The sequence below is a fragment of the Strigops habroptila genome, chromosome Z (assembly GCF_004027225.2).
Source record: "Strigops habroptila isolate Jane chromosome Z, bStrHab1.2.pri, whole genome shotgun sequence".
Taxonomy (NCBI): Eukaryota; Metazoa; Chordata; class Aves; order Psittaciformes; family Psittacidae; genus Strigops; species Strigops habroptila.
Window position 1 is genome coordinate 80,358,980 of NC_044302.2, and position 122,167 is coordinate 80,481,146.

Genomic DNA, 122,167 nt, shown 5'->3' on the forward strand with positions numbered 1-122,167 from the left:
TTTTAAAATATTCTTGCTGGTCACATCTACAGAGTGGACATCGCCTGGATTCTTTAGCACTCCATCAAAAAACTCTCATGTATGAGTTGTTTAGAACTCAATCCCTGTTATATAAAAGGAAATGTTTTTAAACACAGTGTTGGGGGTGGGTTTTTTTTTGTTTGTGTATTTTTTCTGTGTGTCTGCATTGTTCATAGCATGATGAAGCCCAGAACTGTGGTTGTGATGTGTTTAATACAAATCTATCCATAATAAATATCGATAATTAAATAAATAATTAAATACTGAGTTGCCCACATTGTAATTCATATTTAGCATTTTAAACCAGCTCTGCACCAAGTGGATTTGTTTCACTTACATAGATGGGGGGGGCATATGAACAAAAGGAGAAGTTCCACTGAATGTATCTTCCCTATATCTGGATGTAATTTAAACCAGGAATATGCTGTGGACTGTGGTATGCACATTAGAAATGCATGCCAATACATTTTATGCAAGAGGAATCTTGAAGAACGTGTAAATGAAAAGATGCTTTAGACAAGCTATGGGGAAGAGATATAGTTCCAAACCTGTTAAATGCTACCTAGCTGCAAGTTTTTATTCGTTATCCATCTCTTATAGGCAAAAGAATAATCAGAAAGACTTGGACACTCATTTGAAATGCAGAGCAGCACAGTACATGTGAGTGGCAGTACATTCACTATACACTGTCTCAAATGGTGCTGGATACAGTTTACACATAGAACACTACGATCTGTATTGGAAGGCTTGGTGCTCAAACTGAATTTTTACATTTTATTTAGTACCCTTTGGGATGAACAGCTTTCATCTCTAAAAACACCAGCTATTTACTCAATTTAAGTAAATGGTAGAATATCAGTTTGGATTATAAGCTCTGCAATAGATCTGGCATCTGGCTCTGTTCCAAGCAGGTTTAGATATCACTATTCAATTTGATTTTGCACTAAAGTAAAGCCAACTTTACTTAGCCTGAGACAAAGACTAGTAACAAGAAAGTTATAGACAATCATTATGCGTAACGATGCTACTGATGCATCCATTCGATGAGACTGAAAAGGTATTTGAACAATATACAGGCACTGGCTTGTTCCTCTGTACATGGGCAAATGTCTTTGTGGTACTGCTGGAAGTAAAACACTTGATTACCACAAAAAGCCTCATTGGTATTGTCAGAGGCCAAGATCCATGGCCAGATTTTGTGGCATAAGTTGCAGTGTTACATGTCTACTCTTACGAACTCCAGCAGTGGTAAAGGCCCCAAATATTTGCTAACATTTTTAGAAAAGAGCTGCGAAGGTACATAATTACTTCAACATAAAGCATGAATTTCTGCTTCTACTGACAGACCTACTTACAAGGCATCTTGTAATGTCTCTCTGAAATATACACAAGAACGCTGATATTTGCCAAATGCTCCAGTCACAGGACTTACAGGTAATAAGTTTGATAATAGATAATAGCTTTATTACATATTATCAAACATAAATTCCTCATTAAAACATGCTATTTTACTAATTTAAAAAAGACACACTCACTCTCAGAGTCCTAAGCACTCACTGGCTGTTATTGATTAAGCTTCTGGAGAGCTCTACGTCTTTGATAAAGAAGAGGTGAAATTTTCTATAATAATCACTTCTTTTTGGGCATCCAGCTAAAAATTATAGAATCACAGAATAGTTAGGGTTCAAATCTTCTAGTTCTAACACCCCTGTCATGGGAAGGGACATCTCCCACTAGACCAGGTTGCTCAAGGTTCTGTCCAACCTGGCCTTGAACACCTCCAGGGGTGAAACATTCACAACTTCCTTGGGCAACCTGTTCCAGTGCCTCACCACCCTCACAGTAAAGAACTTATCTCATCTCCCCTGTTTAAATTTGAACCCATTACACCTTTCCTATTACTACAGTCCCTGATGAAGAGTTGCTCTCCAGCATCCTTGTAGGCCCCCTTGAGATACTGGAAGGCTGTTATGAGGTCTCCACGCAGTCTTCTCCAGGTTGAACAGCCCCAATTTTCTTAACCTATCTTCATATGGGATCATCTGCTTATCATCTGCTTATTTCTACAAATAAGGTTTCTTAAGAAAAAATATAACCTTCTGAACAAAGACAATATTGCCATAGAGGGAAAAGAAAACTAGTTTTTTCTACTAATAAAAAAGACCGGAGCAAGAATCAAAATTATGGCTTGACTGACTAGAAAGAACCAGAAGAATGAGAACCAAGATGGGACCTTCTTTGGTGTGAACTTCCATTTGCTGATTTGCATAATTTACAATCTGGAAATTAAACTATGATAAAAGCATTTCACCTTTAACTGAGTACAATTCTATAACATTGACATAATTCAGCGATCCTGAATGCTGGCATTACTTAATGTTTCCTTCTGCAAGAAGCCTTTTTAACTAGAATTGTTTAGCTCAGTTCTTCAGAACTGTAAGTTTTCTTACTTTCTCTATTTTTTTTTTTTTTTTTCCCCCAATTCAGAGAGGTCAAATATCTAGAGAAATATCTCTGTGGAAAAAGCATCTATATTTCTGGCAAAACACAAAAGAAGAAGCAATAAATCTTTCTCTTTGTTCATAATCTCAACAACCATCAATCTCTGATTACTATGTTAAACATCTCTGTAGATCTATACTTCTTTTGAACAGCCTCTACTGAGACCAAACTTTAGAGACCTTTATAAATAGTGCAGCTGTGTAATTTTATTTCATTTCCAATAAAATCCAACCACCTTCAGCTGACTCCCTGGACATACACATATAGCCATCTGTAATAAAACAATCTGCCCCACTACAATGACTGGAATGTAGAGTTTGATGCTGGGAATGAGTAAGTGGAAATAAATTATGTAGTAACCTAACCAGTACCCACATTCAAATGGCTGCAATGAATTCCAGTCCTGGGAATGGGAAAAACATTTTTGAAGAAGAAAGCCTTGGGGCAACAGTGAGTGGAAATCAGATGACAAATCCGCATGCTTCCTTCTGATGGTAGCGTTTGAGCCCATGGACTTTGGCTTTGCATTAGCTCTGAAGAACAAACTAAATCATAGTGCTTCAAGCAACCTATATTTAGCCTTAAGAATAAGCAACCATAACCCCCCCTCATATTTCTCAGTGTTGTAGGCTAGTACTACTACATCAAAGACCCAGTAAGAGCTAATTCCCCTTGTAACCTTTTTGTTGCAACGAGACTATAAATTCTTTATAACTCTTACATATGAAGTTTTTGTACATCGAAAATATAGTCCTTTATAATTCTTACATAAGTCTTTAGAATTGAGGAAGATTTCATAGCACAGAAGCAAAAAAAAAAAAAAATGGAGACAGTAGCAGGTGAGAACACCTGGGGACAGAGGGCTCAGTAATGCAAGTACAAAGAGCAGTCAGGAAAGGAGCACTTGAAAAAAATGCACATACCTTGTATATAAAATGATACATCTGGATTTTTCCAGTGACACAGCAACTTTCCAACCTGCCTGCTTTGTGCTGTTCAGCTTTTCAAAGCTGCACATTTTAACTCTTACAAAGCCCAAAACATTTCTATTAAAATTAAGAAAGCAACTCTTTGTAAGATGATGTATCTCAGGTCACAGCTCTGCCCTGGTTTTGTTTTTGTTCTGTTTTTAAATAATCTAAACTACTTTATGAAATTGGTAGTAAGAATTTGAATAAGAATTCTCTACTCCTCAATTTGCTCTTCAATCTTATTTCCCCTTGTAAAACATCTCATCTCAGCTTTTCAGTGAGGAAGCTCATATTCAGGGTTCTTTCTACTAAAAGCTGCATTCGTTGAGTGTCAGCCAGCTACACTTCCATAGCTGTCCTTCACCCACCTGGCACTCACCCATCTGTTGCTGAAAGAGGTAGGTGGAAAGTGGGCCCAGAGCACTTGCATCTAGAACCAACTTTTCAGTAGAATCCAGACAGTAATATAAAGTTATGAGGCGGACAAAAAGAAAAATTGAAAATGTTTCTTAAAAGGAAATGACAGAGGATTTCTTTGAAAACATCATTAACTTCTGACATCTCATGCCCTCTGCTCATCTCAAACTCAAACTTTATTACAAAAGAAAACATACCCGGAAAATACAAGCCTGTTGGAACTAGTCCCTGTTTACATAAGTGTTCTGCAGCAGCAAGAAGGTTGTCTTAAGATTAAAGATATTACTGGACACGGTAACAGAATAAGGATAACTGTTTGATATAAATTTACTGTCATAACACACTACTCGTAAGAAAGCCTTTAACAAGAAAGCGATCTCCAAAACACAGTCTTTCCTACAGAAATGTATTTTGCAAAGCTAAAAGAAACATGTCTATTGTGTGTTATAAAACAGTTCCAGCTCTGAAAACCCCAACAGCAGAACAAAAACAAGTATCAAATTGAAATTGTTTAAAATTATAAACCACAAATACTCACAACAAACCTACAAACAGCTAAGCTAAAAAGATGTTTAGAATGTAAAGGTCTGCTGCTCCTCAGCAAAGGATGAGGAACATGTGCAGGAAGACATACCTATGCTACAAGACAAGCTATTAGTTTAAAGATTATTTCTGATGTATCGATCTTTCAAAACACCTGGTTTTAAAAGAGCACAGCATCAAAGTCTTTTCAGAGAAGCCAGTGTTCCTTAAGCTGGACTCCTCCTATGTTCCTCCAGATCTCCAAGGTCTAGAAATTTCAGCTTTTGAGAATATTATGCAATCAGCAGTTTCTAATTCTGAATGATTAATTGGAAAATACTTGCACTTTCAAAGTATTTTCCATTCTGACTTTTAATCTTCTACTGGTGTGGCACATGAAGACAGAAAAAAAAGGTTCTCCTTTGACTCACTTGAAGAAGTGGCCAAGCCCATCAAAGTTGCTGTTTACCTAAAAATTAGAGGGTTAATTCACTTTCAAAGTAGGCATTTTACCTTTAATGCCCACACTGAATTTCTCATAACTGATCTTACAACATTTTATTGGTAGGTTCAGTCAGCATAGATCTGGAACTAGGATTTGTAATGTCATGCAGGTACACACTCTATAAACCCCATTAATTAAAAATAATAGTAGCAGAAAGGTATACTCACTACAAAGACAAAATTACTCAGAGAAAAACATTTACTTTCTAAGTCTTCAGAGTCCAGCCTTTGGACCACCACTCATTAAGATGAGCCTTTCCTCTTGGTATTTTAATATCTGATTACAGAATAAACATGGCAAAAGTAGAGAAATATTTAGTACCTTTTTTTTATCAGATGTACTTTTTCTATGACTGGTACCATGCCACCTCACCTGACTCCATCCAAGAAGCATGTTGAAGTGCAACAGAAAAAGGAAAATAAACCACTGCTAGAGGCAAAATACCTGTTTCACAACTTCAGAAAAGCCAGAACATAGTGGCTGGGAAAAACACTATTTTCCAGGTGCCAGGGAGAGTGACACACTGATTTGCTAAATTTGAGAGCCTGACAAAAAAATTGTAAGTAGGTGAAGAGACAAGTTTAGTTCAGGAAAGGGAGAACAGGTTGACAGAAACTTCCACTGAGAAGAGGCTAGCAAATGTTTATCAAAATGTAAAAGAAAAAAGCCTTATAAAATAGGAAATAAAGTTGATTTTTATAGTTTTATCTTATCTTTACCTGCAGTGTAGCTTAAGATGAATAAATAGTACTTTTATAAGTTATTTTTTAACTAATCAGATAATATTTCAAGTTATGCATTACATGTACTATATGTGCAAGAAGAAAAAGGGTCAGTATACAGTCTTGCGTTGCTCCCATGAAGAAGCACACAGTACCCAGGTCTGTGTCCCAGAACTTGGTTGCTGTCTCCTCTCGGTGACTGGGCTGCAGCTTTTCAGACTTGCTAAGGGATGGAAGTCATGCCTGTCTTCCAAAAGGTACTCTCAGGAGAACTGGATGGTATCTGAAGCAAGACATGTATGGTCACCAGGGTGAGGTACAAAGACATTTTCAGACACGTGGTGAATCTCCTGGAATAGCAATGCACATGTTCATCCAGAGACAGAAATCACTGCAGCTATATCCATGGCTGCTGTTCCTGGCCTTCCTTCTGTCCATACGCCAGAAGTAGAACAGCCGGGATATACATTACCCCACACTGCTCCAGCACAAGTTGGCATTCTTTCCCCATCGCAGAAAGCATGAGCAATACTAATTAGATGTTGAGCACATGAGAGTGGGAAATGCACTGGAAGAGATTGTTCCACAACAGATACTCCGGAATGGATGTTCTCCTTCCTCTCAAATCGTCAAATCATTTTCATCTCCTTGTGACTTTTTCCTCCTACAGCTCTCAGGAAGAGATAAAAATGAAATACATGAATATTTCTGTGTGGCATCTACTCTGCCTCAGCCCATTTCCATATGCTGGAGATGGGGCACATTGTAAGCGTGAAATAGTCCTCAGTAATTCACCATGGATCATCAATATTACAAAGTACTGCTGGCAGGAATGTCAGGTCTACCTCGTCACCCCAAGAAGTTCAGACTGATGCACTAATAATGCCTGACTGTCTGAGACTTCTCACAGGGTGTTAAAGGAAAATTCTTACATTCTTCTCATTTAGGACATCTGACCAGTAGTCTGCATGTTAAACAAATTTTATGGAATCAGATGGGATCAGATAATGCAAACTGATTTTACTTCAAGACAAATGTATGAAATCCATGAGTTTCCACATAGGCAAATTTCCCCAATCATAGCAAAGTGACTGAGTGGCACCCTTGTGATTTGGTTTTTATTTCAAGGTCTCACTGACATTTATTTTTAGAACCAGCTTTCATTTCAAGTGCCACTGATGCCATATAAAACTGAAGCACAGAACACACTGTTCATAACCACCTTGTACAGAGTTTTCCATGTATATGTAAATTTATCTGATTTGTTTCATATTGCGTAGGGCTCTGGAGGTGGACGTATAAAATAAGGATCATTTACTTACCTTGTTTTGCCAGCTCATCTGTCTTCTTGCTTATTATCCTGAGCCATGATGATAACTGGTGGCACAATTACTAGGAGTGTTTTGATTCCTGTGAAAATCAGCTTTTTGCTCAATGCTTACAAATGTGAAAAGACGAAGACAGCAGCAGAGCTATAATTACGTGTGTGTATATATATATATACACACATAATTTTGGGTGCAATTTATATGTAATATAAAACAGAAAGAAATTTTAGAAGTCACCTATGCTGATTCCCTGTTGAGAATCTTCCAATACAACCCACTTCTTAGGCCAGCAGGACTTCTTACACTCTTAATTCTGTGCATACTAGGTCTTTCCTGGATCTAAACCCAGAAAAGGGGTATTTATCATTAAATTCCTCTTTAGACATTTCTGTCCAGTGTAGGCAGCACTCAGTTGCACAACACTAGAAGTTAACAATGCTGCTTGCACCTAAGTTGTTTCTAATAACTTCTATTTTCAACACATACATAGCTTGAGATGGCATGACTGGCCAACAGGTAAAGTAAGCAAGCACATAACCAGTGAACAATTTCTGAAGAAAGGTTTAACATCACCCTTTCTTATTAACTAATCATTACAAAAGTATACGTGAACATTACCTCTATCCACAACTGATTTATCCTATTCAGAATTTAAACAAAAATTAAAGTACATATTGGCAGAGCTGTCTCACTTGACCAAGTCTGATCTCTTACTGCAGAAAAGCATGTAGCTGAACATATGCACAAAAAAGACAGTCTTGCAAAAGATAGTCTTGCAAGTTCTGCCAACCCAACGGGTCTTACTATTACTAAATCAATGACAGAAGTTATGAAAATTAATTTACCTACAGATAATTTTATCTCTTTTAAAGCTGAAGTCTTGACAGCTGCTAATAAATCTATTTATATCAGAGATTGTGTTTGATGGAAGGTTCAGAACAGGGAAGACAAATGCTGCATTGCAAAAAACTTAATATGAAACGAAACTCCACTGTGATTAGCAAGAACTTCAAGATAAATATATGAAGTGGTGACATTTTGATCAGTTTCCATACAGCACAGTTTTGAAATAGAAAGCTGCTCAGTCCATATTAGAAGAACTTGCAGTGAAGACACCTGTGCAAAGTAATTCCAGACAAGTGCACTTGCAAAACACTTTAATGTTTATTCTGAGCACAGTTACAACTACAAACATAGTCATGAAAGTGAGCAAAAAAGCTGAGGAAAAGGATCTATACAGGATGTATGTAGGGAGATGTCAAGCTCAGACATCTGCTAGCCCAACGCTTCTTGTTGCTACTTCTATTATCTACAGTTAGCAAGGGGTCAATAACAGAAGAGTATAATATGTAGATGTTACACACTAAAAAGGTGTATTAGCAAGTAGGATTATAAAAGAAACAGTGAAACTGCAGTGCAGCAAATCTACAGTGGCTGTAGAAGAAAGCTGGAGGACAAAACCTGGCCTGTGGAAAATGACCATCAGGCCAAATTCTCACATGGTACTGCAGCAGCATGCCACCAGAATACCTGGCAGACTACCTAGGCAACCTTCAGCCCATGATGAACGCATTGTTCCCACTTCTCTGGTTTTTTCTCTCTCTTTTTTTTTTTTAATAAATTCTAAAGCCCTGAACAAATTTTCATGAACCATAATATTTATTGAAAGGGTGCACAATTTATAATGATCTTATAATTTGGAAGCATTGGGTTTTTTTAGATTTTGGTCTTTGTTATCATAAGTTAGATAAGCTTCTGCTCTACATGTCTAAACACTGATATTTCTAAGCATCTATTCTACATCTTTAAGTGTCAAAAGGCTATAAACAGGAAGAAAAGGGAATGGTAGGTTTGACATCAGCTGAAGAACAGAAAACAGCTGACTTTCCTTAACAGAAGTCACAGAAGATGCAATTTGCAGAAGATGAAAAAATAAGAGCTGAAAATCTGAGAAGTTAATAGCATTAAAAATTTTCCAGTTCAGAGCTTGTTCTATGAATCTCTGAGGAACAGTATTGGAAATCGGTTTAATGTCTTGCAACTGAATAATTCCTGGTTGTGTCATATTAGATATTTGTTTTTTCCTCTCTTTCTCAGATAAGCGTGCTCAATCCACAGACGTCACAGGCTTTGAAGAGAAAATCTCAAAGGAAAACATCTGTATTTTTTTTATACGAAGGAGTCAAGAACACAGTGTGGAATATGTTATTGTTCATTTGAGGTAGACTTGAGGGTGTAAAAAGCTTAGTGAGCAGCTCATTACGAACTTTCTTTTGCACACTCCATTAACCCTGGCCTGAATGCAAATAATTTTAAATTATTACATGGATACTTCATGGCCCCAAGGGGCTGACATGGGGCTTCAAGAACAGCAGTAGCCAGGGTGGAGCTAACACCGTCCTCTCCAACTACTGGCTCTCACTCCTTCCACCTCACCCTACCTTGTCCCTCAAGGCAGCAGGTTAGTTCCCACCTGCTCCTGACCAGCATCTCCTCCCTTTTTTTAATTCCTCTTTCCCAACAGAGCAAAGTCTGAGATGGATCCTCAGAAGAAAGAATGTAATGGTGTTAGATCAATCCTTGGAGAAAACTCTCCAAACACAACTGAAATGTAAAGAAGCATTACTAATAAAACCCCAGAATTATGACAGGAATATTAAGAATCAACAGTTTCATTAAATGGTGAGAGAACTTTTAAGCACCCTTTTCTTTATCACAGCTGAAGTATTGCTGACAATTGTCACAAAAGATTTATCTCCTTAGATGTACATTATGGATTAACTCTCAGATACATTAACCATTTTCTTAAGCTATACATTTTGTCCTTGATCAGCAAAATTGATTCTATAACTACAGATAAAAAAAAAAACCCAAAACGTTCTAAACTAAAACATTTCTATCTCATAAGCCACCACAACATCCAGTCAGCCTAATTAACTACTTTAGATCACTTAGAATTATAGAATAGTTTGTGTTGGAAGGGACCCTCAAAGGTCATCTAGTCCAAACCACCCTGCAATGAACAGGCACATCTTCATCTAGATCAGATTGCCCAGAACCACATCCAGCCTGGCCTTGAATGTATGCAGGGATGGAATTTACTGCCTCTCTGGGCAGCCTGTGCCATGTCCAGCCTGAATCTCCCCTCTTTTAGTTTAAAACCATTACTTACATAAAGTCTGATTCTTATTTGTATTTTACAGTGGCAAAAATAAAATCAGTCCTGCTAATGCAAATGAAATTATGCCAATAAGGCATATATCACAGTCTTTACACTCACATACAAGGATGGTTTGGGAAAATGGGTTTCTCGCCACAGAAGCAAGCTCTCCAGCAGGGCTGCTCAGGGCTGTGCTGCTCCAGGACACACTGTAAATTTAAAGAACACTATTAAAAGCACAGACTAAAAAGTCAACTGATCTTAAGGTCCTTTCCAATCCTAACCATTCTATCATTGCATGCTTCTAAGTTCACTAATTGAGAGAAAGGCCTCATGGCAAGGAAGTCAACAGCACTCTTGTAGAGGGTAATATGAGGACGGCTGACAGACTAACTGGAACAAAATCCTTATCACAAATCTGTGAACAATTCATTTCCTCCAAACTGAGCTGACTCCAAGTCACTCTTTCATAAACATACAGTCATTCCCTGCAGCCATAGTATAGATTTGCACAATCCTTGTGCCTGCAGGACACCTCAGAGTCCTCCTCAAGAGCAGCTCCAGAGCAGCCAGCAGGAACGCAGAAAGCCTGTGGTAAGCACTGGCAGTCTCTTGGGTAACGTTTTCTTGACAGATCCGAGCATCACATTTCTGTTGTTGCCGCAGAGCAAGAGCATGGTGCCCAGGGCCTGCTCTGCTACCCCGGGTAAAAGTGATCACTGCAGCCATGGCAATGCTACCATCACTCTAAGAATGCACCTGGAAGAGGGCAAGCAGTGCTTTTGCTCCCTCTGCTGGATAAAGCTGCGCTGCTTCTCCCTTGCTCTGCAAGACAGAGTTCACGCTGCAAATATGAAGGCCATAGCAATTCTTCCTTATACAATGAGTCCATCCTTGAACAACACTAATGTAAAAGTACTGTACAGCGAAGGCAGGATATCATTGAGGATATCCTCAATTGCAGGATATCATGAAGGAAAGAAGAACCTAGAGCTAAGTTAGGAGAAACCACTAACACAAAGGGTATACAAAACTGACTGCTGATCACAGCCTTTTTTATCTGTTCTCTTTCTGAAGCTTGTAGTAATTCTTCTTCTAAATCTACAGGCCAAGAGAAAAATTCAACCAAATGAGAAGATTCAAAACTGTTAACCAGAGATATTTCAGGCCACAGGGCAATGAAATAACCCAAAGAATCTCACAAGTCTACTTGAGACCATTAGACACACTGCCATAAAGAGTAATATCTATGATGAAATCAACATTGGCTGAAAGTAAAAGAAATCTGTACATGCATACATGCACACAGGTAACATTGTAAATATGTATAAAGCTGGTCAAAATATAAACTGATTCCAGTTAGTACTTGCAAGAAGTTAGATCAAATCATGCTTAACTGAACATAAAATTAAATTTAATCTAATTCTTACAACTGAAAACTAAACATCACAAAGCAAACTGCAAACTCGTCAGCATACGTGAAAAACAGATATACAAATTTAAGATCTGATCTTCATAGCTGGGCAACAAACAAATGTTACTGCAGACATACCTTTTCCAAATACAGTTGAGAGTCACCACTAACGTGGAATCTATTTGCAGTGCTTAAAGAGGGCAATTTAAGCTACCCTTACCCATCCTGCTGAGACAGATGGGTGAAGAACATGTCTGTGAGCAACAAAGGGTCAAGAAATGGTAGACCTCTGAACCAAGCACCTCATCCAGAGTCTGCTAACAAAGCAACAGCAGGCAGAAGCTCACAATAAGAGAAACTAGAGCTGTAATGCCCTAATCATCCATCCCATCTGATTCCCCTGAAAACTCTATATCCTTGCAAGTGCTTTGCGTGATTCGCTCTTGATATTTTTATGGTTGCAGCTTTTTTGTTCACCTTTAGGGTCAGAAACACACTGAGGAGAAATGGCTTGGAACAGTAAAACCTATTTGTACTTTATCTGCAGAGAACTATCTATCTGCTCTCTCGTTTAATCATAATCTCAGTTTATCAGAGAGATGGTAAGGAAAGGACAAAAAGTGATTGTCTCATAACATTTTCATCTTTTAGAATGATTGCTACAGGTCGTATTTCTGAGCTGAATGAAAAAAAATCCAAGTTCTTTTGAGTGAATACCTTCTCCTTTAAAGAAGTCATTTAGAAAAAAGATGAAGTGTAAGTAAGTGCTTCAGACCCTTCTGATCTTTCTGTGTTTTGTCCAGGTTTGTGGTTTATACATTTAATCTTGTTTCCACTTGTTAATAACTTAATCTGCGTGCATATTATAGGAAACATAAGATGGTAAATTATGTCAGCAGAAATGTACCTTCAAAATGAAGGGCCTGAGTGACCTAGAATACCTAACAAATTTATTATTCAGACAATGCAGAAATGTTAAAATTACAGAAAACTAAACTGAACAGAGGCTCTTTAGGCAAATACCACAAAATTAAGAAACGCCTGGTGAGAAATTTCTAGCTTTGATGTGATTCAATCCTCATAAAACCAAAGATGCAATTTTCAGACAAAACCAAAGATGCAATTCTAAACATAATTTTACATTTCAAAAGAGTTTTCTGAAAAGTCAACATAACATTTGAAACACCTAATGAATGCAGATGCTTGATTTCTCAGAACAAGAAAGTTAGAATTGGTACCCAGAGGTACAACAAAAAACTACCACTTCTTGAGTTGAAATATAGGATCAAATAACCCACAATCAAACTGCTGAATACAAATATATTACTAGTTTCACATTAACAACAACAAAAATAATTCCTCTCTAACAAGAGATACTGATTAGCTCTCTCCAAAAGCAATGCTAGGAAGGAATGAGAGCTTCTGTTTACCAGGTTTATTTTTCTGGAGAAAAGAATTGAAGTTTTGTTGCAACTATAGTCATCAAACATGACATAAGATTCAGACATGTTGATGTTCAGATGTGTGTGGAGAAAGCACCAATCTTTGCAACAGGCAACTTCCCACTACCACACTGAATTTGGGAACAAAATGGGGGATAGGGAGAGTGAATAACTTCTGGAACAGGGGCAGATTCAGCCCTAGAAGAGAAACTGCCTTTGAGAAATAAGGAAGCAAACAGGAAACCTAACTGTAAGCAGTATTTCTCTCTCCATGTACCCAGGACATTGTTCTTCTGTCCACCTGAAAGCACTAGCAAAATTGTGCATGGCAATAGCCAGGCAGGAAAAGTCCTGCTTAGTCTGTATTTTTGGACAAGCATTGCTTCTCACATGAAGTTTTAGTACAGAGGAAGCTCCTGTGCTGACCTCCACTTCTGGGCTGGCTGCTCTGGAAGCTCTCCCTGTCATGAAAGCCATTAGCCTTCACTGTTCCCAAGGATCCAGAAGAAGGGCAGTCAGTGTGGGATGTTAGCCCTCTCAGCAGGAGCAGAAAAGTCTCCCAAGCTTTGGGACTGCTGCTTAAACCATGCTAATCCAGAGTGGAAAATTTGGAAGGGACGTTGAAAATATGGAGACAACAAAACCCCAGCTGGGATCTATCCAACCCCATACCTTCTTGCTCTCTCCCTTCTACTGGCAGCACTGCAGGAGCAAAGACACTTGAAACAAAAAGCAGAACACAAACCTAAAATCACAGACCAATTCACTGAGCTTTCAGCTGAACCAGGGTGACAATATGGAGGCATAGGTGGTATGGCAGGATCAGCCTGGCTCTTTCGCTATGCTTTCCAGCTTTATGACCTCTGTTTCCTGGACAACTGCATTGCCACCTTCACACTTTCTACCTTCATTCCCCCAAGCACAGTCCCCTCTTCAACATAAAGAAGCCAGGGAGGTGTACCATCTGCAGTGCTCATTTCTGTAACATCTCTATTTAGTTTGGCACTCTCACACCTACTCATTCTCTGCTCGCTGCAAACCAGGAAGGGTCTGACAAAACATGACCAGAGTCAGTGCCCCAAATGAGTACAGGGAAACACAGACGATTCACCTCTGGCCCATACAATTCTTGTTCCTAAATTTCCTCCCATATCATAGTCTGACATCAAATAAACCAGATAGTAGGAAAGCATTTGATTACTGTAATGATTTTTTTAATACCTTTGACTCACAGAACATTGCTTTTAAAATAAAGAAAATTCCATGTATATCCATATACGTATATGCGTCTCTCTATATATGTTACTCAAACAACTGAAAGGTTTCTTGCTCTAGCTCTAGGGAGCATAGCAACAATTTCTTGCAACTTCAGTCTTCAAGGCATTATTTGGTATGAGTAGGTACTATAAAAAATAAAATTTATCAAGGCAAAAGCATTACACAAAGTAGAAGTAACTATGAATGAAAGTTACCCCATAGCATAAGATAAGAGGCTGTGAAAGTAGTACTTGCTTAGGAAAAAATTATGACAAACAGCACCTATACATCCTCTGTGGCTTTCCCGGAAAGTTTTGGTGCTAAATCCTGTGTCCTGCTGACCTAAACTGGTCTGTCAGAGACAAGGGTTTGTCACTCAGCTCCTATATTTCAAAAAAGCACAAGGTTTTAATGAGTGAGCTTTAAGTGGTTTAGGAAACACACCCAGACAAAGATCCCAAAGTTTGGACGTTTACCTAAAATTAAACACAACCAAACTGGTTTGCAAAACAGGGCTGAAATCCCACCAGAATTCGCTTTTTTTGATTTTGTTTTTTCCTACCTTGAGACATTACACAAATTTCTGCCTTCTCCTATTCCACATTAACTGTCTAAAATAGCACATCTACATTTTTAATCCCCATTTTAACATCCTTTTTCTCACTCCAGAAACCCCACCATACAAAAAGAAAACAGAAGCACACCAGAACTTATTTTATTTGTGAGTACCTTTTACTATTTTGTCAGCACATCCCAATTGTTGCTCAGTATGAATATCAAGTTCAACAACAACAAAGTTGATTCTGGTTCCATCAGACCTTATACTGCCTTTTGAAACTTAGAGATCCCTGAAATCCTTTAATCAAAAGAAGTTTTTTCTGATCTTTTGAAACAACAGCATTCAGCACTAACTAAATTAACCTTAGAACATGATATAACCTATGCAGCCATTAGTGCCATTCACTAGGCTCTGCAGATGACAAATAGAACTTTCCTGAGATTTGATAACCAAAAATGAGACCAAAATCCAGTTTATTAAGGCTGTCTCCTCTTCTAACCTGCATAATATAAACGCCATTAGAATAAAGACACCAACAGTGGTTTAGAACCTTGCAGAACTATATCCAGCAAATAAATGCAATACTTTAAAAATAGGAGTGTCCATAATAGTTAACTGATGAACAGCTATGAACTTCCCACTCAACATATGCACATACATACACTGTAATTATTACTGAAAAGCTGTAAATGGTAAGAAGTCCAAAGTGTTTACTGGGTTTTTTTATTTTTAAAGCATTGGTCCTTGACAAGAATAATCCTATCAGCAGGTTCTAGTGAGCTGAACCACAAAAGCTGAACTTCCAAACCTTCAAAAATTCTCCTGCTTATCCCTTTTAAACAATTATATTAACACACTGGCCCAAATAAATAGCTGATGACAAATTCCACCACCTCCAGTGGATTTTTTCAGTTGATATTATTTTTTTTAAAAGGAAATGTAATTTCTGTCTCAGCTTTGTTGGCAATTACAACCAAACCACAGCATTCTCAACAAACCACTGCATCATCTTTGTATTTCCATGAGCACTTATAAGTATTAAGCTTTGTCATCATTACAGAGTCTTCTGTAATACTATCATACTCTCACTAATAGCCTGTCAAGAAAACCATTTACTATGTACGGTCAGCTTTTGTTCACTGAAGATTAAAATCCTCTTAAAACCTTTCATGTCATCAGCCTTGACATCAGCATACAGATTACTTCTCCCTTGCTTACAGCAAAAGCCTTGCAAAGAAGAGGACTTAGAGCAAAGGGAACAGAAAAGGGTAAAATATACCCAAAAGGTGAAGATGCCAAAGCGTGGTAAAGTTGCTGCAGAAGTCTCTCTATACTAACCAAAGCTGGTTTTAGTTGAGCCTCATATTCGGCTCAGTGATTAAATATGCTTCATCAGTGCGAATGCCTGCTGTCACTATATTAGTACCTTCAGTTTTGCACAGGTTGTAGAGGTGCTGGCCCAAGAAATCCCAGTTTCTGCACAGTAAGAACTGCAGGTCAATCCAAAACTGAGTGGGTTTTTCTGAGGTAAGATATGATTATGAAGAACAACGCTAAGACTTAGACACAGTAAAGAAGGATTTAAGAAAAATGCATAGCAAAAACATGCCTGGAACAAGTTGATTATCAATTTCTCTGTACTGCCAAATGTTTGGAGGCCTAATTTTTAGGTTCAGGCCTGATAGATAAAAACAACTGCAAATTCTACATATCCTAAAAAACCCTAAAACTGATTTGCAAATGTAGAATTAGTATTAATATTAAAATGAGAAGAAAAAATTGTATCCATATATTTTATAGGCCAGAGCAGAAATCAGTGGAATACAGTCAATAGGGACTGAATCTACCTGGCTTTATGCTTAATTTCAGAGAGTTCAACAGCCATAAGGGAATGTGAAAGAACAGTTTAAACAGCTTCAGGAGAGACATCAGCAACAACAAACTACAAGAAGGCTATTGCAGCCTTTTTATATATTTTATAATGTGCACAAAGCTAGTTCCCATAAGTACAAATAGTACATTCCCCCGTGAAGCAATTGTATCTACTTCTAGGTTGCTGTACTGCTAATACAGAGAAACTACTACTTTTTCAGCTGATTTATCCAAATTAGTTCAGACTGTCCCTTTCTGTGGACCCAAGATAACCAATTCCAATATATGCACATCTACTGTGGGGTATTTATACATCACAAGGCTCATCTCACTCTTTGTGTATGTACTAAGAATTATGCAACTTCACAGGTATTTGAATACATTAAAATTATGGACACCTTTCAAAGGGCTGGACAGATGTGTCATGGACAAAAATCAAGTAAACTACAACAGTTCTCGTTTGAATAATGCATACTGTTCTAAAGCTGTACAAATACATACACGTTGTCCCAGGTTTCTGGGTAATGATTTTCTAAAAATGCAGAACAACTCACTCCTCACCGGGACAAACTTCTCTTCTCCCAGGTCATCATGAACTCCTGAGTTTCCTAACAAACACCATCTCTTTGATCTGTGGCAGCTGTAGACTTAGCAGACAGCCAGCCAGCCTTCATCTAGACTTTATCAATATGGCTGCCCAAAACAGATCCCACCTGAACATTGCAGAGGCTCACAAAATGTCCACCATAACCCATGGGATACCATCTTCTATTTTCAGGCTATTGTTTTTGAGCACACTTCTGAAAAGCACATGTAGCTTGTGAACAGCTTAGTTTATAGTGCCTGATGCTTTTTCTGAAACAAATATTTTCCTTGGAGAAACAAATCTCTTACTCCTACCCATCACGGCCCTCATATTTACCTCAAATGTATCACCAGAATTATCAGAAGCTTTGTTCTCAACCTACTTGTTGCCTTATTATTGCTCAGAGGACTGACATTTGCAAGCAGTCTGGTAAGTGAATTGCTGAAATCTTCCTTTGGTAAATTGAGCTGCATTCTCATTGTGTGCTGAAACATCTCATAACACTAGAGAAGACAGCTCAATATCTTTTACATAGTTTTTATAGTTTGTTTTTCTACACTGTGTGCAAAGATGCTGTACAAATCAATGAGATAGGAAATTTCTGATGACAGAAATTAAAGATTAAAAAGGAGACTTATAAATGTACGAAGCATTTCAAAAGCTGCCATCAAGAACAAATGTATATTCTTTGTATATTCTGACCAAATTCCTGGGAGCCACATTGATCTTGCAATAACTTGGGATCCAATTCAGACACTGGAGGAGGGCTGGAACGAGGGTAGCATTAAACTTAAAACTGAAGTTGCATTTTTTGTTTCTCTGATTACATGGCTCATCCTATCTCAGGTAATACAATGGTGTTGCCAACATATATATGTTATAGCAATCCCTCTTTCATTGCTCACAGCAGATGTTTGTTACTGCATAGAACTCCATAGCCCAAGGATGCACGTGGAACTCACACAATTCAGTCCTGAAAAAGAGACAAATTTAAAAATCAATGCCCTGCTTTTCTTCTCTTTAGCTAAAAACCCGAACTATGATTCTTTATGTGAAAAGCAGAACTTGCTTTCTGCCCTGAAATATCCATTCCTGAGGTCATTACACTACTACAGAAAGAAAAGGAATTAAAAGCCATTACCAGAAACTTCAAAACAAACAAATAAACAAACAAAAAATCATTCTGGATAGTTGAAATTATAGCAACTATTATACATGACCTTCTTGAAAGAAGTAAAAAAAAAAAACAAAACCCAAACCAAAAAACTAAGTACATGTATTTTGTATCCTACTAGCCTGTTTCAAAAAAAATAATCTCAAGAAAAGCAGTTGTTTTGTTACTTATAAATAATAGAACAAACCAAAACTCCTACATATGAAATCTTTATAGACAATTTGCCATCAGATGTTTTTTCCATATAAGAAAAAATTACAAATTTATGAAACAAAGTATTAGAGGAAAATATATATGGGTTTCTACATTGCTGTTTTGCAGGGACTGGTGGTGTGTGTTTGCTTAATCAGCAGAACTTCAGCTCTGATGACAGCCTTTCTATTAGTACAAAAGCACCACAGCAGTAGAGCAATGGAACACATGAGATGATGGATTGGTGATACTTGGGGTTAATGGCATTGCCCATATTCAGCCATAGAGTTGAATAAAGAGGTCTGGTAAAGCTAATGTAAACAAGTCATACAGATTTATTCCCCTCTGTCCTTCCTGAACACCAAAAGCAATAACCTTTCAGGGGTAATGGTCATTCTGTAGTCAGAAAATCTCCTCCCCAAAATATTGCTACTAGTGGTGTCTTTCCATTCATCAGTCACAGGGACAGAAAACCGTATCATGCTGTTAAAATGTGCTATCATCTATTATGATAATTATACTCAGTACAGGATTATACCTTTTCCTCCTGTGTACTACTGTTAAAAATTGCCATTATCCTATTTATATTGCTTTTGTTCTTCCTTTCCTCATGTCACTAAGCAGGAAGCTTTGTTCAAGTGAGACTCTCCTGTTACAGGGAAGTTGGTCTCTGCTTATGCAGTGTCACTAGGCAAACATATGCTTTCAGCAAAATTTACGGTAACTAGCTAAACCCAGGACTAATGCATAAGTCACCCCTTAACTCAGACACGCTGTAGCTAAGTTACAGTCTGCAAACTATAGCAATCTAACCAACAGGGGAATTTGCCTTGGTACTTATGGTACTTTTGGTAGAGATCATTAGTGCCACGTCATTTAATAGCTCTTCAGTTAAGAACACCTGTTCATTTTAGCTTGTCAGTTTAACGTGATATACAGCAAGAAGCATCATCTGATAGAGAAGAGTCTTATAGTTTTAGCTAGGCTCTTTTACTAGCACAGTAACAACCCTTACCTGTGAAGTATGACACTCAGAGGAACGTAACATAATGTGCCTACAAACAGTTATGAGGTCCAAGAAGAATCTGGAACCAAAAGATTGGAAGAGCAGCATTGCTTGCTTTCTTCTGATCTGAGGGCAGAAGCAATGAGTAGAATATTCTCAGACTGCAGCTATACCAATGATATGGATAGTCAGAGCTCCTCACTGAGCCAGTAAGAGTGAGCATGAGCAGTTTTCCAATCATTTTCACTGTTCATCCAACCCATAGGGATTGTGCTGCTCCAATAAGAGCCTCCCACCCAGGAGCTGAATCGTGGTTGCTCTTCATACACCTTCCATCCAGCTCACATACACTCAAACAGCCACAGTACAGAGCTGGACTTCTAAGTTTCCGCACTTTTTCTGAAAACAAAATGAGCCCAAACAGTACTACAAATGAAGGGACCACACTTCATGTTATCTAGACCCCTATTTCTTTTGCACCTTTACCAGTGCAGGCCAACTGTGGACAAGTTAGAACCACTGAGGCATTTTTAACTGGGCTTTAGTGTTGCTAAGACACTGTTGTCAGTGATGCTTTAGAACAACCAGGCTGCAGATTAAGAACACAGTAAGTACAGAAACATCTGAATTGCCATGTTGCTGATTGAGCTTGGTCTGGCAAAGTTTATTAGCTCAGATATGAAGTAATTTCAGCATAATTTATACATTCCAGGCTAATTCAGACAGTACTGCTACTTCAATGCTGAGAGGGGCCATAACTAAAAGGCCTTGCTTGAACCTACTCTGAACATGTGCAGATCCAAACACAGTGTTTCCGGCCACCTTTCTTGACTTGGGAATGCTAAGTACAATACATATACAACAGAGCAACATTTCTGTCTGCAGTGCCTTAATCACCACCTCTGCTGCCACTGCAGTGAGAGGGTGCATTATGGCGCAATGCAACATCGAGCCCTCCATGTTGCCTAGCAGGAGCCTGCAATGCCCAACACCAGCCTGCCCTAAAAGTAGAAGCAATGAGTAAAATACTCGGCTGCAGCTATATAAATTATATGCATAGTCAGAGTTCCTCACAAAGGAGTTCTGTACCACTCTAATGCTACTTTGAGATAGTGAGAAAATAACAAAATAACATTGATAAGTTTCTAAAGCTAGTTTATGACATTATTTTACTATTTACAAACAGATTTTACACAAAGTGTAAATTAAACCAGATTATTCTATTCAGTGCCTGTGGGCAATAAGACATGTAACATTTCAGCATGTCTTCACTGTTTAACTCACATTTACATCTTTACTTATTAAAATAAGTGCCTTGAACTCCACAGATTGTGAGATTCATGGGGCTGCTCATGCTGTTATGAAAAATCAGTCAATATCCCCATATCAAATTAAGGAAAATATCTTCCTTACTGTTTTACAAATGGTTTGAGCCAACACTGCTGGTTTTGTGTTTTGATCCAAGTGTGCACATGGCTGGGTGCATAAAAGATGCCTCCAAACTAAACAACAGATTCAGGGTTCATCTGTCTCTAATTGTGCAAGTTCATCTAAGAAAACTGGATGAAATTATTCTGGATGTCAGTTTTTGTGAACAAATTCAACATCAAACACCACAAGGTCAAATCATTCCTTCCACACTTAATTTGCCAGCTGCAGGCCTGAAGGCAGAAAGTCTCCAAATCCCATTCTGCCTCTCCCCAAACGAGAAGTCCTCGCTTTACAAGGAATCCAAACACAATACCACCTCACCCTTCCTTAAGAGATCCTTAACTCCTTCTGGTCTTGCTCCTGAAATATCATGTTTATCAAGGTTCAGGTATTTCTACCTCATCCTTACAGAATTCCTGTTAAGACCCCTCCAGTCTGTGGAAATGCAGGTCCTCTTGTTAGTGTGCGTTCACCCATCCCTGTATAGTAACATTGAGCTGTTCTCTGTTCTAACCCACAAACAATTCTGTTTCTTTTCCACACCAAGTAACTTTCAGATCACCGAGTTTCCCCATTTCACCTTCCACAGAGGGAGGATTTTTTCAGCCCATCAATTACTCTGCAATTTTACCCCTGAAACCTCCCCACAGTAAGAGAGCCTCAAATCTTGAGAGATCTTAGCAGCATGTATAAATACCTGATGGGATGGAATGAAGAAGAGGGAGCTGGACTCTTCTCAGTGGTGCCCACCGACAAGAGGCAGTGGTCACAGACTGAAACACATGAAATTCCACATGAATATAAGATGATACTTTTCACTGTGAGGGTGGTCAAACAGGTTGTCCAGAGAGGCTGTGGAGCCTCCAGCTGTGGAGATACTCAAAATCCAACCAGACACGCTCTCAGACAGCTACCTGCTGTAGCTGACCCTGTTTAAGCAAGGAGTCAGACTAAATGATCTAAAGAGGACCCGTCCAGCCAAAACAATCCTGTGAAATCTCATTTCCAGCTGCAGGGGCTTGTTCAAATTCTCTTTCTCCCTCAGCAACTGGACACTCTAGGTTTCCATTTCACCAGGCCCAAGGAAAATGTGACACACAAGGCCTGACTCTGAACATCTGTTGTAAGGCTGATCAGTGTTTCCCAGCACTAAAGCTTCATCTGCCTTTACCCTGCTGAGTTATGTTCCTTGCAGTTGCTATTTTGCTGGCAATTTTTTTCCAGTTCACTATTCACCAACACTTCCAAACCATAAATGAAGTTTGATAAGAATCAGTCTTAACATAGAACCTTGTGGCATCTTGATGTTAATCTTTTGCCGGGTTGATAATTCCTTATTAACCTTCTTGCTTGCTACCTCTCAGCTATTTAGACATTAGAATTTGATCTCTGACTGCACGAACACCCAGCCTCCTTACCTGCCTCCCTGCCGAAGCTTTGTAAAAGTCCAGTTTCTCTCCCCCCGCCATACTTTTGACATTGTGCTTGCAGGACCTCAAGAAAGAGGCACAAATAACCTTGATGATTTCTGGCCAGGTATTTCAGGAGGCGGAGGAGGAAAAGGAACTGCTGTGGAGCAGAACAATTCTGCTTAAAGGGCTTCAGGACTCATTTCAAAACTGAGACAATACATCAAAATTCTTCAACAAATGAGCACGGCTGGCAGCAAAAAGCCAAAAGAGGACCCCAGGGATCTGGGGGCTATCAACACATTCTGCATTACAGTATCATTGAATAAAGTTCATAAACAGCCTTGAAGGCAGGCAAAAGAATATAGGACTCAGTGTTTCCTACACCCACAGCTGCTGGATTAATCAACCTCCTGCCTGTTTTACTCCTGATCAGAGTGCTCAGTGACCTGCACACAGGATTTCAATTAGTGTATTTAAAAACTGAAAACCACAAGCACTAGTGAAGCAGCAGGCTTTTGCTACAGAGGCAGTAAAACAGAAAGCAACTTCTGGTAGCCCTGATTGAGAAAATATAGGGCAGAAATTCCAGCAGCTGAATGAGATGAAAACATTTTGCTACATGTACAGTTGATGTGTGTGTGCTTCCTTGCACACTTGCCTGATGTTTAAAGATTGGGTGGCTGAACCATCACCGTGAAGGTGATGTTTCTAGGCCTCAAATGGTTCCCTTGCAAGTTCAGTTGGTGGTCATAGCTAAAAGCTCTGCATGCATGTACAAATTCCCGCATTCCTGCTTTGTGAGAGTTTCCAGTTTTCTTCAATACCCTGCAAAAAAATCTCCAAGACCACTTTGTTTAAAAAAAATGAGTGAAAATCAAATGATAACTATGATAGAGTATTTCCCATTGAAAGAAAGAAAGAATATTTAGTTTTAAATACCTGAAGAACAACCTCAGAAACAATTCGTGGTGTATTTTTGAAATAGTGACATGCAGCAAAATATCCAGGTTTATACTTTCTCTGCTCAGAATTTACCTATCAGCAATTCCAGTTTTCTTAAGTTGTTAAGGTAATGGATAATACTTGTCTGCACTGTATGACTGATTCAGTTGGTTTCCTGAATAACTTCTGAAACATTCTTAGCTTAAACTGCAAGCACTGACCACCAGACAGGCCCCACAGTATTCTGTTACTTTCGCCTGAGTAACACCAAGGATTTTGCCAGTGGGAAAAAAAAAAAAACCATACTGGAAAAACAATTGTAACTTTTGGGTCAAGCATTTGCTTCATTTAAACATTTTCTATCTATTTTTAAGTGCTGCTTTAATAATCTTACTTGCTAGGAAGCAGTTAAAATTGCTGTGGGAAGTGATGACAACCTGCAATCAGAGTGAACATGACTAATTTTTTGTTGTTTTTAACACCAATGTGTCCCTTTATTAGCACTATGTTCCATAATACAAATGCATAAGCTTTCCAGAGGCTAACAAAATATAGAAACTGAAAACTAGTTTCTTACCACCTGAAGCAATATGCAAGTGCAGCAAACCATTTCACCAAAAATTATTTATTGTAAATGTTGTAGGCTTTTGACATGTTTAAAAGTGACAGCTTGACTTCAAATTTGGTTTTTATTTTATTAAAGGCAGGTTAAGAAACCTAAAGAAATAATATAACATTAAACCTTGGGTCAAGTGAAATATTTTTACCACCCCATTTTTCCCTTCGTCAGAAAGAGAATGAAAAAGTCAATTACATGCACAGTTCCAGCCCAGTAGACACTCTTTACCACCTGCTGACAGCCACTGCTGACTTCCGAAATGACATGTACCTTTGTGCAGGGTGTGATTTTATTCCATACAATCAACTTTCAAGGACCATGCTCTAGCAACATTTATGTGTCAGGAGTGGAATTTGCTTGTTTGCAGCAATTCATTTTTGCTCTTTTCACTTCATTTTAGACCACTCTTGGAAACTGATCACACATTTGATGTAAACTTGAAAACAGATTCCTTCATGATCAATATTTTTAAGCAAGTGCACTATATACTAGTCAGTGCCATAGTTCACACTCAGCCTAACAAAATGGTGTGTAGCCAGTGTGGAGAACAGAGGATGCAATATTTTTAAGCACTCCTTATGAATCCCTCTATGAATCCTTATGAATAAATTTTTAAAGGGGGGTGGCTCCAGTTAATTTGATTTCATTTTCCCCAGAGTCAGCAAAATCCGAACAAGCTATTGTACCTTATGAAAAGTTTATACAGAACTAGTCAAATCTGATTATCCAATGATTAGTCATCATTATTAATCATAGCTAGCAGCAAGATGGAAATTGTGAACATTTTAAAATTAGTAATCATTTATTTTTTGAAGCAGCAGCATTGAAGCAAGACAAGTAAATTAGCTTGGAAAGCCTACAAACAGTGTACCTTAATTACAAAGGTGGTGCTTTTGCTAAGTGAAGATGTGGTGTGCTCAGCAGTTCAAAGAACACTATGAACTGCAGTTCAGGAACATCACAAGATTTTGGAATTAAATAAAAAAGCAGTCAAGCCTACTAAACATTATTGAAAGACACTGACTGTAAATCTGAGAGCATGTCTGTACTAATATGATCTTAGAATTGATTTTGTCATTGCTGAAACATCAGAGAAATGAGCCCATCTGTTACAATTTGCAGTTATGAGCTGCGACTCTGTTTAGGACTTTGGAGATCACTCCTGCTACCCTGAGAGAACATGTCTGAATGCTTGTTGAGACCAACAAGAAAACAGAGGATCTTAGTGAGCAGCTTTGCTAATGAGTACACACTATAGAGTAGTCTCTTTTAGGCCAAAAACTGTGGTTCAAACTTTGGAAAACAGACAACTTCAAAAGAGAAAGAATGAAATTTTAGTGCTTTAACATCTTTTCCTTCAGGGCAACATCTGTAGCTTGCAGATCAACTGTAACAGCTCTTTCTCAGAAAAGTGCTAGAGCACTGCAAGAGCTGGGTTTCCCTCCTGCAAATCCTCTCAGGCTTCCCTGGAATCACTGAACCCCTTCTCATGTGAGGCATGGTGAGCAGAATGCCTCTGGAAGATCTGTCAGTGGCCCTGAGAGCACTCTTATGTGACATGACGTGGAGTTCTCTCCATCAGCTTTTCCCACAAGGGCTTAAGGGATGGCATGCAGCCTTGCAGCATCTGCAGCACCCAGTGCACCATGCAGTCTCCCGAGCTACCACAATGCTGGAAGTTGTTGGGAAATGGCCCGGCCCTTGGACTTCTTTGCAAATGGCGCAAAACCCCTCTATTGCTTCACTGAAATGAAGGTAGCAGGCCACAACCTCCCCCTGGCAAGACATGGGATGCTGCAACAGCACAACATGACTTCATCTGCCCACTTCAAGCATGGTGGGAGCATCAGTCTGCCTCACCACAGCACCAGGGCACCTGCCATGAGGGGGGAGGCCAAGGGAGCATCCCTGCAGCAGTGGCTCTGGCAGATCTGGCTGCTGGGGCTGCAATGCTGCTCGTCCCACTGGAATAGGGTGGGCATGGAGGAACATGAGTGCTTGCTACCTCCCAGCCCCAGGTATACACAATGTACATCTGTCTACATGCACATTATATACGTGTACTTATATAGATTTATTTTTTTCTTTTACTTTCTAAATCTAGAGCTTTATCATAGTTATCAATCATACTTCAGGGTTATCTAATCTTATACTTAAGGTTAACCAGCAGGTTGAGGGAGGTGATTCTTCCCCTCTACTCCACTCTGGTGAGACCCCACCTACAGTACTGTGTTCAGTTCTGGGGCCCCCAACACAAGAGGGCCATGGGCCTGCTTGAGAATGTAGAGGAGACCACAAAGATGCTCAGAGAGCTGGAGCACCTCTCCTATGGAGACAGGCTGAGAGAGCTGGGCTTGTTCAGCTTGGAGAAGAGAAGGCTCTGGAGACACCTTAGAGCAGCTTGAGTGCCTAAAGGGGCCTACAAGAAATCTGCAGAGGGACTTTTTACAAGGGCATGTACGGACAGGGCAAGGGGGAATAGCTTTAAAGTGACAGAGGGGAGATTTAGACTAGATAATTGGAAAAAATATTCCCAGTGAGAGTGGTGAGGCGCTGGCACAGGGTGCCCAGAAAAGCTGTGGCTGCCCCATCCCTGGCAGTGTTCGAGGGCAGGTTGGATGGGGATTTGAGCAACCTGCTCTAGTGGAATGTGTCCCTGCCCATGGTAGGGGGATTGGAACCAGATGATCTATAAGGTCCTGTCCAACCTAAACCATTCTATGATGATCTATCATACTTCAGGTTATCTAAAATTATTCCAGTAATTATTTTGTATGAGACAAACAACCAGACTGTCTAGCAGAATTAAAACACAGTGTGGATAAAATAACCTTTAGAAGTGGAAAAAAATTTCAACAGCTGCCATGAGATTAGATAGGTTAACACTTCAGGTAGGCCAAAGGTCTAAAAATGGTCATTTCATCGGTACACCAAAGTTAAGTTTTTGAAGATGGAAGCAGCAGAATTAGTCCTCTCCGTTTCTTTCAGCATATACCTTCAAAGACATTTAACTCTTATCAGAGGCAAAGTTTGTCTTCCACTCCTTGTCTTTTCTGAAAGATAAACTGATATAATGTAAGCCTTAGGAGTTCAACTATGCTGTAGAAAAAAAAAAAAATTCCGATTTAAATTCTTTTTTGTCTTGAAAAACAAAGCTCAAATGGCAACAGGATCAAAGATCCTTCCTCACAAAAATTTCAGAAACTGTACTGCTTCAGTATCAGGCAATTTGTTGGGTTGGGTTTCCCTTCTTCTCCAAAAGGCTTAAGTCAGAAATTTCAGCAACAACAAAAAGGGATAACGTTTACTGCAGTCCTGATCCATAACCTTCCAGTGAAAAATTAATCCTATATATAAGAATTTAATATATAAAGATATTATATATAGGTTTTTCTGCTGGTTTAAGCTGAAATGTATCCTTTTTCTCAGTACTAGACTGCACAGACAGACATGTTTTGCAGAATGCTAAGTGACAGTGGTTGTCATATAAGCAGTTCTGGTGATAACTGTTTTCATTTCTAGTCCAAGCCTTGGTCTAAAATCTTCCAAGATTAAAAGCTAAATACCTAGTGACAAATTTAACTTGTTCCCTAATGCTTAGGAAAACGAATACACTCATTTATTCAGAAACATTACTCAGAAATTTAATCACAATGTACTGTGCCCTTACTAGCCAAAAGCATGTCCATCACTCCTGACAAAATCCATGCCAGCATTAGTTAACATGCACTAAAATAAGTTGCAGTTAACACTCCACCATGTGAGGTAATGGGGGCTTGAATATCTCTGAGAATGATGCAGCAAACACTGCACAGGGAGCTTGGAGGATCAGCTATGCAGCAGAAATCCAGAGAGCATCCTTTTGGCCAGGGCTGGACTACAGCAGGTAGGACGACCCTCCCTCTGAAATGTCATGGAGTGCCATTTGGCACTGCACAAGTGATTTTATCGAATGGTGACAGAGCAGTATTGCTTCCCGACCTGAGGTTTTTCTGTATGCCATGCAGCCGTGCTGTGCAGGGCCAAAGCTAGCGAGGCCCATCAGACCCGTGCCAGTTTTACACTGAGAAAAAAAGCTGAGGGCCTCTCTGGGTTAACTACTCAACAAATGCAATTTCAGTCACATGCTGCCAAGTACTGTCGTTCATAGCTGAAAGGACACATGGAGTCTCTTTTCCCTTGTAAGTCCCAAACACAATCAGCCAAAACTCTTAATTGTGAGAATTTATGTTGGTGGATGGATTGAGGAAATGACACTCAGGTAACATACAGACGATCATAACAATTCTTCTGACAAAGCTCCCTACACCAAGGTAACAAGCAGGAAACTATCGTTATGAAACAACTTCTCCAGACAGATGCTGGTAGCTGTGTACAGGGGAGATCTTGCAGAGCGAAGGTTTTTAAAAAAAAAAATAAAAAAAATTACTCACCAAATGGTGAGTGAAGAAAAAGGCTCTGCTTCTTGAAAATATCTGGTAAGGCAATCAAAAGCATGCAAGTGTCTTCAAATAGTGAATCCCCTTGGGGGGTGTGTGTGAGTGCGTGTGTGGAATCCCCTAGTGAAGCAAACAAAATTCATTTCAACTATAAAGATGGAAGATCAGAACTAAAAAGGAAGAGAGCCTTCTCTCACCTCTCTTATTCACAAGGTACAAAAGACAATGGAATATAGAGAGGAGCATCTTTACCCTGTCATTCCTGCAGCTGTCAAGGTAACTAATAAATAAAAAACTCAAAGTGAGCCTCACATTTGCAAATAAGTAGTTCAGTTGTGACCACCTGGGCTCGAACTTTTCAGTAACAAGTATCCTGATTATATGCCTTTGATGAAAAAAAAAAGCAAAGAATTGAGATACCAGAGAACAGCAACTTTAAGCAGCACAGGTAAAGCCAAGAACTAATTGGAATTAATTACTCATCTACCTCTGGTAAGTTTCTCTGTGTTATGACAGCTAAAAGTGAGACAGAAGGAACTCAAGAAAGCAAGAACTTTTTCATAACAGAAATAAAGAAAGTGGTGGTAAAATGAAAACACATCTTCAGACAGAGATATACATTGATATTCTCTAACACCACTTCAAACACAATTTAAGCAGTACAATCAAAGCTTCTTTTTCTCTGATACAACTCAAACAGGAATTAACATTCCCCTAAGAAGGAATGTTTCTACTCACAGTCTTACTACTTTTCCTAATTCTTTCTGTAAGTATGATGGTTGAATGTACAGCCAAAAAATGACAGTAGGAAAGGAAGAAAGTTACAGGTATACAGTATCAAGACAAGCAGCTCCTGATACTGAATTATATTGCTGGATTAATAGACACCTCATTAATATATATTACTAAGCTCCTTCAGACCTCTGACTTTATGACATAGTTTCGTGAATCAAAAACCAGTAATGGTACCAAAAAAAGGTACTATTAGGACAGCATATACCATGAAGGTATCATGGAAGTGTTGCTTTGATGATAAAACCGTAAGTCCATTATTAAAAAATAACAAAGTGTTATCAAAGTTAGCTGAATAGCAACAACAGAAATTTATTTATTTTTTAACACAAATTATTTTCAGCTTTCAGTAGGCTCTTCCATGCACGATGGAAGGCTAGAGTTCTTTCAAATTTTTCTGAAAGGAAAATTGCGCATACAAAATCTTGTTTCTGCTTATTTAGAAGCCTTGTAAAAATTCCTGTAGCTGTGCAACTATTTCTGTATCCACGGTTTCCATAAGTGCCTGAAAACCTTGTTCTCCCAGTAATTCCTGCTGTGCCTTTAGCTTCTCATAGATGAACTGCTGCAATGACACAGTGTGAACAGGGTCCTTCAATGCAAGCTGTGGAAAACATGTAAGAGAAAAATATATAAGAATGCACCAGAAAACACTCTGAGACTTACTCATCTCAAGACAGGCACTTCTTTTCTTTGTACGTAAGTGAGAAACAAGAGGGAAAACTCTTGTAAACCAAAGATCAAGTTATTATTAAAAGCATGTATCCATCCAAAACTATTTCAAAAGTCCCAAATCATGGACCCAGTCTGCTGTAAGGGTTCACACCCTTCTACAGGATAAAACACTTTCAAAGCAGCTTTGTTAATTACTGCCAAATGAGTTTCCTATAACTCCTAAAAAACACATCAGATGTTACCATGATAAGCACTTTAGAGATGGCATGAACCATGGTCACTTATATTTTATTAATAAGGAAACAAAACACAAAAAATTGAACTAGTTTGAAATTATATAACAAACACCACTTAAACTGTCCATATGCATAAAGAATAGACACACTTCAGTAGTAATACCTACACAATCTCATCAGTCCAGCTGGATTATGCAATTTTCATTTAGGCAGGGAGAGACAGAATTAGAACAGGAAGTCAGAACAATTTGCCTTAAATATCAACTTCAGGTAATTTTTCATTCTACTTTACCAACACAAACTAATCAGCAATTTCGTATTTCAAGGTTTATCCAGTAGCAGGTCCATCTTGGAGCCAGCTGACATTGGCTCTATTGGACATGGGGGAAGCTTCTGGCAGCTTCACACAGAAGCCACTCCTGTAGCCCCCCACTACCAAGATCTTGCCATGTAAACCCAGTACAAAAAATCTGCTTAGTTTATTGCAACAAGCATGTGCATGACTAATGCTTGCTACCAGAACTATCATCTAGTGTCTGGTAAGCCAAACTGGACTTAAGAGTCTTCACACTTAATTAAGGAGTTAATACACTAATTGGATTTCATTCGGATAGTCATGTCAAAAATATTTTGAGTAACTTAAAGGAGTTTCTTGAAAAAATATTAAATTTTATTTTCTTTCACTCTGTGTTTTTGGAATTTGTATTCAGAACAAACAAAACTCACAAAATAGCTTGATATAATTCATCTGTCAACAATATTAGACAATCAGCTGCAATCTTAGGTGAATAAGCCAGCAAAATTGTAAGTTTGGATGAACAGTATGCACTGTTCTTTACTGACTGTATTTTCATTATGAAAAATTAAAATAGTATCTGTTTTAAGATAAGACCCTTAAGAAGTTTTCAGATTATTCTATTTGCTTTTGGAGGAAAAATCATCCTCTTGAAAACTGAGTTTCCAGCTTGCTAAGAGCTAAGCATCCAACATCAGTTCAGTATGGAACACAACAACAATATTAACACTGGCTACCTCATCTGTAAACACTGGGTAAGGGGCTGTATTTTTGAATGTAAGTTTGTATGCTGAGTTCCTATAGTCCAGCTTAAAAAAAAAAAAAAAAAAAAAAGTAAAACCTAGAAAATTCCAACAGTTTCTTAGTCAAAACAGCTACAGACAGGAAAGAGAAGTCTGGCGAGGAAATACACTTTATTGAAATGTGCTTTATGCTGCTCAGTGAAACCTGATTTGAGTAGCTTTTGAATCTAGTTACTTCACAAATTGATCTTGAAACTGGATACAGGTGCCTATCTCGGGGCTGGACTGGAGAAACTAATCTTCCACCTCACTGGTTGTAAACAGCAGTTTGTGTCAGAAAAGCAGTACAAGGGTTTTACAGAACAACCATTTCCCATCCCTCTAAACATCACCTGGCCAGCATCAGTGGCATCCTGCAGAACTATCAGTTGTTTGAACCAGTATTTGCTAGGTGGAACTCTTTCCTCAACACCTTTATACAACACTACAGTCAAAAATCACACTGTTTTCAGTGTGATTTAAATCATTCTGTAACTAAAACAGTAATCTAATCACTACAAGCAATAACAAGCCAATGGAATGGCACTAGAATGCAAGAACAGGTAATGAAAGACTAATAAAACTCAAATCAGTGTATATGGTTATGTTTGAATTAAATTTTTGAAAATATTTCCGGAATCTGAGAGATTCTCTTCAGTTTAAAAATGGATACTTTGATACTACAGAGGGAGCAAGAATGCTGGACATAAAATGATGTATATTTACGATGATGGTTAGTATCTTGTGACTGTGATGCTCTGGGTAAGATCAGAAGAACGATTTAAGGAGGGAATCCTTCCTTTAAACAGTGATTGTAAAATGGAGTCAGACGATATGGAAGACTCCTAATATCAAAGCTTTTTAACAGATTTCAGTGGGACCTGGATTAGATCTGTGGCTAAACCGCAGATTAAATGTATAAGGAGAAACTATAACCTAAACAGTGAAGTATTACTTTTAGTAAACCACATTATCACATAAAACTTGATCATTTGACTTATTATATTTTAACTCATTTATTCAGTTTCCAGAAGACATAGGATGACAATTCATCTAGTTTCTTCCCATACTAAGGTAAAATAAAAAGACTCCCAAGACTCTTATATTTACATACAAGCATCATCTAAAACATGTACCAGCATGTATAATTCAAGATTAAGATAGTTTTTTATTGGAAGATACTTCATTTTTCCTCTCCACAGTTTCAAATAAAAATAATTAAAAAAGCTTAACTCCCTTTTTGAACAATGATACCAGAGTTCTTAAAACATACTTAAAGGGCACATTAAAGCATTAAAGCCACCTGAGGTCTATACACTATGTGCAATGCAAGGTCATGAATCACTCTCCTCCTGTTTACATTTTCATCAATATATGTGCAATGAGACTAAAATATAGCAGTATTGAGAAATGCCAACTACATAAAATCACAAAGCACAGGTCTAAAATTCTCATTAGTAATTATGAGCTCTGCATTATAATAAAGAGAGGTATCAATGACAGGGTAAAGAGATAGATTAAAGAAAAATACCTAGACCCTGTGCAAACATCGGGAAGTGATACTTAGCATGGAGCATGTCATGGGTTGTTTTTTTCTCATACCAATAGCCTTAGAAGTTGCAAAGCATTATCATTTTGAAAGAGGGAATCTCATTTATTTTTTCAGTATTGTTTTATGAGGTTTAATCTCTAAACCATGATACAAGCTACTGATTCAGCAATAGAACACATAATTGGGTAGAAACCTCTTGCAGGAATGAAGCAGGACAGGATACTAGAAACTTTAAGTCAATCACAGATTCTCTTTAGATCATTCTTGATTTTGCTCTTCTCAATTCAAATATTCAAATATCTGGACTAGTGGGAGGTATCCCTCTGCCTGTGGTAGGGGGGCTGGAATTAGATGAGTTCCCCTCTAACCCAAATCATTCTAGGACTCTATGATAAATTATCGAAAGCCATCCAAACTCTTTCCTGCTCCTACAAGAATAAATAAAGTAGGAAAGTATTCTGTCCACAAGTATTCTTTTGGATACATGTAGGTCAGTTAAAGCAAATGCATGACAAGGCTACACACATCTTATCAATCACCTGATTCCATGTTTTGCAATTACTCAGTGCCAAGCAGTTCAGACTCTGTTTTATTCCACAGCATTTGTACACTGCAGTTTTCTGTGTGAGGAACCAGTTTCCCTGAACTCTTAAAAAATAAGTTTAATTATGAATCATTCACAAATTAGGGTGGATGAAAATAGCACAACTGCATAATACCTATCCATAAATCTTCATCTAAATCAATGGTCCTTATTAGGTGTTCTTTATATTAGAAAATGGTTCTACGCAAGCATATAGATCAATAGCTGTTCAGGTAAAACACAAACCAATGTAATAAAAGATGATGTTAAATATGAGAAAATTTGGCCTGCCATGACATTTTCTTCTTAGAGTGTTAGCTCTCTGTTTTTTAATAAACCCTTTTCATAGTGTCACTATACTGTCCATATTTTATGAGCAGATGATGTTTATTTCGGCAACATTTTCCGAGACTCAAAAAGGCAGGCAGAAGCATAACTGTTGTGGCTGCAACGTTTATCATGAAAGAATATTCCTTTTTGATTCAAGAGATTAATTTTCCAAGAACAACAAATGAACCAAATCCAAAGGCAAAGAATTTGGTCTGACAAGTGAATCACATAATCAGTTCTACGATTTAATAAAATATCTAAAACTTACCAACTTTTTCCTTTTGTCTTGTTCTGTGGGAGGTTCCTCATCATCTGTAACTTTGGGCTGTTCAAAATGAGCCATCAACATGCAGCTGAGAATGGGAATAAAAATAGTTTTAACATACATTATCATTAAAATTTATTTTAAATCATGTTAAAAACACAGGACAGATATGAAGGAGTTTGATGAAAGTCGGGCAACCTGTTAGCAAGTACTTTTTTGCTGAGAACAGTGAATCTAAAGAAGTCTGAATCCATGGCTTAGGCCACCTACACCCATGCAACAATCTCAGTCACCACCATACTTTAGCTCAAGGTGTGGCTTGAAAATGCATTTCTGCACAGAGAAAACAGACTATGTATGTTAAAAAAAATTATACAGAATACCCCATTGCTCCTAACCACAATTTCTAAATCTTTCCATGGAAGTGCTGGACAAGCACTCTATATCCTATCAACATGAAAATCAAACTGACAAATATGCAAACTAGCAAAGATTTCTCACTGCATCCATATTTTCCTTTGAGATCTTTAACAAAAGGACAAGAAAACAAAAGATAGTCACTCCTATTGGATCTAGACACTAAAAATCTGCAAGACATTGAACAATAATGTTTTTAGTGGACAAAAATGAGTTAGCTTCTGCATTCATTCATTTATACAGTTTTTGCATGGCAAATAAAGCAAAACTTTAAACGTCTTGTTTTTTTCCACCCTCAACTGGTAGGTAACAATAGACGCAAGTAATAACCATATCTAAACTATTATTTTTGTAATAAGTAAAACCAGAAAATATGAAAAAAAAGTTAAAATTAGTCAAAGGTTTTTCTGTCTCTTGAAACAATATGTACTTTAAAAAGACACTGGTGAAAGCTATCCTACAGTAAACATGCTTTCCATTCACTTTACATTCTCTGCATTGAAAGAATACACAAATATTCCATCACTTTACCAATTTTTTCCTAGAAAATCTGCTTTAAAAACCAAATTATTTGGAAAAATCACTCAGGTGATAACAACCTGCCAACGTGTATTAGGTATGTTTTATGGCAGGAAGGACACATAATCCACATATAACAAAGCACTGAGATAGATGCACTTTATTGCTTATTTTCAGCCCTGTACTACTGTGCATTTTTAATTGCTGCATTCCAATAGCAGGTGAAATGTTCCTGCATCTAAGTTGAATAACTTGTTTGAAAATTACCTAAATGAAAAAATTTTGTGATTTTTTTCAGTAAGTGAAAGTGTTCAGGCTTACTTTGTTTACATATTTAGTTTTCTATTAACTTGTGTTTACACGAGCTGTATGAAGCACTTGCTAAACACCACGGCAGAATGGTCAACCAATGATAACACAGAAGCCGTTTCTAACAAGGGGATTATTTCAAAATATTACAGCAAATCTCAAGTCTCCTCTCCTCATAAATGGCATGATTTCTCACAACTCAGCGTATTAAAACGGAGATAAAAATACGTCAATTGCCAAAACATTCAAGACTGAATTAACTTTTTCAGACCTCGATAAATTTTAGATAGCAGAAAGAATAATTAAAAGGGAATTAAAAAAAAAAGGGGGGGGGGTGTGAAAAAAAAAAGAGATGCTAAAATTGGGAAAAACGTGAATATTGGTGAGACAAGACTGGAGCAATGGAATGCTCTCCTTTCCAGAAAATCTGAGGTCTGTAAAACTTTCTTGTAATTATCACTAGAATGCAAAATAATATGCTAGGAAACTTGGTTGAGCGCAATTCGTTTGTATTGTAAGCCAGGGCACCATGCAACCATTTTTATAACCTAACCAAAATTCCATCTAAAAATTGGTGAGACCTTTATCTCTGCCTCTGTATTTGGAAAGGCTCTTCTAAAATCCCATTGCTCTAACTACAACACTTTCTTCAAATTTCCAGTTTAAACTTATTCATGGTCAGCCACACTTAAGACAAAACTGTCATTTAATTTGTTTTCCCTGTGCATGTTTACCCCCATTCATCTTTTAGTGGTTGCAGTTCTATATTGCTTCATCTTGAGTTCTCTATGCTAAACATGCATGTTATTTTAGTCTCTGCACTACAGTAATTAGATAATTAGACAATTGAGTACACCTTTTTTTTCTGAACCAGTTTGGGCTCAAATCATTCTTCTTCGACCTGGAGAGCCAGCATAGTGCACACAACTCCAGATGAGGGCTATCACTTCATTTACTTTCAGATGGTGTTGAAATATGTAACACAAATGTCAGAATCTTTCAAACAGCCCATTCAGTATCTGTCAACAGAAATATGTCCTTGGTTCAGTGTGCCTGTATTTTATAAAGCTAAACCAATGTCCAAAGTTCAGAAAAGTACAGTGAGGAGTTCTACAAGCCTTCAAGCTTAAAATATGAAATGAATTAGGACAAAGTTTTATTTATTTCTTTGTGAGAACTCTTTTCAACATGTGCTGGCAAAGCAACATGTTTAGAAATAGAAGGGATTATGTAACCTTGTCTCCGATAGTAAATAGAACACAGTGCCAAAGCACATTCCCAGACTTTAGAGTTACATCTCTATACTGAGAGTTGAGGCCGGGGTGGGGGGGAGTGGAGGTGGAAGTACTTTTTCAAGCAATCCTTGGGCATAGTTCAGGCTCAGCTGTGTGTGGACTGTTCTCATTGCACGCTTGTGTGCATACCACCTGTTTTAAGAGGAGGAAAACTTAATATATTGCACGCAGGCTGTTCAGTGCTAGCTGGCTTCAGTACCAGCAAACATTCCCCTAAGCAATTAATTAATTAGTTCAGATACAGACTGTTCCATCAGCAGGTAATCATCTGAAAGTTAGAAAATGTTTGATTCTTAGCATCTGGTAAATATTATTATTAGAATATATCTTCTGTAGGGACATCTTGCAGAGCACCTGCTTTTAATGTCTTACAATTCTCCATCATTCTAAAACTATGTAATGACTGCAGAGAAAAAACAGCATTAATATAGATCATAACTACTCTGTTTTGTTTTGTTCTTTTACTTTTCCAGCTTTGATGGAATACTGGGGTCAGCAGGAGATAACGAGTGCAGTGCTGGGTGGCAGTGCACTCCGAGCACCCCTGACGCTACCTTCCTGCCACAAACAAACTCCCAGAAACTGTCTTTTGAGGTATGCCCTGTGGCAGCAGGTGTGTTAAGCAGAGCAACTGAAGGGGTGAACTGCCCTTGTAGGATAGGTTTTTAAGTTCTCCAGGCTGCAAAGTAGTGTATACTTGGTCCACTCAGTGTGGCTGAGGCATTTGGGAAAAGATCTTTGTGAAACTCTAGGTGTCACACTGAAAGAAAATGCAAGCTACCACCCTATCAACATACAAGCTTGTTGCATTGTAATTTTAGATTTAATAGTCAAGTGATCTAAAGGCAAATCTTAGCATATGAACGTTTTAAGAAATCACTGACTGTCCTTTTAAGCCCTTTCCTTCCTCATTACAATTATTGTTCCTTACGACCAAAAACTTCCTATCTTATTAAAACACTCACTTTTGTGAAAACAGAACACTTGCAAGTATGTTTTAACTGCCTATGGATTTTTCCAATCAAAACGCTGCATATAAAACAGTACTACTACTGTTAAACCCACAAAAATTAATTAGATTTTTAACTTACTCTTTGTATGTTCCTGCTTCAGCATCTTCAGTCATAACATCATGCAGCCCTTCCACTGAAATGTTGATGATACCACAAAATTTATCTTGGATAACACTGCAAAAAAGCAAAATTTATCTTGGATAACATTGGAAGAGAACAGGAAAATGACTTAGCTAACGAAGCTAAACAGGAAATTTGCTCAGTAACTGTAAAGCACATTTACTAAGCAGCATTTCCATTGCTTACTGCTTAGCTAAGCATGTTATCAAGCAGCTGATTCAGTTTTTTTTTAACTGCACAAAGACTTCAAAAATATACAAAACACATTATTCTTGAATAAAATAAAACCTTATGTGCTGCTGTTGGAAACCTAGAAATAATTGCAAATAGAATAAAAGAAAAAATACATTAGTATAGGACTCAAGAACTGAGTGGGGAACGGCATGCTCCTGCTAGCCGGGAGGTCATGGTACCAGCTTCTATTTCTAACACATTTATACATTTTCTCACATCAGTATTCAATGCAAAATCTACACACAAGCCCTTGAGTGAAGGGAAGCTTGTAAAGATGGTAGACTCCCCTACTGTTTTCTCTGTCCAGCCTTACCAGTATTTCTTCACCCTCCTAGGCAGCTGCATGACACCCCACAGAGGCTGACAAACACCTGCACCCAGTTCTGCACAAAGGCCACTTCCCTAATTTTAGAGAGAAAAGTAGGGTAGGATTTCTCTGCTTCAACACAGGCACCTCCTGCCATTTGGAACACTAGGTTATTTAAGAGAGCTTCAAAGGACTTGGGAGGTATCACCTGAGACTTGAAACAGATAAGCACCTTTCTCCAGCATGAGCTGAAGGCCAGAGTGGATATGCCCACAATGTCCAAAATGACACTAAACATGTTTAGACACATGCTGCTGCCTTGAGAATTGATGTGCCTGTAAAGTAAGGGCATAGAAACATCCTATGATGGATAAAGTAGGCGCTGCCAGTTCCTAGTTAATGAAAAGTAGCTATGACTTCTGTTTCTATTCTATGAACCACAAAAGGGTGAAGACATACTGCAAGTGAAGACATGAAAATGTTGGGAAGACTGCAAAAGTTCCAACTACAAGCAGGGAAGAGGTAGAAATGGCCTAACTAGTGATGGTAAACTACAACCCTCTTCCGGCAACTGTGATCAACTGGAGCATTTTATTACTCCCTGTTTGGATTTTCAGGCTTAATTTTCCCCAGAAGATGCTGCTGGTGTCTAGCAGGCAGAAGCAGACCTGCTCCATATTCGTCCAAAGGTACCAAGTTCATGTATTGTTGTTTGATTGTAGTTTTAACACAGACAGGCCTATTTCTTAATATTCTTTCATTTTCTTTTCTTACTTGGGATGAAAAACTGAAAAACTGGATAAACTGTTGCTCCTTGTACATTAGTTATTGCACTTGAAAAACTTTTCTTAAACATACAACAAAATTGTAAGTATATGACAAGAGATCTTATAGAGCAATGGGTGCTTTGGAAAAAATGTGTATCAAGTCAGACTGGTAAGCTTATAAAATATTTATTTTAAATTTATTTTGATAAGATTATTATTCAAATCCTGATCATTTTTTTTCCAAAGGACTATTTTTGTTCCCTTTTTTATTCAGCTACTGTCAAATGCCAGGATCTGAACTGTATTTTGTATAATGAAATTTGAAATTCCTAAACTCCACAAAATGAAAATTGACACCATTTTCATTCAGTATGGCTTATTCTTATTATCGTCAAGTATGTCTCTTAAAAGAGACTTTCTCCCTTGCCAATAAAGCTTCCCAATCTCATTCAGAACAGCAAAGTATTACATGTTGTGAGACTGACTCTCTGTGGGGTTCTACAGACAGCAAGCAAACAGCCTATTGACCACACCGCATCACGGAGAAAGTAAGCCCTGCCTGCTCAGCAGCCTGCAGAATGAGTCCTCAAAGACAAGGCAGGTTTCTTCATTCACGTCAGAGGTTCCTACCTATCACACCTCCCATGAAAGCTCTTTTGCCTCATGCTTTTTTTGAAGCACATCTCCAACACATACGAAAATGTCATTAACGTGGTTAATATTTTCCAACGTGAGAAAGGAAACAGCTGTCCTCAGATTCCTGTCAATAGAGGACAAGGGGCATTCAACCAAGAACAAATGCAAACACTTTGCACCCTGCAGAAGTAAACTATGCCCTGTATGTATGCACTATTAGTAACACAGGTTGCTATCCATTATCTGGTAGTTGTATTTCTTTCTTCCAAGCTGCATGAAGAATCCCTGACTGCCACAGAAATTTTAAATTGGGAGGGAAGAGAAAGGTCTTTTGACCCAGTGAAGGCAGAGCCTTTTCATCAGCTGCAGGGCTAATTATGGTAAATCTATTCAGGGAAGTTACTTTAATTAGTCAACATGTAAATAAATACTATACACATAGTGCTCTTTAAAGTTAGTTTCTTTCCAAGCTTGCAGATTGATATAGGAGAAGCATAGGTAACTTGTTTCCAAGGACCTGTGATAACTCTAGAAGAAATTGAGGACAGTGGTTGAAGACCCAAAATCCTGTTGACAGTGAGCTCCAAAGCACATAGGAAAATCGTCAATTTCTTTACTTGGAGAGGATACTTTTCCTTCATGGTATAAATAAGAAATATTTCACTTCTTTCTTCATTGAAAGACAGACAATTCACGGTAATTTTTCTTTTTTTTTTTTTTTTTTTTTTTTTTTTTTTTTTTTTTTTGGAAAGGGAATGAATGTAGAAGATCTTCCAAAATGGGGTAACTGCTGCCTGCAACTTTCAGTAAAGATAATACATTATCTTTTCTCCCCCTTCTTTTTCCCTTTGAATGGGACATGAAGTTTCTTCCTACTAGCGACTCACTGAAATGTTTACCAAGTATGGAATCATTAAACAATGCAACTATTTTTAGAAGACAAGACACACGATGGTGAAAAATAAAGACAGCATAAGCTCATTGTGCTTTGAAATAGGAAACCTCAATTAAAGTTCAATAGCATTATAAAATGCATTAGGCCTTACTTTCACAGAACAGAGCACCATGCAAATCAGCACAATGCCTTTTTTAAGATGCCAAAATTAGCCTGCTTGTTTCAAAATATACATTAGAAAGCCATATGAATGGATTCAGAAGAGACAGGGACATTGTATTTAGATGAACTTTCAAAGCAGAACAATTAATACTGTCCATATTAAAATCTTAACATGGGAGGAAGGCAGCACTTAAGCAGTTCCCCTTCTTGAATTGCATATAATCCAGATCAGCAATGAACAAACAACTGCACCAAGTTGTAACTGGTTTTATAACTACCCAGCTTCCCAAAGTTATTAGGACAAAACCTCATTCAGTATGCAGCAAAAATTAATCAAAAGACAGGCCCAGAATTAGATTATTTTAACTTCTATCAGTTTGTTGGGATCTAAACCACACCCGAAACCAGTTTCAAACATGAAATTAACATGTATTAACATTATTTTTTACTACAGAAAGAATCTTTTATGAAGTCTTTAAATAAAATTCACTTTGACTATAATGAAAACAAGATGTGACAAACATTTAGGTCAGCTTGTATATGAGTAATCTCAAACCTTTTATTTCAAAGCTTGCATTGTTTGTCAGATAAAATAAAAGCTTTGCAAAGGAAAAAAACCTGACCACATCTGTTCTGAAAATAGTAATATTCATTATTTCCTCATTCTATCATTTCTAATACACTCAATTATCTATTCAACATTTTTATTACCCTGAGCTTTTATGTAAAAATTCAGAATTTGGATTTCAATTACCAAGATAGCTACTGTAAGTAAAGCTTTATCATCAGCTTAATAAAACATATAATTTTTAACTTGAATAAAATGGTCCCCATGTCTAAGCATCTTACTCAGCCTATCAGAAATGGAAGAAAAATTCTGCATGTGAAAACATACTACTATTACAGATTAAACGGAAGAGAAAAATCTTTTCTGCTTTTCTACATTAACCAGAATGAAGTAGTAAACACCAAAATAGGGAAAAGCTTAATTTCTTTAGTAGTGTACAGTAGCTTGGAGAAAGATTAATTAATTCTTTATTCTCATTAGCCAAGGGAAGAGTTGGAGTGGGACAAATGGAGATTACTTTGCACATACTGAGAGCAATGTAAATGATTATTATGCACACGCCGTACCCTCACCCCCCTTAGGAGCTGCATGGTGCTAAAGAGTTACTATAAACACTAATGTAGCAGCTAAGACAACATTACCAGGGGAGTCCTATGACTGACCATAAACTTGATGACCATAAAGTGCCATTTTGCTTCATGAGGGCAAACTCAACTGTCTTCTAATGTATTCTCTAATTATTTTAATAGACACATGAACCGCACGTGTACATGAAAGGAGGTTTTTCCACTGTTTCCTATATAAGATAGAGGAATACAAAAGGCTATTAACTGCAACAGAAAGGCATTTTCCCCACAACTGCATTATCAATCTCTCAATTGTTAATTTAATGCAGATTGTTGGCAAGCTGGATATTAGAGGATGACTCCACTCCAAAGGATTGCTTCCAACTGCTCCAACACTTTGCTTGACCTAACAGCTCTGACAGCATGGCTTTCTTTTCATGCTCCATCACTACAGATGGTGAGATGCATATGTGGCAAACAATGCCTACAGTAGCTTGCTAGTGGAAAGGACAAACATTCACAGGGAACCTCTTGTGCTCTTCTATAGAGAGCAGCTCTACTGTAGAGAGTAGGAAAGCAGAGCCTAAAATATCAGAGCTGTCCTCTATCAGATTTCTTTGAGAACTAGGTTTGTTCAATCTCAACCTTTGCCCATTCCAGAAAACTCCTGTCTAACAAAGGCATGGCAACATTTTCAGCAATGAAAACAGTTAACTACCTTCCACTGAATTTTAAGTCTATTATTTCTGAAGACATCCATATAAAATTGAAAATTCAGAAATATAGTACATAAAACTGCAGAACCTACTACTGATTGTGCAGCTGTTATTAAATGAAAATAAACTTAACAGTAATCATGAGGAATTATGTAGGTGCGGTAAAAAGTAACAAAAATGGGTTGAAGATGAAGAGACCATAATGGATTAGTCGCTTAAAAACAAATTAAGCATGAATTAGAGTAAATGCTTTCCCTCCTTAAAAACATTTACCCATTACATTTAACATCTGATCTACAGATAGAAAATTATTTTTAAAAAGTTTCTACTCAAGCAATACACAATAGTTGAAGCTTTTGCCCAAGTAGCTAAATTAACTGTTCCATAAAAGTATTTGAACTATCATACAGTAAATCACAGTAAAATATAGTATTACAATATAGTAAATTTGTATTTCATTACATTCAAGAGACATATAACAAGCAGGAGAGACACACTTGCACATCCAAACCCACACAGTGCATCCAAGGTCTATATATGTACTGGTAGCAGATAATGACACGGCCATGCACACGAGTTACACCAGCAGGAAGCATGCTAGAAAAAGAACCCTAAGGGCGGTCCTAATTGATCTGGAGAACGCCCTAGTCTCCAGGCTGGATCCTGGAACAGCAAGATACTTCTACACAACTTAAATTGACACCATGGATGACAGACTATCAAAACATTGTTCTCCATTTTCACTTGAGCAAAATGATCTAACTGTAAATGTGTTGCTTATAAACCAAATGGTTGAAGTCTCTAAGGCACAAGCCTGTAGAAGGCAAACAGCATCTACAAAAGTAAGTCACGTTCACCTGGCTGAAAATTTTACAGCATTGAACTATCTGGAATACATTTTTAATTACTTTTTCCTGAATATAGTTTGAACTACTACAGTAACAACAACAACAAAATAATCACAGAAATTCAGGTTGAACATAAAGATATAATGCAGTAGACATAAGCTGATAATAATGTAAACAGAACACCAATATTTGAAATAGAAATTAAAAGTTAAAACAACTACAAACTATATAGCAAAATAATATCCATCTTTTAAAGATGAAGTCTAAAATTAGGTTTTCACTAAGGAAACATACTTTGACCTGACACTTTCAAATATACACCATAAATATGTAACTATCTTCAGCAATTAATCTAGAATTATGTATTTACAGTATAGTGTATTTCTTTAGTTTATACCTCTTATCTAGCCAGAACTAGCCCTAAAACTGTTACTATATAGATGACAAAAAATTTTATATTGACAATAATTAACCAGCTTAAACATAGTAAACTTGGTCAATTTTCCAATCCAACGGAAACTTAGCTTCCCTATTAACTCCAGTTCCAGGCATTATGAAATGATACAGATACGCACTAACAAAAAAATTCACTTTAATATATTCATTATACAGATTGAATATGCAACTTTGTATTTTGAAATATGTCACAGGTATGAATAAGATTTCTATAATATAAAATTTTTCTTTCCCTCGAGAGTTTGAACATGCTAGATGTAAATATACTTTTTTTTCCACTGTGATGATTAATAAAGGCAGAGTAGAAACTGCATTACAATAAATAAATGAAGAATTGCTTTTTTCCTCATTTCCCCAGATTTCTTGGCTTCATGATCTTGCTAAAAACTGATGTTTTGCTTGCTTCAAGCTACCAGTTAGCTATGGAATTTCTATAGAAACTTATACCATTAAGTACTGCAAAATAAGAATATATGTGCATTTTATACTGCACATATACTTGAGTTATAGGTGAAAGATTCCTACAACAGAGACAGAGGATAATATACCTATGCGAGTCAGATTTAAATGACATCTAATAAAACAGAAAATTCTAAACACTCAGGAATGCAGAACCCAAATGATATAATTTTCTACAATTCTATCAACCCGTTGATTTTAATCAGTGAAACTATTTATAGTTTATAAATTGAGTTCTTGACTTCCTGACATTTCAGATCACAGTAAAGTTAACATCAGATCAAATGAGATAAATTACAGCGATGAGTGTTCAAACAATATGACCTGTGCCTGACTTTCAGATGGTGTTTGCTTGAGCAACCTAATTTGGTCTAGTTCTGAATGCCCCATTGAATTCCGAGTTAGAGACTGCACTGGGTCAGTTACGTTGTATCTGCCAGGCTGATAAAAACCATAATATTCTATTCTCTTTTCCCCAGAGTTTTCAAGCACCTTTAGTTTCTGCCTAAACTGAATAATTTTACAGGTTAAAAATAGGATCACAGCACAAGCCAGAATGAAAAAGGCTAGTACAATGTCAAAAGCCTGATTCAGCTTTTCAACCTGTTGTGTACAAAACAGGGATGTTTTTAACGATACAGGAGCAGCATCTGTTGGAAATAAGCCACCATCTTCTATTGTTCTGTTAACAGGCATAATCTGTGCTGATATTTGCACTGGCAATGTCGATAATACTATGGTTGCTTGTGATGGAATTTCAGCAGCATTTTCTTCATAGGGCAACCCGTTAGCCGATGTAGCTGTAGCTCCTTCCCAGAAAGCAACATATTTAGTTTCTGCATTGACAAACTGCTCAAATGTATTGTGCTTGTTTCCCTTATGCCATGCCACCAGCAAAGTGGTAGCACTGTGATGGGCACCTGCAGATCCTAGACTCCAGGCTGTTTCTGGGCTGGCAGTAGGGCTACTACAGTTTGCAAACTGAGTCCACTTAATGTAATGCAAAGGTCTACCACGCATACTCTGGGGATTCTGGCAATGAATTTTTACAGAAACAGGAGAGGATGCTAGCCAGTTAAGTAACCCAAGTATTTTGCAGCTGCAGTTCCAAGGATTGTAGTTTATTTGTAGATGAGTTAAAGATACTAGGGGCTTAAGCACTTGAGGTTGTAACTCTGTAATATTATTAAATGCTAAACTGAGTATTTTAAGTGACTGTCCCATTTTTTCAAAGGTACCATCAGCAATACTGGTTATTCTATTTCTGTCTAACTGCAGATACATTAAATTGTCCAATAAAGTAAAAGTGCTAGAATTTATATTGTCTAAATCATTATAACTTAAGATTAACTGGCTAAGGTTGTTTAGTCCAAAAAATCCATTTACAGCAATACATTTTAGCTTGATGTTCTTTAAAGACAGATATCTAAGCTTGTTAAGTCCTTTAAACGCAAAAGCATGTATTGATCCAATGGGATTGTGAGACAAAGAAAGTCTTTCAAGATTTTTGAGCCTTCCAATAGCATTTGATGGCACAAGTGTTAAGTGGTTACCTTCAAGAAACAAATATGAAAGTTTTTCAAGGTGATGAAATGCTGAAGCTGATATCCGTGAAATCTTATTATTGGCTAGGTTAAGTGTTTGGAGACTTATCATTCCCAAGAAAGTCCCACTTCCAAGGACACTGAGGCGATTTCTTTGAAGTGTTAAATACCTAACAGAAAGGAGATCACTAAATAATCCTCTGGGAACAAAAGCTATTTGATTATTCTGAAGATATAAACAGTGAAGACTGGAAAGACCTTCAAAGATTCCTGGATCCAGGCGTTTAATATTATTGTTATTTAAATGCAAGTAGCACAGTTTGGGGAGTTCCACAAAAGCTTTCGGGTGTACATACAAAATACTGGAGTTATCCATGTACAGTGCAGCAAGCTTCTGAAGGCCTCTTAGTTCATTTGGAGCCACATGCGATATATTATTCCCACTGAGGTACACAAGAATTGTCGTTTTTGGCAAGTTCTGCGGGATGCTCAAAAGCCCTGAATTACGACAACTAACTTGTCTCCCTGTGCAGAGCTGGCAAGCAGCTGGACAGCCAAGAGCCTCCTTCTGGAGCAGCAACAAAAGAAAACAATTAAGGATATACAGGAATGCTCCCAGGCAGGGTGGAGAACTTTGCAGACCACACATCTCCCTGTCTTTGGCCTTCTCACTCATCTCTGACTTGGCTAGTAGAGATAAAAAGAAGTTTATAAATATTATTAATTCAAAATTTTAAAGATTTACACATACAGTCTTTAAAATATAAGGATGGCTTTCAAGATTGGTATTTTATATATTCTCCTTTGATGTCAAATAAGCAATTTAAAATTAAAACTTACTAAGTATAAGTTTGAACTACAATGAAAAGAATTTCAAAGTAAATGAACACTGAGACAAATGTACTGCCAGCCTAGCCAGAAAATATTTAATTGGTTGCAGCATTAAAACAACTAAGCTGCCAAAAAAAACCAGCTTCTAGTAAATTCAAAATACTGCTTACTAACTATTTTTTATAGTTAAGACTGACTAGGAAACGTTTCAACAGCATTCAAATAGAAATGTCAACTGGAAACAAGTTTCCTTTCACTGGCAGCTCTTTCATAATTTGAATTTTACTTTGGTAAAGATGAGCTACATTCAAAATAAATAAATAAAAATTCCTTACCGCACATCTGAAGTTCATTATTTCTGTTATTTTGACGTTTTGCAGTTCACTGGACTAAGTTACAAGCTGACCAACTATACTCATCTGCGAAACCTTTGTAAAGGCAGTACTGCTGCGTACTAGAGCTCTCTCACATTTTGCCCCAGGATTTGCAACTGTTCGTTCAGGAAACTAGGAAAGAAGTGGTTAAAGTCAGGTTGCCATGGATACAGGAAACCCTGGGACAGGAAGCCATTTTATCTGTGCTTCAGAAGTATTGTTGGAAAGGAAATCTCAATGATTTGTTTCTAGAAAACCAAGAACTATCTCAGTTTGTAACTGTTGCTGGTTTGTGGGGTTTTTTTTAAACCACTGTTTTTAACTAGGAGGGCTCAAAAGTTTTATCTAAAGTCAGGTATAAGTTTGCCTATTTGTAACAGTACTACTGCATGATCTGCAAATTCTTTACCTTTCAGCCAGAACCCAAAATGTTTTACTAAAGCTTTAGCAATGCTTACACTGTTCTCTCTCTGCCTGCAGAGTCAAACTGCTGCCAGCACTCACACACTCATTCCAGTGGCCCCACACAGAGGTCTGGAAGGCAGAGCCTCAGTGCTTCCTGCACTCCGGCAAGGCACATCCTGCCAGCAACCCTAGGGAAAACCCAGCAGTCTTTAAGAGATGAGAACTGCATGATGTGGTACTAAACTGCTGATTATGTGTTGTATTTCAGACCTGATACAGGCACTGTGTAAAGTCTCACCTTAGGCCACTTTTTAACAGAGAATTTATCCACAGAGGACTGTGTATATTCTGACAGCCACAGCTTCAGACCACAGCTTTTGTTTCCTGCAGCGTCCCCTGTGCAGATAAACATTCAGTGCAAACATGTGAGCTATAAATATCCCCCTCACTTAAGTACCGGAGATTACATCTTTACCTTACCCATCACAGGGATGAAATACCTGCAAAGTCCAGTCACATCAAAGGGGAAAAGGGGAAACAACAAAACGAGATGGCAAATTAGAGATTAAGCCTACAAACAGCAATATAACTATAAACCCATGATGTACACTGTAACAAGACCTTCTGCTCAACAAAACAAAGATGGCAAAGCTCATCAGCAGCCACAGCCAAGAAAGAGACACAACAACAGAAAAATCAAGTCACTTTGGCCACAATGATCTCACACAGGAAGCACAAGTTCACGTAAGAGACAAAATACCACCCAAGTATCTTTGGCTATAATAATCCAAGCTGAAATGCACGAAGCACATGAGCAAAGGAAGCAGAATAAACAGGAACATGCTTTCGAAGATGCTTCCTTCCAAATTCTCCCAGAAGAAACATTTCTGAAGTTTTCAAAAATGTTTTTGACCGTATGTGCTGGTTTTAGCTGGGATCAAGTTAATTTTCTTCATAGTAGCTGGTATGGGGCTGTGTTTTGGATTTGTGCTGGAAACAGTGTGGATAATTCAGGCATGTTTTCATCCAATTCAGGGATGTTCTGCTTCCCACCCCGCTCCCCCCACCAGCAAGTGGGCTGGGGTACACAAGAAATCAGGAGGGACACAGCCAGGACAGCCGACACCAACTGACCTCATGACCTCAGGGATATTCCACACCATATGGCATCGCGCTCAGGATATAAAGCTGTGGGGAAAAGAAGGAAGGTGGGATGTTCGGAATGATGGTGTTTTGTCTTCCCACGTAACCATCACACATGATGGAGCCCTGCTTTCCTGTGGATGGCTGAAAACCTGCCTGCCCGTGAGCAGTGGTGAATGAATTCCTTGTTTTGCTTTGCTTGTGCACACAGCTTTTGCTTTCCCTATTAAACTGTCTTCATCTCAACCCATGAGTTTTCTCACTTTTACCCTTCAGATTTTCTCCCCCATCCCACCAGGGAGGAGTGAGCAAATGGCTCTGTGGGGCTTAGTTGCGGCCTGGGGTTTAAACATGACACCATGTATAATTAGCTTTCTATGTCTGAAATCCGTAAAACATTCACTATCAAGACAAATACTCCTTCTATTTCTTCACTTGAGCTCACAAAAATTATTTAGAGTTGGGATGGAAGGGAATATTTTTTAAAAAAAATAAAAGCCTAATGCCCTTCAATTGTATTAGAGTCGACACCTCTTATAGTACCTAGTGTAAACTAAGTAAGAAATCAGCAAGACCAGTAAAATTGGTCCATAGGCCACTTTAGACACAGCCTTTATCAGTTACAACCCAGAATTTGAACTGCATTTGGTTTGTTGGGGTTTGTTTTTTTTTTTTTTTTTTCTTGAAAGCATTAAACCAATAGGAAAACTAATTTTTCTTTAGATCTATTTTTCACTTTTTTTTTTTCATGGTATTTAAATCATCATTGATATAAAAGAAAGTAAAATAAAACAGCATGTCATTTACTAAAAGGGAAAATACAGTTCTCAGGATGATTAGGGAACTGTCGTGGATATGGGGAGATAATAATTTAAAAATGATTATCCAGATAAAATAGAATGAGGTGAGGGGAAAAACAGAGATTGACAAAGAATGAAAAATTACTTCAAACAGGGTATTGTCTCTTACCTAAGCTTCACTACCTACAGCCTATATATGATGATATTTATGTGGGTAAGGAAATAACAGAATTATTTACTCCAAGATGTGCTGTGTGAAACAATCCTATAGGGCAAAAAAAAAAAAAAAAAAAAAAAAAAAAAAAATCAAATTGCAACCTAAAAAAAAGTTTCAAAAAGAATTATGTTATTAATTTCCTTGCAAAAAATCCCTTTTTGCAAAATGCCAGAATTAACATATTCAGAAAGACTGAAGGAATTGCTGAAGTTTTCTCGGATATTAGATAGAATGAAAATTTAGACCAAGCAGCAGAGTAGTTGCCATATAATCGAAAGTTGGTGCCCAGTAAGTGGCTGAATGTCTCTGTGGTCTTGTACTAAAGGTACTTTATAAGAATTTTGCCCAAATCCTAGCTGCCACTGCTGTTCTGAGCACATCGCTGACCTTTCTGATTCTCAGATCCCATGTACAAAATGAGAAAGAAAGTCTTAATCTAGATTATGGCTCCTTTCAATTTGCACTAAGAGATCTGGAGAAAGTCCTGTCTTGCACTTTGTAAACATGGCACTTGAAGGCCTGCAGATCCAATCAGATTGTAGTCCAGGTATTGCTTCTTTAATTGTATACACTGTTAAAGCATCTGAAAGGTGTATCTGTTCAGGAGGGGCAAAATACATGCACATAAAACTTACACCATTTGGAGGAAAAACTATAAAAAAACCTAGGATACACATATAATTTGGATCAACATTTCTCAAACTGGCTTTAACTTAAATAATAGAAATCATTACTACTTGAAAATTGTAAGGAAAACAAACAGAAAACTTCAAACTTTTCTTTCAAATGAGCTTAAGCAGCTCTAATAGAGATATATTTTATTCACTGCAAGTTTTGTTCTCCAGTGATAGCAATACCAGGTTTACATCTGAATATAGCTTCACATGGAAATACAGAAAATTATCTTTGAATCTTGAAATTAATTTTACCTTAATATGCTAACATTAGTAAAGTTACTGATGTCATTGCTTTTTAACATATTAAAACCTAGTTGAACAATGACTCCTTGTCAATACAACCATGAAGCCTGACCAATAGCAATTTGTCATATTGCGCATAAAATGATGGTAAGTAATTTCAAAGTAATTGAAAGTACATACAAGCACTGCATCCACCACAGCCTTTCCAAACCACCACTATTTTCTTACTGATACAGGTTAGATTAAAGCCAATGTAATTGAGGTTATGAATATTAGCTAGCATAAAGTAGCCATCCAAATCTGATTTATGTATAGCAACAGAAAAACAAGCAACAAATTTGAAAACAGGTTCTAAAGTTACCCATCTTTGAAATGTATTAAAGTCAATTTTTGAAGAGCAATTCTTAGAATCACAGAATGCACACATGCACATTCATTCTTATAATCACCGTAAGACTAAGCTAAAGATTACAAAAGAGAAAAAACAATTTTTAGCACTGTAATTATTCTTTTGAGCTTGTAAGAGTGAAAATACCTGTTACCCTCCCACTGCGTGTTTAGCAACTACCCCCGCTTGCATGTCTTTCTTCCTTCTGCTTTTATTCTCCACAGGTGGGCTATGATACAACTTTCTTGATTGTTTTCAAAACTACCACATTCTGCCCACATCATTCTCCAGATATGACTGCAAGTCAAAGTAATTCAGCTACTAACCTCCTGCTTGGATAGCATACACATCAACATTTAATATCATTTCACCTGCCTATATCCAGTAACATCTACTGTGGACACCTTATTAATGTTATCAAACCTCAAAATCCTTTTTTGTTTTTCTAATTATTATCCAGATTATCTCAAGATTTCATATTATCTCAAACACTGCAGATTTCTTCTAGCATTTAATATTCCTGCCTAATTAAAAATCTTGATTTGCTACTTCAGTTACTGAAAATTTCTCTGTTCACAGACTGCTAATCCACTCTCACAATCGCAACAGTGACAGTTACAAAGGGGAGACACAAACACAGGAATTGTAATGTCAAATTAATAACCCAGAAAAAACATTTCTGTTTCATAAACCCACAGTACTAAAACATTCGTAAATGTAAACATACAACACAAAATCTATTTCAAAATTATGAAGTTGTCTCTAACTTATTTCCTTCTTAACCTTGGTGTTTATTATTTTTGATTTAGTTATCAAACAGGATTTGTAACATGCTGAGAAACAATAAGAAGTGCAAAGTAGGGACTTATTCTTTCCATCGAGGATAAGTTTCCCTTCTGTAAATCTTACTTGGCTTTAGACTTTACTAAAAATAATACGATATAAAGCTTTTATGAAACTAAGAGCTCAATTTAAGAAATTATTAAATTCTCACATAGAAGTAAATCATTACTGCACCAATGAACTGCATTTGTCATGCAAACTAACAAAAAAAAAAATAAAATTAAGTCTTCTATGGAGTGAGCAGTAACAGAACAATAACTTAAGAAAGGCTGGCCATCAATGATATCCACAGATGTGATCTGCTGAGAATAACTATATTTCTAGCTTTAGCATTTATTATTCACTGCAATATTTAGTAAACTCTGTTCAAACTATAAAATAAGTAAGAAATTTACTCAATATGAATGCAATTCAAAACAAAAGGTTTAAAGAACTCAAAGCCAAGTATATTTCCTAACTTTCAACCAGCATAACTACTTCGCCTTCTAGGAATTGGTTCAGAACTAAATCCAACTGTACAGCTTTCAGCAGTACACCACCTGCTAGTTTAGGAGACAGGATGAGCACGCACCTGGTGTTAGCTTCTAAAAAATTTACAAAAAGAGAAGACAAACAATTAGGGCATTTCCTGAAAACTGCTACAGAAAATACCCAGAACACAAAATAGAAAAGCTATTTCTTCCTTAAAAATACATTTTTTTACACTAGGCACTTCATTAATACCAAATCCTGATGTTTTGTTTAGACCCTTGATTTCTCATTAAATTGCTTGAATACAAAATGTTATTTTTTGCAGAAGTTCTTGCACTCACATGCATTCTAGTGTTAACCACTTCGGTATTTCACCATAACAAGACACGGGCATAGACTGTGGGACTGAGTGCACCCCCAGCAAGTTTGATGATGACTCCAAGCTGTGTGGTTCGGTTGATACGCTGGTGGGAAGGGATGCCACCCAGAGGGACCTTGACAGGCGCGAGAAGTGGGCCTTTGGGAACCCCATGAAGTTCAACAATGCAAAGTGCAAGGTCCTACACCTGGGCCAGGGCAATCCCAGGCACAAAGTATACATTGAGAATGGATTGAGAGCAGCCCTGAGGAGAAGGACTTTGTGGTGTTGACTGACAAGCAGCTCACCATGTGTGTGCTTGCAGGCCAGAAACCAACTGTGTGCTGGGCCGCAACAAAAGGAGCGTGACCAGCAGGTCGAGGGAGGTGGTTCTCCCCCTCTACTCTGCTCTCATGAGACCCCACCTGCAGTACTGCGTTCTGCTCTGGGGCCCCCAACACAGGAGGGACGTGGACCTGGACCTGCTTGAGCGAGTTCAGGGGAAGCCACTAAGATGCTCAGGGGGCTGGAGCACCTCTGCTATGAAGACAGGCTGAGAAAGGTGGGCTTGTTCAGCCTGGAGAAGAGAAGGCTCCGGGGAGACCTTACAGGAACTTCCAGTGCCTAAAGGGGGCTTAAAAGAAATCTGGAAAGGGCATGTAGGGACAGGACCAGGGGGAATGGCTTTAAAGTGACGGGGGGAGATTCAGATGAGATATTTGGAAGAAAGTCTTCACTATGAGGGTGGTGAGACACTGGAAAAGGCTGTCCAAGGAAGTTCACGATGCCTCATGCTGGCAGTGTTCAAGGCCAGGCTGGATGGGCCTTTGAGAAACTTGGTCTAGTGGGAGGTGTCCCTGCCCACGGCAGTGGCGTTGGACCTAGATGATCTTTAAGGTCCCTTCCAACCCAAACCATTCTATGATAATAGTCTGGCACTCTTAAGAAAAGTCACCAAAAACCTTGGCTACTTTCAGGCAGTCTTAAATTTTAGAGTGTATAGGGCAGAGAGATAAGAAGATGTACCAAAACACCTCAGAACAAACTCAGGTGGAAAACCACCTACAAATCTGTATTAGTTTTGGTTTTTGTTTTGGTTTGGGTTTTTTTGTTTGTTTGGGATTTTCGTTTTGTTTTGGGTTTTTTTAGTTTTTGAGGGTTTTTTTTCAAGTTTGTTACAATCTTGTTATTTTTATACATTTTTAATAATATGCTACACTTTAGTCACTGCTTATTCAATAAACAATTTGCAAATCTGTAAACTGCACCTTATGAAAGACAAAGATAAAAAGGTTTGAGGAAAGCTATTTAGTCCATTATCACCTTTTGCTGTTTTTTATATACTTAAAATGTTCAATTTGAGGGTAGACTGTATTTAGAAGAGTTTTAGGAAAGACTTCTGAAATTCTTTATATAGCCCACAAAAAAAGCAAGGTATCAGCAGCAATTAGTTCCTTATGACTGCAGTCTGTTTTCTGCAGCAGTTTACCTGCATTTAATGACATAATCCCTTGCCATCGCTTGGTACATTTTCCCTTGTAAACAAGCTTTATAGGTCTTAGGGGGAATGATAATTTGTTCCTGAGCAGTCCATACTAACAATCAGGTGTAGAAGAAAAATTAATGGAGATTGTGAACAAGGAAAGCTTAAAGAGTGCATCCTCTCATCACTGCTATGATGTGACATACAATAAGGAAGCTGCGGTACTATATGCAACACTCTGAATGATGCAGACTCTGATACTCAAACACAGACCAAAGCTACATTTTTCACTCTTGTCATTAAAACCGCACTGTTGTCTGGCAGGAAAGCTAAACAAATACAAGGCCAAACATGGATGACAACTGCAAAATCATAATTTAAAGAGCAATTTTTAATACTAGTAGTCTATTAGATGTGTGGGTGAGCACACCTTTGACTAGAGGAAAAGAAAAAGGGGGGGGGGGCTTTAGATTATCTTCTCTATAAAGAAAGGATGATGTAAAAGTTAGCTACATAACGAATTTTGACTTTATAAATGAGAACATAAGTACCCTGAAGGACAACCCGGTATTTTATTAGGCATTTTCTTGCCATTTCCTAATATTACATATAGACAGCTTCTTGAGAGGAAAATTAAATTTCTAACAAACTAACTTTAACAAATGAGAGAGGGAAAACTTCTGTAATAACCTAATGATGATTTATAATTGCATAGTGTAAGTACTTACACTCAGAGAATGTCAATTATCTAATTGGCAGGACTCATAGGCTGACGTACTAGATTTGATACATGAGAAAAAGCAGACATTCATTTACATCATGACTAGAAATGAGCAGAACAACCTGGAGAATCTCTTAGGCTCTTAACCTTTTCCTCACAATAGGTTTTCCAGACAAACGCATTTGACTCAAAGGGGAAAATCTAACACCGGTGTCTGGAAATACTACTTGTGTAACCAAAAATTAAAAGCAAAACCACAAGATCAGTTAAAATGCTTTGTATTTCAAGTAGTCTCCTCTACTTGAGAGTGGTACCACTCTGCACTGGGAGGTCCACCAAGAATAAACCAATCTGCAAGCACCAAAATTAGTGGACTCGTTTGGAAAGCACTGACTTTGAGTAAAGGCAAACTTGGCAACCTACCATTCAAGAATGATGGGCATTGCATTAATAACACTTACTAGGAAAAGGGGAGTGGTTAGCTTTCAACTTGGTGTCAACTGCCTCCTGCGCTTACAGAGAGGTACCACACAAAGCTAAGCTAATTGTTGCTGTAGGTTCACAAAGATGCCATTAAGATCGTAGAAAAAAGTGGAACATGACTGAAGTAGACCAAGAAATTATGACATTTGTGAATGTACACATCCAGCTTGCTGTCACCTCTTACGTCTCACACCCTAGCTCAGATACGATTTTCTTCCACTAAACTTGAAGCTTTTTCATGTTTTCCAAGAGTGTTCTAGTTATTTTGTGTCAATGCATACTTCTCTTGTATGCTGAGATGGAGACACCATTACTCTGTAAGCCTGTCTTTACTACCTACATCTTGTTACTGGACCATACTGTTCTATACCTCAGTTTAAAGATGAAGGTCTTTATTTTATGAAGTACCAAGAGCTTTTAATAAATGAACGACAATGCATGTGAATAGATATAAGTGACAAAAAGGCAGTAAGAGTACAAAACGCAGAAAGTACGGATGCATATATCAGTCAGACATAAAAAATGCTAATATTGAACAGCCAGACTGAGATAGCAAATGCAGATAATTAGGTAGTACTTAGCTTATGTAAAACCCCAAAGTAATACCAGGAAATTGCTGCTAAGTGAAAAAGTGCTGCCACACACTAATCGGGAAAGAAGCAGGTACTGTTCTTTTTTCCATATGAACTTCTAAACATTAACACAATGTGCAGCTGTGTGTAAGAAGATAAACAGGATGCTGGATTTAAGGACATACATGATAAAGTGCAGTGGTACTGTTGGTACTAAAGTCATTGCACATCTCTCTAGATGATACTGCCTAGACAAGAAAGCTATAGTTTGGCTAATAAACTGTCGCTTTATAACATGCTTAGTCCAACTAATTGGCCCAAGAACCACTGTGAACTACAGATGCTCTGCAGCAATTCCCATCTTATCTGCTCTAAAATCCTTCACTTCTGACACTATCAATGAAGCTATTTTAAAAATAGGAAATTACTGTGCCACACTGGTTTTAAAGGAATAATGATGAAAACTTTGCCTTCCCCTAAAATGCAGGAAGTGCCAAGTCCACAAACACAACCACTAACTAGAAAAGCACCTAAAAGTAATGAAGTAATACTATAGAGTTTAGAAGAAGAATAAGAAAAGGTCACTCCTTAATACTTTCCCCAACATTTTATCTATAAAGCAAATCTAAAACAAGAATAAGAATACATATTATCTTCATTTTTCCCCCATTACTTTTGTCTATTCCCTCTCTTTCCTCTCTGAAATAACCAGATGCTCTTGGGACAGCTCCAGCTACAGGCTAGAGGAAGCAACTGGCAAAAAAAGCAAAATCCTCAGGGAGTGCTAGACACAGCACAGATGCCTGTTTTCCCTGTAGCAGAATTTTGAAAATCTGAGCTTGCTACTGGTACCACCCTCAGTGTGGCCTTCCCAAATGAGTTCATCTCATGGCCATGCTTGGGAAACAAAATTCTGTTCTGTCTCTGCAGCTAAGAAATCTTGAACTAGCTTTGGATATCCAAAAGAATATCTAATCAGGAACCTCGTTAGTGAGGTATTCCAACAGGAAAAACTACTTAAGCTTTTCTTGAAAGTGTTGTTTATATGAATCAGATATTGTATTATTTTTAAAACATTTTTTGCTTAAGCTTTGCAAATGGACTCGCGCAAGAAGCATATATTTGAAAAATTTTATTTTTAACCCAAGTTTCAGATGCGAGATGCAGCAGCCTATGTAATCTAATCCCTATGAAATGGCGAAACCAGAATGACTCACATTGTTCAGTAGCAGAAGGAACAATCGCTTGACAGAATCAATTTCACACATTCTATCTGAAGGTATGTTTGGCTCTGGCAGTCTATCAGTTGTACAGTAAAATTTTCATAGCTCTGACATAAATACATCCACTAAAGAGAGGCTTTTTATCTGAGAAGCAGCTTTCTTAAATCATTTGAGTATCTGAGAAATAAAGCTGTCATGTGCAGAAGGTTTTATTATGTTATGGACTGCCAGAAATAATTGCCTCTTTCAGCAGGAAATCTGGAGCAGCTGAAAGTAGTTCAAAATAACATGGCTATCTAAAGAAAGTTTGGTTTTTTTTCCTTCCTCTCCTTAAAAGAAACTTCACAGGAAGACGAACGTAGTTCCATATCTAAAGTTTTAGATATATACTGGATACTATATATGGTTTTATATATAGTACTGTTACATTTACTGGACAGGGAAAAAGAAAAAAATGCGCAAAAGCTCGCTCATAAAGCAGCTGTTTGGTTCACCGTTGTCTAGATGTTTGTCCCAGTGATCTGGGACAAAAATGGAAAGCTTCTGTGCACATTAAAAGCAATGAAGCCTCAAAGTTTCACACGTAAAAGTTCCCTGATTTTTTAAGTAGTGACTTACACATTTTACAGTTTTACAGATATTAACTTAGCTTTAGGATTTGTGAGCAACATGTAAAACCCCATTAGACAATACTTAAGACTTTGCAGGAAATCCGGCAGGCTAAATGTGAACTCATGCAGTCTTGCATTTCTGACTTTCAAACAGACAAGAATAACCTGGAGGTGAACAAGGTCTGAACTCTCACCTAGCCATGTGTTATAGATGAATTCTAGCAGTGCCAACTTAGAAGTCAGTGTAACACATTTCAGCATTTTCATTAAAAACTTTTGTTCTGCATATATATTCAGCAATGATGATGGCTAGGGAAAGGACAGTAGTGAAAGCTGCTTGCTATCAGTATCTACAGAGTAAAAACTGTTTCACAGTCTTTCACAGCAACTCTTCCATCTAACGTCATAAAGAGGAAAACCAGGATGAAAGTTCACATCTATCCACAACAGGAAAGAAAACTGAACAAACATTGTGCTCTGGAAAGGACAGCAAAATAGTAACAAGCCAACTACAGCAACTCCTTTATCACAAATGAGAGAAGCAGGTAATTCAGTATGAGAATGGACAATAAAATATGCAGTGTTGTTTCCTCACTTTCTGTCACAGAAAATTACATTTTCTATGAAGTACAAGGTTACTATATTGCTATGAAGCCAAATAAGAAGTTAATATAATACAGCATGAAAATTCTACCCTTTTAATGTCCTCCTGGAAAGAAAAAAAAAGGGGGGGGGGGGGGGAGGCAACAAAAATACTGTAATGTTAATATGCAGAATTGTGAAATACCTCAAAAAAACATACTAAGGACCTCTGAACCATACTTGTTTAAGGCAATGTACATTTACTTACCTATTCAACGATGGCAGAAGTGAAAGCAATGCCAAAGCAGAGAGTTTTCTTCTTTCTGGCTGAGTGATGTTATCCATCCGATCAACCCACATTTCAATCATGTTACCAAGAATCTGATCCGACTGCAATGGGAAACAGGACTTCCTTTTCATTTATGAGTACTTCAGCATATGTAGAAAATAATCTATTGTAATTTTTTATACCAACTGAATATATTATTCAATCTTGGACAGACACCATACAGTTAAGTATACCTGACAGAAGTAGTAAGCGACAAGTATTTTTTAAGTTTTCTATGACACTGCTTCCAGGCCTTGAACCCCCCTCATCATTAATTGTAACCTGGAAGTTAGAAATCCATTTAATTTATGGACAGAGCACTGATTCAGAATAGTGTATGACTTAAATAGATTTCCTGTAATAGTCTAATGCATACAAAGCATATGGACTTACTCTGCTTCACCTTCACTGGTGACAAATAGCAGGCGGCTTGTCTTTACCTGTTTGAAAACTGTCTTGCAGTTAAAGATAAGAAAACTACTAAGAATTCACTTAAAGACATAGTAGAACCGTTGTAGCCAAACAACCTCAGTAATCTCATTAGTCAAACCAGAGCACACTGAAGCTGATGTTCTTAGAAACTCTCTGGAGAATGATTAGACCATTATTCCCTGGTGCAAGACGCATCAAGATGGAACACAGGAAAGAAAGTCTCACCCTGCAATGCCATGCACACTAAAAGTGTTTATATGACTTATTGTGGGAGGTAGCAGGAAGAGAATTTAGAGGTTATATAAAACTTATAGTGAGATAATGTAAGGTAATTGTGGGAAATTATAAAATCTGTTACAGGATGTTCAGGGGAAGGACCTGGGGAGGAACAAGCATTGCAAGCAGAGGAAAAAGTTCTTTCAGGTCAAAAGAATGCAAGACTTCCACATGCAATCTAGCTGAAATATCAAGACAAAAAATCCTTACCTCCTCACCCAATTCACGTGCCATCTCGCTCAGAAGTAATGAAAAAAACCTTGCATTTTGTAGTAGAACTCTACCCATGATCCCCAGGTAAGCAGACATCACCACTGGGTATCTCTGAAACAAAAGTAAACCAAACAAAGGGAAGGGCTTAGTATAATTAAGAGAAAAATACTTAACATATAGAGCAGAAACACATGGAAAATACTTGCTTGCATTTTTTATGTATTTTATTAATTTTGAAATGATAAATTGTAACTTAAAAGCCTCTAAGAACACAAGACTGAGCAAGCAATCTTTGCCAAAGTTTCTTGATTCTTACAATGGGGAAATTCTAGCGATCTCAAAGTCAGTTTCCTCCAAGCAGCCAAGATATCTTGCAAGGTGATTTTATTTTAAATTTAAAAACCTGAATCTTAAGGAATAAACAGTATACTGTACTGTTAAAAGATTACTTTGAAAGTTCATTATTGTTCAAAATGACTGTTTACAATTTTAGTAACATTAGGAAGTGCTTAGTATTTCTGAAACTGTTCTTACCTATTTCACTGAGAGGAACTATAATGTATTTGCCAGTAACTAATTTGCAAGTGTCTCAAAATTAACTGGATACACTAATAAGCTCATTAGTTTATTATCTTTTTGCTATTAGGTTTAATTTTAAAAGAAGCTACAGATTTCTGTGTATTAAATTCGGCATCGAACAATGTAGCAGTAGGTATTTTGAAGAACTGCCTACTTGAAAAACAAATCCCAACATCTATCTGAAAATGTTAATTCAGTTTAGTACCTTTTTCAATAGGGAGCAATGAAATTGTTACAGTTTTAAATCAGAAGCCATTTTAATAATCCACTCTGCAGTTTTCTGTCTTCTTAAACTGCAGACAAGTTCAAACAAACTGTCTTTTTTGTGTTCTGTACAGCAAAAAGTATATTGCTGAGTAATATTACTTGACTTAATCTTGGAAGTATCTCATTTAACTCAATAATCATGGGAGTCAAATATTCTGAGTGCCTTCAACTCCGAAAAAAACCACTGGTTTTGATAAAAATTTCAAAAATATAGAAAATTTCACCCACTGATCCTGCTAATTACTTTTCTCTCCTGCTAGTACTGCAAGGTTCAACACAGTTAAAGCATATTGGATTTTACTCCTTTTTATCCAACATGGAAATTTGATGAAGTCAAAGACAGAGAAAAAGGAGAACTTAAGACATCAAAAGTAAGCAAAATCTTAAAGCTCTATCTCACATAAAGCATTCTCACATCCTTCAGCTCTTCATATTAGATATGTCAGCTAGAAAAAGGTCAAGTCAGTCTTCTCCTTGTCCACTTTTTCTCTGGTGCAGGCACCCTTAAAAAGGAGTAGTGTAAGTATCTTTGAAAAACCTCAGGCAGAAAACTCCAAGAAGAACAAAGGATCTAACTAAGCATAGAGTCATAGCACCTTATCAGTGTTAACAGTGATAGAATGGCAGAATAAAATTTGTGTTATTTTCTTAAAATTTGTGTTATTTTCTTAAAATAAACACTAGATGATAAAGTGATGGATATGTTGCTTTAACTCTTGCACTACTATGTTACTTTCACAGTCCTCTAAAATAGTTGTGAGAAATCTATCAGATGCTCTTAAGAGAAAATGCAACACCAGAAAGAACTGGGCCAGAATATTGAGGGTACTTTCCTGTTCAAAAGGAAATGTAGAGTATAGTTAGAGTAACTCTTACCTCCCCATCTATAATCCCCCTGAATATTGATGGCAGAAGGGGTTGAAACATTTGAGGACCCAAAACAGGGTTTACTTTTAGGACATTTTCCACAACCTTAAGAATAAAAGCAAATTAGACAATTAATAAAGTACATTTAAAAATCTTCAACCAACATTTTAAAACTACATATACTGGCCTATATATAAAGTCCTGGTAGGATGCTGACCTTTTAATAGCTGAAAGTATTTAGTGAGGTACCCTGCAAACCTGATCTGCATAATGGACCTGATGAAAAATGAGATGCCAAGTGAAACCCACCTAGCCAACCACCTTGACATCAGACTCCTTCTGGCCCTGGCAAAGCTGATGAGGTGGGTTGGAAGGAAGGATCTTGATAAGGCTCCAGGAAAAGCAGCTGGATGACGAGGGTTGGCAGGGAGTGTAAGGCTTATTTCCATGTCTTTGCTCTGTCACCATTTGTAGGCTTAAATTTTAAACTAACAATAGTGTGTGTGCCTTTAACATAGTAGAATAGACCAAATTTTTCTAACTTACTAACACGTAGAGAGAAAGGAATGTTCGGCTGACGGGGGAAGGAACATCACGGGACTGATAACAACTAAGGAGACAGTAAATAAGACCAAGGATGCTAGCCTTCAAGATAGCAGAGTGGCACCCAACGTGGAGCAAGACTGGAACAGAACAGTCTTGGACATACCAGCAAGGACATACCAGCTGCTAACTCAGCACTAGGACCTTGCAAGCATGCACAAGCACTGAGATCCCCACTCAGCAAGAAAGCGCATGCTTAATTAGGATACAAATATTATAATTAGTTCCTGGAGACACTGTAAATATGCATGAGTGTGCTAAATCTATAGCTGCAGCCGGCAAGTAATGGGTGCACTCACCTTTGCAAAACAATTGGCGTGTGCGCCCAGAGCTGCAATAAAGAATGATGCTTTCTAAAACTCCAAATTGAGTCTTAGAGAGCTTCTCTGACCGACTTTCATGGTAACAATTTGGTGGCCTATCAGTTTTTCCCATGGATCCGGGCAGTCTCTGGGACCTTCACGGCGGCGTCGGGGGAGTTTCCCTGAAAGGAACCACAGATCCCCAGACCGACTCCGGACCTCGGTAAGATCCCTGATTTTATTTCTTTAAAAAGGCATTCTTTCTGGTCTCTTACCACATTAGTCACAGGGGACACCCTGCACAGTGGGTAAAGGTAGTCTGTTTCTGGTTCTGGTTGTCCGGACTCTAGTATCTGGATGGAGGTCAGGATCAAGGGTACCACTGCCTCCAAAGCGGGAGTCCTGAAAAGGTCCCCGCTGGGTTGCATTTTGTGATACTCTGGAAAAAAATCAGTGAACTCCCGGGCGGCTTGGTCACTCGGGAGACTTTGGAACAAAGTGTTGGACCCCTGGGTGGTCCGGTTACTCTGGAGAATCTGTTAAAATACTGTAATCAGTGGTGGCTGTTGTACAAACTGGATTTTGGGGAAAAGTGGCCTGTGAACAGCACAATTAATTATAATACTTCGTTACAATTGATGTTATTCTTGAGACGAGAAGGAAAGTGAGATGAAGTAACTTATGCGGAAATGTTTTTCACTTTGAGAAATCATCTGGAATGGCAAAAGGATTGTAGCTTCAATTTTGCACCCCAGGACCTGTTAGTATTGTCCTTGGAGAAAGAGAGTAAAATTCCCTTAAACACTGCTGCTCTCTGTGCAGCATAGGACAGTTATGCACTAAACATCTGACGAATGTGGAGGAGGATTTGGATTTGCTGGTAGCCCACCCTGGAGAAGGGGTATTGTGAATGATGGGGTCAAAGGTGCTGACAAGGAGAATCAAGTTCAAGCATGGGCAGAGGCACCGGAAAGGGAGATGTTAGAGGGGGGCTGAAGGATTTTGCCCTACAGCAGGGCAAACTAGGGGAAAACAAGGGGAAACTCTGATTGTGCCTTTAAGACAAGCTGTGGGCAATGATGGTCCGGGTCATGATAGATTCCCTTTACCATTATAGATCTGAATATTTGGAAACAAGTGGCTGGTAATTATGCATCATGCTTTTGAGAGTGTTGACAGGAATATCACTATTCTTATGGCTCGGACCACAGTAGTGCAACAAATAATGGCACGCACAGTGGCAGGTACAGTGAATCTTCACATAACTACCACCAATCCTAACTGGGACCCTAATTGGGACCAGGATAGGCAGGCCTTGAAACAGTATCAGAGGTGGATTTTATTCAATATTAAGAATGCGGTCCCCAAGGCAGTGAACTGGTCTAAGCTACATGAAATAAAGCAAGATATAAATGAATCGCCTTCTGGATTCGTGGAAAGATTAAAAGAGGTGATGCATAAATATACTGCTATTGATCCTGAATCAGAGGAAGGAAGGAAAGGACCATTACGATTTGGGAAAAATAATGAATGTGGCCTGGGAGACCTATCGTAATCAGACCACCACTGCCCTGCTGCAAGTTCCCTGAAATGGTTCAAATGGTGGTGGGAAGGGGTTCGAGTCCCCACTTGTTAATATATATATTATTAATATGATTATTAATATAATATTGTGGGTTATAGTGTGTCAGGTTTCAACCAGGAATTGGTTATTGTATATGTGGGGGGCATAAGATAAGCTCCAGAATAAAACTGGAATGTTTGGGGGGGGAAGGAGGGGGGCGGAGAAAACGGCTAGAGCTGTTGGCTCTAGCTATCGCACAAGAAACCACGAAAGGGGGAAGCATCCCAGGAGGAGAGGAAAGAAGGATTACAGGGAAAGGTTTGTGAACAGACTCCATGGGTTGCACTGGAAGAGAGAATGCTCTCAGAATCCAAACAAACACTGGAGATTTAGTGTAATGTCAGGACAGGCAGAGAAAATTATTACTTTAGATGAGGGCTGAGGAGGACTGGGGGAAGATTCGAAACCCTCCCCAACAGAGGCCCTGGTTACAGTTAGGTTGGCAAATGATAAAATTTTTTCTGTAGAAACAGAAACTACTTGTTCTAAATACTTGTAAAGGGCAATTAAGCAAACAAACAGCTTCAGGCATTGGCGCCACAGGGTGGACAGGAACCTGGCCTTTCTTTCAACCTTTAAACTTTAAAATTGGCAAACAGATGTTGACCCATCAATTTCTTTACATGCCTGAGTGCCCTGTGCTGTTATTGGATAGAGATATACTGAGTAAGTTACATGCTTAAATTATATTTAAAGAAAATTCAGATACATGTTCCTGATGCAAAGGCTGTGGAGGCCCGAGTTTTTATGTTACAGAAATCTGCCTCTGAGCCGGATATACCAGAGCAAATGGAGAATACATCCCACTAGTATGGGCTGCTCTGCTGGAGCACTTGGATGATCACAAAATGCAGAACCAGTAACTATTGATCTGAAACCAAACATCAGACTGGTAAGACAGAAACAGTATCTTATAAAACTGGAAGTAAGAAAAGGACTAGAGCCTCTAATAGAAAATTTTATCAAACACTTTGGCACAAAAATGGACTGTATTTATACTTCAATTGGTAAAAACCATCCTGGAACAGAAAAGCAGTCATTAGCTTTCCCCAAGCAGGCTGTTAAAATATCAGGCTGTGCTTTTAGAAGAAGAGAACATAGAATTGAAAGTAACTAACCTTTTGAACCCAGCAGTGGTTTTGACAACCGATCCAGAAGCAGGAGAGCTGACTCACAACTGTTTACAGACTATTGAGCAGGTATATTCCAGCCATACTGACCTGCAAGATACATCCCTGAAGGATGTGGACTACAAACTGTTTGTGGATGGTAGCAGCTCTATGAAAACGGAAAGCAGGATACGCTATAGTAACCAAACATAAGACTAGAGGCTGAAGCCCTGCATCCACCCCAACACATCAGCACGGAAATCTGAGCTAGCTGATGGTGCTACTGAGAGTTCTGGAATTATCAGAAAGTCAAAATTTGCTTTTAAGGTATATCAATCTGGTAACTCTCCAGTGAATACTGGTAATCCAGTGAATACGTTGCTGACAAAGCAGCCAAAGAAGCTGTGGGTGGGGATCTTTTATTAATATTGCCTCATAAGCACCAGTGCTTGGATAATGAAGTTGCAAGTTATAAAACAGAGAATGAGAAATTAGCCAAGAAGAATGATGAGGAATGGTGGGTTACACAAAACAAGTAATAATTGCCCAGCCTCTTATGAGAAGAAAACCACCAGGCAACTCATGGGGGAACAGAATCAATGACTGAGGCTTTAAAGCTCCAAGTTCTCAGTATGCAAATGGCTGGAATTATAAAAGTGTTATAAAGAAGTACGAACCTTGTTTACCACGCTAAGAGACCCCCCTACCTGGAACAAGAAAGGCAATTGTCCAGAAGACTACTGGCAAGTGGACTTTACAGAATTGCCACAGCATAATGGGCTCAGGTATATATATATCTATTGGTACTAATAGATACATTTTCTGGTTAGCTGGAGGCTTTCCCTTGTCACACTCATATGGCTCATGAAGTAGTAAATTGAATCAAATAATACCCCGATATGGTGTACCAGCAGGCTTGTCCTCTGATAAAGGTTTGCACTTTGTTGCAGAAGCAGTTAGGAAGGTGGGAGAGTGTTTGGGAATCAAGTGGTATTTGCATACCCTATATAGACCTCAGGCTACTGGCAAAGTGGAACGTATGAATCAGACACTCAAGTTACAATTAAAAATGTCAAGAAACTTCTTTAACTTGGTTATAAGCCCTACCAATTGCTTCGTTAAGGATATGAATACAGCCAGGAAGGAATCCTATGAGTCCATATGAACTGATGTATGGACAGCCTTACCAACTGCCTTTTGTTCCTGGTGGTATGTCTTTGCAGGGAAAACAGGATTTTAGACAATACCTGCTGGCACTGGGTAAAACTCTTAGCTCTGATAACATATTGGTAGAACATTACCCAAACTGTAGCTGGACAATGCAACTCCAGATTAAGGGACCCCAGACTGGCTATTGGAATGCTCCAGAAGGGGAAGGGTTGTATTGATTGTGTAATAATACTGCTAGAAAGGCCCTCTCCCCAGGGTGGACTGGAACACGTACACTGGGTGTTGTACTCCTGGATGCTATACAAGCATTACAGATTGAGGTATCCAGCCTATCCCAGGTAACATTGCAGAACTGTATGGCTCTTGGCACATACATAGATAGACCAGAGTGGAAGAATATCCACAGATCTAGGAGAAACCTGGAAGCAGACAAAGATCTTACATCAGGCCATTCGAGATGACACTAAACGGGGATTTGAAGAGTTATGGCATGGACTTACTTCTTGGCTACCAAACTGGATATTGTTAAAGAACTTGTTTGTAATCAGTATAGTAATAATTTGTGTCTGTATCCTTGCATCACTCAATTTCGTAGTTGCTGGTCACAATGATGTATTAGAATCAAATATGGGTAAAGGGTATAGAATGAGACTTACAGGATATATGTATATCCTATAAGTCTTAAAGGGGGGAAATGTAGGCTTAAATCTTAAACTAACAATAGTGTGTGTGCCTTTAACATAGTAGAATAGACCAAACTTTTCTAACTTACACGTAGAGAGAAAGGAATGTTCGGCTGACGGGGGAAGGAACATCACAGGACTGGTAACAACTAAGGAGACAGTAAATAAGGTCAAGGATGCTCGCCTTCAAGATAGCAGAGTGGCGCCCAATGTCGAGCAAGACTGGAACAGAACAAAAGCAAGAACATACCAGCTGCTAACTCAGCACTAGGACCTTGAGAGCGTGCACAAGCACTGAGGTGATTCAGTAAACCCAGGGAGGAAGACTATGGGTGACCACCAGAGATGCCCACTGAGCAAGAAAGAGCATGCTTAATTAGGATACAAATATTATAATTAGTTCCTGGAGACACTGTAAATATGCATGAGTGTGCTAAATCTATAGCTGCAGCCGGCAAGTAATGGGTGCGCTCACCTTTGCAAAACAATTGGCGTGTGCGCCCAGAGCTGCAATAAAGAATGATGCTTTCTAAAACTCCAAATTGAGTCTTAGAGAGCTTCTCTGACCGACTTTCGCGGTAACACATTGATTAGGATCTACTACCTCTTTGCAGGTGATCAAAGAATAACAAGTGCCCCAAGATGTGCTATTCTCAGTACCCTGCTCTGGCTTCCAGTTTTTACATTCTTTACCCTTCTCTTCTCAGCTTTTTTTTTTTTTTTCCCACCATGAGCTGTTCCCTGAAGTAATTTTTTTCCCCCGTGTTCTTCAGGCTTTCTTTTGCGCAGCTGTTTGGGCTTTCCCCTTGTAACCAGATGGAGTGGAGAAGAGGGTGTGTGAATAACATCTTTCATAATACCACTTGAAGTTTTGTGAGAAAATTTTTTTTTTAGTACTCTGAAAAACCTATCAGCTCTATTTAAACAGTTGTTGCCATTACAATAGCAACTTACACCAAAAGCAAGGACTGAACAAAATGTCAGAGTACAAATGCACGGACACTACACTACGGAGTGTGATAGAGAGCACATATATCCAACATTCAATACAGACTGGAAAAGCTTGGCTCTAGGCCTATTAGGTCCTAGTGGTCATATAGAAATGCAAGAAAAAATGTGCATCTTGATCATTAGGTGCTTATTTAATCATAAAATCACCTGAACAGTTTTTAGTAACACACAAAGTCATAGAATGGTTTGGGTTGGAATGGACCTTGAAGCTCATCTAGTTCCCACTCCCCTGCCATAAGCAGGAATACTTTCCACTAGACCCAGCTGCTCAAAGCCTCACCCAGCCTGGCCATGGACACTGCCAGGGATGGGGCAGCCACAACTTCTCTGGGCAACCTGTGCCAGTGTCTCACCACCCTCATAGTGCAGAATTTCTTCCTAATGTCCAGTCTAAATCTACCCTCTTGCAACTTGAAGCCATTCCCCTTGTCCTATTCCCTACCCTCCCTTGTGAGGAGTCCCTCTCCAGATTTCTTGTAGGTCGCATTTAGGTACTGAAATGCTGCTCTAAGGTCTCCCCGGAGCCTTCTCTTCTCCAGGCTGAACAAGCCCACCTTTCTCAGCCTGTCTTCATAGCAGAGGTGCTCCAGCCCCCTGAGCATCTTAGTGGCTTCCCCTGAACTCGCTCAAGCAGGTCCAGGTCCACGTCCCTCCTGTGATAGGGGCCCCAGAGCAGAACGCAGTACTGCAGGTGGGGTCTCACGACAGCAGAGTAGAGGGGGAGAACCACCAGACTTATTACTTATCTTGCCAGTTTTTTAGATGTGCAGTTACAAAAATTTAACTGTATTATTGTTTTTTCTTATTGGTATCGAACACTGATAAGGAAAACTAATGTTAAAAAAAATAGCAGATAATATTATTGTTGTTTGTATTAGCAAAGGGATCAATACTGGTTGATGTGTACAGACAAAACTCAGATTTGGATGGCTAGATACAGCAACGAGATAATTAGCTTTGTACATTTTTATTAGAAACACTGAAAATGAACCTAGAATATTAACACATAAGTATGATTTTGACTTTGGGGTTGAATAATTTCTTAATGTTATGTTTTTGTCCAAATAATTAATTTTTTTCTGAATTTTGAACCAAGATGAAAACTGAATTTGGACAACCTTTGAAACTCATTAATCAGATTGATTTTGCCCTTTTATTTTGTAATTAGAGGTGTAAGTGTATTTGTGTTACACTGTGGTACTCTTCTCCCTTCTAAAATCCAATTAGAAATGGACAACTTTGATCAGCTTCCTACAACTTTGATGAGTCCACTAACAGCCAAAGATTAAATTAAGTTACTTTGATCCAAACACAATGCTTATTTTGCAACTCAATGCTTTCAAGATTTTCTGTACACAGCATTTTTGTGTACACACATCTTCACAAAGCAGGGATCGGTTATCTGGCTGTTTAAGTGTGCTGTTGTCAGGCTGTAGAAGAAGCTAATTTCTTAAAGATCTAAGCCCTCACTAACCACCTTTCTCTAGTAATCTAGAAAATAATCAAGTGGGAAAGACATCAGGGACTCTTAGTCTAAAACCATCTATACAAAGAGGACTCAAACTATCTTAGAACTCATTACTTCAGGACAACACTGGAATCACAAGTAATGAAAGCATTGCAGAGGGTATAGGAACAGTGTGTTAGCTAATTATCTTTCAGGGTGCTCTGTTTAAGGCTATATTAACCTTCTCTCGGGTAAAGTAACATTCTTAAAAAATGTATGTGTGTGTATAAGCACTCTATACATACATGCACACACTTTAAATATGTAGTTTAAAACACCACGGATTCTAAGTGTCAGTGTGTGCTAAATACGCTGTTTTCTTCTACATGTTCTGCATTCACCGTACTTTAAAATATTACTCTAACGTAAAAAACCAACCAACAACCAACCAAAAAAAACCAGTAGCAAGATTAATAGAGCTGAGTATCTGGCATTATTGTTAACTACACTCTACCTTTAAAACTTGAACTTGACCTTCAGTAGTTATGTCCTTTAAAAGGCTACAAAATGACTGGCATAAGCCTGCAGCATACATCTGAAATTAAATGAAAAAGAAGGTATTATGCAAACATGTTTTGTATCTATATATATATATACATTTCAAAACTCAACATATCAGGGATTACATATATCCAAAGACCCAGCTTTTCTTCAAAGATTGTATTTACTAAAATGCTCTTCTTCCCTGAACTAATTAAAATTTAATATAAGCATTTTGCTTTTAACATTGCAGGGTTTTTTTAAATTATCAATCTCACTGAAATTTCTAATGAAGAAGGTGTGAGAACAAGGCATACCATCTCTAGTTCTGCTCCTGCCAGAATTTATGATGATCATTTTAATTTGACAGAAGTAACTACTACTGCTCCGCATAGGACCTTTTCATGTACCAAAGTACTAAACCAATTGGCAAAACATTAATTCAAAATAATAATCTTTCTCAAATTGATTTGAGTGTCCACCGTGTGCCATAAAGATCTAACATTAGAACAATATGCTTGCATACACCCAAGAGTATCAATGTTTGTGTGCATGATGTTTTCCAACATGAGAGAAAAAACAGTTTGCCAGTACAGAACTAAGATGCTAATATGAATCTTTCTATAATGGTAACATACCTGTAAAAATTCTGATGATGATAAGAAAATATAAGCATTGATGATCTTAAAGCAGTTTTTGAGGTTTTCTGAACTCAGCTCTGGAAAAAAAGAAATCACAATTCAGAAGCTCATCACCACACCGAAGTACAACTAAAAACAATTCACTTCTTGAAGTCTTTGTCCTCACACAGCTTTTAAGTGCCAGATGCCTACAAACAGAAAAAAGTTATCTTAGATTCAGTACTATTCAGGTTCTGTCTCCCTGCTAGCCACAATAACAAAAGAAGGATGGTAACAGCTCTCATGTTCTCAAATGGAAGTACAAGAAATCCTATGATCAATGCTAAAAAAAAAAATAAAAAATAAAGTTTTGGATATGACAGTGGGCTAAGAAGATATTAAAGACAGAACAAATGAAACACATACTTAAGAGAGCTGCAATTACTGATAAATGATCTCTCTCACATTTGAATCAGTAAATACTGAGTAGAAAGAGTGAAATAAAGATTGCAGTTCTGCTCTTCTGACCCAGGTGGCATATCAAACAGCACTGAGCTTTTGGACAAACACGCTGAACTTTAGGCCATACCTTGAGTATTTCAGTAAGGAAAGCATAACCATTTAAGAGACAGGAGATGGTGTACAACAGCAGTTCAAAGAGAAAAAAAGACATATCCTCAGGCAGTACCTGTAAGACTGTTAAAAAAAAAAAATCACCCAGAACATCTATAAATACAATTCATTGCTAAACAAAAGGTTTCAAATTTTCACATGGTGGTTGATATTAGTGCAGAAAGCCAACAGCCCTTATTGATGAGAACAAAGTAGAAGATCAAAAAACCGTGAAAGGGCTTGCTAAATTTTCTTAATGCCAGGTTGGGAGACAGACTATTCTTGGTGAAGTAAGTGGACTTCTCCCCCACCTTTAATCAATATTCCAGTAAAACCACCATGGAGAGCTAGGAGGAAAATACTTTTATGTAAGTTTTAAATAAAATTCCTTACCAGATTAAACTAACACCAGCAGCTGGCTAAGAACTGGTATATCATCCATAGCTTACATTAACACACCCTGTATGGAAGTTTGGCTTACATGTAGTGACACTTGTATAGAAAAACTTCCACATAAAGTATCACATGACACGAACTATGGCGGGTTTTCCATTACAATATCTGAGAAGTTCTGGTAAGTTTTAGCAGTTTCTCTTCTTTCCCCTCCCATTAGAAAGAAAACTAATGCTCCTGCTATCCGACATGGCCATCGGACAGCTTTGAAAGCACTGAGTACTTCCATATCTCAGTGCTTGGACAGGACATGTCTTGTTATCACTTATTTTGAATATTTAAATATCTGACTTGAAAAGAGATGATTTTTCACCTACCCATCCAATATCCTCATCAAAAGATTCCAATACTTCTCTAAATTAGCTTTAATAGCATATTACTAGTATTGTACATTTCTTGAAGTTACTGCATTCTTCATAGAGGTATTCAGGTTTGTTTGGTTTTAAGTTTCAGACACTGAATCAGTAGACAAATTGTAAAGACATGGTCATATAAACATAAAGTGCTTTCCATTCTGTGATTCTGTAATAACCAATACAAAGGTAAAAGTACGAGTAGCAAAATTGCAGGAAGTTATTTCAAGCCAGAACGAAAAAACAGGTAAGATTAATATTATAGAACTGTACTACTTGCTCTAGCAACATCATACAACAGCTTTCATTTTTCAGGACAAGGAACATTCTCTTGACATTTTCTCTACACCTCCCCCCCTCCCCCCCCAAGGAGAGCATCACTATTCTCCAAGATTCATTCATAAAACAAGGAAATTGTCACAAGTGTAGAGTAGTCCTGAATATCTCCACCTTTTGCTAGAAGAGTGTGCCAAGGTTTTTTATTCATAGTCATTTCTACCCTGGAAAGTATCACATGAAGACTAGGGAGGACTGGGTGGGGAGAAAATAGCAGTAGGAAATGTAAACAAGTCACAAATACAGAGTACTTCTGAATTTAACTCAAGCAGATTGGCAGTGTGACAGAACTATGAAAATCACAACCATTCCTATGATGCAAGCTTCCCGCAGCAGATACTATCTACTACTAACACAAAATGAAAAGGAAGAAGGGTATGAGTGTAGATATGAATGAAGACAAATAGTGTTTGGCAGCTACAGAACCTACCTCTGGAATTAAATACTAAAACCAGTACAGAACACTACTTTCCAGAGCAGTTTTGTCATTAGAAATCTAGTATACACAGAGAAATAACAGAAGGCATCATCTTGCATCTACCCACCATGATGTATAATGACCTATAATCAGAATAAAGTATTAAGTACTGAAAGCAACAATTAATTAAAAAGCCAACTTCTAAAATATTATAAACACATGCCTCTAAAAAAGGCATCATTTTACTATATTAGCTTCACAATCTACAAAAGCACAGCTGAAGATTTAGTTAAACAAAACCATATTTAGATAATAAAATTAAACTACAAAATTTTTATGCTCCCTTTAATCGCAAAGCAAAAGCACCCCAAATATCAGTATTTCCTAAGCACCAAGTCTTAATTCTCATTAATAAGTTTCTATATTGTCAACAACTCAGGCAAAACTAGTGCTTTTAATTTTAGTGCTGCTTCACCAATACACTTACAGACATATTTAGGTAGCTATTAACGGAACAATGGAAAAGGCTAATAATGGAAGCTTTGCTCTGATTGTAGCAAAACAGGCAAGTATTCCATATAATCAATATCACCAAAAGTCAGCAAATTTGGTGTTAAATTTCAGGAACATCTTAAAAAAAAAAACCAACAAACCCCCACACAAAAAACAAAAACCAAAAAAACCAACAACAAAACAAAAAAACCCAAAACACCCAAAACCAAGCAAACAAAAAAAAAAAACCAAAACAACACCCCCCCAAAAAAAACACCCCCAAAAAACCCAAACAACAAAACAAAAAACAAACAAAAAAAATCCCCACTCTGAAATTATAAACTTCAGTTTTTTCTCATCTTTTGCATATAAAGCACCTTCAATTTATTAAAAAATACCTAGGTTAAATAGATCATAAATACTAAAGATGGTGTGAAAGTCAAACAACAAAACCCAGTAATAGTTACAATTTTGCAAGCTCCCTTAGTTCTTGTACCCACGGCAGCAATACTTAACATGAACAATACACAAATTTTATTTGTAATAGACATACCAAGAAGGGCAGACATGTTCTGAAATATTCTCAGGAGCTCAGGTGTAAGACATGGACTATTCTCCAACGTCACTAACCTAAGAAGAGATTAAGCAAAACATTTACATCCTCTATGAATAACACTGAGCAATCATTTTAACAGAAGTAAAACACTAACTTTTAGTAATCATCTATACGATCCTTAAATAATATGTAACAATTATTCCAAACTTATTTCAAGTGAACACTTGTGTTGTGTTCAGTCACCAAATAGCTTGAGATCTGGAAGATAACTTCTCCATTTTATCCTTGTAAACTCACCATCTCTTCCAGCAACCAGCTCTTGAGAATCACTGGGTCATTGTGCTCCCAAAGTGAAGCACATCAAACTGTTAGTTTAGCATGCACATTTTAGTGAGTCTAGACTTTTTGTCTTGCTGTTCATTATCGCAACAGAACAGTATCTTCACTATCAACTCCCTGAAAATGGATTAACCTACTCAGTTACATTTAACTGTTTGTTTTATTAACTTCCTAATCGCATATCTTCTGAGAATAGGTATGATACAGATGTCAAGGTAAGATAACAAAACATATAAATTCCTAATACAGTCAAAGATTTTTTTTATTTTTTTTCTGCTAAGAATACAAAAATACCTTTTTAAAAATAAGAAACTGATAAGGAACATTCTTACCACAACTCTAAACCATCTTCCAGAAGATAGACATGTGGAGGCTGAGTAACATCAGTACTTAGCTGAATAACTGGAAGTAGAAAAGGATAGAGATTTTTGCTGTCTGCTCCAAGTCCCTGTAAATAAAAAACATAAAATATGTCAAAAACCTCAAATCAAGCATTTAAAAAAAATAGCATTGAAAAAGATCTGTGCTGCTGTTCTATATGCATACTGTAAACATTCATTCAAGGAATCAAAGATTGAACATATATCCATTTCGGACAACAGTCTGATACTCCTGCTCTTACACTCAACATGTCTTGAAAAAATTATGTCGTTTTTTTGAAACCAAACAGCTTATCAATAGTACGAAAAAAACCCCTGATAAATACTGCACATCCCTAAAAACATCCCTAAAAACAGTCTTTCTCTTTGAGCAAAGTCACAGCTAAATGACTAGATGCAGGACACAATATTTTAAAGATCAAGAAAAGAATTACTCTTCGGACCTTACAACAAACTAAATCTTTTCACATATTCTAAGAACCAGGAGAAGGGTTTGTTTTCACTGCTACTAAACAGTTCACAGACTGATGACAGTGATTTATCGATCCAAGAGCTATACACAAAGATACCTTCCCAGGAATGAAGAGTATAGAATTATTTTCAGCAATCATTCAATAAGAAAACCCAATTTTTAAAAATAAGTATTGTCAAAACTAATCATAAATTAAAAATAATCCTTCTTTTGTTATGACTACTTAAGTGAACTGAGGCTAGCTGAATGCTACTTTTGTATGGTTACTATATTTGGAAACTGTTAAGTTTAAAATTATTTGATGTTTTTAAGTTACGGTTTATTTGAGGAATTACTTATTTAAACAAACTTGTCTTGCAAGAAAAAGAATCTTCCATAATTTGTCTGATTTCTTTGTGTCCAACCACTTCTGGACTCCACAGAGGCCAGTAACAAAAGTTCCACATTTGTTCACTGTGAAAATATATTTTCTCTTTCTTTGAACTAACTCAACTTCTAAAAGAGCACTAATTATTCCTACAGTTGTAATGTCCACTCATTCCCCTTCCATGTTTTCTCCACTGTTAAACTCTGAAATACTATCCTCTTAGTCATGTGTTTCACAGAATGGTTTGGGTTGGAAGGGACCTTAAAAATCATCTAGTTCCAACCCCCCTGCCATGAGCAGGAACACCTTCCACTAGACCAGGGTGCTCAAAGCCCTGTCCAACGTGGCCTTGAACATTGCCAGGAACGGGGCATCCACAACTTCTCTGGGCAACCTGTGCCAGTGCCTCACCATCCTCACCGTGAAGAATTTCTTCCTAATGTCCAATCTACACCTACTCTCTTTCAGCTTGAAGCTATTCCCCCCTGTCTTGTCACTAGATGTAAAAAGTCCCACTCCAGATTTCTTGTAAGCCCCCTTTAGGTACTGGAAGGCTGCTATGAGGTCTCCAGAGAGCCTTCTCTTCTCCAGGCTGAACAAGCCCAACTCCATCAGTCTGTCAACATCTACACATCTTTTAAATATATCTAGGGATGGTGACTCAAACACTTCACTGGGCAGCTTGTTCCAATGCTTGACAAACATTTTGGTGAAGAAATCTTTCCTAATATCCAATCTAAACCTCCCCTAGCACAACTCAAAGCAATTTCCTCTCATCCTATCACATGCTCCTTGGGAGAAGACACCGAGCCCCACTTCACTACAAACTCCTTTCAGTTAGTTGTAAAGAGTAATAAGGTCCCCCTGAGCCTCCTTCTCCCCAGGCTATAAAACCACAGTTCCCTCAGCTATTTCTCACAAGACTTGTATTCCAGACCCTTCACCAGCTTTATGGCTCTTCTGTGGACATGCTCCAGCACCTCAATGCCTGCTGAAAAGTGAACACAGGACTCGAGGTGCAGCCTCACCAGTACCCAGTACAAGGGGATGATCACTTCCTTGGCCTTGCTGGCCACACTATTGCTGATACAGGTGAAGATGTCATTGGCCTTTGTGGCAGCCTGGTTCACAAGCTGGCTCATGTTCAGCTGGCTGTCGACCAACACCCCCAGGTCCTTTTCCACTGGGTAGGTTTCCAGCCACTCTTCCCCAAGCCTGTAGCATCGCATGGGTTTTTGTGACCCAAGCGCAGGACCTGGCACTGAGCCTTGTTGAACCTCATACACTTGGCTACGGCCCATCAGAAGAGTGCATCCATCCAAGCCAGTTTCGAGAACTGTAAGATACTAACTAAACAAACTTAACTAAACACAAAACTGTGGGCAAATGAAACCTAATGTTGATAAATGCAAGCAATATATTTTAGAAAGGAAAAAAGTTTCCTACAACACACCAAAAAAAAGTATCTACAGAAGTCTACAGAAAAACAATGGCCTGAGAATCACTATGTTCACCTTTATTTGCAGTATTACTATCACTTATTGTACTTGGAAGCCACAGTCACAAACAAAGGTGAGGTGACAGTCCCTGGCTCAAAGATGTTTTAATAGTCCTGACCATTCAGTTTTCAAGTGGACATGAAAAACCAGATATTCAAGTACAGCTGAAAAGAAAACCATGAGCACACATGATTCTCAAGAAAAATCAAAGATTGAAATACAAATAATGGGATGTGATATAAATCCAATACTTAACCAAGCAGGCAGCTCAGAACTGTTAGTATCTCTATTTCATGTAACATGTGAACAAAGCAGAACAGAACAGCAGAGAAGCCAGGAATTTAAGAAGGGATAAAATAATTTTTTCCTCATATGGTATATAAAAAAGTTGCAGGTATCGTTGCAAAAGGACATAAAAGCTATTAGAGGTTATGCAGTAGGAAGATAATGGTAAAAATGGTAACAATTAAAGGCTTGGAATTATAAATAAAAAAAATGAACCACAATAAGTCAGTGCCAACACCACCCTTGAAGGACTTTAAACTGAACATTTATGAGTTAAACAAGAAACATTTGATGCAAATTTAAGGAGCTGGCAAAGCGAAACTTGTTGTGGTGGCCCATATCTTAGCCTATGATTTTAAAATGGCTCATCTTCACAGGAAGTTTACAACCAAAATAGAAAACTCAATGCCTCTGAGACCTGAATGGAAAGCAATGGGGAAACAGATGTGCCTACACTGCAGATTCAAGTCTAGACTATACACAATGACTGTAAGAAGAAACAGACACTCCTAATGTCAGCTGGGAAACAAAGGAAGCCAGAACAAGCTTTTTCACATAGACTGTAATGTCACTAAAGCTGGCTCGAGTCCAAGACTAAAGAACAAAAACCTTTCAGAACACAAGCAAATCTGCTTAAAGAACTGCTTTTACTTAACAAACCACAGGAAGAAAAAAAAAAAAAAGTTAAGTGCTTAGTATTAGCCACCTTTACTTCCATTATTAGAGAATCATGTCTTGCAGAGTCATGTAAGACTGAAAAGCATTTAGAAATAGCCTATAAAACTAAATTATACCTTAATTTTACCTACATATATATACACACATAGAGAACATGTAGACATGTCTGAGAAAGAACTGTGGGAGACACTGACTACATTTATCTGATTCTGACCCCTTACCTGGACAAGATGGATTAGGGTAGTTAGAATGGCACATCGCAGCATATTGTGCTCCTCACTCTGTTTCCAAAGGAGTGGTAAATACTGAACCAAGCATCCTACATATGGTCGTATCTGAAGTTCAGAACACAAATTGTTTCTCAATGTGTGAACAAGGCCATTAATTTATCCCAAGCATAATTTCTGAAATATTTAAGAGCTGCTTTTGTCACAGTACAAATACAGAGTTTGCTTTAATTTACTCCTCTTTCCTCTTCCTAAAACACTATGTTCCATACTCTGACTGAAGGAACTTCTGACTGCACAGTAGTTTGAGAAGAGCATACTACTTATAGTAACATTTGTGGATGGCAATCAAGCTTAAGTAGTAAACAGAGCACAAAAAAAAAAAATACTTAATTTGATAACCAGAAATATTTTCGTATTAATATATTCTTTACTTAGACAGGATTCTAACATAATGGCATCCTTCAAGACCCGAAAAAGTCTCAGTAACACAAAAAGTGCTTAACAACCTCTTAAGTTATCCATCTTTCAAGCAGGGGCTGGACTACATAACCTCCAGAGGTTGGTCCCAACCTAAATTTTTTCTATGATGCCTTACAATACTAAATGGTTAACTTATTTGTCTTCTAAAGTATTTAATTAGGAATTAACCTAAACAGACTGAAAGGCTCTTTCTCAAATAGTTTTTTAATGCTGCTTATCTAGTTGATTTAAAATCCAGGGAAATTTGCTGTATGTTGACTTTTACTGCAAGGGACAATTAGGAAAGCTTGATTTGGCTCTCAGACAGGATTACTTGTGGAAAGAGGAGATAAGCTTAAAACCATGCATTACGTCTGTCCTTAATACAGTAATACTGAAAGAAAAGTGAAAGAAAAAAACCCCAAAAAACCACAGAGATAAAGCAGTCAACAATTCATTTCTTAATTCTGTAAAATTATCCTCAATTTCTTTATATATAAGCTGAAGAATATACTTTAAGAAGGAAGTACTGAAAAATTCATAATGTGGACTTGAAAATTTTAATGCAGTTAAGGAAAGTGCTGTATAGACAACTGTGATCACTATCAGACAGATTACGAATTTAACTGCACAGTCTCTAGGAGTGCGAAGCATTTTGTCTCCCAAAATGCCTCTTTTAATATGTAAAATCTAACAAAATACTAGTTCAGATAGAAGATGAGACAATTAGAATAACTTACAACCAAAAAAAGAAAATTGCAGGAAATGCAATAAGCAGTAAGTCTTTCTGTATTCTAAAATGTGTCAATACAAAAAAATATATCGTAAATAAAGTAGTAACTGAGCAAGAACATTTTACACAAAAGATAAATGAGAACTGAAAGTGAAAAGAGAACCAAATAATGCAAACAATGCAGCCATCTACCATAACAATAACCAGTCTGTTAACTGATGCCATTTTCCTACTATTTTTGTATAAGCCAAAACCACCAAGTCCTCTCCTGTGCTGTTAGTACAAAGCGAGCACTGAAATCTATAAAAAAATACCTGCATATTGACTCTTTCAATTACACAAGACAGAACATGAAGAACATGCATTTTGGTGTCACATTCTGTTACTTCCTGAAGTAGTTGAAACAGCAGTGTAAACATGGATTCCAGGTACTAAAAGCAAAATGAACAACTATAGATTAGACCATCAAAAATAAAATAGTACATTTACAACTCTAAGACATCTATGAACTTTGAAAGACACATACAAAGTGTCCAAAATGTTATTCTTTCGTTTGCCTAAACAAGATAAAAAAATTCAAATACATTCTTACGTAACAGTTCAAATGTGATCCGTTTAAACATAAATCACTGTCATGTTTTGATATGTGTGAACATGACTTCACAGTAAAACACTATAAAGCTGAAGGCCATCTCTCCAGAAGGAGCACTTTGTTAGGGTCAAAGCAAGGTACAGTCTTTCAGCTTTTGGGTCATTAGATAAAATTCGTATATTGAACTGTAAGAGAAATCTTAAATTCCCATGTTTACTGTATAGATGCACATTTTTGATTTGTTTGTTCTCAAGAGAGTTGCAATTAACATGGAAGTCTATCAAATGAGAAGAAAAAGCACCTGCTAAATTTGAGTGACCAAAATAAGTCTTTTCTATATTTACAGCTAACACTTCATTGTTTAACGACATCAGTAATACCGCTGTAAAGGACACAAATGTAAGAGAACAGGAAAAGTCTGTATTTTTACGGTGCTATTTAAACCACGCATATTAAATATTTGTGTGAAACAGCAGGTCAGAAAGTAATCTGCGAAACAGCTAAACTGGCAAGCCACATTGGTGTTGAGACATATTTGTTAAAGACAGCATTCATGTTGTCTTAGCATGAAGAAACTTAGTATCTCGTAATATACAGTATATGTAGTACTGAATACAATCCTAGGAAGCTGTAATAGTCCTAATCCTAAAAAGTTTGAATTGTCTGTCCGCATACTGCACATTAGCAACCTTAGTAGCATAAAAGCATAAATATGAGTCTTTACATGTTTTGGCATATGAAGAAAAAAAAAAAACCAAACCCCAAAACATATACACACAGAGATTACTAAATAGGGTGGTTTAAAATGAAATTGGAAAACATTTATCTATATGCTCATCAGAATATGCCTATATAAATGCTCTTACCGGTAAGAACTGGTCAGTTCTGAACTCAAAGTCATCTACAGGTAAAAAACCATTAAGGATAAATAATACAGATTGCAGATGGATATGAGACTCAAATTAGCAAATATTCCATGGATAAACAAAAAATATGATGTGAAGAATTTGGTAGTAAGTTTAAATTATTTATTTTCCAGTAACTTTGAATCAAACATCTTTGCCAATAAAAGGATATTTAACTTCAGTGTTGTAGCTGTCTCGATACGGACCTGAAAGACAGAAGTCAATAAGCACCACACATACGTCCATTAAACATTTTGATTATCAACATAATGTCTGGCAATATCAAATCAGTTATTATTTTGACAATTGAATCATTCTATGTGTTCTTGCATCCTCTAAGAAATGTAGTTAGTTCAACACAAATATTTCCATCTGCTTTCATTTTAGTATCCTTTACATTTTATTTGACATTGCTAAAGTAGTACCACATGGAGAAACTACTCAGGCAAAACCTTCAAGAAAGAATTAAACAAGAAGATATCTAGGCTATAATGAAAACTCCCACAATAGAGGAGGAGTTTAACTTGCGATCGCTGTCATTCAAAAAGCACAGAATCACATAAACTCCGTAAGTAAGCATGTTCTTCCTTGTTGGATGTTCAGTGAACATTAATTGAAAACAGCCACTTAACACAGAAGCAGATCCTGTCTGGATCTGTCTGGCTTAAGCTGTCTGGAATCATATGACTGCCAATTACTAATATTTAACTAACAAGCTAGCTAGGTTTCTTGATCTATTTTTTGGCTCATAGGTCTCTTTGTTTCTTTTGCTTTTATTTTTAAACAATCATGAAACCAGTTTCTCATTTCAACCTCATCCACTGGTAAACTGAAATTGTAGCTTAAAGGCCCAGAATTGTACTCAACCAGCTTAGCAACAAATGCCAAATATTCTGCTAGCAGATAACTATGTTTATGCTTAAGCAATACTGTATGCTGCAGAAACTACTCACAGAATAACCCTGTTTTATCTACATACTGTTCATTTGTTTATCAATTATTTATCTCTAGACATTTCACAACTTTCTTCTTATAAAAAACCCCAGACTTGCTATTGCTATTCAAAAGTATAATCTAAAACATTACTTATTTATACTTACCACTAAGTCCTGGTCTTGAAGTAAGTTACAAATTGTCCCATATAACACAGGTCTCAAGTCCGATTTGAATTTTACAGAAATCCACTGTCCAATCAGCCAAATTACTCGTCGGCGTATTGGCTTATATCTTTAAAAAGTAGGAAAAATTGTACTCATTAACTCATTATACCTGCTGTTCTAGAACATTTCAATGAAAAAGAAATATAAAAGAATCACTAGTAAAACATTGTTCCCCAAAATAATTGTTAAAATATTTAGTTTGAAAGACCAACTTTGGAAATTTAGCACATAAATCTTTCAAAATTCTTCACTAGAAGGCTCAGGAAACACCAACTTAATTGGAAAAAGGATAGATTTCATCCCAAATGGCTGAATCTTGAAGGCCTCACTAGAGATAGTTTATTCTGCACATAGCACAAGAAAATAAGCTAATCTGCTAACTACCTCCGTCATGGAGTCTACTGCTTTCACCATAGTTTCCAGCTATTTCCTTGATATTCCTTTTATACTCAAAATTTCAGATCAGATACAATTTAAAAATGCAAACTTAAGTACTGCATTAGTCATGTAATCAGTCTAAAACTGTTCTAAGAACTGACATTACCTGATCTTGCACCACTGCTGCAACAAGGGCACAAATCAATCAGCTTTAGAGTCAAATGGAAAAAGAACGAACCAGAACAAGCTGAACTGCCTAACATAATGATTGAGAAAAGCATTCTTTAGAGCTGCTGTTTTTCTCCATCGATTATAAAAGATTATCAGGAAGAGTAGTTCAGATTTTAATGGTTAACTTGCAGATATAGAAAGTTAGGGAAGATTAACCCTATTCACAGAATTTTACCTAACGAATTATTTTCCCTTGTTATCCTAAATGTATTTTTTCATGGCTTACCTTGTAAGCCATCAAGACCACAATTTAAACTGAAGTTACTGAGGCTTCTTTACATTTTATTAAGTATGATTTATTAAATATTCCCATAATTAACAAAGCACACCTTCAGAGCACATGAAAGTTGTGGAAGTAGCATGTATTCGCCAGGTCATTAGACTGGACCACAAAGCTAACAAGGAATAACATTTCAGTGTTACTTGAGATTTACTAAGTGGCAGTGACGCATGAACAACCCATGCTGAAGCATGACTTATACAAGACAATGCCTTACTAACATGTTCTCCTGTTTATCCCAGAAGCTGTGACAATATGTTTTGTACTCTTAGAATGTTCCCGCCTAATACTTCTCCTTGTAAAAATCAGAATATTAAAAAACTAAGTTTTTTCTTGAGATTATCATGAGATAGTTTTCAAGCCATTATCACAAAGTTTCAAATGACACGATGTAAGTACATAACCGTATGGTGAGAGCAAGGATTTTCAGCTCTGGTGATACCTGCTGCATCTGAAGCAAGTAGTATCTTGTGATATCAAGTGTATCTGAAACAGGTGGTACCTGCTTTATCTGAACTGCATATGTATTCCTGAAGCTGTCATTAAAGCAGCATTCCATTCAAACTGCTAACACCACCTCCCTTATTGCCATGGTGCTAGCAGCAGAAGCAGTTCAGGCAAACAAGGCTTCAAACTTCTGGACAATTTCTACTGCAAGTTACTGTCCCCACAGGAATTTCATCCTGGGATATCACAAATGCCAACCAAATGGTTATATCAGGTGTCCTCCAAACTGGAATTACAACTGTATCAACCAAGACTTTTGTCAGTTTTACATATGCTATATGGCCAGCACATGCTACAGATACCATAGCAGCTTTATTCAAAGATTGGTGCTGGTGTGGCAAAACAACAATCAGATCAATCATATATGCCAGATCTCAAGATCTCTCATCTTCCCTCCTCCTCTGACATTTAGCCTAACCATTAGAGCGCTTGGCCACTGGTAGATAGCAAGATGAAGTTGAGATCGTACAAAAGAATTTAAAAAATACTAATAAAAATAAAAACATTAGGAAACAGCAGGTAAACAACTGTGGCAATTATTCTATGACTCTGAAGTAAGATTATACATCCAAAAGCAAATAATTTATTGAAAAGTATATTGTACTGAAAAAGCAGCATTTTATTATTTGTAAGTTTATGAGGATCTTTCACTCTACATGAAGTCCAAATGTACTTATAAAGTAAGTGTTTATAACTGGCAACTGGAAATAAAATGCTACTAGCAACTCATAATGGAAAATAATTTACAATTTATAGCTCCAAAGGGCATTAGCAAACCATTTAGTTTATATTCCGGGTGACAATTATGTCTGGTAAGATGTATTGCAAATGTAGATGAAAAAAATAGTAGAATTCTTAAAGCACATTAGGGTCACTGCTAATGACTCTGATGAGAAAACCAGGACACACTTATTCAGAGCCAAAGGGTGATTTGGAACTCATCTCATGAGGAGTGGCAGGCACAAGAGAAGTCACTGTTCTTCTCCTGAAGGAAAAGCGACAGTTTGAGGAACAGCGAGGAACACTGTCTTCTAGTCAGCTGTAGGGATGGACAGCTCAGTCTGTACTGAGATGCCAAAACTCAATACTCAAAAACAAAATACCCTGTAATATCTACTAAACAATAAAAAGGTACTCTTATGCAGGCCATCCAAGCGAAGGGGACCTTGGTGAGAAGGAGCACCCACAGCAGATGGGCTTCTTTATGTAGAACCAGCCTGTAATCATTTACACTTTACAACACAACCCAAATCCTTCCTTCCACACTTTACTGCTGGCAGAGTTAACTGAAGTGTGCTATAGAGGGCTTGTATTTAAACTGGGGGAGAAGAGGGAGGGGGAAGAGAAAAAAAGAAAAAAAAAAAAAAGAAAAAGAAAAAAAAAAAAAAAATCACTATTTTGGCTGAGATACAGTTTTACAGAGATTATTTCCACAGACCTCAGTTGGACTTTGCCACATAAAGGGCTATGGGGTCTCATGAGGCCTAAATATTTTTGTTTAAATGAGCAAGGGCAGCTGTTCTGGGAAAATTTCATTAACTCAAATACACGCAAGAGGACAGACTTACAATATTTTTACAGAACCCTGGAAGTATCCACAACACAGTAATTTAAATATAAATGGTCATGAACACTGTCATTCCTGTGACACTATCAGTTATCTATAGGTATTTTATATCTCTGCTCATTTAGTGGATATGTTTAAAAATAGACTATTTTACAAGTCTGCAATTCTTGGACATTATTTATATCTTACCAGATTTATATCAACGATTCATATTTAAATGATGATGGCATAACAAACCAAGGTGTTTACCTGTTATGAGAAACCTGTAGTTCTGCCAGTAGTTGATTTTTAAACCACTGATCAAAATCCACACTATCAAATAGTTCATAAGCAGCCAATCCAACCGCATTATACACTGGGGAAAAACAATAGTTATGCTTACTGTCTGCTTAAATGTTTAAATTTTAATATTAAATAATCAGACCAACTAAAAAAACAAAACAAAACAAAAACAAACAGAACACTTTTTATAACCTGAACATAATAAAGAATCAGAACTAAAGCCTATCTTTCTGAGGAAAGATACAATCAGACCATAAGTGAAGGGAACTCTGGAGGAACTTTCAGTAAAAGAAAGGTATTACAGAAGAAAATTCAGACACTTGAAAATAGTTAAAACCCGTAAGAACAATGAAGATCTGATTGTCACATCCAGAATGGTTCCACCAGTAGCTTTTTTTTTTTTTTTTTGGACAGAAAAATCTCCCAACTTGTAAAATGGACAAAGTATCTCCATGTAAGCACTGTAGCTCATTTATTTGCAGAGAGGAAAGGACAGGACAGTAACGGAGTTTGTTTGAGGGCTTGTTTCACAAAAAAGCTGAAAATAAAAGCACCATATTTTTGCATAAGCATTTCGCAAAAGTGAAGACTGAGATCAAGTGACAGGAGAAATGGGATTTAGGTCCCATTTTCCAAATGTCTTTAAAGAAATCTTGCAAATTTTTCATATAATTTATAAGAAGTCAAACACACACAGAAAAGCAGCTTTGTTACTTCAAAGATAAAGTGTAATTTAATTTACCAGCATCTTTAATCAATATAGCATTGGTATCCTCCACATTGGCAGATCCTACAAGACAAAGTTAAAATAAGGAAAAAAGCATAACTAAAACAAAGAACACAAGTAACTTTGCACTTACGCACTTTAAATATGCTGTGAATTAAGACTAATTCACTGTTTTTGTTTTATTTACAAGTTCAGTTATTTCAGTTTTGATACTTTCTTCAGTGACTATACTAAAATCAAACCTCTGCTTTCAGATCCTGTTTTTGACTGACTTCTTCAGAGACGAAGATTTTTAACAGCAACATGCAAATACGTCCGAAACGTGTTTTCTAAATGAACAAACTCAAAATCTGCAAATTGCTGAAGACTGTTGACTGCATGGTACCATTTACGACAGAGTCTTAGACCTAGTTCCTATACACTTTATATACAAGTGCATGCATAATTACAATGTATAAGTAAAGATTTTCCAAAATTTTAAGAACTAGTGAATTCTTAATATCATCTGGTATATTAACAGTAACTCTCAGGTTGCAGACTTCCAGAAATGGCTACTACTAGGGGCTTCAGGAGTGAAAAAAAAGAAAAGTGTATGCATACCTTTTATCATGGAAGAATTTACTTCCATAATTCTTGGAAAACTAACTAACCTTTTACCATTCCCAGCATCACAGCACAGCACGCCGTCCTTCCGTACACATTTTATGGAAAGATTCTATGAAGTTCGAAACTAGTCTCAGAAAATGAGTACTTATTTCTATTTAATAGAATCTACTGATCCATTCCGGTAAGTTCAAACATAAAATAGAATATTTTAGGTAAGATGCAACCTGGGCAAACAACCTAGACTGAAACAACAGTGAAAACTAAGTGGCAGCTACCACTAATTAAGTTTTACGGCCACTATAAAACTTCATTTGGGGATGAAGAACCATAGAATAGAATTGGAAAAAAACTTGAACCACTCAGTCTACGAACACTTCAGTATTCATGAAGAAACCTATCCAATTTTTTAAGCAGATTCTTCAGATTTGGAAAGTTCTGTAGACAATCTAGAATGACAGCATGACTTGAACTTTCTCCTTTAAAGTTTTTTTCCCCAGGATATTTTCAGACACGGCAGAATTACCATAAACTACCCTGAAACATTTAAACAGGAAGTTCCCAGCAAAAAGCAACCTACAGAATTTATGAAGCTTGTTGACCATCCTCAAGAAAGCCTGAAACCTCCTGAGAGTAAAAATGCCCCAATCTTTGCCAGTCATCTAACCTACTTACGATGAAAATTAAAGAATACTTAGGATTTGCTCTTCCTAGATAGACATGTCATTTTCGCTATGGTAGGTTTAGAAATAGTTTTAAAATATTAACATGACCTTTCAAAAATACAGAGTGAATGCCCTATATAAAATTAGGTATCACAAGGTAAAATTGTTCAACAATTGACAAAAGCAAGTGTAAAGAATTCTACATTTTACAGTTCCTTTATTATTTAAATGACTTACCTTGTAGACTGTGAACCATTTCTAAAACCACAGGGGCAAGAGTCTGGTTATATTCATGGAAAATATCAATAAAAAGAACTTCCGTGCATGGCTGAAAAATTAACAGATCTGCTTTAGAATCTATTACAACAAAGGCAATTAAAGTTTTAGCATAAGATGTATTTCAAGTGCTGAATAATTTAGAATGCAGTATACTGTAGCAAAATTAGTATTATATGAAATACCAGTCTTACTACTATACAGTATGCTTAACTTTTGCTAGTTTGACGGCTGTATCTGTATCACCCAGTTCTATGGTAGAACAATGGATCTGAGGAGTGAAATAGCTTGTGTTGAGGACCCAGTGACCAGACTATAACTTTGTCATGGTTTCGTTTTGGATTAGCTTTAGCTGAGATATCTGGACAGAATACTCATCTGTGCTTGGAACACAACAGATGTACAGGTTTGGGGTTTTTAGTTTTAACGTGGAAGCAACCCAGCAAATAAACTTTGAGATCTCTATGTGAAGCAAACCACAGCAATGATAACTAGGAGATTCACTACGACAGCATACTTTTGATATGGTATGAAATAAAATGCTAATATAGATGCATCTGAAACTTTCTCCATTCATCACGTCTACTAACAAAGTCATAAGTGATAATACCAGTTACCAGTTTAAAGAAGAGACAACTTTCAGTGGGTTTAATCACTAGATACTAGACAATACAAATGCTGAAGCAAACTCCTTTACCCTCCCTCCTAAAATATGAAGTGCATAGTTTCCAGTGTATTTCAGCATGTTTGACCATTGATAAAGGAAAAAAGTTAATTTACAGTTAAGGAAATTTCATTAGAATTAGTAAAGATTTTTTTTAAAAGCACAATCTTATCTTTCTACCAAGCATCGTCTCTCATTACAAGAATATTAAGAAATGCAGCCAGAAATGTTGAAAGGTTTTCTTTCAAACTGAAACACTTACCCTGAGACTGTACTTCCACGAATCTCCTCCTGTCTCTTCTACAGCTATTATTCCACAAAGGAAAAAAAAAAACCCAAAACATTATTTCAACTATGTTTCAAATAGACTTTATTATTTAGACATGTCTGTATCACAGACTACTAAGAAACCTCGTGTTATGAAAATGATCTCTACAGGGCATGTTCATGCATGTAACAAATCTACCAAAAATAAAATAGTCAATAGTGCAATAAGCAATTTTTAGAGACAATGAGGGTATGCAACTCTTATACCATAACTAAATAAACTGCAACCAACTATACAACACGTTTCTTACTGAAGCCTTCTGGATCCTCTTCCCACATGGTTAATTCTTCTTTTGTCAGCAGGAAGTAGTGAGTGACTAATCTCCTACATATTTCCATTAATGTTGGGTATGTGAAAAACGCCATCTTTATCTTATGTGCTTCAAGAGTTTCAGGACTGCTATCTGAAGTAAAAATAGAAAATTCCAAATTACAATTAAATGGCTTAAAGATCAAATGCTAGTCTATTAAAATTAGAAAGAAATCAATAGATAAGAAAGGGAAGAAAAACACCCAACAAAACAAAACATTTTCATGTCAGACTTTCGTAACAGACTTTCTGGTGGTACTTTAAGCTCCAAAACGAATTTACTTTTAAGGGAGTTTTGTAACAGCACAATTAGACTGAAGGGTCATTAGGGCTTCAAAAGTATTGATAATGCTTTTCAGCTAACATGTAGATGAAAAACTGTTTACCTGTTGCTTTTGGCATTACTTTTTTTTTTTAATTTAGCATTACTGAACTTAAACACACAAAACTCAGTTTCATTTATACCTATTTCAGAAAGTGTACCCAAACACAATCTTAAAAAAATTTTTTTTTTTTTTTTTTTTTTTTTTTTTTCTTGGTAAGAGTTAATACTGGTCAAAGACAGCAGCAGTAAAACCAAATACTGTGTGCTACAGAACCAACACAAACACTGTATATCTGTCTAATTAAGAAAAATAAATTTTCCCTTTTTTTTTTTTTTTTTTAATCATCCAGTTCTCAGATAGTCAAATGCTACAGTTTTTATCAGATGTGCTATCTTCTTCTGGCCTCAAGTTACCACATTTCTATTTCAAAAACTCAAATACAGCTATGAAATACTGCAAGTAGAAATTTCTATTAATGATCATTGGATTTAGGACACTAACGTATTATAAAATTATGGATTAACACTGAAATACCTCAATATTTTGAAGAATTTTAAATGCTGGGTTTGTACAATCTGACACATATCAGGATACTCATGAAACCTTTTTTTCCCCCTCATCTTATCATTGCCAAATGTCAAACTAAGGCGGAATGTTGTAGGGCTTGGTTTTTTTTTTTTAATATAGTTGAATTCTACTTTTCATTACGTGTGCATACAGCAGTGTATGAAGATTGAGAATGAAACACAGTTCTACGAAACAGAACATCTGAATTCTTTTATATTCAACTGCATGTCAAATTCACTGTCTTTCAGAGTAGTGGTATTAGTTAATTACAGCAAACGCTCCGTTTTACCAAACAGTTCTCAAGGGAAAGATGCATCAAAACATTTGATGAAAATAAACAAAATTCTATACCTCAATACTTCTTAAAATTAGTTCAATAAAAACTAAAATCAACAGACTTCTTGTGTATTTAGAATTACTTTAGCAAGTCAATGTTTACATACATTAATACTTTTACCATCACAATAAGAATTACTGATGTAGAGACAGCAGCATACATTACTAACTATTAAAACAAAGTGCTTCAAAAGAATGTTTTAAAAGAAGTTTACAGCTGGGAGCAACTAACAATGTTTATCAAGATACAAAAAGTTTTTTCAGTAAATAGCCGCAGTACCTTCAATATTTTTGGATGGCTTGTATGCGTAATTTTTTACGATCATCTTTATGAGATTCATGCATTGTACAATAAACTGCTCAAATACAATTCCTTCACCAGCCTCCGTGAAAACATAGCTTACAGCAAACTCCAGTGACCTCTGAATCAAAGAGGTGAATGAAAAAGGATGTTGATCCAGGAAGTCCAAAAGCTAAAAATTAAGGAAGTAGAGAAGCAAGAAAGAAATCAATCACTTTTTGTGCAAGTCTCAAATGCTTTCATAAACTAGCTATCAAAAGCAAGTGCCAATTTACATAAAAATCTGGAAAAGAAAACTAAACACAGACAGGAAATTAGGAAGGTATTAGGAAGATCAATGGTTAATGAAGCATTAGTTTGCCCTGAAATCCTTGATTCATTTTCAAAATTACCTTTTTTAAGGAACAATACCTATTTTCAACTAGACCAGCTTGCTAGCAACACAGCACATAAAACATATCGACCACACTTAAAACCCTGGATATTTTAGTAGATAGTTCAACCCTATGTGAATTACTGTTAAGTAGAAGAGGCACAAGGGAACTGACTTCTTATTCCTTTTTCTCCCCCCTCAGCTGCAATACTAGCGCTTGCTTCTTCAGCTCAGCTTCTCCAATGAGAGATCTAGAATATATCAGTCAATTCCCTTTATCACCTCTATTTTGCAAAAATGTCTACAACTAAATTCTTGCATCTGAATTTCTACACGTAGTAAATTATCTATTAAAGCACATTTTCAGGTCTATCAAAAAAGATGCATATGCCTCACACACTTTGCCTATTAGTTCAAAGTAAGAAGTATTATGATGAAGACCAAAAATGTCGGATCAGAGCTCAATAGTGGTAAAGCAGTCAGGTGCCTCCCACATCATATAATTAGGCTGAATATTTAAATAACATCCATGGCCCCAAAATAGAATCTGAAAACAATGGGAATTCTGTACATTTCATATCTTTTAAAAACAGAGCAAGTAACAATGCTAAAATTACCTTCTGATAATATATGAAATTTAATGGTTGCAGGGAATTAGCCAACAACGCCAAATGCACTAGATAATACAACTGTCACAGAGAGTAGGAGAGCTTTTTTGTTAATTTTCTTTCAATAAACTAAAAGTGGCCAGTTACCTAGTAAAACTTATAGAGTCTTAGAAATAGTAATCTAACTGCTTATAAATAGGATGAAAAGTTTCTCTCTATTCATTAATGCTGATAGCAATGTTTAAGCAGAACTTCCAAAATTCTTTTTTGAGCAAAATCCTAGCTAAATAATTTACTTATGGAATTCATTTAATTTTGTTTGAGCTAAGGAAATGTATTCTTCACACCAACTTCTGTCAACATAAATAGACACCCTTTTTTTTAAAAAAACAAACAAACAACTCAAAAATACATTTCGTAACAATGAAGTTTTAAATTGCAGTACCTTCCATTTCTTTAAAAGATTTGAAACCTATCTGCTTTAAGACATATACATATCTGAATGGAGACTGCTCCTCCAGAATGGTAAACTATTCAGTAACTGAATGAAAAATTTACTTACCACTTTAGTGAACAAAATTATAGTCTTTTCTACACGATCTCGGCATACGTTTTCTGCTCTTATACTTTTACCTGGTAAATCAGATATTTAACAACTGTAATTTTTTCAGACTTTTCTTTCTGGATAGCTAAGCTTTATAAAATTAACACTGGAGGAAAACTTCTTTCTTTGCAGTTCAGGGATTACAGTAACCAGAAAAAAGTTCTACAGCAGAATAAATTCAAAGTCAAATTCAAGGTAATGAGTACTGGGGGGAAAAAAAAGTCTTTAACCACTTATCTCAGCTGTATTGAAATTCACTGTTACTGATCACAATAAAACAATTGGGACATCATTACAGACAACTCAATGATAAAAAACCAAATAAAATAATGCAAGCAAATGTTATCATCGACAAGAAGTCAAAAAACATTGACAAGATAAAAATTTCCCTTTATTAAAACTATGGTATATCCTTATTACATAATACCATGTGCTTTTCTAAAAACTCCACCTTAAAAAAAAATAATTGATTATAGGTACTGGAAAACATTCTGAATTTACAAAAAAAAAAAAAAAAAAAAAAAACCAAAAAACACACACGGATAAAGCTTTTGTAAAAAAAGAAAAAAAGAGCAATAATGAATACATACAGGAAAACCCCATGATTTAATTCATGTGCACACTAGTCTTGTAAGGTAGTCATGCCTGCTTTTGTAAAACAACATATTGATTAGAAAAGTGGAAGTGGGGAGGCTCAGCTCAGTTCTTATCTTTGGACATTCAAACCCTACAGTCCTCATGTTCTGTGGGACTAAGATAACCACCAAGCTTCAGACGGGATGGCTTCCAATTCAGTCCATTAAGGCTAGGCAACTATCTTGCCAAAAATGGAAGGGCCGGAAAGAGTGTGACTATAATGTAGTAGAGAGGCAAACACATGCATGCAAGGAAGCCCACAGTTTCGAAGATTAAAAAAGGTATTTTACTCTGGCACTGAACACGGTAGCACTCTTCATCTTTTTCAGAAATGAGGCTCGGAGCTCAGATCAGCCCCTCTCAGCTAAATAGAGGCTCCTGAGACAAGTACCTTCATTTATACATATTAAAAAAAAAAAAAACAAACCTACTCAGTTTAGACATCTATTCTCAGGAAAAGTGTTGTTGAAGCCTAAAAGAATGACTTGACAGGCTTCAAATGAACAAATAGCTCACACCAGGTCTACTACAACTAAACAAGCAAGCAAACAGGAGTGAGTTCAGATGCAACACTGCCAAACATCTCCTTTTTGCCTGCTCCAGCTAACTCCCCTGAAAAAGCACTAACACTCGCTAACTATGCTTATATTTGTGTTGACTGTGTTAACGTATGCTTGCTTGTCTCAGACTACTACTCTTGCAGTTATAAATTACATACAGAGGAATGTGGTCTTTATTTCCCATTTGACGTACTAAAATATATGGCAAACTCCAGGAAAAAAGAAAACGTAAAACTCTCCGTAAGAAAAAAAACCTCAAAATTACCTGCTTTTTAGTAGCATCTACTTTTTTTTTTTTTGATTGGCGGTATCACACCAAGTATAACTTTGGTGAGATTTTAGTCTGTTGCTATAAAAGGACATGTTTTACTTAAGTCTGACAGTTCTAGCAGCATTTAAAGTAATAGCTTTGCACATATAAAAAATACCTTCCACCTAAATTATTACTGATGATGTAATAAACCATATTATGTTTTCAACCAGCTCCTAATATTTAACAACCAATAGAAGGAAGAATATCCAGGCACTTACTACACTCCAGAAATTGTTTTAGCCGTTCAAATACTGCATGTAGAAAGGCCTGTAAAATATAGAAGTATGTGTCTTTTAAAAATGAAGCTTCATTTGCACTGTATTACGAAAAGAAAGTTGAGTCAAACTGAAGTCAGTTCAGATGTGTTACTACCTCAGACATCACCTGATCATTTTTAACTAAATAATTGATTATCTGGGACAAACAATTTCCTCATGAAACAAATAATTAGCTAGTTAGCAGACCGTATATATGAACCAAACCAAAGTTATTAGTATGAGACAATCTCCAAAGCTCTCCAATAGGGGGAAGTAGAGGTTAATATATGCTTTACAATCTGCTTATCCAGTTATATCTTGTTTTCAACTTCCTGGTTTAGGTCATAGGCACCCAAGTCTTCCAGCAAAGTAGGCCGTGTTTGGAGTTAAGACAGGTGCTTGGGTTTCTTCCTTGTTTCTCCCCTTCCCCCCAGTACAGTCTACATACCACAGGCTTTCATCTCAATCACAAATACTGTGTCAATAGAATTTGATAGGACAAATATGCCATTACATTCATCATTACATGAAAGCATCCTCTTCAAATTATGGGGGAGAATACATATAAGATATCTTTCAGTAGGCAACACGGTGTCACTATCATGTGACGTGTAAATTGGAAAGGGTACACTTTCTTTTTTAAACATCACGCCATTGGCGTCACAGTATTTAGGATCTAACAGTTCTTAAGCGATGGGAGGACAACTTTTGAGAGCGTGCTGCTTGATCTTCCTTTACGGAACACAAATGTGTGCATTTCAATGATTCTTAAAAATAACAACATCCAAAATCATCACAAAGGATTTCTAATCTAGAATTAGAAAGAGATATATGTCACTTACCATCACCTCTGCATTCCAGTGAGGTTCTACAAACCCATGGACAGTCAGTTTACGAAGCACTAAGGAAAAAAAAAAAAATTACTTGTATAAATATTTCTCAGCCCTTGTTCCAACAGATTTCAGAACATGACTACAATTACAGTTGCTGTGCCTTTCTTCCAATTCTCTGTATTAAAAAATACATTTCTTTTTGGGCCTTTGGGCCTCAACCACACCTAACATGAATCTAATCTTCCTGAAATTACTTTAATATTCAATATATTATGTGTAAAATAAGAGGACTCCAAGAATTACTGACTCAAGTAGAATTACGCAAAAGCTGTAGGAATTCAACCTCTGAAACGGCCTCCAGCAGAAAAAGAGGCAAGTATAGTCAGGTAGGGTCTATAAGCCGTCATATGAATTTTCTCAGGTTTACTCTTGCCAGTAACCCAGAAAAGCCACATGCTGCACCTTCTGAAACAATTCAGTAAAGGCATCACCTACACTGCAAGCACTGCACACAAACATCTCAATTTTTCAAAGCAGCAATGTATGGTAAGGATATGTATTCACCTCACTGATAAGTACTTGAGCATCAACCTAAATCTAAACTCACTGCTAAGAATACCTCTTCACTGAATACAAGGTGAACTTAACAAAATTCATTGCAAAGCTTCTTAAGTGCCTAAGGATAGACAACAAGCCTAAATTACAGCACACATAAAGCATCCTGTTATGCCTTTCACTTTCTCACCTCCCAGACTTCTCACAACATGCATATCAGAATGGTACATACTGAGAAACAGGATTACCTTCTCCCCCTTCCATGTGAACAATCCTTCTGGCCTTGCTAAAGGTACACGTAAAATAATGTCTACGTACTTTTCCCAAAGGGCATGGCTTTGTTAGAGAATATAAATTCTTTACCAAAGAAATCCTACTCATTCACTGTCAAGAAACTTATTTGATCCTTATATTTAATACGATTCTATATTATTACCTTTCAATGACAACAAGGTTCTTTCTAGAGAATTTGTGGCTCCAGCTTCATCCCCTGTACAAATTTGCTGGAGGAATGTATCTGTATGATGATTCCACAAGGAACACGCAAAACTATAAATGCCTGATGTAAGCTGCAAAAGGAAGAAAAACCAACAATATATTTGATTTTCTGAATATGGCTATAGCATAGTAGATTCCTACATTTTAAAGGCCAGTTTGATTGTTAAATTATTTAATCCATCTTCTTGTATATCATGGCCACAGTGCTTCACTTGCTTCTTTTCTACTGATCCAAAGACATTTTGGAGAAAAATATCTTGTCTTAATTTGAACACAGACTCACCTGCTTCTCTGACTACTTGGTCTATGACTCTAGCACCTTAATGACAACTATCTAGGCCTCCTTTCTTATCTCACTTTCATTAAATACAGCCACAGGTCTACAATATTGTATGAGGTTTCCTCACCACGTCCTCTCCCATGAGACTTGAAACTGTGTGTCTTACAGCATAGTTGATATCTGAATCAACTTAGTCTGGGACACAGTTAGCAGTTACATGCCTATCTCTACTAAACATAATATCAAACAATGCCTACACTGGAACTAACTTTATTTTGTTGATAGCTCCAAACCCTGACTTTTTGCCTCAAAGTATTTAAAATGACAAGTAGTTTCTACTTGTACAGAATGACAAGTAGTTTCTAATCAGCAAGCAGTGAACAAATCTTAAACTTGATTCACATTACAGTTTCCAAACAGTGCTTACCTGATAAAGATATCTGAAGTATAAACAGAAGGTAAAGAATTTCTCATTCAGTTATAGTAGCACTTGACAGCTTTGTAGTTAAGGAAGAAACTGCACATAGTCTGCTACATGTTACATCAATGGAATCAAAAGCACATGACCTGTTTATTTGGTTCCTTTGCGTAAAGGTGAGAGAGTAGAAACTCTTGATAATTATTTAATGATGTGTTCATGGAGTTGTAAAAACACATCACTGAATAATTATCAATAGTTTCAACCTATATGCGTTTTGGGTGTTGACTTTCGGTATTGGGGATGTCTCTTTTAAACAGAATAATCGTAATAGTAAGCAGTAACAACTTACAGTTAACAAGAAGAATCTCACAACAGCACAAAAAAAACCCCACAACAAACAACAAATAGACAATTCAAAGCAGCAATAATAGTCCTAATAAGAGAATATACTCTTGATAAATCATTTGTTTGTTAATCAGTGTACTTTAGTACTAAGAAAATTTAAAACAATAATTGCTTTATTAACAAATGGGGGGCATCCAAACTTCTCTGGGCAACCTCTTCCAGTATTTCACTGCCTTCATGGTGAAGAATCTTTTCCTAATATCTAATCTAAACCTACCCCTGTCAGCTTAAAGCCATTCCATTTCTCCTGTCCCTACATTCCTTTGTAAAAAGTCCCTCTCCAGATTTCTTTTAGGCCCCCTTTAGGGACCAGCAGCTGCTCTAAGGTCTCCCTGGAGCCTTCTCTTCTCCAGGCTGAACAACCCCACCTCTCTCAGCCTGCCTTCATAGGAGAGGTGCTCCAGCCCTCTGAGCATCTCTGTGGCCTCCTCCGGACTCTCCAACAAGTCCATGCCCCTCTTGTGTTGTGGGCCCCACAGCTGAATGCAGTGCTGCAGATGGGGTCTCAAAAGAGTTAAGTAGAAGGGGAGAATACCCTCCCTCGACCTGCTGGCCACATTCATTTTGATGCAGCCCAGCACACGGTTGGCTTTCTGGGCTGCAGGCACACACTGCTGGGTCATGTTGAGCTTCTCAGCAATCAACACCAAGTCCTTTTCCACAGGGCTGTTCTCAGTCTTCTCAATCCTTTCTCTGGCCAGCCTGTAGCTGTGCCTGGGATTACCCTGACCCAGTGCAGGACCTTGCCCTTGGCCTTGTTGAACTTCATGAAGTTGGCACTGGCTCACCTCTTGAGCCTGCCAAGGTCCCTCTGGATGGCATCCTTTCCCTCCAGCGTATCAACCAAACCACACAGCTTGGTGTCGTTGGCAAACTTGCTGAGGGCGCACTAAATCCCACTGTCCATGTCGCCAACAAAGATGTTGAACAGGATCGGTCCCAACACCGATTCCTGAGGAACATCACTCGTTACCTGTCTTCAGTTAGACATTGAACTCTTGACCACAGCATCTAGAGTGCAACCATTCAGGCAATTCCTTATCCACCACATGGTCCATCCGTCAAATCACATCTCTCCAGCTTAGAGACAAGTGTGTCATGCAGGACAGTGTCAAATACCCTGCACAAGCCCAGGTAGATGACATCAGTCACTCTTCCCTTATCCACCGTCATCACTGCCCCATAATAGAAGGCCACCAAATTTATTAGGCATGATTTTCCCTTAGCGAAGCCATGTTGTCTGTCACCAATCACCCCTTTATTATCCATGTGCCTTCACATAGTTTCCAGGAGGATCTGCTCCATCATTTGCCAGACACTGGGGTGAGACTGACTGGCCTGTAGTTCCCCAAGTCTTCTTTTTTTCCCTTTTTAAAAACGGGGGTTATATTTCCCCTTTTACAGTCAGCAGGAACTTTCCCTGACTGCCAAGATTTCTCAAATATGATGGGTAATTGCTTGGCAAATACATCCGTCGGTTCCCTCAGGACCCGCAGATGCATCTCCTCAGACTCCATGGACTTGTGCACCATCAGGTTCCTTAGATGGTCTCAAACATGATCTTCTCCTACAGCAGGCAGTTCTTCAGTCTCCCAGTCCCTGCCCTTGCCTTCTGCAACTTGGGCAGTGTGACTGGAGCTCTTGCCGCTGAAGACCAAGGCATAAAAGTCATTGAGTACCTCGGCCTTCTCCCTATCTTGGGTGATCAGGTCTCCCATTTCCTTCCAGAGAGGGCCCACATTTTCCCTCATCTTCCTTTTACCCCTACTATACCTATAGAAGTTTTTCTTTTTGCCCTTAGTGTCCTTGCCCAGATTAAGTTCTACCAGGGCTTTAGCTTTACTAATGTGATCTGTGGCTGCTTGGACAAGTTCTTTGTACCCTCCCAGGCTACCCATCCTTGCTTTCACCCTCTGTAGACCTTCTTTTTATGCTGGACTTTGTTCAGAAGCTCCTTGTTCATCCACACAGGTCTCCTGGCATTCCTGCGTGACATCCACTTTGTGGAAATGCATCGCATAAATGAAAACTGTTCATGATGAACAGTAACAGTAAAAGCAAAGATGACAGACCTGTTCAATGCTGGATTACATAGTCTGCTAAGATCATGAGCATTCTCATTCAAGATTCTTTCTTATGACCACATTCCGAAGATTCAGTAATCTCCCAAGCAGCAAAGAAATCAGAACAATCATAAAAACCCTCACTGAAGTTCAACAGAGAGACTAAACTGGATAAGTGTGTATCCAGTAGCAGAGAAGGTACCAAAAACCTTCCTGTCCTTTATAGTAAGACTGTAGAGAAAAGTGCTTCCGGTTTACGATAGAAGTTGTGCAGAACTCCACAGCTTAGACACACACACACAAAAAAAGTAAACTGTGAAAATATAACAGCATTCTTTCAAAAGCAGGGCTAAAAATCAACAGGAAGACTCAAAAGCTTAATGCCCAATTCATTATGGGAAAAAACCCCTCTAACCAATATTTTCAATGATTTGAAGTAAATTCATGATACCACTTCTCCAACATGTGCTATACAGCTCTGTCCTATTATAAAAAAAAAAAAATTAAAAATAATCAAGTCCTAGAGGTTTTAACACACACACAATTTCTTCCTAAGAGTAGTAGTACATTTTTATTAAGGTAGAAAAATAAAACTCACTGGTTTTCCTTTGAAGAGCCACAATCCCCATTTAATTCAAGTCCAGAAAAACAGGCTCAAAGGAAAATAGATGTTTAAAAGCATATTACTGATGGTATATAACCAGATGTTACATTTTTTTTAATTGTACTAGAGCACCCAATTCTACCTTGAAGATAGCTACTGTAGTTATCATAACTGTACTATTCACTGGAAAGATGAAGCTATAAATGAGCTGCATTTACAAGTTAGTGTATCACAATCTGTATGTCAGCTAACATTTTTCTTTTTAAACCTCAGGTAACAGAGCTCAGTAAGGGATCTGTAAGCATGACCTTGTAACCTTCAAGTACCATATTACATGAAAAATTTATCAAGTATTTCCAAAGCTTTACTAAAAAAAAAATAATTATGAAACTGAAATTACTTATCTAAAAGTATCAAGAAAGTTTGCAATATATTACATAAGCTTTTAGAACTTTCAGCTTCAAATGGCTCTGTGCCATAAGATTTTTTTTTTAACTCCAAGAGAAGTCAAATACCACCCAATGGTATTTGTAAATATAAATGCGAATTCCCTTTACCAGAAGCACCAGGAGACAGAAGAAGTAGATTTCAGAGTTGTCCAACTTTGCCATTAGTGAAAAAAAAAAAAAAAAAAAAAACCCAAAAAAATCCTTAAATATGAACACTATAGTGCCAGGTGCTCAGAAAACTGCCTTTTCCTATCTAAAGTTAAAAATAACCTGTGAACATGCACAGGTTCCCAACAGAGTGAAACTGGATGCACTCAAAAAAGTTTCATTCACATCAAATCGGATGATTGAGGAACTTTGGATCCTGAACATATCTACAAGTGAAAAACAACATCTAAGCATAAAAAGCCTGCTTGAAAAGCACACTCATTAAAATGAAATTTAATGACACTGCCTCACAAATCTTAAAGAAAAAAAGAAAAACCAAAAAAAAAGTTAGAAAGCTTTTCTTCTCAGGTCTTCTCACTCTACAAATGAAAGAATACACAAAGAGAATACCATGCTGGAAAAATGGCATTCTACAAGGAAGAAGAATCACACAAACTTAATGAGTTTCTTGGAAACACAAAAATGACTAAATGTAACTCTTTTTGAACCTGATAAGATGGTGGAAATAAAGCAAAAGTACTGTTGGACATGACAACTTTAAAACCAAATACTGGACCTCATGACCTATAAATTCCTTTCTGTCCCTCTATTGGGATGGTATGGATTTGGCTATTTTATGAATGTGGGGCTCTGGGATTCGGTTTTGATTTGGTTCCTATCTCCTTGAGCATTAACTGCATAACCAGGCTGTGTAAGCAGCATCTTGATTTAGGAGAGCTGTAGAAAAGAAGTCATTCTCTTGCTCACGCTTTATTGCTTTGGAATTAATATCTGTGAATATACCAAAACCTGTATTGTTCAATTATCGAGATCATGTATAATGGCCTAATAAATTTCAAAATATAAACAAGTATTTCCTATACAGAGGTTATATTCATCTGTACCTATATATGGCAGAGAGAAAAAACACTTCCTCTACACACGCATCTCATAGCAATGTATCATCGTTTCAGTCCTGTCCTATTACAGGAGTTAGCCTTCCGTGCCTCAGACTCCTGATTAAAATTTCACTTTAATGATTACACAACCAGGAATCTTTCTTCATAGATAAACAGGTAAACCTTCAGAAATAATCTTCATTATCTGTCCTATATTCTTTTCTTTAAAATGGAGGAATAAAATAAAATTTTGAAAATTCAAGTGTAATGTGTTTGGACAAGATGCTTAACTCCCTAAATTCAGTACTACATCATTGCCTAACTCCAAATGGGATCGGAGATGCAACAACCTACAGCCATAGGTAATTCTGTGTTCTCATCAGTGGTTTCTTGCAATGGAGAATGTAAGCTGCATGAGACAAAATTTTCCATTTGTATTCACATATTGCCTTTTAATTAACCTGGAGAAAGAAGTTAATCTGGAACAACCCCGAACACATTCCCACTGATAAAAATAGCCAAAAATAATATTGTATGGAAGCCTTAAAAACAGCATTTCTAAAATATTATAAAACAAGATTATATTGAATTTTGAGTCCAGAGCACACTTCCAAAACCACTGCAAATTTATATATAATCAGATCTGCTGTACAGCATGGTGACATAAGGTTGATATGTAGATACTGTTCTGCAGATGAACATATCTGCTTAACATAAGTTATTATAACAACATTTAAGCTACATGCAAAATTAATAAAGATCTCAAAAAGATTTCACCTAGAAACTGACTTCCAGTTATTTCATATTTTACATACACCCACCAAAGTAAGAGCACTTCAAAGACAGACATTAAAGTCAACATACGTGCCATTAATGCACTTCCAGCTAACCACAAGAAGTGGCAAGCATGTACAATAAATGGACTGCATACTCTACAATCATGCATCACATTACTTACATCATAGAAAAGCTTTCTATCTGCAGCCAGCCGTTTGGATGCCAGGGTCTTCGTAACATGATAAAAGGTAAGCAGTGCTCTGTGTTGTTGAAGATCATCCTGGACCTTCACAGATTCTAGAAGAGTGGGTATAAGTTCTGGCCATTGCCTTGGACAGTCCACCCTGGCAACTTTAGCAATGAGTACAGAGATCTGAGTTGCTATCTGCAAAAAAAAACAAAACAGAACACAGACACCACAAAGGCAAAGATCAGTTAAGAAATGAAATTCTTCAGCAGAAATTAACAACCTAATCTAAATAAAGAAATAATAGTACGGATTGCTAGATTTGTGTGGGTTTTTTCCCCTCAAACTATTTTTAGTTTTGCTGAATGCAAATAAATGCAGAGAACAAAAAAGTCAGTCTTCTATTTTACATTTATAGTAAATGTTTACACAAAATGCTTATCTGGCCATGATGTTTAAATTTTACATAAAGAGTACTAAATATTTCTTCTAGAAATCACATAAATGAAGAAATAGACATTTGGGAACCAATTCTACTTGGTGATCTTTTCTACCACTTTCTACAAACAAACACAGACTGCTGAATACATATTACACTTACTTCTGTATACCTGAGTTCTAGCTTTTAGACAGAGACACTCCCTCCCTGCTGGCACATGTGCCTGTAAGGCACAGTTCCGCCCCACTAGCTGAAGCTGAGACTCTCACTTGTTCCATATCCTCACACCATGGGCCACAGGCACTACACCCACCATTCAACTTTGGCTGCTAGCACCAAATTCCACTCACGCCAGTTTTGCCAGCACCTGGCTGTTGCAGCATGCACACACAGTGAAAAGAGTGCGATTACACAGAAAAATAGTTAAGGGAGTCAATCAGAAGACAGGACAGATGGTGGTGATTAGGTGCAGGGTTTGTTCAGACATGGATACTGACAAGCTGTGGGTTTACATGACTGGCCTTTTTTATACCCTCTTTCTGTCTATTCCCCAATTTGCTGCTCCACAACTCCCTTCCCCTAAACATTCCTTAACAGATTTTGCGTAGTCCCTCACAAGCCCACCTCAAATATGCAAAACCTTCACATTCTTGTTTTCCTGTTCTTATCCCATTCGTCTTTAAAAGGTCCTTGATTGGAATAATGAAGCAGACGGTCTCACCTTCAACATACCCTTAACAACTACCACCACACTTCCAACCTAGAGAAGTCACTCCTTACGCTACCAAAAGGAATCTAAGCAACTTACAGGCACAAGACAGAATTAGCCATGCCGTCCTTCACTGCTTCCTTAGCAGTTTAATCTGAAGTCTGACCACCCCACAAAACTTCCTACAATATTAATTCCTACCCACTTGCTTAGGGAGAAGAACTAATTCAGAAAACTTATGTCAACATTTACCAGGAAGAGCTGTGAGTCTTACTTATTTTTTGATCAAGTGATGTCAACCGGAAGGAGGAAGCAGATAAACTCTTCTCCACATGTGATACAAGAAGCAACCTCTCCAGGGATACCAAGAGTACTTTTGCCTTGAGAACTGCCTTTTTAAGTTAATTTTAAAAAAAAAAAAAAAAAAAAAAAAAAAACCAAAACAGGGGGAAAAAAAAAACCAGACCACCAACAAAAAACCCACACACAACCTTGCTGTCATACATTTCAAAGACCATTATGTTTCTCTGTTCCTTCCGTATGTTAAATATCTTCACAGGATGAAAATTATGCTCCCGACATATGGTATGTTGTGTTTTAGTTCTCCCCTTCCCCTCGAAGTCACCTTGTATCATTGCATCTCAATTCTATATCTAATTCTTCTATTTTCTGATTCTTTTTTTTTCTTTTTATACATAAAGAGACCATATTTTTTCTACCTTGATGCAGAAAGCACAATCAGGTAGTAATTGTGTTATAAATCATCTGCGACTGGAACAGAGCACATATCAGGAACACAGAATATCAAAACTCAGGCATATCAAGCAGACTGGGGACTAAAAGAAAAGTGTCTCTGAAAGAAAACCTCAAGATTTTTACAACACAGATTGGGGAACAAGGGTGATAAAAGGGGAGATTAAGTCTGTAAACACACTTCAATATAGCAATGACTGTTTGGGCAATCATTTAGAAGCAGGCTTCTAGCATAAAAACAAAACAAAATCCTCCACATCTTAAAACACTACAACCCAAAAATATCGTAAGGACACACACATAAAGCTGCTAGTCTTTAAAAAGTCAATTAAAGTACCAATCTCAGCCTGCAACGACAGTCTCAGAACTGCAGAACATCAGCAGTGCAATTTATAACTACAAACTACTATAACAGTAACTACTACTGTCTTAGAAAGCAAACTAATACTAATGGAGGTATGGAAAAATTGATAGAAAGTTTGAGTTGTTTTACATTCAGTTCAGTAAACATTAGGTTTTCGGAAATATAAATATCATGCAACCACTTCAAAATCAAATACTTGACAAATTTTATACTATCTAGTAGGAGCATAATAGACACAAACTTTATTGTCCAACATGACATACTTCGTAGGTTTTTTTGGTTGAAATAAAGAAACAAGTAATATTTGGTCATATTTTTTACATTGATAATATGCCTGCACTATAAAGTTAAAGATATTTTCTACGACTACCTGCATTGTTTAAAATTGCATTTGAAATAAAAACTTTAAATACTAGTCAAAATTGTCATTGCACAAAGGTCTTCTACAAAGACTCTATTACCCTAATTTTGATACATTGCTCTAATCCTACAAATAACATTAATCCCATTGAGGAATCCTGAGAACAGTTCTGCCTGCAGAACAGAATTTGTTTGCTTTTCTTTTTAAGCTTTACCTTATACAACTCATTTCTGTATTTTCTTGAAAAAGTACTTTAAGACCTACCTTAAAAATATTAGCAAATACTTCCTTGCAGAATCTCATATTTACATGAGCAAGAATAAGCTAGCAGAAGGAAGACTGATGCATCTAGCATATGCATATTCTGAGTCCCTAACATTAGCTCTATAATAAATTTAACAATAAATCCTTATTCTAATCAAAACAGTGGCTTATAATTAGTCACTTTATACAAGACAAGACACTATCCTATTGAAGCCTATTTAAATTCATTACTGCCGTAATTAGACATGTGACAGCAATACTGCTAAGGTGGGTTTATGCAGCAGCATTTTCAGCAGCTCATTCCTGCTACACCACCATCACGCTTCCGTATATGGCTACACTGGGAGTCAGATCAGAAAACAGATACAGCTGAAAAAAAATAAAAATCACTTGGGGAACAGAGGTTATTTTCGAGCTGCATCCATTCCCTGAACCACTTCACCAAATGGCTGCATAAACAATGAGTGACTACATAAGCTGCCACTGCAACCAAAAAACAAACCAAAGAGACAAAACATGTTGCTTCCAACCCAAATAATTCCATGAATTATGATCTATGGAGAAAGATCTCACTTCAACATAAAGACCTGTCCAAAAGGCAACATGCAAATTGAAACTTTGTGAAGACAGAAACCGATTTATACACCAACGCAAGCACTTGCTAGGAGATTAATAATCGTTCACCACTAACCTGATTCACTGGCTCATTAAAGTTGGCGATAAGTCCAGCACGTAATGTAGTTTTTTCTTCTTCAGAAAGAGCACTGTCAGGATATATTTATTAGATTATTATTTCATTTCCAATAGAAAACAACTATTAATTCAGATTTAGAATTATTTTCTATTACTAGACACAGAAATTAAATTATAATTTCCATTTGTGCATCTGTGTTCGACTGGATGAAGATTACTTCTGTATACCATTTCCTCAAAACTGATAGTTTGATAAACTGCCCAGAGAACACAACTTGTTTTTCCACTATCTCAAAGATATTTAAAAAAAGAAGTAAATAGACATATTCATTAGCACTTTTAACCTCAAGTTTTGATGTGACCTCTGTAAACACAAATGGCAAAAGAGAAAGTTCACAGAGTTAAGTACCCAGATATATTACAAAAATAAGGGAAAACTATACGAACTACAAGCTGATTGTTATCACACAGTTAGACAGTTTTTACCATGAGGATGGATGACTTTAGCATGACTTTGCCCACATATACTAATGAATAATGACAAAAAGTTGCCCAGTATAAGGCAATTATAGTATCAGATGATAGCTCTTTCTGCAAAAGCAATAATCCTTTTCTACTACAAATCGTTTTCTATAAGCAAGCCATATAGCTACACTTAAAAATATAGATCATTTGGAGATCATACCTTTGAGTGAAAAATATGTTTATATAATCTTCAAAAATGCAGGGAAAACTAGTAAGAGGGATAAATTCTTGAACCATAAAGGTTAATTTTCATTGAAGCTCTACACTTTCTTGTAAGGACTTCTAGCAGTTTAAGATTACAAATTACAGTATCATATTACTCTTGAACTACTTCAGACTTTATATGACCCAAGTAATTTTCTTTTAAGTTCCAGACACAAAACATAACTGTTGTTTTTGCTTTTTTTGTATTTATAGACTATACAATCAGATAAAAATCCATTTTCATTTACTGATAAAACTTAGAAAACTGTTTCTTGTACATAAAAAGACTAAAATGATGACACAAGGTTGTTTAGCTGAAACTGTTTCACCTAACATTGCAACAACAATTTAGAAGCATGCATGTCGTCATCACATCTCAATAAAGTCTAGTGGCTAGAAATAAGATTAAACACATCAGCTCAACCACTTCTTGTTGTCTGACCTCACGTACAGACACATACCTACTAGTTTCATATAGTGAAATTTAAAATTATGCCTAAAGCTCACCAAAATACAGCTTTTACACTAATCTAGACAAATAATAAATATTCATCTCAAAATAGTAAGACATAGAGGTAGCATTTACCCTAAGTTCAAACATGTGGAACAATATCCTAGTTTTCACTCCCCCCCCCCCCCCCCCCCCCGGTATATAACACCAGTATTCACTATTTCCTTAATCAAAGACTTACCAGAGTAAGTATAGTACACAAGGAAGGCAATTTATTGTTTCACTGGTGACTAAGAACTGCATGCTAAGTCTTAATTTCAAAGGTAACTTGCAGCACTCAGGAACCACATTTAAATGATTTTTTGTTAAGCCTTAGGCAATTAAGTATTTTTACACAAAATTAAATTATACCTAAAAACATTTTGGGTAAAGTTTACAGAGATTTCTGCAACAGTAAAATTTTTTCTGAAGGGAACTATTTCAATTACTAATCCAAAGCTACTAGATGACATTTTAGGGAAACAAATTTCTGTGGTTCCCTTTTTTTTTTTTTAATACAAAATGCAATATATAATTTCGACACATACAGGCATACTTTAAGTGGTATCTAAAACAGGAGAACTATTAAAGGGTTAAGAAATCTCATCTCAATTAAATGTAGCTTCTACAATGCCTCAGCAATAACAGAAAGCACCTAAACCTGGTTTGTACAGAAGAGGAAAAAAAAAAAAAAAAAGGGTTACTATGTCTCATTTTCCTTGCTTGTGAACTCATGAGGCCCCTTGCCTTAATTACTTTTTCATAATTATATTAATCATATCATATGCATATTCCATGAGCAGTAAGTATCGAATTTGTTACTTACTATAGACAAAAACACTGTAATTCAGCTTTTTGCCACTATAAACAAAAACAACGGAAGGAAAAGAAACAGACTCATGAGGATGAGCGCCTCAAACACAGAATCTTACGCTAAGCAAAGCTGGGACGGAGCAGTGAAATTAAAGCAAAACAAAACCTAAGAGAAGAAGGCAGACGCAAGTGTCACTGGGCACAGCCAACGAGGCGGGCAGTCACCCGGTACCCGGTACCACAGCGACATCTGCTGGACACCGGCGGATACACCATCCTCCCCCCGCGCTGGAGTCACAGGCACGGCCGCAGGCAGCAGCGGCTATATCCTCCGCTAACACACTGCAAAGAAGGCCCACAGCTCCATAAAAAAGTTATAAGCAGGCCAGAAGTTAAGAGGAATGCGTATCATTCAACAAGCCCCGTGCTGAACGGGTGGCCACAAAGAAGACGGAGACTTCCTCTATACAAGGTGTCACATGGAAAAGATGAGTGGTAATGGGCACGAGTTGTTCCTGGGGAGATTCCAGTTGGATACAAGAGGAAAATTTTTCACAATGCGAACCATCAGCCATCGGAATAATCTCCCAGGGAAGTGATGGATTCCCTGGTTGGACATTTTTAAGATTCAGCTGGACAGGGTGCTGAGACATCTTGTTTGGGTCATGATTTGCCAAGAAAGGTCAGACCAATGATCCTTGAGGTCCCTTCCAGCCTAAAGAATCTACAATTCTGTGATGTTATTTCCCTTCAGCACTGAATTTCATCCAACCAGAAATTAAAACAAGTTCTTCTAGAGATGAACTCCTACGTATCATGTTGCAGTCTCACAATTTGAAATTTCAGAATTTCTGATCTTGTCAGGTTGGATAGGGCTTTGAGCAACAGGATCTTGTGGAAGATCTTGTGGAAGGTGTCCCTGCCCATGGCAGGGTGGGGTGGAACTAGATGATTTTTAAGGCCCCTTCAGACCCAGACCATTCTATGATTCTATGATCTTTTTCTGTGGCATGGGGAAACATGCATTCAGGTATTTAGAATGTATTTCATAAACCAGAAATCCGAAGCTGAAGAGTTATAGTTATCATTCAAACAAATAAAAACATGGATTTGGGAAGTAGTATTAATTTCCAATGCAGTAATCAAATTGGAGAACAAAGTCCACAAAAGACAGTTTTTAACTGTAACTGTCTGTAAAAGTCAAAAACGTATTGAAGAAGAGGAGCACTTAACACTCAAATTCAAGAAAAGCCATTTCTGAAGAAAATAAACCCACATACAAAATCATAAAGTGAGACCACGGTTTGAGGAGGCTAGCAACAAGTTTCAAAAAATAGGCCAAACTGTGCCTGAAAAGAGGCTATGACAAGCCTAGGCTCTTCTCCACAGCCATCTGGAAAGCAGCCTGAGGAAGCAGGAGGGAGAAAGTTCATAGGCTCATCTCTGAAACCACTCTCACTGAAAAATGCTGCTTTAATTCCAAGGCAGGTAGATAATCAATAGCATGAACAGGACAGACAGCATGAGCGAACATGTGCAAAGCACAAAACATTTCAGAAGGATCACTTGTTCTTAAAAAAAAATAAAAAAATTGTATTCAGTGTTCTAAGTATTTTAGCATATTGAAACACTCAACTACTGTATTGTCCAAAGAATTTGTGATCAATTTTCCTGCTTTTTAGTCATAGCAGCTGAGAAACTACGAGTGCTCAGCAGAAGGGTAAAGCTAGTCCTGCTTGATTCAACTGAAAATAACTTCAGCACACTAGCGCTGAAGAGACACCCAACTTACTGGGAAAGTTCTTGAATATTCAAGACAAATATCTGAGCATATAGGTTATATGAACATATTAACTGTCTGCAAGTACACTCCTCCAATTCTGACGATTCTTTAAACTACCTGTCAGAGTCCAACTACATTTGCCAAAGAGCAGAAATGTCAATGGTACGATTTTTTCCTTAGATTCTGTGAAAATCAACAGCTCAGTAAAGCAGATAGGCCTAAGTTAGCATCCCACAAAGAAAGACATGGATATAAAAATCAGTCCTTTCTGTCAAGAGGAGTCACCACCCAGGCCAAGATGTGCTCTGTGAAACAGGCTGGATAGATCAGAACAAGCTCTGAGGTACTAAATGGATGGACACAGGACAGCTGCTGATGTGAGAGGCAAGATGAAAGGCAAGAATTTTGCAAGGGCAACAAAAATGCACTCTGTTCAATGAAACCTTCAAAAATTCTAATTCAAAACATAACTGGTTCACAAAATTGATTAAGAAATCACAGCTTAAAAGCGGCATTTTTCAAACTACCCTTCACATATTCTGCTATGAGAAAAGTGACCTGGGAGAGTGCAAAATACTGACAAGATGTCATATATGAGAAATATAGAAAGAAAATTAGAAATGGTGAAACAATTAGACAAAGCGAAAATTTAATACATATTTACCCCATGGAATCTTTAACAGAAGCCAATAATTCCTTAAATTTATTTTATACTTTCATTATATTAAATTTGCTGCAGAAAAATGACAAGGGGGGAAAAACTAGAGAAATTTCATATAGATTTACCCCATGGAATCTTTAATGATAGCCAATGATTTATATTTTTTTTAATCACATTACATTTGCAACAGGAAAAGTAGATTTAAAGACTGTTACTCAATTTTTACCTCTATTCAAACAGTAATATTATAGTCATTACTTCTGCAGGAAATGAACCGTGTCTTTTTCAGCAGAAGGGCTACTAATATCTATCTAAAAATATTAGCAAATTGGAACAATATATTTTAATTGCTTTGAATAACGCTTGTTAAGTACCAGTAATGTAAGCAGCATTACCTCATCACTTTACCAGAAATGCCAAAGATGCCATATTCCATGCAAAAGACTATTTTCCTCTTGCATAAAAAAGAATCTAAACACTTGCAGATGTTTCACAATTATATACTAATCTCTGTATACAAAAAGTCTAGTGCTTTACATAATAATGGAGTACTACAGTATTTAAAATGTCCTGCAGATGCAGAATTTCGTCACTTTCCCCCCTTTTGGTAGATCTTTGGAAAAGCTTACAATGTAAGGCAAAACACATTAGATTCTCTGAAACAAAGAACACAATGAAAACAATGCCATACTTCGTGAACTAGCTTAGATTCCTGATTTATAAAAACTGGACCTGGAATTCCAATTTACACCATACACGACCTGACACCGATGTCCCACCTATTTATACTACTAGCCTTTAAGAGACAGACTGAACATTTCTATGTCCTTCCTAGCTCCTGAAAACAGTGAAGGAAAATTCAAACTCTTTGAAATGACACCTACTTTTTAAAGGAAAAATAAAAAACTTCATACGGAACACTGAGAAGTATATAATTCTGTAGGTATAATAGCACCATTCGTAACTTAAGCAAATAATGTGGTGCTCAAGAATACTGGTTAGATTTTAAGCATCTTTGAAGAACTTTTTTTCATGCATTATCAGAACAAAAAAAAAAAAAAAAAGACCAGAACTTGCTATCATAACAGCTACTGCCTCATGTATACATTTGAAATAAATTATGAATCATTTTAAATTAAATAGCTCCCTACTAATCTCTCCAAGAGACTTCCTTTCACATATTGCCACTATCAGAAAGTCTAGGTGTTAACGTTGTAACACTTATGACATCACTTCAAAAAAAATAACCTTCTAACTCAGATTTCAAAATAGCACATTAACAGAGTTATTAGAAGTAATATGAAGACAAAATAGTTCATTAGTGAGTCCTAGTATTGAAACATTTCATCAATTTGACCATGAATTAAGTAACTTTTGTCACCCAAGGAATTTGCTGTTTTCCAGTTTGGCAAATGTAACCTTCCAAATTTGGTTTTGTTAAGTGGAAGAAAATCAAAACTTACTGTGGTGCAACCCGTCTCCAATAGCGATCAATTCCATTTTTAAAGTACAGCACAGCTAACCATCTTACATTCACATCCAAGGAATGATTTGTAAAGATATTCTGTTTAAAAAAAAAATATAGTAAGTTAAAAACTGCTAAACATACCACAGACAGGACAGAAACTACATCAACACATGCACTGGCATATGCATAAGTACACACACCTCTGTATGTACAGGTGTATATAAACAAAACACATTAGTCAGCATTTGACAGACAAGTGAAACTGTGTTAAACACTACTTTTTAAAAATTAAAAACAAAAAAAATGTTTACCGGCCTTAATACCTGATTTATTTAGGAACTCCAACATACAGGGCAAACGTATTTGTAATCTCATCTGGCTAAGCAGAGAATAAAAAGGTAATAATCACTAGCAGCAGCCAGTTGTTAACACTCTTTAATGACACAGGTTTCAGAAGTTTGTGGCACTGCACAAACAGAATAACTTATTTTAGTCAGAATCCAGCTTTCAGGAGGTTTCTTCATTATCTTGAAATGTGCCAAGAACTGTCCTGACTACCCATGTTGCCTGCAAACGAGTGACCTGGTAGGATAGCAACTCAAACTTGCCTATACTTATTCAAGAACATCAGTTTCTACTACTAAAAAGCTAGATATCTATGCACATACATATATATGTATCTATATACACTTTTATGTACCTATATGTATATACAGACAAACACAGAGGGATTATTTTATACAGTAACATTGTAAAATTAGCAGCCAGGAAAAGCTAAAATGAAAGTAAAGTATTGAATCTTCATACAGGTGTACTAGTTTGAACAGCAGCCCTCCTGTTACCCACTACATCAGATGGATCCTTCTTGAGGGGGTGAGACACTATTCCCTCCTTTAGGGAGCCAGTACACATGAGATCAATGGTTTTACTATACAGTGCACTGTAAAAAAAGTGCACCACTTGTATCAATTGCTTTCAGAAGCCCACTAAGAAGGGACACAAAAAATGCAGACATACAGGTCAATAGCATCTCCTGCTTTTGGGTGCCAAGTCTGAAGAACTATAAATAAACCAAATAACTCAGCACTATAGACACCTGGGAGCCCCTCAAGCATTTTCATGATTAATTCAAAACTTAACCTTCTCTCAGACTCTATTTCTGTAATATTAACAGCTTTCTCCATAACTTGGGACCTTTAGAAAAACATCAAAGGTTGCAATCCACTGATAAACACCACACAACAATAGAAGGATCTGTAATACATCTTCCTTTCCCAAAGCTCATTTAGGAAAAGGGATAGTCTGACAAATTTGACCTTTTCCAAATGCACTTAATCATTTTACAATACAAAGAGGAAACTTCAAACACCACTTTAGCCTCACATCCATGAAAAGAAAGCACTGCAAAACAAATGAAACACGGAAAAAGAAAACTTACCTTGTTCTGAAATGAGTCTTCAAATTACCATTCCCCCCTTTGTTAAAATATTTATGATAGGGAAAGCTTCCCCAGATCAAAATACCTTAAAACTAGACTGGGCCTGGATAAGAAATGCAAAAAAAAGGACAAGATGCCTACACAGGAACAAAGGAAACCTCTTTATACACTCTATATCTACATATGAACTGCCTAAACCATGAAGTATTTCATATTACACATTAACACTGTCATAGAAATAACAGGAATGAAGCTAAACTTCACAAATTGATACAACAGGTATTTTGAAAAGAACTGGTGTTCTTTTCAAAAACAAACACTGTCTGACTTTTAAGCTCTGTTCTTCAAAAGTGAAGTATGTAACACCTTCAAAAGAGCACAGAAGCTTATGCCAGTAACTCCGTCAAGTACTAAAAATTGTAGGTTCAAAGATGCATGTTTCATGGTTCCTTATAATTTTCTCTATCCTGATCATCCCAGAGGCAAATATATCTCACAGTAAATTATACAACTTCCCAATTCCCACAGAGATTAACTGTCTCACTAGACCTCTACTTACAATCACCTGCTTTCCCTCAACTTCTTTTGCTTCCCCAAGAAGGTGCCAACTATCCCAGGCAGTCCCCCTGTCATAATTAAATTAAACAAAGAAGTAGAGATTCTCTACTTCTATGTAGTTTGGAAGATTACTGTTTATACTTCACACTTGAAGAAAGGCTGGTATGTCCCCAAAGAGGGCTACTTAACCACATTAATAGAATTAACATTCAATCTTTTTAAACCCTGCATTTTTAGCCCCTATATTTAAAACTAACATCAACTTCAGTTATACCTGTGAGCGCTCAACTTGTTTACAACCTGAACTGTAAGCTGTCACAACAAACATCCAGAAAACAAAGAATGCCCAGTCAGTGGCAATTTCTGCTGTTTTCTATCAAGATTGTTTATCACTGCAGAAACACTATGGCAAAGGCAGTAGGTAAAACACACTCTGACAGCTCTAAAGTCAAGATTTTCTTGTACCCCTCCGTTAATCCTGTGAGTTGCCTTCAACTTTCCAAACAAATGAAAAGGAGGATCTACAGAGAACAGAACGCGTCCCCCCACAACTCTGTATCACTCATCATATGCACTGACAGATGTTTGTAGGAAAATCAGTTTATCTATGTTTTTAAGGCTATTACAAACATACACATAAGAATTGTGAGAATTACAACACTGTTAACTTCTAAGTGTCTTTTCTGAAACAGCTGTTTCTCATCTGTGACCGTGTCTTCAACACCATGCACCATATCAATGAGTCTGTTTCATCAAGGGTCGTAGCACCTTTAGAAGTATTCACTCTTCCCATTTCAAGAAATTTCCTACCAGCCTGGTCAACTGATCTCCCTCGGGACTCCCTCTCCACTGACAAGAAAAAAAGCAATCCCAGCTGGGTATCACGCTTCAGTAGTGATGAAAAGCATGGGGGAACTTCTATGAAAATGGTCATAATGCACCATCCTTCACAATAAAGAAAGGTGGCTAATGACTTGGTATATTCAAGTGTCCCTGCCTCACGGGGCAGTAAAGGTAATTACTTTAACAACGGTCCTCTTGGCCTTCTACTAGCTAGAATTTGCAATAGGCCAACAATAGGTTTAGCATTAAAGCCCACCTGCTCATGCCACTAGAAGTTGCATTTCCTCCTTCTCCTGAATGCCTCAAGAGAGCCTGTTTTGAGACTCGATAATAATGACTACCACCGCCCAGCATAAGGGTACTAGCTGATGGACCATAATGACTCAAGGCTTCTCTCAGACAGAGGTTATGGTTCAATAATATTATAGACAGCCACATAAAAAAATTACTCAAGAGTTTACTTAATAGTACTTTTCCACTGTATCTTACCAACAGGACTGAATAAAAACCTGGCTGTGTCTCCCACTGCTTCAGTTGTTCCTCAGCTGGCTTCAACACTGCTGTATCTTGACTAGTAGCTTGGGTTAAGACTTGCAAAACAATAGTGCTAGCACTATTGAGATCCATGAAAATCTGAGAACATTTAAAAAGGAGAAAAAAAAAAAAAAACCAAAACCCACTTTAAAAAAGCAAATACAGACAGATATTTTCCATTCATTTTCTCTAAACACTGCATGCTAATTTTTCATCAGACTACACTGTAAGATAGCATCGCACCTACTCACAAGCAGTGTCAGCGTACAGTGATTATATTATTTTGCTTTCAGAAACCTCTCAGCAGAAAAAGCAAGAATTAACTCTATCATTACAAGAACATTTACTAGATTTGAGCAATTAATGGAAATATTTTGAGTTTAAACCAGTTACCTCTCCTGTGAAGCACAGCTAACTAAGAGCAAAACCTCAACTAGCGATATCTTCAGCTGAAGGCAGAGTAAACCATGGGGTTATCTGAAAAAAGCAAAAATGCAGAGTATTAACATTTTTTATTTTCTGAATAGTTTTTCCCCAAAAAAGAAAATGACCCATTTCAGACAGTTAAGTTCTACAATCAAAGCGATCTAGACATTTTATATTGATTAAAAGAGGATAAATTATAGATTCACAATTTCAACCTTAATTAAAACTGAATTTTCCTCAATATATTTGCATTCCTTCACTATTTAGCATAGCTTATCAGCCGAACTAAGAACGCCAGCTGTGTAATTTCCAATATAAACATATTATTGTACTCTGTAAAGGCAAAACAAAATGCCTCCAAATGACTCAGATTACATTTATAATGACCACAGAAACAGCACTGCAACTTACATAAAACAACTATGAAGTCTGACAATTAACTGTTTTTCTGTCTATAAAACTTCTGTTTACAACCTATGTAAATTTCTCATAATAGATACATGTTAAATATTTCTATAGCTAAGTTTTCTAACTAAGCAAACACACTTTCTCTTCAAACTGGCTTAAGAATTTGCTTTTATTTAATGATAAAAAAAAAAATAGCTTATTTTCCCAATCGGGGGGGGGGGGGGGGGGGGGGGGAGGTGTAAAATTGTTACAGTGATAGTAAAAAAGCTAGAGAAATGAAATTTTATTATGACGTAAGCTTAAAACTTTGATTATTTGAGAAAACCACCTTAACAACAAAAACAGAAATAAGATTGAAGACCTTTTATACCAGTAATAGGCGTGCACAATTTAAAAAAATAGAAAAATAAAATCTAACTATTCTCAATCTCTAAAGTCTCCAATCATCCTCAACAATAACTAACTAAAAATTTAAGTCCTAAGGTTAAAGAAAGTATACTTTCAAACATATGAAACCAAAATCAGATCTCTTTACAGAAGTAACTGAACAAAACCAGTAACTCAATCTGCTCTATACTTCCAAGTGAGGCATCTTTTTATCTCTCACGTTTGGGTTTGTGTGGCAAGGGTTCTTTTTCAGGGAGGACTACAGGAGTGGCTTCTGTGAGAAGCTGCCAGAAGCTTCCCCTACATCCAACAGATCCAATACCAGATGGCTCCAAGACAAACCTGCTGCTGGCCAAGGCCAAGCCCATCAGTGATGGTGGTAGCACCTCCGGGATAATACAGTTAAGAAGCAGGGGGAGAAAAAACCTGCACAAATGCAGCTGAAGGCAGAAGTGAAAACATTTGAGAGGAACAACATTGCAGACACTAAAGTCAGTGCAGAAGGAGGGGAGAGCTAAAAAAAAAATTACTCTTATACTGTCAAACAAGACTTGATACAGTATAATTCTGAAGCACCTATTCAATTATCAGATAAAAATCAAAAAGAGAGAAGTTCTGGAATTTAAAAAGCTAGCAGAGCATGTGTGTAAACAAAATTGTAAATAACTTCTTCAACTTGAGAGAACCTAATTTAAGGCCTTTTGCTGAATAGTGTTCTCCAAATAAGGAGTTGCCACTGTATAGCGACAGTGAATCTGCAGCGCGTACCCAGATATTTGCTAAACATCCATTGCAAGGGTATGTTTGATTGACAGGAAGAAAAAATGGATTATGGAGCATTCCTGTACAATTGATTTTGTACTACAAAAATAAGATCATGTCAGTTAAATTATTTCTCAGCAACATTCAAAATCCAATGCAGAAAAGGAGCATTTCCACCCAAGGGAACAGTGATTTATGTATTTCACTTAGAACAGTTCTCATTAGAAGACTTGCCTATTGAAGTTAGTACAGTAAAAACACAAAAACCGTGAGACTTTTTTTCAGTTTCTTATTTTGACATGATTAACTGGCAGATCTGAAGACAACAACAACAACAACAAAAAAAAAAAGAGAGAAATATTCACAAAGCTTCTTTTTTATTAATGCTTCTCATTCTTGAAAAGGTTTTTATTTTCATTTAGAAATTGGAGCAGCTATTGCTGCTCAAACAAACAAACAAAAATTCATATAACAGTGTTCTCTCTCTGCCAAAGACCACAGTATATGCCCTGGTCAGGACACTGTTCTAGTGATATTTCTGAATAATGCTCTCTCATCCTCCAGAAAACTGTGGTTCAAGGATTTCCTAGTGAGAGGCAGGAAATTTAAATTTAATACCCCCCAGGACATTTAGTCTTCCATGGATTTGCACAGTTGTTTTTTGACTCCATGTAAACAGTCCTCACACAATATTGGAAGAGGCTGTCACAAGCAAAATAAAAAAATCAAAGATAATATTCACTGGAAAAACGTCTGATACATGTATAGCAAATACACATGGCAAGATGCACAAATGGCAATAGAGCCAAGTTAATAATTGCTCCCAAAAGGCCGGTGGCTAGGATTATGTAATGTCCCTTGCAAACTTATCATCTGAACACATAGACAACAGAATATGAAGCTGTCCACTGCTTTTACATATAAGAAATTCCCCTAAACAGTTTCTGTTTTGTTCAGAAAAGTCACTAGTTTTATTTTTACAATTTTTTGAATATAAAAAGAAATTAAAAAAACCAAACAAATAACTATTTTAAAATCAATCCTTACTACAACTAACTCCAACTTGCAGTTTAAGCTAGCTACAAGTAAATTAAGCTGATACAAAGAGGTATGGTCACCAAAATAAATAGCACAACCCTCTATTTGTCCTTGCACCCCTTAAATACCTAAAGCTGGAGGCAGCGAGGAAAATGCAGTTTTTTGTTCGCTTCCCAGTCATTTCCACACTGCACTGCTAGAGAGGTAAATGTGCTAGGCATAAAAAAAGCAGGCACAACAGACACAAGCAGCTTCTTCACTATGCAACGGATGCACTGCAACAGTGCTGCCATATGCCTGCTTAACGTGTTCATCAAACTGCAATTATAATAAACACTGTGACAACTGTTGGGAGATGCGTGACTTTAAATTGCAGTGCTTAGCAGTACTGTAAATGAGAAGTCACATTTAGGGACCTCCCTTCCAAGCAGAATGTAATGCTGTGGTATTAGCAATCCTCTTTCTCCTCACATAAATCAATCTTAATGCTAGAGGGAAAAAAGCAATTATTTTCTTCCCTTTTTTTTTTTTTGTTAATAAAAACAATCAATTACCAGACTCAAATACAGAAAAACAAAGCAACAGCATACCTTCAAAATGGCTTCAGCATTCCTGTCAGCTAGAGAATATTCAAACAAAACTGATTCCTAAAAGCAAAACTACAAGTTCCTGGGATCTAATCCTGTTTATCAATCTTTTGTTTCTTTGTCTTATCAAAATGTCAAGCAAACCTAGAGTAAACTTTCATATTATGACAGAGCCAAGTTAATAATTGCCCCCAAAAGGCTGGTGGGACAGGGACAGAATACAACAAAAAAAAACCAACAACCAAACCAAGCCAAAAAGTCAAGCCATCTGAGCCCGCTGTTCCGCAGACACCAGAAGTGGCTACGAGCGGAAGGAGGAACATGGGACTTCCGCCGGCATCAAACCATTACAGGCTCAGGTCCTAACAGGCAAATTCAACTCTGCGAAGTCTCTCCTTAAGTTCCCTTCTTACCAACAGGATTTCTATTGGGAACTTACTCTGCATACATTCTTAAAGATTACTGACTCAATGACGGCATCAACGTATACCTTGTGCTAACGGGATCCTCCCAAAACACAGTTTTAGTTACTGCCATGTACAGATGCCTTTGTGAAATCAATTCCTGCAGGCAGAATACAGCTGTACTTTAGGAATTTAAACCCAGATCTCTCAAACCTTAATTTGTTGTGACCTTTCCCACTACCTTCCTTTCAATACCACACACACACCCCTTTTTTAATTTCTTCTCCTAACAGATGCATCAGGGCTTCTTCAGATCATAACTCATGCAGAGGACATACAGATGCTCTCAGACCCCACAGAACAGCAAACACCCATGAATACTGGCTGTAATATTGTGGGATAAAGACAATTTTCACCTCTTACAAAGCACGCATTGCTGTTGCACTGCAAAGACAGAAGGACACACTGGTTGCACCACAGATTGGTTACATCACAGGGAGGAGGATTTTCTTTACAGTCTGTTGAATGCTTCTAGAGCTTAACTCACTGTTGAACAAGTTCTACAAGACTGTCCTAGAGATGAAACAGAGGAGGCAAGTATTAAATAGCTGCTATCTCTCAGGTACCTTCACAGCCATAAGGCATGCAGAGAAAAGCTGGTAAAGTCTATCAACCTTATAAGCAACATTTTCTTAGACGAAAGGCAGAGTCTGCACTCTGAGTCACAACTCAGCTTCCAAGTTTGGTCACTGGGTAAGGTTAGTGTTTCCCATTTTTGCGTATCAGCCTCAGACTGTGTCTTCACAAGAAACACTAAGCAATTTCAGGAACGTTGCTCGCTGCCTTCTGTTCTCCTACGGTTCATACCCATCATAACTAAGCAGTACATGTTGCATGGGAGAGGAATCTAAAGAAAACCCTTCCTTACAAAATGTACAACACTGTCAGCTGCAAATCCAAGAATGGCTCTATTGCCATCTAATCAAAGAAAGCATCTGTATGTCCTCTGCATGAGTTATGATCGGAGGAAGCCCTGATGCATCTGTTAAAAAAAAGGAAGAGCTGCTCTCCCATATCCCACTGAATATGCACAGGCCTGAAACAACAGCTCAAGCCTCAGCTGGCAGAAAAAAACCCAAAACCAACTCAGTTACGCCTAGAACATAAGCAATACATCAAAATATCACGCCTCAGCCCAAAGAGATGGCATCTTCAGAAACCACAAGTATGAATATCAGTTCCTTGCTGTTAGCAATCCAGTGTCCTGCACTCTCACTCCTGTGCTGGGGAGGGTCTCTTCATTAGGGACTGTAGTGATAGGACAAGGGGGAATGGGTTTAAACAGGGGAAGTTCAGCTTAGATATAAGGAAGAAGTTCTTTACTGTAAGGGTGGTGAGGCACTGGAACAGGTTGCCCAAGGAAGTTGTGAATGCTCCATTCCTGGCAGCGTTCAAGGCCAGGTTGGATGGAGTCTTGGGTGATGTGGTACAGTGCGACATGTCCCTGCCCATGGCAGGGGGGTTGGAACTAGATGATCGTAAGGTCCTTTCCAATCCTAACTATTCTATGACTCTATCTCCTTTCACTGGCAAAAATCCAAGACTCACTTGTATTCTTTGTTCCTTAATTCCCTTTCTAAGGAAGTATCTGCATAGAGTTTACTTCTGAGAATATTCCAAGCCTCTTATCAAACATTTTATCATGCTGGTTTAATGTTTTTCCTGAGTAGTTTATCTTTTTGATACAGGTAAAAGAGTATCCAGGTACTTCTCTGATAACACTTAAATACACCCAAATTTTAAAATCATGTCAGTTATGCAAACAAATCAAGGACTGCCATATATCTGCAAGGGAACGAAACAACCGATTTCATAGAAACATAAAATGGTTAGGGTTGAGAGGGATCATCTAGCTCCAACCCCCTGCCGTGGACAGGGACACCTTCCACCAAACAGGTTGCTCAAAGCCCCATCCAACCTGGCCTTGAGCACTGCCAGGGATAGGGAAGCAAACATTTCATAAGTAAATGGCCCCACCATTCACTCCTTCTGGACTTCGAAGAAAGCAGTATAATACAAGACATGAGGCACAAAGTACATAGAAGCAGTATCTGGGAGGAGTATCAGCACCACGTTCTTATATTTTACACGTGATGTTGTCTTCTGAGGTAACAAACTGGAGGAACAACTCACCACTGCTGCACTGACTCTGCCTTTGATTTACAGTGCTTTACAGTGAAACTTCAACCGTTGTTCTCCAATCTGTAGGAACAAAATAACCACCTTTAATAGAGGCCGGTTCTTGCCCTTTCCTATGAAAAGCAAGTTCTGCGAAACAAACTGCACAGCTTAATGTCTCATGCTCTTCTGATGCCTTCTCGTCAATGCTACCCTGACTGAAAACCGTCTCAAGGAGACAACCCGGAAACACGTCCTTGAAATTAGGTAACAGTTCTCCCCGACTCCGAGAAAGCACTTGCCCGCTGCCACACAGTGCAACGGGCGAAGCCAGGCGGTGCACAGAAGCCAGCACAGAAGCCGGGCAGGTGTCCTGGGTTCAGCCGTGCTGCTGTCATTCGGACAGCCGGGAGGCAGCACCGCAGCGCACACAGCGGAGGGGGAGCGGCGCCGCCCGCTGCCCCCGGCTTTAGGGATCCCTCCCCGTAGCTGCCCTGCACCGAGCTGGGGCCGCTTTCCGCTCCCTCCCGCATCATCCTCCGCGCGGCCTACTCTCCCTCCCTACCTCCCTCCCGCCTGCCAGCACGGCGCCCGCCGGGGCCCAGCACCGACCGGCTCCGCGCCGCCCGCCACGCCGAGAGAGGCGGGAGGCCGCCCACCAAGCCGAGCCGGCAGCTCCCAGCCGCCCGCTAGGTCGCGGTGGCGGGAGAGCCCCGGGGGGCGGCGCTCCCCGAGGGCTGCTCACCGCTGCCGCCGGGCCGGGCCGGGCACGCGGGGCTGCTGCCGCTTACGAAGCTGGCGCCACGAGCCGGGACCCGCTGCTGCCGCCGCGGCGCACCCCCGTGACGACTGATCCCAGCGACCGGCGGCCGGCCCTGCCCGCGGCGCGCCGGCTGATGGCGGGGGGGGGAAAGGATGGGGGGAGGGGGCGTGTGCGCCACGTGCGCCAACCACCCCGGGGGGCGGAGACTCTCTGCCTGACGTCACGGTTTCCCCGTGGGGGACCACGTGCTCGGGGCCCGCCGGGAGGTGACGCGGTGGGGCGGGGCCTGCGCGGGCGGTGGGCGTGGAGCGGCGTGATCAGGGCGGAGCTGAGGGCGGGGCGGGGCGGGAGCTGTGCCCGTGCTTCCCTCGTGCGGCTGTGGCCGTTCTGCACAGCGGCGGCCGCGGTCTGAGCGTGCCGAGGGAGCGTGCGTGCATGGGCTGTGCACCTCGAGTCCTGTATTCAGTTCTGGGCCCCTCACTGCAAGAGAGACACTGAGGTGCTGGAGCGGGGCCAGAGAAGGGCACGAAGCTGGTGAAGGGTCTGGAGCACAAGTGTGATGAGGAACGGCTGAGGGAACTGGGGGTGTTTAGTCTGGAGAACAGAAGGCTCAGGGGGGACTTTATCGCTCTCTACAACTGCCTGAAGGGAGGCCGTGGTGAAGTGGGGTCAGTCTCTTCTCCCCAGTAACAAGTGATAGGACAAGAGGCAATGGCCTCAAGCTGCACCAGGGGAGGTTTAGTTTGGATATTAGGAGAAATGTCTTCACAGAGAGGGTGATCAGGCATTGGAACAGGCTGCCCAGGGCAGTGATGGAGTCACCGTCCCTGGGAAGTGTTCACAAACCGT

General features: G+C 37.7%; 2 protein-coding genes across 5 annotated transcripts; both read right to left on the minus strand.

Moving 5' to 3' along the window:
• Positions 1-26,870: 26,870 nt before the first annotated feature.
• On the minus strand, positions 26,871-121,411 carry IPO11 (importin 11). 4 transcript variants are annotated; one of them, XM_030512729.1, is made up of 32 exons: positions 121,301-121,408; positions 120,571-120,639; positions 114,762-114,842; positions 114,321-114,476; positions 110,988-111,088; positions 105,047-105,119; positions 101,460-101,663; positions 95,172-95,304; positions 94,190-94,248; positions 93,309-93,357; positions 91,540-91,610; positions 89,976-90,168; positions 88,408-88,560; positions 88,092-88,135; positions 87,127-87,217; positions 85,637-85,684; positions 84,862-84,967; positions 81,590-81,716; positions 80,662-80,695; positions 80,451-80,491; positions 79,307-79,423; positions 77,792-77,905; positions 74,222-74,337; positions 73,548-73,624; positions 70,349-70,428; positions 69,685-69,765; positions 61,231-61,326; positions 59,506-59,619; positions 58,528-58,649; positions 37,635-37,730; positions 34,007-34,091; positions 26,871-29,889 (listed from the first exon to the last, which is right to left on the minus strand). In XM_030512729.1, exons 4-32 carry the CDS (start codon positions 114,456-114,458, stop codon positions 29,725-29,727), a joined length of 2,928 nt encoding a protein of 975 aa, XP_030368589.1. In that variant the 5' UTR covers positions 114,459-114,476; positions 114,762-114,842; positions 120,571-120,639; positions 121,301-121,408; the 3' UTR covers positions 26,871-29,724. The 4 variants fall into 4 exon arrangements, with proteins under 4 accessions (XP_030368589.1, XP_030368591.1, XP_030368590.1 ...); XM_030512731.1 differs by having other exon boundaries at positions 114,321-114,464; positions 114,759-114,842; XM_030512730.1 differs by lacking the exon at positions 121,301-121,408 and having other exon boundaries at positions 120,571-120,674.
• Positions 43,951-48,377, minus strand: LRRC70 (leucine rich repeat containing 70). The gene is made up of 3 exons (XM_030512733.1): positions 47,743-48,377; positions 47,001-47,171; positions 43,951-46,521 (listed from the first exon to the last, which is right to left on the minus strand). The coding sequence occupies exons 2-3, from the start codon at positions 47,005-47,007 to the stop codon at positions 44,585-44,587; spliced, it is 1,944 nt and encodes a 647-aa protein (XP_030368593.1). The 5' UTR covers positions 47,008-47,171; positions 47,743-48,377; the 3' UTR covers positions 43,951-44,584.
• Positions 121,412-122,167: the final 756 nt, after the last annotated feature.

Excerpts from the sequence above, each read along its gene's own strand:
- IPO11 (XM_030512729.1), bottom strand. The coding sequence starts at position 114,458 with ATGGATCTCAATAGTGCTAGCACTATTGTTTTGCAAGTCTTAACCCAA. Across the intron at positions 93,358-94,189 it reads ACTGGAATGCAGAGGTGATG|GCCTTTCTACATGCAGTATT; the intron begins GTAAGTGACATA and ends TATATTTTACAG. Across the intron at positions 80,696-81,589 it reads TTCAAGACCAGGACTTAGTG|GTCCGTATCGAGACAGCTAC; the intron begins GTAAGTATAAAT and ends TCTGTCTTTCAG.